Source organism: Oreochromis niloticus, linkage group LG4, assembly GCF_001858045.2.
Source record: "Oreochromis niloticus isolate F11D_XX linkage group LG4, O_niloticus_UMD_NMBU, whole genome shotgun sequence".
In the NCBI taxonomy this organism is placed as follows: domain Eukaryota; kingdom Metazoa; phylum Chordata; class Actinopteri; order Cichliformes; family Cichlidae; genus Oreochromis; species Oreochromis niloticus.
Window position 1 is genome coordinate 31,214,770 of NC_031969.2, and position 113,601 is coordinate 31,328,370.

Sequence of the window (113,601 nt, forward strand, 5' to 3'; positions counted from 1 at the left end):
AAGAATCACTGCGTCAAACATACATGCGGTTGTGTCCACCTCCATTGCCACTCCTGCGTTGTCAACTGTTAAGAAAGTGTGCTACCCACAAAAACTGTCACATCAGCTCTCCGACCATGAACCGCAACAATTCAAGTGGGGAAGAGACAATGAAAACACAGCACGAGTGGTACACCTCACAGGGAAAGGTGCGGCATAGAGAACTTAAAGTGGATAAGTGTGGTTTCATAATCAACCCCTCATTCCCAGAATTAGGTGCCACCCCTGATGCGCTCGTAAAATGTGAATGTTGTGGTGAAGGATGTGTGGAAATCAAGTGCCCGTATAAACACCGCAACAACAACCTGCAGGCCTGTGAAGATGACAGGTTTTGTCTGAGGTTAACAGATGGAAGGGTGGAGTTGAAACAGACACATTTACTACAGGCAGGTCCAAACCCAGATCTTTGTTACAAAGTCACACTTTTGTGACTTTGTTGTGTGGACAACAAAAGCTTGTGTTGTTACACGTGTGATGCCAGATGTAGACTTGTGGACTAAAATGTTGCCTGTCGCTCAGGATTTCTTCTACAAAGTTGTGATGCCTGAGCTCTTGGCCAATCACTACACTGATCCAGAAACCAGTGTTTCACAAGGGCCACATTCCATGGATGAGTTGTTATCGTTCAAGAATTCCGTGTCTAATTTCTTTTTGGACAGTTCTTTTTTTAATATTAGGTTTTCTTCCTGCAGGTGTGCTATTTCTTGTAACCTTAGAGAACACATTTTACACTCCTGCAGATCTTCATCCTCGTGCTGTGGAGTTATCTGCTGTGGTTGGATCTCAGCTGTAGTTTCCGTAGTGACTGGTGCTGAAAGAGACACATGCACACAGACAAAGACAAGATCATTTTATGTGCAAAAACAAGACAGTACTTAATGTGGAAAAAGTGGAATTTATTTATGTACATTGACAATTTTACCTGCATGGATTTCGCCTGGATGAGCCGTCTCTGCCCCAGAGGAACGCGGGCCTTTTCGTGGCTGTTTTGATTTCGATCTCTGTCTTAACCGATCAAATCTCGCTGTGGTAGAAGCTTTAAACTCTGTGTGGCCCAGTTTGAGAGAGGGTGCCCAGTCTGGATCGCATTCCAGCATTTCGTAGGCTGGTTTGCCTACAAAACACAGCAAACATTACACACAGCCACAATAAACAAAGGAGCATAGCGCGATGATTTCTGTTCAGCGCCATATAAGACGTATTAACTACTACAAAACATTTACCTTTGTGGAAATGCTTGGAGCAGACTAACATGTGAGGTGGAGTGTTTTTGAACGTTATATTAGGTCTTCGGATAGCGGCAATCCAGGCCATCCGTCGCCACTTCTTGACTTCGGAGACATGGCTTGGACAATTTCTCTTCCACGCCGGAATCCGATAAAAACCAATCGCATTTCCTGTCGGCTTCACGCGGCTGTCGCTTGCCCGGCTTGTGCAGTTAATAATACAACAGCTTTTTGCCATTTTTTGTTTCTTTTTATCGCTGTGTAACTGATTTCAATTGAAAGCCTGTGTGCGCTAGTACCTCTTGCCACGAGTTCCCAGAATCCTTTGTGGTTTTACCCCTGAATGACGTCACATTTTCAATCTCTATTAAGGTTGCTGTGTTTTTAACATGTTTTCATGCTTTGTATCTTGTTCTATTCTACAGTGATCACTGTTGGCCTCTCTCTGGTTTTATTACCACTATTCATCGGCAGCATGTTTTAAAGCTCAGTTTTTAAAACCTTCCGATGTAACTACAGCCCAGCCCATGCTGCAGTATATTAATGACTAACCTCATATTGTGGATGGATTATCTCAGTTGTTCTCCTGACTGAAGTTTGGTCCGTTTACAGCATCCTGCCATGCGATTGCATTTGTCCCTAACCATCGGGAACCCTCACGTTAACTTTTATCGAGTGGAAAAAAGTTAGCGTTCATCCTCCAGCTTCACTGTGTTTATGTTATGCTAACATAGCTGTGTAGCTAGCGATCACATAGCACATCATTATATAGCAGCTAGCCCAACTTCAGTAACCCTACAAACGTCACTGCTGTTTAGTTTTCTGTCTTCATTTATGTTGGAAGTGATAGCAGAGCTGTAGGTTTGACTTTTTCAGAAATCCCTCAGTCAGAACATGCTATATCATGTTTAGGTGGAAACTAGGGAGCTTCCTGCTAACTTCTAACTCTGTTAAACTTCAGACTTAAAGACCAGATTATTTACTCATTATGATGTAGTTGAATGGACCAGCCTTGTACTGTATCTTGTAAAATTTCTTGACTATGTTCGTGCTTTGTCACCACACTGGTTGTGTGCCATTACATTATGCCACGTAGCTGTGACTAATGAGACTTAACCCTTACCGTTTCATATGTAACAGCATAAAATGTCAATAAAAAGAGAAGACGACGTGAAATATGTTCACAACAATATCGCATAGTGTTGAAAGTTGAAAATAAAAAAAGTGGATGTATTTTTTTATGTTTAACATCTTATTATTAAAAGAGATAATATAATAAGATTTTACCAACATTTTCTGTAAGTAAAGAGTTAAACTGATTCTGAGTCAGTGTTGCCTGTGATTGTGATCATGTGCACGACTCAAAGTGACTCATTTCCTTCTCACTATAAATTTATTTTTCTTTAGTCCGAACGTTATCCCGCATAACAAGAAATGCAAAAATAATCATACTCTCCTCAAACTGACACCATAATGGACCGAGGAGAACGAGTGGTCTGACTTCATCTAACCCCGTGCCATCTCCACTGAGGGACAAATTAATGAAATCACCTCATACAGACGCAAAAAGCCGGAGCAGGCCGTCATGCTGATTGTTTGTGAGAGATTGCCCCAGTGGATGCAGTTCATGGTCACACCAACAAACAATGATTTTATATCACAGAAGATAACTTAAAGTGCATTATGTGAGGTGAACCTTTGCCTTGAGAAAACCTTTTTAATAGCCAGAAAAGTGTCTCTGAATCTTTGTGGAATTTTTTTCCAAGCTCAGTCCAGCTCTGACTCATCCTCACTCTTATTTCGTGGTTTCAAACGACCAGTGTCTGCTATGTTCAGGCCAGGCAAGCCAGTTATCACCTGCACTTCCCATCTCATGCTTTCCTACCAGCAGGCACCATTGTGAGTCACTGTTGTGAATCACTGCTGCGAGACTCTCAAACCCACAGATGGACACACTAACTCAGCAGCCTTGGATTGAAGCTGGCGAGGGAAATCCCGGTCCTGGATTAAGATCTGAGACGCCAGACTGAGATGGTCTCCAAGCTTGTTACAGTTCCCAGGATGTAATTGTGATATACGATGTCTCTTACTGACTGTCTTTGATGGTGCAAGAAGGAAAGATCATTCAGGTCATTGAAATGTTTTGTTGGTAAACACACAGTAGTGGATGTTTATTTAACTACTTACCAATCTGTGCCAAATGTAAAAAATAGACTAATATGCACGGATGAAAAATATGAAGCACGGCTTGTATTTCAAGTAAAATTCACATTTTTGTAAAAGGCATTCAAGCCTGTAGGTACACGTTGCACATTTTTAAGTTTATATTGGAGTATACTGTGTTGAATCATTTTCTAATTACTGAGCTACAGTAAATGTCTCTTGAAGCTGAAATAGCAGAATCCAAGCAGTGAGGAGGGAAACTTGCTAATTGCTGCTTATTTTCAGAGTCTTGCACTGTTTCCACCGACTAATCTAAAGTCTGAGAGGCCTTAGAGCTCCACGGGGAGTTTCTCCAGGTAACTCAACGGGATGGCCATATCGACTTCTCAGCACACAACAGAATGCTCCCATTTATCTTGATTAAGCTCGAACATCTGTACGGCCTCGGCCATCAAAGTATCATTGAACATTAGCCTCGGTTAGCCTGCTCAGCATCCACACAAAATCTTGGGGTTCTAAAAAGGGGAAAAGGGGACATAAAATACTAATCTATACGACTGCAGGATTGTGTCCATGCTCCTGATGGGCATGTGGATCAATATCATTGATTGGTCCCACTGCTCAGAGGGGAATTAGCATTTAAAAGGAACTCCAGCTGCACCTACCGGAGGGTTTCTCCATCAAAGGTGGGACATGACTAAGCTGTGACCTGTGATCTCTGTGCTTCGGGAGAAACTGTACCAAACACTGTGCAGCTTTACAGCTCGGTTGCCGTGGAAACCTCTGCATTATGGATTACTGATTGTGAAATCTCAGCCATAAATACAGGCAGGCGTAGTGGCCTAGCTGCACTGCCTTTATCCCTTTGACCCCGGATAGATTGCTCTTATTTCCCGCGGTTCACGAAGCCAAGCCCTCTTGATATCTGAAAATTAGATGTCAGGCTCTCTCCTGTGAAGCAAGAGTCATAACTTTCTGTATATTGGTTTACTTGGTTTGAAACCTTTGCTGAATGCTTTCAACTCAGTTTCAGGGCTGACATCATTAGGGTTTTATTGCTTCCAAAGTGAGGATGACTTCCTGTAATAGACAGTGGTCGCTGACTTCAGAGTCTTTTCTTATAAGCAGGAGTTTCCCTCTTTTCCTCCCACTTTACTTGCGTTAGAGTGTTCAATTTCCACATTTTGTGTAAAATACTAAGAATAATATTTTTCATCCTGCCTGCATTTCTCTCGAGACAGGCTTATGAGTTCAGGGACAGCCTTGGTATTCACAAAAAGGGCATTCACACTCAAAAACCTGATGTGATTTTATTTGACATCTTGAACATTTGATATTCACAGCACAGGTTCAACTGCTGGCTGCAATGCCCTTTAATTACAGAAACACAAACAGCCAGGTAGCATCGCTGGTCCTCCTTTTCACATTTATTTTTTTATATAATCAAGAATTTCCTTGGCTTTAAAATCTCCTTAACAGTGGAGGTCTGGCCACCCGATACAGGGTTATTGAACATCTTTTCAAGCTTATATAAAATGGCAGAGAAAACCCACAAAACTCTACAGGGTCCTTAAAAGAAAAACAACCATAAACCTTCATGTTTATGCTTTCAGACACTGCTGACACCTATTAACAGCTTACTGTCCGGATCCATCCTCACCGTCCTCAGTTTCTGTCTTCATGGCACTGGACATGGATGGTGCTTGTTCTTTGTCTGCTCCGTCTGCTATTGTCTTCATCAGTTATTATGCTATAAATATTCCCAGTTTTAACTACCTCCTGTCTCATGCTAATTCTTCCATTCATCTTCTTCCACATATCCAATTCGGGGTTGCAGGGGGCTGAAACATATCCCAGCTGTGACAGGGTGACAGGCATGGTCGACCCTGAACAGGTCACCAGGCCGTCACGGGGTTAACACAGAGAAACAGACATCTTTTCACATTCACATGCAAGTTATAAGATAACGTTTGAATTGAACTTTAAAGTACAAAGTGGTTTCAGATCATTTAGTTTTCCTCTGGGCACACAGAGGAAATGAAGCCAGAGTGGGATCAAACCCCTTTCTTGCCCGTGTCTGCTCTCTCTGGCCAACAGTAGCAAGGACAAGGACTAGCATTTGAAATGGGTTTCCAAATGGAAGCTTTATGCAAAAATGCAATTTTCCAATGATACTGTGATAACATTTGGCATGCACATCTTCTCGTACTGGGTGAAAATGCAGGGGAAAAGAATGACATCATTCCCTTGAACATTATCTTGTGTGGTAATAAACTTTTGTGCAGGAAAGTTACAACTGCTGAGGAGCTGGGCTTTTTTCCTTTTATTAAAGTTTCTTAACGACACACTATCACTGAGGACAAAGCCGTGAAACAACCTAATTCAAACAAGACTGTGACCTCCATGAGAGTCTTGAGTGTGGCTGCTTTAAGCCCTTTCAACAGCAGAAATATGATTAATATATACTTGAACCTTCTTAAACACTTTTTAGGCGGTATACGTTAACAGTGGGACCACCATAGAGCCTGTATTCAAGGGTTATTCATCTTAAGTACACTACACAATCTTCTATATAATTGCTGCCCTGGATTTTAAGTGCATACAACACAGCTTTTATGCTTGGCAGTTCAGTGGAGGTGCCGTCTTCCAAACAACACTTGTGATGCTCTTTGATGAAACTTGTATGGATTCTGAATGAAAGTCTCAATTGAAACGTAGACACTGCTATTTTTAGAAGGAGAGTTTTATCATCCAGTGGCCTCCTGGGTACAAACAAACATATGTTGAAATCAATCTGACCAACATCAAACATAGGACTAGAACAAGGATTTTGCTTTATTTTCAGCAATTTTAACAGTTTCTATGATTTGTTTTTATGAGAAACACTGCAAGCCCGCCCTCCGGTGCCTTTTTTCAAAGTCAAAACGAGACGAATACATGACTCACCATGGACTCATTCTGAGATAACGTGTTAGAAAATATCAAATTATTCATGTCAAGTGTGAAAATCGCCCTTTGAGTGTATTCTTCTGGCCAGTGTGCTTCACCCACTGAGGTCCGCAGTAATATGCAAAGAACAGGGTCTGTCAAAGCCACAGTGGCCTGTTAATTTCTCACCTGAAGCATCATATTCATGCAGACTCTCAGTATCAGTGCTGAAAGTGACCCGAGATCTTCAGGTCACATCTTCTCTTTTAAAGAGGCTATTAGGAATGCCTGTTAATTGATAAACTTTGTCTTCTGGTAACTATTTCTCTGCAGGTTTTGTTAATCTATTAACCCGGGTCTGAAAATGAGATACTGTGCAAAATGTAAATTAAAAGAGAATACAATGATTTGCAAATCCTATAAAGCCACATTTTCCCAACAACAGAACTCGTAAGTTTATGAAACTTCTGTGCCATTTAATGAAAATATTACCTTTTCAATTTGATGCCAGAAACACACAGAAGTTTGAATGCGGCAAGAAAAAGTCGTATTATGAAAAAGGAACAGCTGGAGGAAAATTTTGCAACTAATTATGTAACTGGCAACAGGTCAGTAACATGATTGGGTACAAAAAGAGCACCTTAGAGAGGCGGAGTTTATCAGAAGATAGCGGTTCACTAAACTGAAAAAACGGGATCTACAAACAATTTCAGAATCATGTTCGCCAATGACAAATGGTCAGGACTTTGAGTATCTCATCATCTACAGTACAAAATATCATCAATGATTCTGAAAATATGACATAACTTTTCACCTTATCACATTAGTTTGAAAGCACATTTTCACCAAATCCACAAATATGCATCAGCAGCTAAACAGTCGTCACCTTGTTGTTTACTGCATAAGAATCTTTGCTGGGACAAAGCATCAGCTAGCCAAACAACTTGTTTGTATGCCCAGACAGCTCTATATGTGACTGTAAATACTAAAGTAGAAAATTACACTGATTCCTTTGTTGTGCAGACATTGTTACATTAATGACATCGTGGTTTTTATGGAGAGTCCAGAAAATGGCTGGTTTATCCAGTGTTATGATAATGATTGTGAATCCCTTTTGCCTTTGATGTACAACGATGCCCATTTAAACCAGAGTACACAGAGCTGTATGGAATGGAAAAGGAAATAAAGTTATGTAATAGCAGCAGAGTTTTCGTCTGCGCGAGTATAAGAGTCTGTATTATGGTCGTGGCGATTGCTTTGCCTTGCGACTGAAATCCAGCAACATTGAGGAGAGATCAGGTGAGAATGCAGCCTGTTCTTATTCCTGAGATGTCATTCAAAGATGTTTTAGATAAGATAACCTTTATTAGTCCAACACGTGGGAAATTTGCTTTGTTATAGCAGAAAGTGGACAGTGCAAAGTTACATAGCAAAAATTAGAAAAACACTGGAATAGGATAAGATGATAAGAATAAGATCGTGTACACAATAGAATAAAATATGAAAAGCAAATATGAAAGCAACCGTCTTCATACACACACACACACACACACACACAACGTGCCCCTGAGTGTCTCTGGCCTGGTGCACTGGGTTGTGGAATTAGTGAGTCTAAATCTCCTAACTCGTCTTTTGTCAACAAGCAGGGCTGCTGCTGTGAGGAGGCGTGTTTTAACCCAAACTATCCTGACTAAGTGGCTAAACCAAGCCAGGGGGTGAAAGTGAGTGAACAATGAAATTCAGTTTAATTCAATTCAACTGTATGTATGTATGTATGTATGTATGTAATCAATTGTATGTAGCACGAATTCACAACAGTTGCCTCAAGGTGCTTTATATTGCAAGGTGAAGACCCTGAAATATAAGAGAGAAAATTGCAGCAGTCAGACGATCCCCTATGAGAAAACACTTTGCGAAATCAGCAAGTGTAGAAAATGCCAATTTATGCGCATGATATTCTATATTGAAGTGGGAACATGTAAAGTTGAATCCATCTTGCTTTGCTTTCCTGCTTTGTGCTTGTAGCTAAAACCGTCATCTAGTTTGGAGGAAGTGGCGTTCAGGTTGTCAATAGATTCAGTAGACAGAGGGTTCTGTCATGTCCTGGGTTTCTGATCCAGGGTTTGGATTTTTTGACTTTCAAGATCTAATTATGACCTCTGCAAAGACTGTTATGTTTTTGGTAACGTCTCATTTTGTCTGTAAACACAATTGCATTAGTAACATTTAGGAAATTTCACTGGTATATGGGGAAAGTCGGACTTGAACCCAGTGGGTGTTGAACTCACGGCTGACTTTGTCATCAATTCTGTTCATAATTTATGGACCAAATTTCTAGGCGTAGCCAGGCTTCCACTCTGGTGGCTTCAATATCTCATCTCTGCTTTTTGCAGATGATGTGGTTCTGTTGGCTTCATCGGGTGGTGGCTTCCAGCTCCCACTGAAACAGGTCTCAGTGAGGGAGTTACAGATGGATTGGGGCAGCATCTGCCGTGACGCTGATGCTGTATTAGTCCGAGAGAGCTGAGCACGTAGATTCGGTGAATATACGTCCCTACCATACATATGGTAACGAGCTCTGAGCAGTGACTAAAGGTGAGATTTGCTGATACAAGCGGCAGAAATGGGCTTTCTTTGAAGGTTGGCTGGGTATGGGGCCTAAGTATGGGGGAAAAAATTAATATATACAAAACACATTCCATTTTCCTGCAAATACTCCCAAGCAGCTTAGATGCCTTGGTGGAGTTTGTTTTCTCTGATTAGTTCTTGTTATTTAAATTTTTATTTGATTCTTAGTTTGCTAGTTCTTTACTTTCTCATCTGTGTGTATCTCCTTATTTATTCCTGTGTTTTTCTTTCATCGCCTATGTTAAGTTCATTCATGTGGCTGAGTTTCCCTGTTTTTGTATTACTTCTCACTTCCTGCTTCCTTTTGGTCATCACTTATCTTTTGTGCTTCACATTTACTTTTACTTCCCCCTCCTGGCTCATTGTCTTTGATTACTATCACCTGCGACTCGTTACCCAGCTGTGTTCACTTCCCTTTTAATTGCCCTCTAGTGTATAAATGGTGATGTCTTCCCTTTAGTCTTTGTCTCAGCATCTGCTAATCTCCAATTGTGTGTTCACTATAATCGCTGGCTTTTGTTTTGCCTGTTGCATTGTGAATTTTGTATTTTGGACTGTTTCAACAGCCCTGTTAAAAGGTGTTTTGAGTTAACGATGCCCTGTTCCTGAGTCTGCCTTTGGGTCCTAATTACTTGGTTCATGACAGGTTAATTCAGTCACTTACATTTTAAATATGTCTATTTAGCCTTGCAGCTTGCTCACCTTTAAATCCCCTCAGACTGTGCCTTTGTTCCTGTTTTGTGCTTTCTCCATGATTTCTTAGTCTGACTGAATTTTGATCAGATTTAAGATTCGACTGAAGTTACAAGCTGAAGCTAGAAGATGATAGTCAATAACCTCTAGCTGAAAGGGTTTTTTTTCTTCCAACAGTTTCCAAGGATGAAATGGTCTAGACTATGTCTAATGACTGCCCACTTTACCCCATGATTGGACAGGTTATTCACTTATTGCAAATATCGATTTTTGATTTACAACAGTTCATGCAGATCTGCTCTATTCTGGCATGAATAGCTTTAATTATGAGTTTGAGACTGAAAGAGAAATTGAAGAAATTGCACTTTTTCTTTCTCTCTTTTTTTCTCAAAAATGTGTCCACCTGCTCACTGAACGTGCCATTGAAGGAATGACAGTATTTTCTTTCTAATATAGAACGTACCAAAAATAATGAAAACCACTAAATAACAATCAATAGCCTCTCTGGAACAACAGTTAACCTAAATTTATCCTCTCCAATGACGAAAGGTCTTTCAAAAATCTTACAGGTATAATTACTGGCCACTTTTAGGACCTTCTGGCATCTCCACCTTGAACTGAAACAGCTGTGAACCCAGAGACCACACGCCGTCAGATCAGCAGGCGCATGGCATGCTTTGTTCTTTCTCCAATTATCAGACTGAGAAAACAAATCTGTCAGAAATGATATGTGGCTGAGCTATTGATCTGTTTATACAGTCCACATCTTTTTCCCTTTCCCACAGAATCTATTAGCACTGCTTGCCTTTCTCTGTCTCATGCCACAGCAGGGGAGAAACAGTGCAAGCCATTTACGTCATGAAGGCCCAAGGACCACTGGAGGCCAGATACCTATTCTCTAGCATGCTGGAATCAAATGTGTTATGGGCTCTATTTTCATTTGAGCTGTATGAATAAACTAGATGGCCATGACCATTAGGCTGCTCATAAAGAAATGACAGAGTGAAGGTAGCGTCACACCCTGAAAAGAATAGTGAACTCTAGTACATACAATTTTCCCCTATTTAATAGATGTTGACATTTTCAAGGTGTATAGCAAACCTGTTAGATTATGTTCCCTTTATTCTCTAGAATTTCTTAGTTGTTAAAGGTAACCTATTATGCTTATTTCCAGCTCCAAATTTGTACTGTTAGGCTTTGCTTGATTCACAGCTGAAAACACTGAGCTTCAGTGCATTCCTACTGCTTCCTCTGTCTGAGACGAGCTGTTTTAGCTCCCTTCACTTTAAGCCAACTTTCGTCTGACTGACTGCCCCTCATGAACAAAGGATGTGAACAGCAGGTGGGTGGTTGCATCTGTGCTTACAGCCAAAGCTGCACACTTCCCTGAAGCATGAATCATGCTTTTTTTTTTTTTTTTAATAAATTCCATCAAAGTGACTCAAATGAAAAAGTAGGGGTGTGTTTGAAATATCTCTGATTGTCCATCATGCATTCTGGGCATTCTTGTGCAAGATAATGAACCCCAAGTTACACCCAAAGTATGTATCTGTGTGTATGTGTATTCATATCTTTGTGGGGACCAAAAGTTTGATGTTTACTATACTTACGGGGACCAAAATCCTGGTCCCCACAAGTTTGAAGGCATTTTTGAGACTTCAAATGTGGTTTTAGTTTCAGGGTTACAATTGGGTTATGGTTAGGTATAGGGATGATGTGAGTTAGTTCTCTTTCATTAAAGCTTTAGTGCACGGTCCTAGGGGCCAACTGGATCATCCGAACTCTCCCTTAAGTCTCCTGTTTAGCTGTTCTGCTCCTCTCCTCTTTCCCTCGTAGGTCATCTTTGGCGTTCCACTGTAGTCACTCCCATCTGACTAATTGGTCCGTATGCTAAGTTATTGTGAAGCTCTTAAAGTTTTGGGCTATCAGAAAGAGTGGTCTATGGGGGGAAAAAAAAAAAAAAAAAAAATTCAAAATATATTATATTTGTCACAGTCTGGCAGAAGCAGACTGTAGGAATGTGTAAAGAGGACCCAAAATGCAGACAAACGGAACGTGGAACCAAAACTTGGGTATTAACAAAAAGCGAGCCCTTTAATGAGGCTGGTAAAAAAGGTACAAACAAAGGGCAAAGCAAACTGAAGCAAAACTAACATTAACCTAAACTGGGTGAACTAAACAAACAACAAGAAAAACCTGGACATGAAACTTGGAAACATAGCGTGGAGCACATGACGTGAACAACAGACGACCTGACAAAGAACGAACAGAAACACACAGACTAAATACACACAAGGGTGATTAGGGGAAGTGGAAACACACGGGGAAACAGCTGACGCTAACGAAACAAAGGAAGCAAAGCTGACTACACTGATGTAGGACATGGACCTTCAAAATAAAAGAGGAAACATGAGATGCAGACATGACAATACAAACTTGACAACATAAGACATGCAGCATGAAACACATAAGGGGCAAAGGGAGACTAAAACACAGAGGTAGAAGACACAAGGGGAATCTAATAAACAAATGAACTTAGATAACCTAATGAACTTAAACATAAACAATAAAGATAGAAAATAAACGAAAACTCAAAACGCTGGGTCAAAAAACCCAGGATCGTAACAATGTTATAACCCAAAAGGTAGACAGATCCCCCTACACCTCTGTGGAGGGCATTTAGCCTCCACAGAACAGTGATTTTTTTTTTTTAATGTTTTTTTACTTTATTTTTGCTCCTGAATCAATTGTGAGATCATCCACTTGTTAGTATTTACAACAATCCACACAATTTCATGTTAGTTGTGATTCACACTTTGTTTTCACACTTCTGTAATACACATGCATCATGAGTGCAGGGTGATCTGTCTTACCTGTTTGGTACAATTATTTATAATATTATTCTAATATTCTTACTACAAAATTAATTATAAAAAATAATACAACAATAATAGCGCCTTGTTTAACTTTTGGGGGGTGCAATTTAAGTGCAGTTTGTTGGCTTAGCAATACATCCCTGTTCTTCCTCAACTCTCTGCTGCCACTTCCTCTCATCCTAACACCGCCGATCCTCCATAGGTTGACATACGGTGTGAAAAACTCCTCCAAGGTCTCTATTCTGTCTTTCCCTCCTCTTTCCTATCCACACCTGTTCTTAAAAAAGGAAAAAACAGGGTTTCTTGCAAAAGTGTTGTGTGAATGTGGTTTGTACTGTAAAGTGCTCTGAGAGCTAATTAAGAGTAGAAAAGATAAGTAAAATACTTCATGGGTTCATGGGGTTCGGTCTATAAGTTAGCGTTTTATTAATGCCTGGCTGTATGTTTTGTCTCCCTGAGAGCTACTGCGACAGTCAAACCACAAAGGCAGACCTCATGAATGAAAAAATTTGAGTAACAAGTCTTTAACTTCTTCAACAATCAAATTAAACCCAAAACAATCTGAGAAACAATTATGCACTTCTGAATTAATCAAAATGGATAATAAAGTTTTCATTTCTCATTTAACTCACTTCAATCAAATGTGAACAGTCTTGTTTGTTCCTGCCATCTGAACCTCAGATGATGTGTTCGTGTGAAGAGGAAGGTGGACTGGTGCAGGCACAAACCAACCTGACATTTTATTCTAATATGTTTCAAGCAGCAAACTCCGAGGCTGAAAAATGAAGCCAACGCCGAAGTATTAAACATTGCAGTTCTTCTAATGGCCACTTGGGGCTTGCTACAAAAGCGAGTAAATCCCCTACACTCCCATGTTAAAATACCCAAATTTAGAACAGACATAATCTTGTTTACAGACAGGTATAATAGATTGTTTGGTCTTGACGTATGAACAGTTTTTTGGTGGGTGAATTTTCTACCAAAGCATTTTACAAAGGCTTGAAGTTAACACCGATAATTGGTGGAGGTGAGCCTAACTAATTTGAGTCACTGACCTAGATCCCTTGACTGTGTTTGTGCTGTTGGTATCTTTTGAAACCTTTTTCACTGAATGTCTGACAAAGAAATACGGCTTACTATTCAAATAATCCCAGTTTTGCTGCACAAAATAGGCTCATATTTGTATCTTACTTACACAAAGCTACTAAGAAGTGTTATCTGTGCATTGCATCCATACACGTTAATGGATGCAGCATGCTAATGAAGCTACTTAGTATTAGCACTCCAAGTACAGCAGCAGTCAATACTATAATGTTTAGACTGCTGCAAATGGATAACGTCATGGCAGCAACATGCAGCTGTTTTAAGTCTGTGGCTGATGCTCGGTAACAGATGCTGAAGCAGTAATTTTGTTTTCCTTAATTACCTGCAAATAAGTAATATATGCATATGTAAAAATTATTAAAGCTGAATAGGAAAAGTATGATTAGGACAATTTGCCCTCACTTATTCTTAATAATACACTATTCCATGTTTGGGTTGACTTTAGGCAACTTTAAGTTATTGCTTTTGCACTGAGAGCTTATTAACCTATACTCAATATAAAATCTACCCCACTTCAGATATTGTTAGGACTCTGTATAGATATGTATGAAATTTGCAGGAGATTGCAGTGCATAGTGGGGCTGAAATGGATGACTTTGCAGGTAGAGGGGGATTAAATGAGTTTATTTTCCCTAGATCTCATTGAAAACAATGCAGTGGGATCACTGAAATGAGATGTGGACATCTGGACGGACACGTCACAGAAAAGTAGCAGTGGATACCAGCATGTACAGAGAGTCTGTTGGTTTGGGAAAGAGTGGAATCCTTTACAAAGTAAATGCTTAGATTTCCTCTTAATTCATTTATCATTACAGAGCACTGATATGTAGCATAGTGTTAGTGGCTGCTGTTTACCTTTGAGAAAAACAATGAATATCACATTTCCTCATGCATTTGCAAAGGTGAAAGAGCCTTTATGCTACAGTTGCTTGTATGCCTCAACCTCTGGGATTACTCTACAAAAAGCTGTAAATATGCAAAGCAGATTAATTAGTTTTCCAAGGTGACCTGTGCAAAGAAAGGGCTCCATGTGTCAATAAATCAGTGATGTACTACCTGAAATGTAATTTGTCTGCAGAGGAATGAATATCTGCACAAGTTTTATTGATATTTGCTCTGGAGTTAACGAGGCTCTGTGCGTGGCTTCATTGGCCAAAAAGTATTTCTGTTTAATCCACAGCCTTAAAAAACCGCAAGGGTTGGAGTTGTTAGAGCATCTTAGTTCTGGTGGCTTTAACCGGAGGGCGTGCGCACTGCACCTCAAAGTCCACAGTTCATTTGAATCCCATCCTAAAGCTCCTGCCAAACCAACAAACTCAGCGTGCTGACTCAAGACGAAGCTTATTAGCTCTAATCCCTGGCAATGCTCTCTGTTTGTATTATCAAACAGGATTAGACTGATACCTGTATGCTGGTTTACCAATATACTGGCTCAACTTTTAACTTTTCAACACTACTAAGTCACATAATCTGCCTGTGATATGAGAAGTCTCTCTTTGACCACACGTCTCGGAAACCTGGAATTGTATTTTGAAATTGCACATAATTTAATTTTACATTTCAGTTGTAAAAAAACAACAACAGTGGATCTAAAGAAAAGCTGACATAAAGAGTCTCCACACCTCCAAGCAGGGAGACCAGGCATCACACTTTATGTGGGACTGCACAGCGTTTGCATCCCTTGTTACTTGGACCTCATACTGAGACAACGTTCCACGATTTAATTGGCTCTACTTTTGAAATTCAACACTGCAAATCTAAGTCTGGCTTTTATCCAATGGCTAAGAAGAAAGCAGAGAAGGCTCTCGTCACGGGTCAAGTGTAGGTTAACCCATCTCGTCTTTTACTGCCTACACTGTACCCAATGGAAATCTTTACAAGGTCACAAGCTATGCAGACCACAGCGAAATATGATGAAAACTATCTCAAAGAAAACAAAATCCTGCTCCTACAAGAACTGGGAAACTGTCCCGAACTGAGTGAAGCAGTAATTTTTCACACAGTGAGGGAATATGAAGTGATGTGACACAGGACACGTGGGTCCCACAAAATACGTGTGGCTGGAGAACAGATGCTCCAGTCTTGGGACGCGTCTTTGCTGAGCCCCACAGATTAGTGACAGTTGAAACATAACAGTTCAGTTCAGGTTTAACTTGTTGTGGTTTGTTTTCCAGAAGGGTTTTTCATGCATTCATTAGAAAATGCTGCCAAAAGCCTGAAAAAAAGCGTTTGATCATATTTGAAAGATAAAACTGTTGTTAAATAAGCTTCTGATTACAAGAAAAAAGCCCAAATTCAAACTTTAAGTTCACTGGGTGTACATATTAATTACAGAATTGGGGAATTACCCCCTTTAGGGGATTCATACACTTCAGCTGGGATACGACTTGTGATTTTAACTACAGGTTTGGCATTGTCCCATTCTTACCTCAGATTGTGTTTTATCGTTCACCTGAAACTCCATCATCGCTCAAGGTTCTGCTCGGTCTTTTGGTGGCTGTTTCTCTTCATCTTATGTGTTCTTGCCGTATCCTCGACCTGCATCAGCGCCTCAGCACAGTTTTACTACTGCAGCTCATTTCACCATCGTAAGACCGGGCCACAGATTCTGAGCCAGAAACTTGTCTGGCTCAGAATCAGATCTGACTGAAAGTTGTCTTCAGACTGTTGCTACACCTTAGTAACGTTAGACCAGTTAAGAGGATCATGAAGATTTGTGGTCTTAACATCAACTTCAGTGGGACTGCCATATGTCCTTCTGGTCCTCATATCATTAGTAGTAGGATTATTGTGAGTGCTACATTTGCAAAAATCAGTTAAATTATGTGCAATAATACGATGAAATTCAAGCCCAGCAAGTAATCAACTGTTAGAGATTAATCCTGATGTATCGAAGGAAACATTTTTACTTTATCCAGCTGTAGCGTTTTAACATAAAGTACATTTAAAACCACTCATGTGCAGTGTTGTTTGGCTTCTTACAGGACTTGAGGTTTGGTTGCCTTGCCGGCCACCAGTGTTGGTCAAGTTACTTGAAAAAAGTAGTTACTAATTACTGATTACTTCTCCAAGAAAGCAATCCTGTTGCTTTACTGATTATTTATTTTCAAAAGTAATTAGTTACTTTATTACTTAGTTGCTTTTCAAAAACATGATACACAACCTGAATACATAATAAAACAATATTTTTTCTGCATAATCCATCATATAAAACTGAATCAAATGAAAAAGACTTTTTAAAACTTGTTTTATTAGTTTTAATCTTTTAACTTTATGCACATTGCATCAAGCAAAAATTAAATTAAATGCAGCAGTTTCTTACTGGAAGAAATGTGTTTAACATTTAAACCTATGTTCTGCATATTCCAGCAGATAAAATAAAATAATGTTTTGTGTTTACACTCTTTCAAATAGATGCAAGTAAAACACAGCAGAAAATGAATAAAATCAAAGATTCAGTAGCACCGAGTCAGATTTGAAGTTTAATTTTTCTCTGTAGAAAGAAGTTTCCTTCCCACACAGAATGTACAGCTGACACTGTTTTTGTTACTTTTTACAGAATCCAACTTAAATTACTTTAAGTACGTCCAAGCTTTAAACGCTGCATGGTCGTACTCTCTCCTGCACTCCATATTATTCATTGTTGATCTGCAAACGTCTGTCGCTGCCACGGATGTCGCGTGCTTGTACATCATCGTCATGAGACACTCTCACAAACAAAGTCACGGTTTAATAACGCAGTAATGCAGCGTGCTTACAGGAAAGTAACAGTAATCTAAATACTTTTTTTTGCAATAGTAATCCCTTACTTGTTACTAGAAAAAAGTAACAATTCCAGTAACACATTACTTTTAATGCGTTACTGCCCATCTCTGGCGGCCACAAGACCTTTATTGTGCATTAAGATTTTTGATTCTGTGGAACTTTATGGGATGGGAATATCTTTTGGGATATTCCCTAATTTGGAGTTTTGATGAAGTCGGTGACGAGTGTCGCCTACTATATTTGTCCACTCTGAGTATGAAGGCCATATCATAAAACCAGTGAAATCCCGAAAGAATCCACTCCCATCAGGACAGAAATATTTCACCAACAGATAAAGGTCATCTTTGTACTGATTTCCAATTACCCTTCCTTTAACTGACCCAAACCAAGCATGTCTTTAAATTTATCTGCCAATTGTATATTCCTAAAGGTCTAATGTGTATTAGAATTTGTCCAGATCACTTAATGAATCATAATAAATGATTTCAAAGATGGTATAAATGCGGTGAGTCACCCTGTCTTACACAATCTTGCACAGCTACTCTTATTTAAATCGATTCCTTCACTCCATCAAACAACAGCCATTGCTTTTCTGTCAGATAATATCATTTCAGCATGAAATATCAACAATGGGGGAAAAACAGATGCACAAAACCAGGATTTAGAAAGTTTATTTCTATAGTGTTTCTCACAGGGTTGAAATCGATTCGCAGTAAAACGCAGTGAAAACGTGTTAAAATAGAATAAAATCATAATAGAAACAGTGATATATATATACAATAATCTCTGCAGAAGTCCTGCTTAAACAGGAAAGTTTTCAACTACTTTTAGAAGGACTCCACAGAGTCAGCTAAACGTAGATGAAGTGGCGTATGTTCCAGAGTTTTGGTGCCGCAGACTGAACGGCTCTGTCGCTCCTGGTCTTTAATCTTGTACGAGGAAGAGCTAATAAATTCAGAACCTGCGAACGAAGACTGCAAGCAGCAGAGAGTTTATAAAGCAGCTGAGATAAATAATCTGTCTGTGAAGGGCTCTGTAGGTAATGTTAATTATTTAATCTAGTATTATTATTTTTTTTTTTACTTTAATTTAAAGTGAACTGGGAGCAGATGTAAAGAGTATAAACCAGGAGTAATGTGGGCTCACTTACTGGAACATGGTGGAGGAACCCTAGGATCCACTGTGGAGGCCCAGCGGAGAAAGAATTTCAGTTTTTATTGTGAGCACCGGCGTTTCTTCGTACAATGAGCTGACCCGTGCTGCTTTGCTTCTAAAGTTCACGGCTCAGCACGCCAACATACGATTCCTGGCTTTGGATTGAAGGAGAAGGGAAAAAAACCTTAACAAGAATCATTTTTGTAGCGTTCATAAATATTAAAGCTTGATTAAAATTTAGGACCTCTGACTCCTGCTGCTGTCTAACAAATGATTAACCCTAAAACACTGACTCAGTTGAGATGACTCAGTTGCAAAAAGCAGATTTTATTATCAGCTTCTTATTCCTCTCTTTCTGTCAGCAAAAACTCATAGCTCTGAATGAGTAATGAGGATACAGTTGCTGTGTGTAACTGTGCGCCACCTCCTTTCTTTGGGCACGAACATGTGGCTCCTATGAAGCTGCAGGGAACAGAACCTCAGCTCCTCTTAATGTTTGGTCCACCCAGGAATGACCAACATTAACCTGAGTGTCACACAGACAGGTGAGAAAAGCTTCCTCGTGCCTCTGGCAGATTCAAGCACATGAAATCACAGAAAACAACCAATGATCAAGAACAATTCACTTGATTAACATTATTATGTATGAAACTACCAATCAGATTTATTTATCTGTAAACTGAAGGTGCCAGGAATGCTACTCGGGATCGTTACAGTTAGCCTGTAGCAACGTGATGCTAGAAAAGCAAGCAAAACGTATGGTGTCCAGATCAGCTATTTAGCTCAGACATTTCTCAAACATAGGGATCAGACGTCCACACTAAAACTTTATTCTGCAGTGCTTAGTATCAAACACATTACAAGGCCAGCTCTCCATCATTTGTATGTTTCTGTGTATAAAACCCAATGCTAGCTCAATACAGCAAGAAGGAAAAGAGCCACACGCCGTGGCTATGATCAGGTTACAGGTTAATTAATGTTAGCATGTTGAATTCTCAGGGTGGCAGACCACTAAGTTAGGAACTGTGAAACAGACAACAATATTATACTGTAGCATATTAGTGCAGTCATCCAAACACATCAGGGCTGCACATCCTTGTAGCTTTATCAGCTAATCTTTTGATCCTTTTACATCCTCCAACCTTTTGGCTTGTGCACAAATCTTTATGTTCAAAAACACGTTCAAATGAGACACAGTTCTTTAACTTTTGTCTAAAATGATATATTAACTCAATCTCATATCACATCTAGCCTGCAGGTGGAAAATGACTTCAGATGACTGATCAAATGAATGAGATAAAGCCCATCTAACTGGGCCGCTTAAGAGAATTAGGCACGTCATGATCACAAGCACTACATGGAACAGGCAATTAATTCCTCATATGTCAGTGCAAAGTAAAAGAACAAACTAAGTTAATTAGTAAAACATTGAATTAGCTGATCAATTAACAGCTCATACTGTTTAAAATTTCACTAAAAGTTAATGACACAGCAAGCCCAAAGTCCACTTCTAAGCCACATGGCAGCGCTGCCCTCTGCTGGATCATGCTGCTCATTGCAAGTATAGACGAGCTTCATGTATCAGCGCCACATGATGGTGCATTTTAAAGAGAGGACAGCAGTAATCTAATGAAACCAGGGAGGAGGTGCAGCCTTTGCTAAGTAGAAGCAGCAGCCCTGAAGAGCAGTCTTCGTAGCTGAGGAGCTCTCCGTCGAGCGTGATTGTGTTAATGTGTGAGCTCGTGTTCAGATCGATGGCCACATAGTAGCACTTGTCTTTCCAAAAGAGTGCACGAAGCGAAGCAGACACAAATGTAATATCAGGCCGGTTTAATGGAAGCAGCAGCATCAGATTGCAGCGACACCCCTCTGACGCTGTGATCCCCTACACACCCGAGGTGCGAAATCTTAGAGGCTCAATAAGAAGATGACAAAGGAAAATCCCAAAATTGACCAAATTTCTAAACGATTTCCTTTATTTTCACGGGGTTAATTTTACTACACAGATCTCATGACCAGTGAACAACTTGCAGATAATTGCTCCAGGGTACTTTGAGATCAATACTGTACCAACATAACCGTCAGTATTGGAAAGCTTGCTGCATCAATCTGCCTATAACAGAGAGCCATTTCCTGCCCCTGCTCTTCTTTGTGTGGAAAGAGTTCAGGCTAGTAAGGCAGATATTTTCCTCTCATTGTCCTGTCCTGGAAAATTTGAGGCTTTTTTTTCTGCAAAAAAAAAGGCTTTACTGGAGCTGTTTATTGAAGTTTTTGTGAAATCATTTTAGAGCCCAATGGAGCCGTGAGTCTGAGTGGTTTGGGGAGAGTCTATGGATATCCTCTGGGGAAAGAAAGCCAAGCACCTCGCCCTGCATGTAATATCAGGACAAACCGCCTGCGATGGTAGAAGATGGTAAGGGGATGGTGGTCACAGGGTTCTCTTGAGTAGGTGGAGATAACGTAGGAGGGTGGGTAGATGTTTCCTAAATCTGTATGGCTGTATTTTACTGGGTTCTCTGGTCAGACGGTGGGCAGAGATTTTGTCGGCTTCTTCTTCAGGTTTTCTAAGGATTTGTGATTTTTCACTGTAACTTATTGTCAGTTCTTCAAAAATACAGACTAAGAGACTTGATCCAGAATTTGAAGGTAGGTGTTTGTTGACTTGTTTACTCCTTTCCTGGGTGTGGACTCATTTCCAGTGGGCAAAGAAGCTGTTTGTATTTTCTTTAAAATTTCTGATTGCAACATAAACTTCCTCGTTGTACTTTTGTGGATTTGTTGTGACACACAAAGTGTTTTGCTTATTGCAGTATCTTGTAAATGTTCTACAATATCGTTAGTAACTTTCGTGTATAGGAAAAAGACACATCCTCCCTTCCAGATTGATTTTTATTCCACATTGCTTCCATACAGTCAGCCAGGAAGTCATGCCAGGGAGCCCAGAGAACATCCCCCTGGGGGAGTGCACGCTGTCCCAGTCCAGGGACCAGCTCACGCCCCCGAGCCGCACGGAGAGCACCGTGTTCAGCCTGTCCCGCACTGAGTCTGTTTGGACTACGGAGAATTCCCCAAAGAAGTCTGAAGTCTTTTGGTTCCCCATCCACCTCATGTCTACCGGGGGCAGCTTCCTGGCATGTGGCATCATCATCAGCGGCCTTTACTTCGCTGGCCACTGCCGGAAAGTCACCAACATCCTGGGACCAGCCCTGCTGTCCATTGGATTGATGGTTTTTGTGGTGGGCGTGGTCCTGATTCCTGTTACCAAAGAGAACAGGAAGCGGTCGAAAATGAAGAAGCCCCTGAGTTATTACAGGCCTCCAGTGTTTAACCTGTGATGGCTCGGGCGGTGATGTTTTTCAGCACAACTTTATGTTTGGACATAATTTCAGGAGAAACTTGAAGAGCACTCTGAACTGAGGTTCATATTTTCAGCTCTGTGGAAAATGATTATTAGAAGACTGTTTGACAACAATTATGTTTATCTCTCTGTGGATTGACGACACTATCGCAGTCTCAAGTGTGCATGATGTCATTTCATTAATAACCGCGGCTGTCGAAAACAGGATGAGCGCGCATGGACAGGAATGTGCTGCAGAAAATGCAATTATTTACACCTGCACAAACAATTTAGCAAGAAGATACACGGCAGTAAAGTGTCCTTATGAATATTTGCAAAGAATAAAATAAAAAATTATGCAAAGACTGACCGTGTCAGTCAAAGTCACGACATCTTCTAATTGTCACTTTGTGTTTTACTGTGTCCAGCTGCATGTGGCTGCGAGTGTTTGTTCAAAGGCACCACAAGGACGGATGCTTTGAATCTAAATGTATTCATCCTTGAATTATGTAAAGAGTGACGATTTGACTGGTGTGACCTGAAAGCACATTTACATAAGATTTCAATATTAGGTAGCAGCCAATTTAAAGTAACCCCTTCACAGCCAGATTCCACTGTAATGTGCATTAAATATTAATTCCTTCTATCCACTGAAAATGCACTCTTTGGGCTAGCAGTGCAGATCATATTTAAAGTAATAGTAATCAATATTTGTATATTTGAAAAGAATCGTATGACTGCTACAGAAAGGAATCACTCTTTGTAATGAATGAACAACGATTATCACCAAACTCCACGGTTCCCCTCAGCTCCGAGAAGCATTTTAGCCTCTTTAACTCCTTTGTTTGGTTTACTGTGTTGGTTCACCGACTAAGCTCTCATTTGTGATGACGGCAGGCAGCTTCCGAGGAAAAAGCTCCAAAGACCTATGTGAACCCTTCCAGCACAGCATTATTCACCACAAAGAGTCAGACACAAGCTGAGCGAACACAATAAATTGTTTTGCAGCCATGAGGCAAGTTTCTAATGAGAGCAAAGCCAGAGGTAATGGAAGAGGAAATACTAGATAGAGACACGTCTACAAATATCTGGTAACTCACTCAAATTTGTTCAGAATTAAAGTATTTAATTTATATGTATCATTATATTAAATTCTAATGCCTTTTCAGCTTAAATATTTTTATTTAATATAACAACCACAGCAGATCTCAGACAATCAAAAGGTGAAAATGTTAGAGAAACTCTGAATGTTTAGTAAGCAAAGACATTTAATTTAGCACTCTTTGCTTTATTTAATCGGGAATATTTCTATTTATGATACTGATACTCTGTCTGTTGGATTTGTGACAATGCAATATCTGTAATCATTGATCCAATGTTTTCATGTGTCAATCTGCCGCCCCCAGGTGGCTAATAAATAAGTGAATGAATCTTTAAGCAATTATTTATACATTTTGTCATACAGGTTGCTAGGTAACACACAAAACCCATAAATAACATATAAGAATAAGTGTTAAACTAAAGTTCGTGGTCTTCACATTTGTTTACCTTGGATATAACAATACATACCTTTTGGTTTTAGACAACAAAATAGCTTTTTGAATATTTCAATCTTTTATAGAAACAAACGGATTATTCACAGGCCAGTAGGATGCACTCATAATATCAGAAGCACCGTATATGCAAACAGCAGTCTTTTAAATTAGTGCTGTTATAACTTGAACTTTAGTATGTTTAATATTTTTAAGTTATCACTACTTTTGACCTTTGTGTTGAGGAGTTGTTGATCCTGTATTTTTTAAATATAATGCAGAAGACTCCTGCAAGTTAAGTGCAAAGACTCAAATCAAATGTAATAGTTTAACTGAAAATCAAAGGTCATAGTGTTTTAATCATTATTTCAGTTGTCTGTGAAGGTTCTCAGTCATCCAGGTCATCGTAGTCTAAAGAGCTTGGAAAGAAAAGCGTCTGGACTTCTTTAAGTTGCTTGAAGACGTTTCACCTCTCGTCCGAGAAGCTTCTTCAGTTCTAGGGTCAAATGGTGGAGAGTCCCAGCCCTGTAGGAGTAACCCACAATTATTTCAGTTATGGTGATTTTACATTTTGATTTTTGTGAATATACGGTTTCAGATTTTTTTATGTGGCCGAGCACAATTTGAAGGTTTAGCCATCATTACTCAGTTACGACCACAACTGAGATTCCAGTCGTGATAAATTGCTCTGTCAGTGTTCATGTAACTGTGCAGTGTTTGGGGCGCAGCAAGTTCTACTACTCAAGTTCTGATCACAACACTGCTTAACTTTAACTTTCCCTGTTTGGAGGTTTAGAAGTGTTAGTCTAGTAAAAATGATTACATCGAACAAGTATGTGCACATACACCTCACCTATCGCAATGTGAGGGAAAAGTACAAATAACTTAATAAAATAACTTTAATAAAATAAAAGTCAACTTGAAATCCCTTTAAAATTTGAAATTAAAGAAGGACGCGGTAAACCTTTCGCACTCTAAAATCAAACTAACTGAAAATTAAAATGTTTGGGGAGTTAACAAAACCATGAATGGAAAAACACCTGAAGAAGTTCTAACCCAACATCAGCACAACAAATAAATACACCTGCTTCTTCCTGATATTCACAACATACACGATGCATACATCTGTATAATTTGACAGCCAAATATTATGCTAAGGAGTCTTGTGAGTCCTGCATTATTTGCATTGCACAAACCAGCCTGCGAGATCCTGGACACTAACTACAATTTTGTATCCTTTATTGACATTAAATATCAAAAACGAAACCTGCCTACTGTATCTGTTCTCCTCTTCTCTGCTTCCTCTATCCCCTCACCACCCCTCACCACGTGGCAGATGTCTGCTCCACCTGGCTGAGCGCTTCCTCATAAGGGGAACTCCTGGTCTTTCTAATATTTCACAGTGCGCCTACAGTGAAATGACTGTTGTTGTGAACCGGAGAATTCAGGATATTTAAATTTTCAATGTGAAAAACGAGCAAAAAGGAAGTGCGCATATGTGTGTGTTTGTTTTGTGTGTACACTGAATGCACCTGCGTGAACACCTTGTTTATTTCTACTTTAAGGCGGGGCGTCTCTCTCCACAGGTGCGCAGCCTCAGCTCAGGTATAAAGGATGAAGCAGCTTGCCGTTATACAAGCTTGAAGCGGCTGTGATCTGTCTAGAATGGATGCGATCAAGTGCATCGGAAACTGCTTTTTTATGTTTCTCGTCGCCGTCGCGTTTGACGTGATCGGCATGATTCTGATTTTCATCGGGATCTTCGCCAACTTGCGCATCAACGGACTCTTTTATGGCGACTTCTTGATCTACACCGGCTCCCTGATTATTTTCATCAGCCTGGCCTGCTGGCTCATGTGGTACGTGGGCAACGTCCAGGTGTCAGTGGATGACGGTTATAAGAAGAGGAACAGCATCGTGCAGCTGGCCAGGAAACTATCCGAGAGGTTAACCATGAAGCTGAAAGGAGGGGAGGAAAGCATGAAGTGCGTGGAGGATGAGGAGAGCAGCCATGGGGGATCCTCTCCACACAAAGCCAGCAGGGTGACGTGGGGCAGATCCACCGCCTACTGCAATGAAGGCTATGATACCTCATCGGACATCCCTGACGTGGAGAGCAAAATGGCCAACAATGACACGACCTGATGTCATGATGAGTACCTGCGCATCTGGCCGCTTTATTGTGCCTCTTTCTGGAGCCTTCTGTACAGTATGTAGAGAAAGAGGGACGATGCTACTGCAAGTTATGTTTTCCAGGCTTCTCAGTCAAACCTAGATGGGCATTATGTCTGGACCTGCTCTGTCAAACATGTTTAAATAGGCTGTAAATCAAAATGTTAGAAATACTGAGGCGCAAGGCCCAGCACGCACCCCGCCCTTTATACTCTGTTCTTTCTCAGTGAGCGTATGCTTTACTTTCTGGTCTGTAATTTCATATTAATGACTTTGTACATTTCCTAGAAAGAATTCACCACCATTTGCAGGGAAATAAGAAAGAGAGTTCACTCGAGGCATTCTCAGCAAATCAATTCAAAATGAATTGTGAGTCCTTTTCAGTCGGAGCACAGCGGGGCACTTTAACTTGAAAATGTGTTAAAGCAGAACTTTCTTTGTTCTTTCCAGAAAACTTTTAAAAGGAATGATTAGAAACTGTGGATCTATATAAGATAAAACACGACCTGTTGTGCTGTAGCTGCTTCAGGCCCCAGAATCTCACTGGTCCCGGACTCTTTAGATTCTGCCAGCTAATAGTTTGCACTAACTTTTTGTATGAATCACCTACATTATAGTCTAATATTGTGGCCCCCTCTCCCATTTTGTTGAGGCTTTTATCTATTAGAGCTTATTTTCTGCTTGTGTTGCAAATTTAATATATAAAATGTGCAATAAAAAGGAAAGAATTTGGGAAAACAGTGAGGACATCAGGGGCCCTGAGCAGACTGACAGCCTTGCAGCTAGAAATACAATTCTGGATACTCGATGTTTATTTATTTATTTTTGCTTGTATAAAAAATGAACATATATTAACATTCATTTTAACAATTGTTACAGATTTAGAGTCTACGAAAATCACACTTTATTTTATTTGTATTTTTTCTGTACCTGATTGTAGATTTAAAATAAGCTGGATAAGCAGAGAATGCACAGATATACCTCTGAGTCACAGCTACAATTACAAGGTGAAACGACTGATTATTGATAGCCCTCCATTACTTCATTTCTTCCCCTTTTAGCTGCTAAGTAGACACAGTAAAGATAGGTCGTGTTTGCTGTTTGCTTTGCTGTCAGTGCAAAACAAACACTGGTCAGACTGGTTTGACTCAGCAGAGTGGTGATGGCAAAACAAAGCTAGACAAGGCTTAACTTTACTTTATAGCATTCTCCATACGCAGATATGATATAATTTGTTTGGGACAGTACATTTCTGATAGTACATTTATATTTATAGATATGTTTGGGAGCAGCAGCCTCTGTTTGATCCGGAGGTTCAAGTTCCACTGACGGCACACCTTATGCAAACGCGGCCTCTGCAGGGTTCAGTTGATCAAGCACTGAAATGGCTTCTGACAAACAGAGTCAGTGTGACTGACAGCTCTGCTCGCTTTAATCAAAGCCACGGCGTTACAGTAAATAAAGCTGAATCCGTCTCCGCTGTGCACGCTTCCTCTAACAGTAGGCAGGACAGCGAGTCAAAGCCGGAGACAAGAAGACAAATAGTGGCAGCATGACTGGTCAAACAAGGTACTCACAGAGAAGTTTCCATTACGTGCATTTCCTCTTTGTGGCTGCACTTTATAATACGTGTCACTACTGTCGAGCTGCATGAACCGTGAAATATCAAATAGTTGGAAATGCTTTAATGCAGTGTATCCACCCTGCAGAGCTGCTCCCAAGGCAAATACAAAAGGTAACTAGAGTATATCTCCAGGGATAAATCTCCAGTCAGTGAGACTGAAGCGACGAGGAGGCTCTGAGCGATCTGATAAAAGATGCGACGCCTCGAATCGCTTTGGTTTCATTAGCTGAACAGAAAGATCCGGGGTCCCTGAATAATTACGGCAAGCTTATCACCGTGTAAACACAAGCTCGGTGGCAGCTGATTATGAAATATATGTGCATAAATCTGTCACACTGGTTTGAGACAATGGGTAGAGGTGTCTCAGTAATGACACGTGGAAGGTGCAAAACAAGTCAGCCCTTCAGAGGAATGAAGGCGTGCTGTGGGGTTTTAAAGATCTGTTAATGAGCAAAACCTGTTGTTTTGGTTTTTAGACCAGTTTTGCCACAAAGCTCTGCTATGAAAGAAATGTAGAGGTGTGCTGGATAAAAAAAAAAAAGAATGTTCCCCAGGACAGGAAGCACAGACGTTTTAGTCTCGTCAGGCCTTCAGACGACATCCATCTGCCCGTCTCATCCGGCCCGGCTATGGAGCAGAATAAGTGCAGCAGCACATTCCTGGCGCTGGCTTTGATTTTAGACATCGTCGGCCTGATCCTCTTCTTCATCGGGATCTTCGCTCCGTTGAGCTTCTGGGACTTTTTTGTGATATCTGGACCTTTGCTGATCTTCCTGAGTCTGATCTTCTGGATATTCTGGTACATGGGGGACCTGACTGTGTCTGAGGAGGAGCTCAACTTACCCAAACATGACATCCTGTAACTACAGTATGAGTGAAACTGGACTGAGTCATGTCTGGGCGAGCTTCTGATCACTTTCCAACTGATTGCACGAGCAGGTCAAACTGAGCTGACTCTGTGGTTCTCTGGAACTCACTGAGGTTTTGTGCTTTACATCCAAATCCGGCAAAGACCAGGAGCACATCTGACTACTCCCAGGAGAGAAAGAAAACTCCACCATTTGTCTTCAGGCTAAAAACACATTTTCAGCACACTGGACAGCAGCGATCCCCACACTTTGATGGAAATATATTTGACAGCACTTTCATGCGTTTGAAAACTTGTGCCAAGTTGATGCATTGTGCCTTATTTATGTCACTGTTATATCTGTCTATATATTGTGAGTTTATATTTATATTTCAACATGACTTTGCACATCCATGTAAGCCTTTGAAACTAGTAACTAAATATGCTCTGAGACGACTGACGTGTGATCTTTGTGAGGCAGCTCCTCAAACTGGCCAAACTGGCACTGTGGGTTTTGGGTTGGGGTTATTTTTAGTTAGATCCACCCAGTGTAAACGCTCTCGCACAAAGAAATGTAAGTAGAGAGGTCAGAAATGTGTTCCCTCGTGAAACAACGGCACACCAGTAACTCATTTAAAGTACTTTACCTTAAAAAGAAGAAAAAAAAGCAGAACCTGAACGCTGGATTCAGTTTACGCACCGCAACAGTCACTAAAGGGAGTGAAACTAATACTCTTTCTCCACACCCAATTCTTCCCAGCCTTAATCAGCACTCAAGGCACCATTAGCTCCCTCAGACATGCGAAGTGTTATTAATGTGTCCATTTGGTTCCTGCCCCTGAGAGAGGAAATGGAGAAGAGGCGTAATGGGTCTCTCTCTCTTTGGAAAGAGATGGAAACCCCTCCTGCTCAGCTGCTCCTCTCCCCCGGGGACACCACCTTCTCTATTATGCTAAAATCCCAAAGTTGCCTACATGGTATATGTTGTTGCAATCTTAAACACAGCCACACGTAACACAATCAATACTAGCACTTCCCATGTGACACGCTGTTTATGAGGGGGTAGAACGAGGCCATGAGACTCAAATTTCAATCCTGGGTGGTTAGCACAATATGGTAAGATAAGATAAGATAAGATAAGATAAGATAAGATAAGATAAGATAAGATAAGATGACCTTTATTAGTCCCACAGGTGGGAAATTTGTTTTGTTACAGCAAAAGTGCAAAGTTATGTAGCAGAAATTAGAAAACACTGGAATGCAATAAAATACAATAAAATAAAATAAAATGCTATATACAATAGAATAAAATAGAATAGAATAATATATACCATAGAATAAAATAGAAATACAAATACTATATACAACTGATGGTGAAGCATACACTGCGTCAGAGAAGCGCCTGTGGTTTTAAAGAGCTTTGTCCAATATTTTCTAGCCATTAGTGGATGCTACTCTTCCTGGATTGTAGCGAAAACTGGGCTGACTGTCACTACGGAAAGTATGACAAGCATAAAGATCAGGAAGGAATAAATTTGTCTTCCGTATTTTTACCGTGGTTTCTGCTAGGCGTCAATAAATCATTTTGAGTCCATAAATCATGAATCGTAACCTAATGTTTGAGAACTATCAATTACTGAAAATCTCTATTGTGTATTAATGTATTATCAGATAAACATCAGCCCATTAGGAATCTTATTTTGATAAGCTGCACTCTTTGAATGTTGTTATTAAAAAGCAGATGAATGTCTGTGTTGGCAGTAGGCAGATAAATCTTTCTTTTGGCAGGTGATGAAGTGATCATAATGTGTTTATTATTTCTACTTCTCCAGCCTAAAAGCTTAAAATGGCTGTTGGCTTCATGATGTCATCGTTTCAGCACCAGGAAAGGTGTATGTCTCCCCCCAGTGGTCAGTAAGGTTTATGTTCCTGGCTGCTGTGAGAATATTGTTGACAAAACAGGAAAAAGAAGAAGAAGAAATGAAACCACCTGACCTCATTTCTGGAGAGAAAGTGACCCTGTATTTATTTTGATTCCAATTACATCTGAGTGCAGTGGATTGGAGGAATTGGCCAAACTATTCTCTTTATTAAATCTGTCGAGTAATATTTGTGTTTATGAGGTGAAATACAGCCTATAAATAAAACTTTTTGAGTTATTACACTTAAACAGTGGAAATTTAAGTTAACTATACTGTTAAATTACAGCTGATTATGTTTTTAATCAACATATAGTAAAATAAAAAATAATTGTTTCTTGTGACAGCGTCATTACATTTTTACAAAATCATGTCAGCAAAAACATTTTATAAAATTAATTTTACATCTGATTTTACTGTTAGGTAGCTAGCTCTGGGTTGAACCCCATTTTTACTTTACTTGCTGGATTGCTTTGATTCTTCGTGGCATAGATTCAACCACCATCACACTGTTGCTGCAGATTTCTCAGCTGCACATGTCTGATGTGAATCTCCTGTTCCATCACATCCCTACGCTGCTCTGTTTCATCGAGATCTCGTGAACATGGAGGCTGTTTGAGTACAGTGAACTCATCGTCATGTTCAAGAAACCAGTTTGACTTAAGCTTTGTGATCTGGTGTGTTATCCTGCTGGAAGGAGCCATCAGGGTGCAGCATGGTTATGAAGTAAATAAAGGGGCCCGAGATGTACCATGAAAATATCCCCCACACATCACAACAACAACCACCTGAACAAATGACACAAGGCAGAATGGATCCATGCTGTCATGCTGTTTACACCAAATTATGAACTTACTATTTAAGTGTCACAGCTGAAATTGGGATTCACATTTTCCAGTATGCTTTTCTGTAAACTTTGGTGGTAACTAGTGGTTATTTCAGTTACTGTTGAGCTTCATATCAGCTCAAAGCAGACATTTTCCTCAGACCTCTGGCATCAGCAAGGCATTTTTTCTCAAAGAGCTGCCACTCATGGGATATTTCCACAAACCATTAAATGCTCAACAGTTTCTAAAATACTCAGACCAGTCTGTCTGACACCAAAAACCATGCCACGCCCTAACAAAGTGGCAGGTGCGCTTGTATGACGTGTACACTGGAATAAACCAACAGGTGAGCCTTTATTTATTTTTGAGGTTTATTCAAAAAGGTTGCTTTTCTTTGTTTTGGACATTTAAAATCAAAAAGGAATTGACCCTGAGTAACTTTCAGTCAAGGCAAATGCATTACCCTTCCAAGTGTACAAAAGCATAGTATTTTATGTGGATATCAATCTCCAACCTGTTGGAAATAACCAGTGAGAACCTCTAAAGTATATGTTTTCAACAAACCTCCTGTTCCTGTTTAAATATATTTATATCTATCCTGTACATTTTAGAATTTCATCAAAGCTGTTTAGATGTTTCCAGAAGTATCAGTGTTTAAAACCAAGTTAAAGCCATCCTTGTTTACTCTTTCAACTGTCTAGTTCCTGCATGGTCTAAATGGCCCTTTTTATTTATTTTTTTATCTTTTTTATGTTCACTTAATCTTTACTATTGCTTCATTTTATTTCTACTCCTTTTACCTGTTTTAACCAAGCAGCAACAAAAAAACTGCAGTTCCTCTTTTGGCCACGTGAGGCTGCTATAGCAGAGAGTCAGACCCCTCAGACTTCCATGTTAAAATGCCCAACTTTACAGCACAAGCAAATATGTTTACAGAATGATACAAAATACCTGTCCTTTATGGATAGGTTGCTCTTGATAAACACTTGTAAGGAAGATTATTTGTTATAACTCAAATGTGGATGATGAAGCTAAGCCTTGATGGTATTTTCCATAAATCTGTTACAGGTCACAATGACTACATCCCTGTCAGTTTTTACTTGGCCATTGTATCTCCATGTCCAAACCAGAGAATAATCAAAGTTTTATATTTCTTTAAAATCTTCATGAAGTTAGCCACCTGGGCACATGTAGCTGGTGCATCGTAATGTAAGGATGTTTGCACAACTGCGGAGTTCGGATGTACGTATGTGTCAGTTTGGGATAAAAACACATCTTGTAGCCATGTGCACTTTGTAATGTTGGATACGGTAAGGTACTATAGATGTGTAAAGATCTGTACAGTGTAGCTGTGAAATTAACAGAAATTCTCAGTTTTCTCCAATAGTCCAGAAGACAACACCTTCTTCCTGTTTTTACTTTTGTTGCTTCTGTCCCAGACACATCTGGCCAATCAGCAGACTGAATACTCAAATGTGGTCTGTGGTGATGCATGTCGGTTCACTTGGAGTTCAATTTGATTTTTCTCTGTGTGAAAACAAACCACACCACAGGGAAAAGCTACAAGTTTTAAAACAATCATCAACTGATGTGGACCAGAGTAAACAAACTATAGGTGTGAAAACACCCAAAGACTCAGTCACAAAAAACAGGAAGGCATGTAAACATCTACACGGGCCCTCTCACTCACAGTCCAGTGATCAAAATTATGTTAAACAGACCCTTGCGTACTCACAGACGTGGAAAGTATAAGCGGTGTGACAGGTGTCCCCATGCTTGGCCCACTGACAGTCTGAAAGATGGATGTAGCCACTTGGATGTCACCCACTGGTTTGTGAAGGAACCCTGTTGCTGAGCACTTTTGCTGTTGCTGTGTTTGTGTTTTTGAAACTGGAAGTGAGGCGTGGCGGCTGGATCTGATTCTGACTGTCTCACGGCAGTCCCAGACTGCTGTGAGACTGTTTAACATAACACTGCTACTGACTTTCTTCTACAGTTTTCTTTGTGAAAGACAGCGGGCCAGGTTGACATTGTCTGGGGGCCGCTGCAGGACTTATTTTACGTAGCACTGGTGGCTGCAACTTTAGTGCTGCGACTCATACTGGTTTCAGTGTTGCTTTAGTGTTTTTTTCATTGATATATAACAAATCTATCAAACCTCATAAAGGGGTTAGAAGAGGGATTGTGGATGTATTGGGAAAATTATGATGAGCATCCAGGCAGGACGAAAAGATCACAGAGGAGATTCGTGGAGTGAAGGAGAGGGCTGATGTGACGGAGGAGGATGGTGTGAATAGGGTGAGATGGAGGCAGATGATTTTGTCTCAAGGAACCCCCAAAGTGAACAACCCAAAGTTTACTTTAGGGTCTTGATGTTCTGTGATATGCCATCCGGGACTAAAGGCTATATTATCAACTCCACAAAATAAAACTGAATCTTTATTACTGCATAAACGTGGAATTCCAAGCTTTTTCTCCTTTGTTCTTGATCATCTGTTTGCTTAAACTGCTGAAGATTCCAGCATTTTCCTTTTGTTAAGCTTTCCAAACACTCTGACCAACTGTGTATTCAAACCATTGATATGTTAACTAACCTTGGCTTTACCTCGTGGATGCACCCACAGGCTGTTAACACCTGATTATCACTTCGCACCTGATCAGATGTCATATTGTCTGACAGAGGCATTTACTAGTCTCGTGCGCGCCTGTGCCCGCCACTGTTTACAAACAAGTGGCATGCAGATGGAGGGGTCATTCACCTGCAGACTGGGGCCTGCAGGCCGTTACAGCGCGGGGCTACAAAGCTGCAGCAAACCAAATGAGGTCTGCCCGTGTGTGATGGCCGCCAGATGTTTGTACTGATTACAGAGCGTAACGATAATCATTTAAAAATATATCTAACCTCATATTACAAAGTAACAAGATGCTGCAAAGGAAGCGTTGCGCAAAACCAGGCGTGGATTCTGTAGTGGAGGAGGAAGAGAAACGGCGCATGGTGGCTTTGCGCTGATAGCTCTCGCAGACCGTGCCGAGCTAAATCCTGCACACTCCCTCAATATAAGCGTTAGATTCTCGCCCTGGATCCTCGATTAATCGATTACATCGACGCACACTCGCAGATTATAGATCATCCGTAGAGGGGGTGATTGCTGCGACTGATTGCACGTGTAGACCCATCGATCCGCTCCTTTGCTCGTTTTTCGTCCCCCCGCAGCTTGCAGCTCTCCACCCAGCCATATGGGCCCCTCAACCGACCTTGAATCTGTCCTCGGATTAAATCTCGCGTGTGATTGGTCGGAGACGCGGAACCGCACCAGCTTCCCTGCTCGTGATTGGCTGTTAGCGCTGTCAGTAAAGCCATATCCTCCCCTTGCTCGGTTTGGTAGCTAGCCTTTCTCTCGGCGGTGGGTCGGAGCCGCTGTCCCTGGCCTCGCATGTTCCCCTTTAGATTCCTGTTTTGAATTTGATGCCCCTCTTGTAGTTTTGCTTTATTTACACGCGCCTCTGAAGGACCACAGTCGGGCGTCCGTACTCCGGTGCTTTAGTTGTCCCCCGGTATTTTTGGCGTTTAGAGACTTTAACCCGAACATGGCTGTGGTGAGCGGATCGTCTGGGCCGGTTGCCCGGCTCGAGGGCCGTGAATTCGAATACATGATGAAAAAGCGCTCTGTGACCATCGGCCGGAACTCGTCGCAGGGCTCCGTGGACGTGAGCATGGGCCACTCCAGCTTCATCTCGCGGAGGCATCTGGAGATATTCACCGACGACGGCACCGGAGATTTTTACCTGAAATGTCTGGGTAAAAACGGGGTGTTTGTAGACGGAGTGTTCCTCAGACGGGGCGCCCCTCCTCTGCAGCTACCACGAATGTAAGTTACCCCTCTCGGTGAACATGTGGGCTCCCATCTCCAGCAGCCAGGCGGCTAAAGTTAACAACATTGGGTTTATGTAGGCTAGCAGTGGAGTCGACAGCACCACGTGTTTTAGCATGTTAGCAAGAACCCCGCATCCTGTTCCCAATGCGATTTTTCTTTGTTGACATTCTTGTTAGCAGCAGTGTTATTTAGCCGCCTGCCTAACTGCCACATTTCAGCCACAGTTAGCTAGTTAACCTAGTTAGCTAAAAATAATCAACTTAACTCGTAGCTACGGGGACGCTGTTGTTGACATTGAATGGCAGTGTGTTTTTTTTTCTCTCTTTCTGTCACGTGGACACCCTTAAGCGAGAAATGCATTCTCGTGATACTGTAAACATCCGTCATTTCGGCCATGTCAACATGTTAGTTAGCGGTTAGCTGTAGCCTCCCTCCCTGTACTTTTGAATGGAGCTTCTGTTCGACCCCTAAACGTAAACAAACCTGGCGTCCCCGCCCTGTCTGCTCACAGCAGCTCAACCTGCAGGACCTTTGACCTCTATCCGCACGTATCGAGGTCATGACAGCTGTGGGTGCCATCCAACTGTTAAACACGAAATTCACGTCTTTTCTGACATACGTTGATGTCCTGAGAGGCTGGTTTCCGAGTTGCAGGTTGTAGCCTGCTCTTCTCGCCATTGTTTAACTGTTAGGCTTGATGACGTTGTTTTCTTGTGAAATGCTCTATCTGCCAGACCGAGGACAGGTCTGATTGGTACTTCAGTTCGGTTTCTTTATTCGAGTAAATCCCTGTATGAATGTAGCCCATGTTGTTTATACAGACACAGTTACAGGTAATATTTTTTTAAGGCATGAATATTTTGGGTACTGATTTGGCATTTTCAGAACTAGTACGAATTATTAGTAATTATGGAAACTGATAACTGGTATAAAGAACCAATACACATTTCCAGTTTAACCACCATAAAAAAAAAACTTGATATAAAAATAATATAGCAAGCTTAAAAATAATATTGCCTACAGTCTACTAATATAGAAATGGTAGGATAGGCTAGCCTCTTAATCATAGGTGTAGCTTAGCCTTCACCAAATGTTACTGCAGGAAAGTTCATTATTCTGGATTTTAGTGTAATGGGGAAGCTGTTCACCAATAAAAGGGGCATGGTTGTGGAGCTGCATGGTCACATTGTGATGTTTATTGCAACTTCATTGATAACCGCTACCTTACCTTTGAGCACAGCTCTGCGGAATGTGCTACACTGGGCTCCGGGCTTTTTACCCGTGACATGTACTCATTCTGGCAGATTTGTAGGAGCTACACTGCTGACCAGCCCAGAGCGGGGACAACGGTGTTTTGTTTTTTTTTTTCCCCTTTCTTTTTTTTTTTTAAATGCCAAATATTGAAATATATATGCCAAAAACCAGCCCTGGCCAGGAAATAGCCAGACCAGTAAATCAACGTTTTAAGTGCTCAGTTATGGTTTAAAAAAAAAAAAAAAAAGTCATTTATTGTTTCATTTAATTGGCCAGTTCCCAAAATGTGGTAGTTTTAACGATTATTCCTTCATTTGTACCAAATCGGTTTTCATAATGGTGTCAATCTCTATTTTGTCATGTGATTATTTACTTTATTTACATTTTTTTTCTCCTTATGAATGAAATCTAAAATATATATGGATTTTAGAAATGAAGTATTTGAAGACATCGCCACGAAACGTTTCTGATCTGTGAAGAGACCCAACAATTAAAATAAGCAACACTGAATTACTATCAGAAACTCACCTTCAACATAAATATTTGTTGCTGGACTCCCTTTTTAAAATTTCTATACAAATAATATATGTAAATCTCTGAAACTATTTGGTAAACTTTGAAAACTATATGTAGAGTATTAATTTTAAAATTTGCAAGTTTGTGAAATGTCTTAAAAATTTGTTGTTTTTACTGTATTGTATTCAACTCAGATTTTTCCAAACCTTATCTGTGCTGAATACCATCCATATTTAAAAAAAACAAACAATAAAATTACAACCAAAACTAAAACAGTTTTAAACAATAAAAACTAGACTGAATTGAGTAAACCCAGTCTGGAAAGTAACTGAAACTAAAGTGAATTTAAAACAAATTGTCAAAATGAAATGATCAGAAAATACAAGACTAAAGAACTTTTAGTGTGATTTTATTTTGGGTGTAATTTCAGCCTTGTAAGCAGAAGAGGGGGAAAAAACGATACACATTTTTCCTTGAACAGAAAGTAAACAGTCAGCCATTTGCGTGTGATTCAGTTTAAAAAAACAAACAAAAAAAACCTCTGGTTTCCATTTTGCCAAAGCGGTTATCTGGGATTTAAGCGTGCCAGAAAGTGTTTACAGTTTGTTCACTGCAGTGCCCGGCAATGTCGACAAACCTGCGAACTTCTGCCAGCTCTGGTCAGACTTTGCACACTGCTCTCAGCTATTGTGCAATATCTCAATATGAAACCACTTTTTACACAACACACAGACTTGTTTTGACTTGAAGCAATTTCCAAATTGTCCTTTTGCAGAAAAATCTTTTCTGCAGGCATGTGTTTGAAAACTGAATACATTTCTGCACTGTTCTTTTTCCACATCATACAAGGATCGGTGCATTCCCATATGTAAAAAGACTACAAGGAACAAGGAAGGAACAGCAGGGGTGGCAAATTCTCATATTGATCAGGCCAACTGTGAGCTTATAATCGCGGTTAATACGACTTCCATGAATGGAACACCACCCAGCTGGTGCTCACATGTTTTAAAAGTAACCTTCATGTCACAGAAGACCCTTAAAAGAGCCTCGCTGCCCATGATAAGACGGGTGTAGCTGAGGAAGCAGATTGACAGCATGAGAGAACTCGTAGAGCCGCGGCTCAGGGGACAGGTCGGTTGTATTCCAGGGATTCCTTTTTGGTGATGTAAATGGAGCGAACAAAAAGCAACAGCCTTCCCTTTCCCATCCTCCCTCCCCCTTCTCTGTCCTCTCCCACACCCCAAAATTCACTCCAAGTTGGTGCTCTTCCTGTCTTCTTTTGTTTACATTCTCTTGTGCAGGCTGGGTGGGGGTGAACATCAAGCGAAAGTTTTCAGCGAAACCAGCTTTGTTTGTTGCCGTCCTCACAGCTTAGCAGCGTAGCAACTGTGCATTTGGAGTTGAAGCCTCATTATTCACACAGGGGAAAATGAGAAATAAAAAGGCTTCTGTGATTGCATGTTAGGAGGGGGATGTTGGGGATGTTGGATACTGTAAACAGTTTTCCCCTCTCTGAGCCTCATTCAGACTGTGAAAATGGAAATTGGAGTAGCCGAGGTGATTAGCACTTGTTACTTTATGTATCTTGCAAACAATGTCATTTTGTTACCTCTGAAATTAGACCACCTCTGATCATTTCAAACAAGACAGAAATGTTTGATATTTTTTCTAATCTGTTAATTTAGTCATGAGCAGAAATGGCAGAATGATTCTGCTTGGATGTTAACATTTTCGTTCATTACCTAAAATTCTTAAAAACATATTTAAAACTTACCTGCGTGGTCTTTAAAGTTATGTCACTTTTGTGTCTGTGACTGGCAGCAGTTTGTCTGGTAAATGATGTGACGATGTGTTAAATCCCCTCAGCATAGTGTTTGTGGTCTGCATTCATCCTTTTTTGAAACTGTAATTTTACTTGTGGATCAAGAGTGACGTAGCCCCTGTCATACAATCCTTACATACCTTGTACAGGGTCTGGGTTCATTCAGCCGCCATACAAGCGTTCCTGCACAGCACTTCAGAATCTTCACTGCACGTCGCTGAAAGCTGATGATAAATGCATCTGCCGAATGCTAATTGGTTGACATGTGGGCAGAAAGGGGAAGGGAATGGGAGAACTGCAGGGGGGGAAGTTTCCGAGATCAAAAAATACAGAATGAAAAGCACAGACGGTGGCTGCAGTCAACATTTGAAAATCAGCTCTTTTTTCATACAGTAACTTCGCTCTTCTCCACGGCTGGCTGATGGACCAACAACAGCACAAGTACGAGAGGCCCACCGACTGGTTGTTCCACATACTTTGCTCACTGCCTCCATCTCTGCAGGTAGACGGCCCATCCCCCGATTGCTAACGGAAAGTGAGCGCGGTAACCCTGCTGAACTTAAATTCCTTGTAAGCCAACTTTCATCAGATTGGTTACCCTTAGCAAGCAAAAATTTGAACAGCAGGTGGGTGGGGGTTCGAGTCTGGCAGCTAGAGCTGTCATCATATTAGCGATGGCCCTCTCACTAACATCATACAGAGCTAAAAGTAGGACAAAAATTAATCTTTGGCTCCCACGAATTACTTGTAAACACATTGACATTGGTGGCAATTTCTGTCAGTAGCCACAATTGGGCAGTGTCTATGTATGACAGGAAAAAAACCCCATTAATGGTTCCATTAATGTATTAAGGCATTATATCGCCATGGAGACCTGTTATTATGTGGTCAATGTAAGTGCTGTGGAACTAGAGCTGGGCGATAAAACGATAACGATATGTATTGCGAAATAACTTTTTCTCGATAGAAAAATTAAACTATTGCGATAGGCCTCATCTCTCTTGTCCTCTTTAAAAAAAAAAAAAGAACAGCCAATCCAAATTAAGTAGCGCAGAGCCGAACCAATCACAGCCGCAGCGTCACGTCACATGACTTGTTACGTACAGCACAAGCGCCAAGGCGCACATGTGTATTTGTTTTTGCAGCCGGGCCGCCCAGGTAATGAAGGAAATGAGTTTGCCGACTAGAGAGAAATCAACCGAGAGTGTGAGCGAAGGTTACCGAAGAAAAAAACAGATGATGGTTCCAATGCTGGAGAGATTGTCAAACGGAAGGGCCACAGAAGTTCCGTAGTGTGAAGGTATTTCGGCTATTTCAAGTCTGACAAAAAACAGAGTAGCGCGCACTGTAAATTGTGCCGAAAGCAAGTCTGGATATACAATAAAGCGGTGCATGCTCAGTCTCTGACTGAAAGCGCTGATTCGTCATTCGGCTTTTGTCAGACTAAAGTAACTGTTAAAACTGTTTGAAAAGCTAAGCTATACAACAAGGAGAGATTGATGCTACGTCCACACGTACCCGGGTATTTTTGAAAACGCAGATTTTTCTATGCGTTTGCACCTTTCGTCCACACGTAAACGGCGTTTTCAGTCACTGAAAACGGAGATTTCTAAAAACGCCTGCCAGGGTGGATATTTTCGAAAACTCCGTTTTTGCATTTACGTGTGGACAAGAAAAACGGAGAAAACGCAGCGTCAAAGGTGTGCGCCTTTTTTGACGTCACACTGTGCGCCACGTTATTGTTTCGGTGAAATGAATTTCTACAATACTGTTACTGTTAATTGTCCTCTCTGCAGTGTTTAAATGCTTACATATACACACATAGTTACTGTCCCTCCACACATACGACTCGGTTCTGTTTCTATGCCCCATCTTTGTTTACTATTTCCTACCGAGGCTTCTAGACTTCTGATTGGCCAACATTTCTACACGGTTAGGAATATATCGCCACCTGTTGCTTTGGCATGTTCCTAGCAGCGTTTTCCTTCATTTCTGCGTTTACGTGTGGACGGGATTATTTTTTAAAACGAAAACGGAAAATCTCCGTTTTCAAAAATACCCGTGTACGTGTGGACGTAGCCTGAGAATTTCCTTTTAGTTCTCAGTTTATTTGATATTGACAAAAGTTAGTAAATTTTGTCTGTTCTTCTGTAAAACGACCTAAGATTTATTTTTAGAATTAAAATTTTGTTTCTAAGTGGAATTGACAATTTAGTCTGTTTTGTTTGTTCTGTTTTGAAACTTAAACGCTTTAGCGGCTGCCTTTTGTGTAGTTTACAATATTTGCCTTTATCTGAAACTGAAGTCTCATGTTCCTTAAGTACATCTACCCTGTTGAACTTATTATGGGAAATAAATATTTTAATTAAAACAAGCTGCTAATTATTTCACATTTTACTTGTGAGCAACGGCACATTTAAATCTTACAAATATAGTTATTTGGCTTATATCGTGATATATATCGTTATCGCCTGAAATGAAAAAAACATATCGTGATATGAAAAAATCTTATATCGCCCAGCTCTATGTGGAACTATGTCAAATTTCAGAGTCCGGCTGGATTTAGACTTCTGCGGGGAAATCTGTCCCAACTTGCGTCGTTAACAAGTCCTCGTAACCTTACGTCACAACTATCGGGTTAAGTTTAGGATTACAGTGTAGGGTTCAAAGGAGTTTCTGGTTCCGACTTAAGATTCCCGCTGAAGCATGTTTTATGCGATTGACAAACTGTCCCGACACCGATGCTAGGTACACTAGCTGCATGTTGCTAGTTTTTCACCGCTACACTTTGGAAGTTGTGTACCGCGATTATTAACAACAAACGATTGGTTGCTTGGTTAGAGGCTTCAAGACGTCCTTAACATGTTTGCTTAACTTACCTCACCCCCAACTGGTCGCGGGAGGTGACTACCCCTCCCTGAGTCTCGCCGTGCCAGATGATTCTCCTGTTAAAAGGGAGTTTTTTCCTTCCCACTGTCGCTTGCTCATAGGGAGTCATTTGATTGTTGGGGCTTTCTGTGTTATTGTAGGGTCTTTAACTTACAATATAACCCACTGAGGTGATGTTGTTGGAATTTTGTGCTATAAATATCATCAAATTGAACTGAACTTGAATTATTCAAACAGTACCTTAAAAATACTCCCACTGTAAAGTAAGAAAGTATACATCTGTTAAATTATCGAAATGGTTTCCTTCTATACTACTGCTACTTTCTGACTGTTGATTAACCAGCTGATTAATGGCCTACCTGTGCAGTATAGAAAGCAGAATAAGTATCATATATATTTCAAAATGCAGCAGTGTTCATTGACAGCAGGATGGTGTGCAGCGAAGACAAAGGAACCAAATTATTTTTAAGATTTTATGATTTACTGATATATTTAGATTTCATTGTTCCTACCCTGTCAGTTGCTACTCGCTGAAAGTGTCTGATGTTTATTTAAGGATCTTCTATATCTTTAACAGATCTGCAGGGAAGGCACAACCCTTCCTGGAAAGGGTACATGAATAATCAAAGCGTCCCCCCTCACCTCACCAGCCAGGCTCCAAAAAGTGTTTCAGCCTCCTCCTGTTAGCAACAAAGCTAATTTGAGATGTAGGTGTCGAGGATAGAGTTCTCTCAGCAGATGCCAGCTCAGTGAGGGCCTGGCAGAAAAAAACCTGCTGTGCCTGGCAGTCCTCAGCTAAGTGAAAACCAATGTGTGCCTGCACAGTCTCCAGGGTGTCAGGCAGCCATTTAGAAGAGTTCTTTCTAATCAGACTGTGACTGTTGCAGACCTCCCTCGACTCTTTCCCTTCATCTCCTCTCGTGTACGGCAGCCGTGAAGCTGCTGTCAAATCCAGAATCGTTTCATTAAAAACATCCACTTGAAATCTTGCTTAGTTTCTGTTGGCGTATCCCTCAGATACTCAAGTCTTTTTTTTCCTTTTTTTTTTGTTGGTGGATGAATTATTTTTTTGCTCTTTTTGTTGCACGAACTTGAGCGTCAGTCATAACTTCACTTTCATAGATTGGATTAATAGTAACTGCGAGGTTTTATATTTGTCTTTCTTTGCCTTGCTTAGGTGGTCTCGCCTCTTTTTTGCTGCATTGTTTTCAGTCAGAACGCAGCTTAATGGTGTATTTATTTCCTGACCGAGTGTTGGACTGCTTCCCATCCAGTGTGTTCTTAGTCTTACTTCCCTTATTTTCCAATTTCTGTGTCAGTGAAATTGTCTTTTCTTCTTCTTGATCCTCCATAGTTGCTACAAATCACAAATGAAAAATTTGCACTGCAGGTGCTAGGCAACAGCCAGCCGGCTGGTGAAACTGAAGTAATCCTGGGCCTCGGTGAGGCCTGGCAGTTCATCCACCGACTGAAACGGCTTGTTTTAGCTCCTCTCTTTTTAATCACTCGCTTGTGATTAGCTGCCCCTCGAAAACAAAAGATTTGAACCGTGGGTGAGTGGGGCTTCTGTGCTCACAAACAGAGCTGTCTGACAGGGAGCCATTTTTGTCTCATTGGGATTTCTTGTACATATGTTGAGACTTGACCAGTTGGTGCATCTGGTCGCCTGAGTTCAGAACCAACTTTTAAGCATCAGCGACAGAATTGAGCCACACACTGGTTTTCCATGGCTGGGACCTTACCTATAGAGATTTCACTCATGTATCAATGACGTGCCTATTAGGTGACTGGTGAGGCTGTTGGCCATGGATGTAAGTTAATGTATGGTTTAAATGTGACTTGTAATCTTAAGCACTGAATATATGTGAATATAATACAGTTTTTGCATTAATCAGGCGGGTGTGTATTAAAAGTCTGAACATCGGTTGTTTGGGATGGGCTGAAATGAATTGGACAAAATTTAATGCGTTATTATAAAAAATGGGATCTACTGCAGGTGCCAATCCTGAACTGGATAAAGACTGAATGAACCAACAGCAAGAGAGCCTAACTCTGATACCACAGTTTTTATATTAAATCTTTTGTTAGACACTAAACAGTTTCCCAAAACGCCTGATTACTCCTCAGATGGTGTTCAGCAGGATAGGGATGGATGAAAAGATTGTATTGATGCCATGTCTTTATCAGTTCTGGATAACTGGTGTAATTGTTTGTATTTTCATTTTGCCTCTTAGTTTTTTATGAGTAGATTTAAAAAAACAAACAAAACTGTAACTGAGGTGTGTAAAAGCCCCGCTGCCACACTCAAAGGAATTGGCAGCATTTGATTCCCATGGATTGGACCATCAGTGAATGCAACATTGTTATTATATACATATTTGTGTAATAATGAAAAGAGCAGCGATAACCTAGTATACTAAGAGAAAAACGGAACATGTAGTAGATCTAACCTAGAATCGAAGAGACCACAGTCTATTGAACACTTCCTCATTTGACGATGCACCAACAACAATTTTTGCATTTCCTGCAGCGGGTTGGAAGGCAATCTGGGAAAATAAATGAAGGCTGCAAGGAAGCTGGATAAAACAGACGAGTGAATTAAGTCCCACACTGTTTGCATATTACATGTGGTTGGTGTGGCGGTCTTAAATAACTTCCTGAGCTATAACTGCTGGGGATTTTAATTAATAATTACCCGTCCAATATTTAGTTTTATTTTATGAAGCAGGCTTTCGTGTGTGCTGTGCAAACTGTATTTTTCATGATAGTCACTGTATGACTGTATAAGGCGTGTCCTCAGATTTCTCGGAGGATCTCAGCCCCTTACACCCAGAACTGTTTTTTCCCCCAGACAGTTTGAGGGTCAATGACATGCTCATTCCTTTCCTGTTCCAGCAGCACTCTATAATATTTCAGTGTCTCTTGTTCTTCATATGCAGTTTTGTATAAGTTGTGTAACTGTTTATGTAAACCAACACTCGGTATTTCTGTTTATCCTGTAGTTTAAAATAAAAAATCTGAAAATGAGCAAACAACTGTGAGATCCACAGCTGTTGGCATTTATTTAGATCTCATATATCAGCCAGTCTAAAATTCACAACCTCTGGACCACATCTGTCTGAATCTTTGAACTCGGATGTTCAGTCCTGCTGCTGCAGGTATACAATCACACACTCAGCTGTGCAGTCTGCCTGTACAAACCTTTGTGAAAGATGGGGTCACGCTAAAGAGTTCGCTGAATTTGAGTGTGCTACTGCAATAGGATGCTGCTGTTGTAACAAGTCTGTTAAATTTCCTCACTCTTTAAATTTTTTCACTTTGCAACAATAAAACTCAGAGCTGATCGTGGAATGTCTGAGGACCAACGCAACTCAAGCAGCACTCTGACTCAATAACTGTGGAGCTCCAATCCTCCGCCGGCATCGGCACAAAAACTGTGTGCTGGGAGCTTCATGGCGTGGGTTTCCATGGCCGAGCACGTGTAGTTTTGTCCATATAATTAAATTCTAGTGACAAATTCTCTGGAAAAGGATTCCTTTCTCTCTGGATTTAACTCACCGAGTTTCAATGATCAGGGCTTGAAATGTGGAAACATTTGCATGTTCTTACCTCAGCTTCTGTTTAGTAATTATCCTCCAGCCAAAGCATTGCTTTAATATCTCTTACCTCCGTGGCATTATTAGATTGCTATAACTGTGTGTGGCGAATTTGCAAGAATGAATTCAATTTTGCATTTTACCTCCAGACCCACATTTAAAAAAATAAAAAGTCGATGTGGGGGTTGTTAAAGTATCCAATAAGTTTACCGCCTTTTCTGTTGACTTATATGGTCAGATGCTACTTTTAATACTTGTAAATACGGAGAAGATATTTTGTGTGATTGTATTGTGTCGACACTTAAAGCATGTTATATATTTAGTTCCAGTGAGGCCACCACTCCCTTCCTCACCTCACCACATCAGTGTTGTCAAGCCACCACGTTCTCCTTTAAAGCGAGGCAGAGAAGCCGTTCCACTGTCTAGAGCAGGGGTTTCAAACGTAAGGCCTGGGGGCCAAAATCGGCCCACTGGACAGCTTTGGAAGATTTGAAGGAGAGCACAAATGTTGGGCCTTTTAACTGTACAGCAGCCCCTGTGGCTGTTCCTGCTACATCAAAGTCATTGAGCAACAGATGAATGATTAAATGACAGAAAATTTCTTCCTTTTTCCCCACTTAGTACGATTCCTTAAATTGTAAGAAATGCCAGATTGCTTTCATTTGCTACAGCAACATTTCTCAATCATGTTTAAAAAAAAAAGTTGAGTATATTGAAGACTTACAGTTTTAATTGTGCTGCTTCTGTTGTGATCTCTCTGCGATTAAATGTGCAGTTAAAACTTCTGTTCATTGACAGACAGACGCTCGCGTGCTTTATGTGGCCTACAGTGTAAAATGGGTTTGAGCGCTGGATAATACCTCATAAACCTCTAAACCAAGAATGTCAGAGGTTCAGTTCACCTTTGAATTACAGTTTTCATTGACAGCTGCTGAGTTTTTAAAATTCTGTGGGTTCCCTGTTTTGCAGGTGCACGTTCAGGTTCCCCAGCACAAACATCAAGATCGCATTTACGGCCCTGTCCAGCGGGAAGAAAGTGAAGCGAGAGGCGCCCGAGTCCCCCGTGAAGCCAGTGCAGCCCCAGATCTCCCCGCTGACCATCAACATTCCAGAAAACATTGCTCACCTAATGAGCCCTCTGCCATCGCCTACTGGCACCATTAGGTATTCATTACTGGAAATGATGTATTCAGCAGTAGATGTGGGATTGAAGACTGAAAGCTTTTTTTTTTTAATGGCTTAAATATGCAAATTCTAATCTGCCTCACAGGTGAAGGCTGGGTATTTAACCAGAGTGCATATTGCATAGAGATTTATGCATAAGAGAGGCGTGTTAATAAGAGAACCCTGAATTTAAATGTGGGAGAATTCAGAAAAAAATGTGTTTTTAAAATATGCCATTACAAAGTGCTTCACAGCTTTAAAGATGTCTACACATCCCAACACACAAACACACACATCCAGCCATGTTGGCTGCTGGTATCCAGTCTCCTCCTGTCAGAGCTCATTGCTGGAGATGAGGTTGGGAGCAGAAAACTTTTTATTCTTAATGTTTGTTGGAAAAAAATGGATGTTTTTTAAGAGTGAAATTTAGTTCACTATTCTGATAAATGCCAGTGGACTGTGAAAAGCCAAAAAACAGATGACTGAAGTTCTGGGCTAAATGGCGATGTTAAAAACAGCACTTTGGCCTGCAGACGCCACAGAAACAAAGAGCGTCTTCATTATCACTGAACTTTCAGCTTTCTCGTCACACTGTCTTTGAACGCCTCAATAAGTGACCTCTTTCTTGCTGAAACGACACTATGAGTGGACCTAACACAGGCAACGATGGAAAAGAGTTCAAACTGGGACAAACTCTCTTGTGCGTAAACAAACTTGTATATATGTTTGTATGTACTAGAATTCCTTTAATAAGCAAAAATCAATATTCAATCAGTTTAACTTAAGATTACATTAGTGCCTGATCCTGGATCAGTGCACAGGGATATAGAACGCTCTCCCACGCTGCCTTAGTTTACCTTAAGGTGTCAGCTGACCTCGACATGTTCACTGTATATTGATCAGCTTAGGCTTAGTCCTCCAGCCACAGGGCTCAGAGAGGAAAGCGGATCCATCTCTCACACTCCTCTCAGCCAGATGGCTGCTTTCTTCTGACATTTACGCCTTGTGTAAAATGTAAATATTAGAGTGTTCTGCTGTTAAGAAACAAACATTTAGACCAACGCTCGAGGCAGCAGCTGCTGTATATGCAGAGGTAGTGCATTTTTGTTTGGTGCACCCGCATCTCCAGAACCAGACATGAAATATGCAAATCATCCTTTACGTTACGCCTGTTCGTCCCCTGGTTTTTCGCACTGTTCACCAGATAATTTTACTTGATTAAGGTTTTAAAGCTGCGCTGCTTTAGGCCTGATTGTGGTGATTGCAGTGTTCCCATACGATCTGGGTGGTAGGGCGATTTGCATAGATGTCGTCGGAAAGCGTGTCACTGCAGCAAAGACTGCGGATGAGCCGAGCCACCAAATGTAGTGACACCATTTCTGAAAAATACCAGGCACTTGTGTTGAGGTTTAATCCAAACATAATGTTGGCTGTTTATGCTTCAGCATAAAATCTCCTGGCAGCTGACTGTCCTCGTTTGTTTTGTTCCTGCAGTGCTGCTAATTCCTGCCCCTCCAGCCCTCGGGGTGCGGGCTCCTCAGGCTACAGGATGGGTGGTCGCATGGTCAGCTCTGCAGAGCTGCAGCTCATAAACGACAACTCCCAGCCTGAGAACGACAAAGAAGCCTCCGGAGGGGACAGTCCCAAGGTGAGAATTCCCACCTTATTCCCACCTCACTTATTTCACTTTCCTGCATCACATTTCACTTTGGACTATGTAACTCATTCCTTGCTGCCTTGCTTAGATATCTTTTATGGATAACATCCAATAAGTCATGATTATGGTTCTTGAAATGTAAAATCATAATCCTTTAACTGAAAATGCAAATTATTATTGATTTTCACCGACTCGTGTTTGTGTAATTGTGGTGATTTATAGTGAAACGGCTTAAAACAACCTTTTTATTAACCTGATGTCATCTGAATGCCTCCTGGTTCGGCCCTGAATTAGTATGCGCGTCTGAGTGTATAACCTGCGATGCACAGTTCGTGCCGGCCTGCAGGCTCTCTGTGGATGCTCCCACGGGATGAGCCGTTAGACTTGAAGCCAACAACCAACTGTTGCATGCCTCTGAAAGCAGATGGTGAGAGTGATAAAGGCAGCTGCTGTAAGCCATTAACAGTCCTTCCACAGGTTCACCTATTAACACCTTAAGAGTTTAACTTCTGACCAAAGATTCTCTTTTAGTCATCTCAGCTGCGCTAAGTGGTGACGAACTGTGAGCTTTTAATTTACAGCTTTTAAAGCCGCTGCTGTAAGAGAAGGGACTTCATAGCAAACATGAATGTAAAGGTGGAAATTAAGATGAAGACCCTGTGACCGTCAGATTAATCAGATTTAAGCATTCGTCTCCTCCTCCTTTTCTTCTCCTTGTCCTCCTCCTTCTCCCTCTCCTCGTCCTCCTTGTCCATCTCAGGTTTTTGTCAAACATTACCAGCAGCTGAGGTTAGTTTGCAGCCTGCAGCTGTTTCGAGTCTAGTTTCTTGCATACTTTCAGCATCAGGAGCTGAAATCTATCACGACGCTCGTTCTGTCTGGCGCTGTGGGAAAAGTGACCCGTGTCTGAATGACAGTCACTTCAGGAGAGGCCAGGAGTGTTATGTATTCATGTCTGTTGAAAGCTTGCTTCATGTGCACTGCGCAGGTAATTTGCTCTGGTGTCTAAATCGGCGTTCCTTGTCTCTGCCCCCCAGGACGACTCCAAACCTCCGTACTCCTATGCACAGCTGATAGTCCAGGCCATAACGCTGGCTCCGGACAAGCAGCTCACACTAAATGGAATTTACAATCACATCACAAAGAACTATCCCTACTACAGGACAGCAGATAAGGGCTGGCAGGTGCGTTTCTTTGCCTCAGTGTAGATAACTCAGAGACGGTCACACACGTGACCTCAGTCATCAATAAGTAACTCGAGACTGTTCTCTGTTGCAGAACTCGATCCGTCACAATCTGTCTCTGAACCGTTATTTTATCAAAGTGGCACGGTCGCAGGAGGAGCCCGGCAAAGGTTCATTCTGGAGGATAGACCCGTCCTCAGAGGCCAAGCTCATCGAGCAGGCCTTCAGGAAACGAAGGCCCCGGGGCGTCCCCTGCTTCAGGACCCCACATGGACCCCTCTCTTCCAGGTTTGGCTGCGTCCTCCCGTGACAAATTTAATGGTACGTTTTAGCGGACACGGTGTGATTTTTCTCATCCCAGCAACTCCTTCTGACTCTCAGGAGTGCCCCAGCATCTCCCAATCACTCAGGGGTGCTCTCTGCGCACTCCAGCGGTGTCCAGACCCCTGACAGCCTTTCCCGAGAGGGCTCCCCAGTTCCCCTGGAGCTGGAGACTTCCTCTGCTCCCACACCAGTGTCCACCACAGCAGTCCAGCCCAAACTGGCAGTGATCAAGGAAGCACGCTTTGCACAAAACACACCAGGTGCGAGACGACACTTTGCGCCACACATACTGACTGCGCGACTCTTTTCTGTTTCTTGTTCAATGTGTTAAAACTTCTGTGCACCTCAATTTTTGCTGTGCCAGGCTCGCCTGTTAACAACCAGCCGGTACTCATAGCAGTCCAGCGTCAGTTACCTCAAACCATCAAGCCAGTGACTTACACCATGGCCTCCCCAGTGAGCACCAGCACCTCCCAGCCCGCTGTCCAGACTGTCCACGTCCTGCAGCAGATCCCCGCAGGGTCGCTCAGCCCTGCCGCTGTCATCGCCCAGCCAGCCACCATCATCAAGAGCGAGACGCAGGAGAATGGAGAGCACATGGAGGTCAAAGGTGAGCCAGCAGCTAGGGCATCAAATGCTTTCATTCACTGGTCTTATTTACTCTGGTACTAATACAAGGAGTGTTTTGGCTTTGAGTAAAATGTTTGGCTTCTAACCATATTACACAGTATTACCTTAATCCAAGAATTGGGGATGGTTTCTGAAGAGATATTTTCCTCCTAACCATGTAAAATAAAGATTTCCTTCATCAGTATTGATAACTGTTGTTCATTTATTATTAATTTAAAGAAGATTTTGGCAAAATATTGACCTATAATGAAAAGATGAGCAGCAAAGGAGGTGCCAGACTTCAAGCAAGACAGGGGTGGCATTTTCAAAATGTGTGCTATTTCTACTAGCATGTGCTTGTAGCTTGTAGCATTCATACATCAGGGACACCCCACTGTCATGTGCTCTGTGGAAGAGCTACGATGCCGAGGGTCATCGTGATTAGCCACATTGAATCTTTTTAACTAATTAATAGGCTGGATCATTTAGTGGCTTTGCTCTTAAACTTTGTTTCTGAGTTGTGGAAGAATAAAACTTGGTTCTGGCTCTGGGAAAAAAACATGATTAAAAATATGATGGACTAATATAAGCGACCAATATTTAGACGGCGCATAAAGTTGTGTTTAATTTGAGACCCTTTAATCTGCAGGGTTATCTCATTATCAACAGCTAAAGGGGGGCGGCTCTGATTTCATGTTGATCCAGTTCCAGGAGTTTCTAACACTTTCATTTTTAGCTCATCCAGTCAAAGGATTGATGAGCTCATGTCATGGCAAGATGTCCATCTGTCCATCCATTCATCCACGGGAATCACTGCTCCTCTTACAGTATTGGTCAGATTTTTATTAAAACTTGCACACAGTTATAATCTAACCTGGGACTTCATCTAATGGGCCATGTTTGTTCATCTTGGCTAGTTGTGCAATACAGTCAGTCAATGAAAGAGAACCTAAAGTAAAGGAAGCGTTACAATAACCTGCGATGGAAGGAGGTAAAGTTGTGTCTACACAGACTTGTACTGTACAACAAAATGAGTAATCATAATAAAATGACAGGAAATTAAAGGGGTTTGTAGCAGAACCAAGTTAAAAAGACTAACTCGTTACCCCAGGAAGACATTTGACGACCCCTGCTGTACCCTTAATAACAAGTTTTGATACCTCAGTAGTTTCCGGGTTTTTCCATGAGTAGCTGCAGAGGCAGAGACCATCATCACTGACCTCTGATGCAAACACACGCGTGTTGTTCTGTAAGCATGTCTGATATGTGACAGAAACTCAACTTCAAGGGTTACTCTAGTCTCAGCATCTCAACCGGAAGCTTGGAAATTCTACAAACTTGTATTTATTTTCTGTGACAATATTTCTTGAACCAGACTTTAGGTCTTCCAAAGTTTCTTGGTTAAAAGCAGCAGCTTTTTAACCAGTCATTCAGCTGCTGCTGCCATTCGTGGTTGCAGCATATTTGAATGCATCAACTTTCTAATCGGATCAAGTGATCCGATTAGAAAGTTTCTCAAAAATTTGACAGTCTAATCTGAAATACTGCCTTTTTTTAAGCTTTGACATGTGTTTGAACTCACATGATCAAACGTGTCGTGTTGATAAAGGTTAAAGAAGCGTTACAGGTTGAGGGGAAGCCCCGGGATTTGGCACAGCTTCATGAAAGTCACCTCGGTGTTGTACTGAAAACATTTCGCTGTTTGCTGTACCCCAAACACGGGGCGCCTCAGCAGATCTGATCACTTACACTCGGTGTTTGTTTGGTGTCACTACACTGACTGAGCCCTGCTGATACCTCATTCTAACACTTGTGAGGAGTTTCCACCACTAAAGCCGGTGTTTGTGTTTGTGTTCCTCGTCCTCAGTCAAAGTAGAGACGGTTCCTACCATCACCTCTATAGGTCCCTCCAGTCGGATCATCCAGAGCTCCCAAGCAGCCACCCCCCTGCAGACTGTTACCATAGTGCAGCAGGCCCCCATGGGTCAACACCAGCTGCCTGTTAAGGCCATCACACAGAATGGCACCCACAGCATCACCACTGCCATCCAGGGACCCTCCAGCTCAGGTGAGACACATCAAGGCTTATTTAGGGCACAAGTCGAGATGTTTTAGATGCTTAGATGGAACTGAGACATTATTGCTTTTACTTCTGGTGGTGTATGGGGTATGAAGCTTGGAAACAAGCATGCTCTCTTATTGCCAAAATAGTCACTGGACATTTAAGCAACTATTCTTTTACTTTTGGATTTTGACATCTGGATGTTAGAGGACATTAAAAAACAAACTTGCCCTTCATTTTAGTGAAGCTAAACCTGAAACCTGTTAAATCATCTTTATAAACATGGCCACAGCATCAAGAGGGAGAGATCCCTAGTGAGGCCTCCAATCAGAATAAGGCTCGCTTTAGGGGAGTGGGAAGTGGGCTGGGTTTCACAAAGGCTAATAAATGAGAACTATTTTGAACAAACCACACAAATTGAAGTTAAACACGAGATCCAGCAGCAGTGTCGCCACAGAGAATTTTTCTGCCTCCTCTGGATCTGAAAAAGTTTTTGGTGTGCTCACTTGTGGCAGCTGATCCAAACCACACTCCCCACAGGCCTTCTGCTTCTAGATGTTATTAAACCGCAGCTAAACAGCTCCAACAGTGAAGTGTTTCCTCTTTTAACCCTCGTCTTCCTGCTTGTTTCCCCCACACAGCTTCAGCTGTGGCGAGCCCCCTCCACTTGCTGGCGGCCCACGCCTCGGCCTCGGCCTCCCTCCCCACCAAGCGGCTGAACGGGGACCAGCCGGCCGAGCAGCCGGAAGCCAAGCGCAGCAAGTCGGAAGAAGAGCCTGCCCCGGCCTCGGCCGGCGCACCAGATTCAGACTCGTCGGCAGCTAACGACCAAGGCAGCCAACCCAACTAGTTCGTTTCCACACGCAGCGCGCCACCCCCACCACCACTCGCTCCCCCTCCTAATCCACAGTTTCTCTCTCTCTCTCGTCCTCGTTGTTAGTTTTGTTTCTCCTCCTCCTACCACAGCCGCCCGAGGTGCCAAACGGAGAAGATTCTGTTCCTTTTCATTTTGGGTAATCTTGTTTTACACCATCAAAGATTAACTAAAAAAAAGTGTCCGCCCCTTTAAAGACTGGAATGTGGGTTGAGAAGAAAATATAGGAACGGGACAAAGGTGAACTTGTAGGTGTCCCACCCCCCCTGAGCCCCTGAAACTGGAGAGTGACTGAAGCGAGACCACAGGAAGCCTTAACAACAATTAACACTTAAGAGCTGACCTTTGACCTCAAGTGATCCCACTAGGAGAGGCCCTGACTCTGCTCAGGCTGGATGCTGCCTTTCTGCCGCATCTACCTCAGAGCGGATCGGAGACTCCGGCAGCCGACAGAGAACATCTCTCCCCACTGACCCGTCGGGAAGCGTGACGTGACCAACCAAGCGGCGAGCGCGATGAGCATTCAGTGGTTAGATTTAAAAAAAAAAAATAATAATAATTTAAATTAGACTTTCAGAAAGGGATCAACTCGGAGCCAATATTCCTGAAACTCTGGCAGCTAGCCTCTCACGATACTGACCTTCCTTAATCGCAGCTGTACGTAGATATGCAGTATTTTGTTGTTCAAAATGTGGAGCGTAGGGTCTTTTTTTTTTTTTTTTTTTTTTTTTTTAAACTGTGTTTTCACTTACCTAGAAGAGAAATAATTTAATTAAAGGAAGCGTACAAAACGGTGAGGTCGGTGACATTTCGGTAACCAAGATAGAAATCTCACTTTTGGTTTTGTTCTTTTTTTCTGTTCAGTGAAACAGTGTAACTTTTTTTTTCATAAACTTTATTTCCCTCGTTCTGACATATCCGTATGAAATTGCTTCGTTACGCCTACATATTTTAATACGTGCACAGATAACCGATATAAGCATATGAAATCTCCTTGTGTAGTTCCAGATGTTGACCTTGCATGTGTCCAACAACAGATGTTGTTAAATGTAAATTGAAGAGGAAAAAAAAAAGACTGCTTTGTCCTAACCTGACCTGCACTTAATTGAATGTTCGTGTTTTATTTTCCCTTTTGTTTCTTTTTGTTTTTTGTTTTCTTTGTTTCCCCTCACACCTTCTGCCTCCTCTTCCTCCTCCTGGTCCCTCCCGGCTGTGTTGACGTTGTGGTGCTGGCAAACCCCGCCCAACCGCCCCTTTTGCTTGATTAACTTTTGCTCTGTTCTGGCGACCCAGCGATTCTCTTTCTATTTTTTATTTTATTTTTTTTTTTTGTTTTCTGATTGTACACGTTCCAACCAACAGTAAAAGGAAACAAAAATGTTTGTTCTGCTTCAGTGGAGAAATGCTTTGTTTTTTTGTTTTGTTTTTTTGTTTTTTTTTGTTTTTTTTAATAAATTAATTTAAAGTCCTTTTTTCCCCTTATCTTTTGCTTCCGTGGTGCATCCATATGGTGTGTGTGTTTTCCCCTTTCGGTAAATGGCGTGGTTGTAGTTCCACTCTTCCACCAGGGGGCAGCATTGGAACATCTTTAAATATGTCAGCTGGTGAGAAAAGCATGTTTATCATGTTCTCTAACATATTAGTGCTCAGTTGTTGACCTCATAAGTCTTGAGCCACCCCTCCTTTTTTGTTGTTTTTTGTTAAGGAAATGAGGAAATGGGTTCCAACATGCATTGAAAAACAATATAAGACAAAAACCAAGTTGTACATTTGACCAAATTAGTTCTTCACAGCCTGAACTCTTTCAGACAGCTTTCTTGTAATTTAAGTACTCATAAGGAATAGCTCTCCAGGCTTCCCTGACATTCAGGCTCTTTGGATGTCGGCTGCCTCTTGTTCCGTTCTAAGGATGATCCCACACTGCTTCAGCAATGGAGGTCCAGGCTCTGGAAGCCAATCAATGACTGATGGTGTTCTACTATGCTTTCTTTTTTTTTCTTTTATCTTTTGTCTATCCAAGTATACTTTCACTGCATTTTCAGTGGGTTTGGGGTCATTGCTAGGCTCGATTTTTAAGCCTAAAAATGTTGATGAAAGTCTGACAGATCTTCTGGGTTCATAATTCCATCAGTTTTGACAAATCTCCAACACCACCGACTGAAATATAGTCCCAAACCATGACAGAGTCTCCAACGTGTTTTACACACAGCTGTCAGGAGAGGTACAACAAACACTGACTTTTGCACTTCTCCTGACTTCATAATCTCTCTAGAGTCTAGACCTATCATTTCTTCTTCAGTCCTCCACTTGTCCCATTTCCTCAGTTTTCTTTTCTATCTTTAAGGACGTGCTACACACAGATGTCAGAGTATGCTGGTTTTCTGCGGACTTTAGAAATCACCTTGTTGGTGAAAATACTAGTTTTACGCCTATCAAACCCAAAAAGTTTGGTAGGGTTATGTTGACTTTTGATACAATCCCTTAGTCACTGAATGATTCGTAAATTACTGTTAAGTGGCTTAACAGGAGAAGAACTGAAAATGATCAGGTACAAGGACTGGACTGAAAATGAGTGAAAAGTAGCCAAAGAAAGTCTTTGAAAGACCTTCAGAAAGCCTGAAGAACTATTACTGAGGACCACTGAAAACTAAAAATTAGACGTTAGATTTCATTAGAAAACTGTTCCTTGGAAGCAGAATCTACAGAAATGAAAAAAATCCATCAGGAAACGTTGGTTCAGGTTACTTTATTTGTATTTGGGGGTATTTGGTTTACAGTATGTGTCTGAGCCATCCTCACATGCATATTTTCCAAAGGAACAAACAGATAAGGTTAGTATAACAGTGGAAAACCAAATTATGCACACAACATGGTGTTAGAAAAGCTTTTACGTCACCAGAGCTCTCTTAGAAAGTGGTCTTCTGCACTCTAGGACTGAAATCCTCTGGAAGGAAACTGACACTTGTGCCAAAAAGAAAGTGTTCAGGTAACCGCGACCCTGCTAACTGCTGTTTTTGCCTCGTGTACAGAGATGCTGGGTCAGGCTGTGGCACACCACTCAAACCCTGATAAGAAACAAACCCCAAAAAGCTGAAAGCACCGTGACACTGACATTCTGAAATGCGCTGTATTACAGAGAGCTAATAATATGAAGTCAGTCAGAAATTCATATGCTTCACATGTTTTGGCATGCAAGGAAACTTTAAAAAGTATTTGATAAGGTTAAAGTTATCTGGACAGCGGTATCCTTAAAGTGCTTCAGTCATTAAAGACCAAGATGGTTCTTTCAGCAAACACATGACAACAGTGGAGAAGAAGAACGTCCTTTTAACAACAGGAAGAAATCCCTGAACAGAACTGTTCTCAGGGAAAGACTGAAGGGACAACTCCAACCAGGATTTAAAATCTGGGACTCTTCATTGTTTGGTCTTAGAACTGAGGGAAGCTTCTCGGTTGAAACGTCTTCAAGAAACTTAAAGAAGTCCAGTTGCTTTTCTTTCCAAGCTCCTTAAAATACTAAAAACAAGATAAAAGTTACTGGCATGCACTTGGGACAAGGAGAATAACTAAAGAATGGTTTGGTGTAACCTGAACTCTAAGCTTTAATCATGAAGGAAAGTTGGAGATGAACCAGGAAGTCCAAAGAAAAGTATTTTTGTTATAGGATGGTGGATGGTGTAGCCTTTTCCAAGATATAGGAGCCCAGATGGTAAAAAGATCAACAAAATGACAGGGGGGGGGGATTAAATCATGTTGCACAACCAAACCAAAATCTTGTGACAATATTTTGTCCAAGTTTCTGTTGCCAAGGATGAAATTTTATAACATAATTTAGTGCAGCTGAGTCAACCTTTGGGTTAGTTTGCTTCCAAACGATATTAAAAACTAGGCACTCATTACACCTGAAGTACAATACGTGACGTTTCCAAGAACAAAGACCACATTTGATCCGTCGCAGACATACTGTACGTGTTTTAGGTGAAACCAAATCACCGACCGAGGAATAAAAATTTCTGATTCATTAGACTAAGATACAGCAGAGCTTATAAAACATCTGCTTGCTGATGGTTTGTTTCTGTGTCGATGTTGTTCTGACGCCCAGGCAGCGGTGAAACAATTATCCTGTCTGCACCCTGCAGAGTTCCCACATTCCTCCTTTGTGATGAGGAGCTAAATAAAGCCGCTTTGTCGAAGGTGTTTCCTCACTTGGGCTGCCTTGTACTGTCTAGTGTAGACAATGCTGTGCAAAAACACGTTATATCCTCCTCCACGGTGCCCTTAACTAAACCTTTCTTTATTAGAGAGAAATTGGTTTTCTAGCAAGACACTGATGCAAATATTTGACCACCGTCACTCTGGGATTACATCAAAATAAAGATGGGCTTCTGAACAGGATCTATGCACTTTTAAAGACACAAAAACACTGAACAAAGTTGAAGGCTTGAGGCTGGTTCCTAAAGCAAATCAATCCCCACAATGTGGTTTTGCTGTCATGTGACTGATAACAATGTAAGATTGAACAAATAATCAATTTTAGAGGTTTGACAATCAAAGTGACGATGTAGGGTCTGGTGAATGAAACCCTACAGACAGACGTAGAGACCAGTCGGTGACAGCACTATCAGCCCTACTGGCTGGCATTTGGTTCCTCGAGGTTCCTGCCTGTCATTCGCAAACAGAGTCAAACACCAAAAGCATCCATACGATTGCTTTGGTAGCAGATTGCCAGATTCAGCAGATTCAGCATCCACTTGGCAACTAGTTGGAGAAAACAGTTGGTGGTTGTATCATGTCAGATATGGCAGACAGCTCTCGAGCAATAGGTGCATAACATCATATGAGAAGTTTTCAGCACATTATCCGCTCATGTTATGAATTTTCAATAGCAGATTTGTTCAGGTGAGGTTAATTCCAGCTAGATGGCTGAATTCATTGCTTTTAAAGTTATTGGTAGAAAAATCCCGTCTGAATGGAAATGCTAGTTGGGTGTTTCATCAGCTAATATAAGCATACTAGCTTATGGGTAAAACTACTAATTTTAGCCAATAAAACATTCATAGCCAACCCACACAGTCAAATCTGCTGCTCAATCCACAAATGCATTTTCCTCACAGTTACAGCTACAGTTGCCTGAATCATCACAGCTGTCACTCGAAGCAGCGCTCCCCCTAACTTTACACCTTACCAGCATTCAAAAGGATAAATTCACACACTCTGCAATTCATAGAGGCCAAAACGGTTTTTATACAAGACTGCAAACATGCGTTGGACCCTCAACAACAGTTTAGGTCTCTTTGCTTTGGTTTTAGCTCAGGATATTGCTGTTTAGCATAAGCGCTTCTCTCTTGGGATGTATGACATAGTGTACATGCAACAGTGCAACATGAGAGTGCAGGACAGACTGACTGCAGGTCACTGTGTGTGTCATCAGTTATGTTAGCAGTTATGTGGAGGTTGTATTTTTTACATTTTTAATGTCCTTTTTTATGACTCGCTGGCTCTCTTTCATAAGGATGGAAATTTATAAGAATTTAGAGATTCCGATTCCAGGAAGCGGTTCTCTATTCCCACCCCTGCTCTTTCACAGTGTGTCTTTTGTCTTGTCTCCCTCCCCTCAACCCCAACCGGTTGCAGATGGCCGGCCCTCCTTGAGCCTGGCTCTGCCGGAGGTTTCTTCCTGTTAAAAGGGAGTTTTTTGTTCCCACTGTCGACCGTGCTTGCTCATGAGTGGGTATTGTTGGGGTTTTCTTTACATTATTGAAGGGTCTTTATTTTACAATATAAAGCGCCTTGAGGTGACTGTTATTGTGATTTGGCGCTGTATAAATAAAACTGGATTAATAAAAGCATCTCTGAGCAGTTTGACCTGTAAACAAACACATAAAGAAACAAAAACTCAGAACTCCAGAAGGTTTCAACTCCAGAAGAAGGTACACATTACTTCTCAGACTCTTCAGAATAACAGAGTTATGTAACGACTGCAGCAGCTAACGAGTCTGCTGAGCTGATGATGAGGCTCTGACCTGTGGCTTCAGACAGGAAAAACTGTACAGCAGAGTCTCTGCGGAGCCCAAAGAGCCTGCTGGCAGACATCATGTGGAGAGTAAGAAACAGCAGCATTTAATACACTGGAAGGAGATGGCGGGTGGGGGAAGATTGGCATCATGAACACATTTGTGTTGCCTCCACTGCTGGCTGTGTAGGTGGCGTCTCCATAGAAACCAGAGCTTGTTACGGCTGCATGTATCGAGTGTTGATACTCTGGAAGCTGGAGGAGCTTAGAGAGATGATGAAGAGGGAACCATCTGCCCAAAAACAACCCAAACCACCAACACTCTGGATGGTTTGTCTCAATGAAAGTTGTTTTCCGAAGCATCACATGTAACATGCCACTTCTTAAAGACATAACTGTTAACAGGCACTCAAACCTAAGGAGGTAAGGAGGACACTTCGTATTCTGAGAGAAAAAAAACGTTTTCCTGGTCTCTAATCCTCTGATTATATCTGGTTTCTAGCTTTTTAAAGCTACTGTTTCCATAAGGATGTGTCCAGACAACAGTGGAGGATGTGAGGGCCAGCAGAAAGTGGATATGGCTCTTTCTAGCATGTCAACATAGGAAAAAGTATACGAAATCAGAAACAGACACGTCAAGAACTGACGCTCAGTCCTGGTTACACAAAAATCCCTTTTCACGTGGATTTCCTCTTGTGATCCTTCTATTTTAAGAAGCCAAATCCAATTATTTGGTAATTATTTCAATCCCTGTTTTGACATCACAGAAAAAAACAAGCCTCTCAGTCAGCTGAGCAGAATCAGTTTTTATCCACTGGGAGCTGTGGCTACTGAAACCAGAGCTTGTTCTGATTTACTCGTGCTGTTTCAGTTGTTACTTATCTCTGTGGTGTGTTGTTCTAAATTGAAGATAATGATAATTAACAACGAGGCACATGTTCAATTTTATTACTAATTTTTGTAAAATTTACACTCTTAATGTTCCAAATCATAGTTTATGTCCTCTTATCGGCCTCTTAAAATAAGTTCTTTGTGGACAATGCGGTTATTGTGGTATCATTTAAGCTTATGAAGCTTGAACTTCACAGCAGAAATACTCAGCAAGAGTCACTTTTTCTATCATGTCATATTATTGCTGCTTACACAGCATTATTTTGTTATCAATGCTAATTTCAGAGTTGTTTGATATGCTATCTGTCATATCCAGCAACAACATAATGACAAAGCAGAAGAAAAATGCAGTGTCTTTTGCAGCCACTTAACCTTGGCTCCCAACGTGAGTTTGGGGAAGACTCTGATGTTAAACTTACATGGCGGTACCGCAGAAATAAACATATTTACAAGCTGGTGCAAAAAATGGTTTAGAGTTGCCCAAATATACATAAATACCTGAGTATAATGACAGAGGTTGGCTGTGGATCTAATGAAACACCTGGCTGACCAGCTCTGCTCTAACCTATCACTATAGAAAGCTAGCAGCACTCATTTTCTTTGTGCTAATAATTGATTAATTATGTAAAATAAATATTGTTTTACACCGTAAATAAGTTAGTTCTCCGATCACACAAGCTATTGAAAATAGCTTATCAAGCTAGCCTACAAGCATTACCATTTAGAATGATTTTGCTAGCAGTAACATTAAGGGGAACAAAGCTACAGTTAGCAAGCTAGCTATAGCTTACATAGCGAATGTACCATTGTAGCATTAGCTACATGTTGATGATCCTGATATCCTGAGCAGTTTTTACAGTAAGTTCCTCCGTGACTGATTTAGTAAGACGAGTTACTGAACAGATATACATGCACACGTTACGATCATTATAGTAAGATGAGGTCTACTGTTTTGAAAGTGAGCTACCATTTTTGTAAAATAAATGCCACGAAGACTGCATTAGATGAAAACTGTGCTCAGTGCATCAACCATTTAATCATTAGATATTTTTCCTCCTCACACCCAAAGTGGTTGCAGTCCTCCCTGAGCCTGGTTCTGCTAGAGGGGAGTTTTTCCTCCCCGCTGTCGCCAACTATTTGCTCATAAGGGGTTCTCTGATTGTTGGGGTTTTCTCTGCATTACTGTAGGGTCTTTACCCTACAATATAAAACACCCTGGAGTGACTTGTTTGTTGTTATTTGGCTCTGTGTGTGTTTTTATTAATTGAATTGAGTTGAACTGAACGATTTCCGGGACCAAATTTTCAGCTGTCAGAAAAAGATGTGGATAAACTGGCTATTAAGGAATAAACACATTTAATTCAGTTAAGACAATTTGTCCCTCACATCTTAATCAGAAAAAATGACACCAACTAACTGCATGTGAACAAACAGCCAAGATTTAAGTGAGAAACTGAGCTCTTATTTATGCTCTTACCGACCACATGATGGCAGTGCAGAGCAAAGCATGCCAACTAGCATTGCTACACTCTTGGTCCACACACACACACACACACACACACACAAACACACACACACTACAACAAGTGCTGAACCAAACAGCAGTGTGGTCACAACACCGCACAGCAGAAGTGCCTCCTTTGGTGAATGTAATTTTTTTTTTCACTCTCTCAGCCTCTCAACTGCCGTGACATCTGATGGCTGATGCTGAGCAGCAGCCATTTCCGTAAGCAGTGAGTGAGGAGAATGGGAATAGAGGGATGAGAGCTTGATGGAGACAGAGTGGGAGAGTTGAAAAAAAAAACAGTGAAAGGGAGCGAAAGAGAGAGAGATGTGGGTGGTTTTGAGCAGAGAGGAAAGATGCTCTGCTCTGGAAGGCTGTGTGGGCGTTCGTTGCCGGCGAGGAGCTCAGGGATGAGCCGAGCCGCCTGTGACCCTCTGTGGAGACTTTAACCCCTGGATAACAGCTGCGCCGCACCTGGCCTGGACCAGATCCCAGAGCCCCAAACATGCAGGACTCCCACAAACCTCTTTCACAGCAACAGCAGGAACAAATAGATGCTAAGAGCACTCAGAGGTATTTCACTGAGAGGCCTGAAAACACACACACATTGCGCTGATGATGTTTACATGCAAATGAAATGCTAAATGATATCGCCATAATACATATGAGGTGCTTTGCTTTGTGTCAGCTTCACGAAGACCATCCTTTTCCTTTTCTTTGACCTCATCTCTCTCTGTGCCGTGTTTTATCTCTCCATCTCTGGTGGATTGTGTACTGCGTGACCGTTGGCTCTGGTGTCAGAGGCCCCGGATGAAGAGATGCCTACAGATCATCGAGTGGTCTTGAAAGCATCACATGAGATCCTCTTGGATGCACATCAGAGGCAGCTCTTGTGGTGAATTTTATTCCACGGCTACCAGAACATTGCTTCGAAAACAGATTGTTCCAGTTGTAAAGCAAGAACATAGAGACAATGAGCAAACTGTTTTTTATCATCAGTGCATGTTACAAGGTGCATGTGTGCAAAATGTGTAAATGCACAAGTGTTCATGGCTTGTATCCTGTCATATAAATGTTTATATTAGATAGTTGACAGAAAAAATGTGGTGATTGAAGCAACTCTTAAATCACCCAGTCTGAGAAATCTGAAAATCTTTGTGGAGACTTTTTTTAAAGATTGTATGCAAGTATTTTTAACTCATATTTTTGTCACTGAAATTGTTTTAAGGGAAGAAGCAAATGAATTTGTTTAATTACTTTTGCGTTACTTTGTAACACAGGTCTGAGGTCATGGTTCTCAGCCCCGAATCGGGGAAGTGAGCTCTCATTTTTGTATCTCCTGCACAAACTAAAGTCAGCATTAAATAAATAAATGAATCAAATAAAAATCAGAATGTGCTACAATTGTCATGATCCGAGGTTCATATGAGAGCTGGACCCAAAAGCAGACTCAATGAGAACTATGTACAAAATTTTATTTATGAAGATAAGAAGAGTGAAGCAGGAGCAGGAAGGAACGGGGACAGCTTATAAGGAGGGCTGTCCTGAGAGGTAACCACGGGAGTTCTGCACCACAGGGAGAAGCAGTTACTGGCAGGTAGGGAGCAGGTGAGTAAGGAGAATCTGACAAAGGTGCTGTTGGCTCACATGGAGGGCCAGGCTGAAGAGCTGTGGGGAGGGCTTCCGTTGGAGCATCCAGAGAGGGGCAGTACAGGGGGAGGAATGGTTCCCTGAGTGGCCAAGAGCACCAGGGCTGGCAGGAGGACAGGCAGGTGAAGTGACTGGATGATGATTTCCTTAATGAGAGCTGACAACAGAGGTGGAACGAGGAAGCCAGCGCTGGAGGAAGTGAACAACAGCCGGTGAGTCCAGGGTGGGATGGTACGGAGACCTGTGCACGAGGGAGCAGAGTTAAACACGAAGACAGGACGAGGGAAGAGCAGAGCGTAGACGAGGCCAAGTTACCACAGTAGGTGACTGAACGAACTCCTGTAACTGACCACAGAAACATCCACAAAAACCCCTCAGCTGCTCCCACGGACCATGACACCTCTATGAGAAAGCAATTGGCGAAGGTGGGAATGACGAAACACTTCCAGGCTCAGTAAGGAGCAGTTATCTGCTTTGACTGAACGGCAGAAGAAGAGAAAGAGAAGCTACAAAAGAGAACTGATGACTTATACAACGAAAATAACGATTTGTAGTGAAACAGTGACGTCACTCATCTGCAAGCTAACATTTTAAACCCTGAGGTTTTTCATCCTGGTCAGGACCATCTGATTATTTTGGAGCCAGAAGTGACCATATTTGGATAAGCCAATGAATTTTTCTGAAAATATTTCTTTTCTTTCATTCATGCAGTAAATTAGTCTTGTCACGAGCTGAGCAGGTGTACTGTGGGTTGTTGTGTGGATGGATTTCTCTCTCTTTCTCTGTCCATCCTGTTTCAGGTACTCCTGGAGAGCAAAGCAAAGCAGTCTCAACTCAATAATCACCACCAGCAGTACATCACATGAGGAGTGGAGATGGCCAGTGTGCTTTTGCCATACTGCCATTTAGGCTGCGTGTGTGGGGGGTGTATTTAATCTTTGACAAGCACACAAGCAGCAGTTTGGGGTCTTTGTCTACAACACATGTTCAGCAAATCAAGATATCTTTTCCTTGTCTGGGTTCAGTTACCCTACAATCAGCAGCCAGGCTATTGGCAGTCACATGATGATGGTCATTAACTTGATAAGAGTGGAATATTTTATGTTACAAAAACACAGAGGCTGAAATGAACGTGGCCAGTGCAGCATCAATGATAGCTGAAGGTAGTTTGCAGGTATTAGTATGGTGTTAAACAGCATTATATCATTGTGTGCTTTGTTTATAATAACTACAAAAGTCAAATCAGCTCTGTTTTGAGCCAGGAGGGAAAGCCGGTAAAAACTGCAGAGTGTAAATTCATATATCAGTGTCACAGCTCTACGGTTAAAAGACGGGAAGACCTGAGTCTAATTACAACTGCATAATTCATTAAGTTAATACGCCAGGTTGTTTAAATATGTGTTTAATGTTTAATGGCGTCATAAGTTATCGATCATTAAATAGCATACGTCAAACATAACCACAGATTAGGTGTGCAGCATAAGTTGCCATAGTTGCTCCATAACAGCTCCTTATAAAGTATGAATGAATGGATATAGGTACTGGGTCTAATACGTGAGGTCAGTGCAGTGAGGAGGCGACGCTTGTGGTTAATGAAAGACTTTCACTTCTGTAGAGGTCTGTGGGAAAGTACCTTGTACTTCAATCAGAGATGTCATCAGATGATGGTGACAAAATGGTGATAACAATCTATAAAGAACATCAAAAAGTAGTAAAATGTAACAATGTTGCAAGTAAGAGATTAATGCTGGAGAAAGATGTTCATCTTGGGATTTAGTGGTGAAAGTTATTTTTGCTTAAGTTTATTGTAACATCAAGTTTCTTCTTAGTGCTTAAGCTGATGGCTGCACAGTAGAGCTTTTAAACTTTAAACTGGATCCATTTACAGATGAAAGGTTAAAGATGGCAGGTCCTCTGCGCTTGATCCGTCTTCTAGTAGTCGCAGTTCCAGCAGTGTTAGAGACGTAGCTGCAGATTTGAATACTTTGCACATATAAAACATATTCCTAACTAACCCACCGCTCATCTGAACTCAGTAAACACTTCAATTGTGAGTTTATAGGCTCGGTCACATGTTTCAGGTCACGCCGAATAAAACATTTTTAGGTATTTTGGCTAGCCAATAAGCATGTGGCTTCACAGTCGGATCCCTCCCTCCTTCGTTACGTCCAGTTTTAAACAGGATAGCGACGCTCAGCTCGAGGCCTCTGAACACAAGCCAGTATGTGGTGTCAGCGTGGCTACATCCATCTTTTATACCGTTTGTGGTTAAACCTAGAATTACCTCGCTAAGCTCCTAATCCTGTCTGACCCACTTGAGTTCAACTTGGGCTCTGTGTGGCCCTGAAACTAGAACACCTTTGAAAGCCCCTGTGTTAGGGGGAAGGTGTGTTTTCTGCATGTCTCACCATCTACAGTACAATCCCCGAAAGCACATTAAAATATTTTCACAGGAGCTGTAAAGGATCACGCTGCTGCTGCGTTCAAAGGTCTCAATAGAGTTTATTTACTCAGACTTCAAGGAAGAATCTGCATCATAATAGCCGCTGCTGTGACCCGTGAACTGCTTGGTTTTATGATTATATTGGCCTGCCTAGTACACTGATCTCACGGTGGATTTGCTCTACATCTGCTGCCTCTTGATTTTCACTGATTGCAGAAATTTAGAAAGCCCAATGACCCCTCGTGTTCAGGAGACATTTTTATTGATTCACTGTTTGTATTTAGAGGCCTGTGTGTGCTTCTTTAATTACCAAAGTGTGCAGAAAACATGATAACAGCAGCTTTGAATTACGCTGAATGTGTGAATGTCAGAGCATTTGGCTTTTGAAATCATCATGTTAATTGCCATCAGCAGTTAAATGTGTTGACAAGGAGCAACTGCTGGTGGAGACTGATTAAGGGAGGCAGACGTTTATTTCGTAACATTGAACAGACGACAACACGAGATCTCATGTCTGCTTGGCCTGGTAACAAGATCCCCATGCACCAGAACACACTGAGGACTGTGTGACATCGGATATTAACCTCAGGGAGAGATGGTTTGCCGCCAAAACCCCCCAAAACCCCAAATTTGCCTCCTCTGCCCCCTGGAAATGTTGTAGACATCCACTCAGACCTGTGTGGAGTTTATTTAACAGTCAAGTCATTAATTCAAGCTGCTGTGCAAGAAATAGAGCAGTGATTATTTTCATCTGCAGAGAGGTTTTTATTTTGTCTTTGGTTAGATGCAATGCTCCTGATATTTTATTTATGATCACAAAGGATATTCACAGTATGTCATTTGAAATAGTCAAGAAATCAAGTACAACTAGTCGAGGCTCTATAATCTTTCCTTTCTTGCCAAAAGTAGTTTCACAAAAACAGATAATGGCCTACTTTTTACATACACAAATATATAATCAGCCAATCACATGGCAGTGATCCAGTGTATTCACATTAACCTGCTGAAGTCCAAAGGAGAAAGGAGATTTAAGTGACTCTAAATGGGCTAAAAATTAAATTAAGATATCCAGTGAATAGAAGTTCTCTGTTAGGAAAAGCCTTGCAGATGTCAGAGGTGAACAGTGGGCAGACAGGAGGGCAACAGTAACTCAAATAACCACTCGTCAGAATAAGCAGAAGATCATCTCTGAATGTATAATGTGTTGAACTCGGCTAAGAAAGGAAAACGTCGTCTAGCCTGATGAATCTCAATTTCGGCTCTGATATTTGAACTGCAGGGTCAGAGTTTGATGTTCACAACATGAGAGCAGGGCTGGTAATCGGACAACACTCCCCTGTGCACACAGTGATTTACCTTCAGATTTGAGTGTTTAAATGATCTTAAAGCGACTCAAATCATATTAGTATGCACCAAAATCTATTTGTGTGCCTCTTTTAACTAAATACAAGCTAAAAGGTCCACTTAGAGTAATAGATTTTGAGTGCCGCATCAAACAAAATATTCCTACGCCACTAGTGCCAATTAAGAAGGAGGAACTGAAGCAGATGGAAAAAGTTTAATGCAGTTCGCATAAAGTCCAGAGCTTTAATAATTTTCCGAGCTGTTTTCTTCCTGCTTTTTAATTACAATCTTCACTAGTGCGACTCTGAAGGCTCTTGAAGATAATTTACCAAGGCCATGTGAGAGGCACTGCGCCGCCGGCTCTCTAACCTCCTAATTGGTCGGTGTCACTCTCTCACAGCACTCAACTCAAAGATGGAAAGCCTCCTTTTAGTTCCCAAGGAAACAACGAGGCCGCTTTTCACACTGCAGCAGGCTCTTTTTCAGCTCCCGCCAGCATAGAGTTGTGGGCTTCCACACGGGCAACACAGACAGACAGAATGTTTTTCAATCAGAGATTTTTCTTTGAGTCATTTAGCCTTTTTTCACTGAGCCGAATAAACTCCAAGTTCTTAGTAAACATCATCATCCCGTACGTAAGACTTCCTGTTGCTGAACGATCACATCTCCCTCCACGTTTCCATTTTGTAACACTTACTTCATGCTTGCTCGTTGCATCATGTCTCCAGGACAACCAAGTCTCTGATGGTCGCAGCTTTTATAGCCTGTTATGAATGTTATGAATAACGTGTTGTCATGAGGAAAACGCACCTGCACACCTGTGGCTGGCTGTGAACTCTGCAGATGTGCAGTCAAGTCACTGCAGCTGGAGTTAAGTAACTGTGAGACAAAATCAAATCTTAGCCTTGGTTATGAAGAGTTTTCCTATTTACCCTGGGTGTGAGGCAGAATGAAGCCATGTTTGGTTTAAGATAGGGTACCTAAGGTATTCTAATACAAAAACAAAAGTCCAATTTCAATCTAAATATACGCAGATATATCAGAAAATTCAACATCATGTGCATTTTCATCCAAAACGTACACAGAGATATTATGATTAGGTTTAATGGAGGTATTAATTCTCCATTAAAGTAACCATTAACCAGCAGCAGGATTCATATGAGCATCCCCAAAGCAAAAGAGTCTAGCAAATTGTGATGGTTTTTCATTCAGTTATCTTCAAGAACTCAAAACACTTACAGTTTAACACAACACATGATTTTGTCTGCTTTCTTTAAATGAATGTGAGGAAGGTTACAGTCTCCTCATCATCTAAAAATTTAATCTCTTCACAGGGAACTTGAGAAGCAGCTGAATCCACCAGGTGCTCTGTGATTTATTTGCCAAACATGTTTTGTTTCAGTTTTTTCAAAACGTGTTTTTCCACCTTCAGTTAGCTCTTTTAAACACAACCATTAAATAAAGAGGTTTCACAGATTTTGTTGGTGCAAAAAAAAGTATCTAAGATTACTTCAATTATTTAATTAATTAATTATCTAATTAATTCAGAGCCAAAGCTGATAAAATGACTAATGATTAAATGTAGGGTGGTGCATGAACACAGAATGAAAAGAGATGAGTGAAGGTCACATGATCTCGTTCTGTCAGTCACTACTCACAGCCGCTGTAGGTCAGGGTCAAACGTAGATCAACACTTTCACATTTAGCTCTCTCCACCACAGCAGACCGGTGCTGCATCTGCATCACTGCTGACACCACATCAGCCCATCTGTCAGTCTCCTCTGAGTCATCAACGAAACCCAGAGATACGTAAACTCGTCCACCTCAGGGCAGCAACTGGGCATCCTTTTTAACCGAGAACCATGGCCTCAGACACGGACATGCTAATTCTGAACAGCCCCAGTGTACCTGCTGAAGCCAAAAGAACCCCATCGCCTGAAAAATGTACATTTTGCTGTTTCTTTAATTTCATGTTCTTTTTAACATTTTCTTTTTCTTTTGTATTCACTTGCTGGGCTCACATCCTCATTTTAGGTTTGACAGTGTTTTAGTAGATAAAGGCTTGGACATGAATTGAGCTGCGGTTTGGTGAAGGCCTTGAAGGGGACTGGCGGCAGCTCCCGGGCCTGGCAGATCCCCATGTACTAAATAAAAGCAAAGAGGTTAAAGAATTGAAAAGGGGAGGGAGGGTGGGGCACATAAACGAGAACGAACAGCTTGTAGAACTGGGGGAACATATATAGATGAGAACCTATATAGAAGGAGAGTGTTTGGAGGTGTGGTCCCACTCTTAAAATTCAGATACTTTATCTCCAATAGTTTTAATTTATCTTCTTTGGGATGCGTCACCAATAATGATGAGTCTGTCTACAGGCAGGAGGTAAAAAGTGTGGAGAGCTGGTGCAGTGGTAACAATGTCTGCATCAGTCTCAGGAGATGTTGATCGTGGATTTCAGGAAATTTCCTCCACCTCTACACACTGACGGAGCTGCTGTTGAAGTGATCTCAGTGAACATTTCTCTGGGGACCTTACCTGGAGCTCCAACACTTCCTAACTGGTTAAGAGGCGATCGTGGCTCAAGAGTTGGGCGTTCGCCTTGTAATTGGAAAGTTGCCGGTTCGAGCCCCGGCTTGGACAGTCTCGGTTATTGTGTCCTTGGGCAAGACACTTCACCCGTTGCCTACTGGTGGTGGTCAGAGGGCCCCAGGGTGGCTGTGGCTACAATGTAGCTTGCCATCACCACTGTGTGAATGGGTGGATGACTGGTTGTGTAAAGCGTTATACAAATACAGGCCATTTACCATTTTAAGAAGGCAAACCAGTGTCTCTTGTGAATGACTCAGACCACACACAGTGTTTGGGTGACTGTTTACTTTCGCTTTATTGAATGCGCCCAACCTTTTCTGTTAGTTCGGCACCAACGTCTTCTGGGGCCAGTGAGCTTTCCAGCTGACTCCACACTCCACCAGTTGTCTCAGGTCCCCGGTGTCACTAAAAAAGGGAAGAGACCTCATTAGAGAAATTATCTCCACCTGCACCATCAGCCTCCCTGCCGCTTGAGCACCACCCCTCCCCTGCAGCAGAGCCAGGGGAGGGGTGCCACATCTCTGCTTTCTGAGGAGGGTGAACTTATTCTACAGATGTTTGGTTTAGAGCATCCTGCATCACTGTGAGGGACGGCCGTTGCTCTGGGGTAGAGAAGAAAACGCTGTAGGTGGTGAAAGCTGCTCAGAGGATTGTAGATAGCAGCCTCTGCACCCCAGACAGCTACACCCGCAGATGCAGGAATAGAGTCTCCTATATTGTGAAAGACCCTGCACACCCAATACACACCATTTGCCCCCCTCCCCTCATGCAGGAGGGTGCAGAATCTGCAAACTGAGGAACACTTTCTTCCTGGATGCTGTAAGACTGTTAAACTTTGGTGGCGCTGTGCATCTGCACACACAGTTCAAAGTTTGCATGATCCGCTGCACGCAAATCTGTACGCTCGGAAACTAACTGTTCATTTCTTATATTTCCAATTTTCTTATTTATGCTGCATTTTAAATATGTTTCATGTAAATGCATGCACTGGAATGACAACAAAAAGTATTTGTAACTCCTTTCTGCAAAATAAACAACACTATATATCTCTTGCTTTGGATACTTAAGCATCTGTGCAACCAAAATCCAGATAGACAGAAACAATTGTACTGAAATGTGTAATTCAATTTTTTGAGTTTCATGTTCTGCCTACGACAGAACAGGTATTGTGACAGCAAAGCAACATTTATGATTCTGAGATAATTCGATATTTTTATTCTATTTTCAGGACTTACATGGCTGACCTGCTTATGTTCACATGCAGAGTAGTTGAAGGTGACTTACATAACCACCTACAAGCCGTCATTTAACAGCAATAAACCCGTGAGGTCACAGCGACTGCTCGTAATGATTAGTGGACTCTCCGGAGAGGCTCTGATCAATACACTTCACTCCAGGTTGTAATGATTGAATAAGACTGATTAAAAAGCACTGAATGTTTCTTTCAGAGTCTCAGGCCGGCTTTGTTGAGACCTGAACTAACTGGAGGTTTTCATCATGGTCTTTGTCACTTGATTGAAGCCAACATTTATTTTCAGCTCTCAGTCTCGATTCAGTCTTCGTCTTACCATTATTAATCTGGAAGAAAGGCTCTATCAAATTAGTATCTGTTTAATTGTGAAAAGGGTGAGTTTCTTTGCTTTATCCTACAGGCTAAATAATAATTAGAATAATTCTTTTCAAATGATGTTACCGGAGGTGCAACCTCTTGATTAAAGAAGCAATCAATTTGTCTAGCAGAGAGCTTCTGTGACTTAAAATTTGTTTTTTAAAATGGCCAGAAAAGAAAACAGTTCCTGTAAAACCTGTAAAGCTAACCAGTACATCTGTGAAGGTTCTCAGTCATCCAGGTCATTGTAGTCTAAGGAGCTTGGAAGGAAAAGCGTCTGGACTTCTTTTAGTTTCCTTTAAGACGTTTCACCTCTCATCCGAGAAGCTTCTTCAGTTCTACAAGCGACTGGTGGAGAGTCCAGATTTCAGCCCTATGGGAGTGTCCCCAGGAGGGTCATGGACCCCCTATTGATCCTCTACCTAATCACCAGAGCTAAGTTGTGAAAAAGGGTGTGGGTCACGTGAGTGGGCATTAAGGCATCTGTGAAGAGATCTCAAAACTGGATTATAGATGGCAGACAGTTGGTGTCCAGTTGGTAACCAGTGCAACCAGTGCTCCAAACACAATTGAATGAGACGTGAAAGATACAGCCCACAACTAAGCAAAATGATAAGTGCTTCAGTCTCTAGTCTGTATTTTGCAAGTATTACTACATGATGGGTGGACACCAGCTCTCATGTTTGCTGGAGGAATGTGAAGGTTTTCGGTGTGCTAGTGGTGATAATGATTCGTGTCTAATTCCTTGTTTGTTATTATTCTGATTCTGATGTCGGCTTCATGTTTTCACTGGTCTTTTTTTAGAATTAATATTTTTTGAAAAACCCAACAGATTCAGTGTGTATATATGTTACAAGTTTGGATTTGGAAAATTTGGAATTTTGTGTCATTTTTTTTAACAGCGCACTCGGGCTGTGATGGACTTTGGAGTGAAAAAGTGATGGAAAAGGAAGATATGTTTTAGGGTGCACCCTGCTGATGTATGAGCAATGAGCATGTGAAGTGTCCATAGCTTTTCAGTGAATATTTGTATTCTTCCAGATGTTTTTACTTTACAGAAATGATTATTTCCACCAGATTGTAAATGATTCAGTTAAATTGTGTCATTGTTTTCGTTGTGTTTCCCCACGGTTCACTGGTATGGTCTCCGACCAAATTGGTTATACAATTTCTGGTCAGATCTTGAATGCATTCTGGCCTCATCTGGGCTCGCCACACCTCTGGCGCTGGCAAACGTTGTGTGGGCCCAAATACCAGAACACACTTGACACTGGGCCAATATAAGATGGATCTCGGCCTGAGCCGAGGCAGTCACAGTCACCCAGTCAATGGTGTCGGTCAGGGTCAAACGCGGATCAAAGAGAACTGCAAAGAGTTGGTCACATTTAGGCTGAAACATGGATACTATATATGTGTAGAGTTACTCTGAATGGAGACTAAGCCTCTGGAGACTAATTCATTCATTTTTGGCATCAGAGACTTACTGACATCAACTCAATGACATCATGCTGAAGAAATCAGAAAGTGTTTAGGCTTTTGATGCGGCTTCATATTTGTTTGGTCTAATGTTTGAGCTTTTGTCCATAGCAGCAGCTACACAGAATAAGCTACCTCTCTCATGGACACGGAAAGGGGATTCTTGCCTTTGTGCTTAGTTCCTTGATGTGAATCACCTGTTAATAAGTTCTGTTTTCAGGAAGCATATAAATACAGGCAGGTGTTTGCTGGTCTGTTGTTTTTATTTCATTAAAAATAATGAGGTTAAAAGGATTTAATATGTTGGAAACACTAAGCAGGTACATAGCTCTCCACTCTCTGGCAGATGTATAGGCCTAGTAGCCCTAATCTGTAGTATGTAGTCTTACATGCAACACCCAAAGGCAAATGCCATTTTTTTGATAAAAAAAAGTCAGTACTTAACATCATGGACTCATACTTTCACAGTCACTGTGCTTAATCCATTAGTCATCATGACATCTACCTTAGTTTGAAAGCAAAAAACAAGTTGAAGGTCAAGCCAACCCATGCTATTGACAGCAGGCGGTGACAAGCTGGTAACCCTGGGACGCTGGTCACACGGAACCTCAGCCAACTGTTTGCTGATCTATTTTTAACCAGCCTTGCGTACGCTCACATGCATATATACCGCTGTTAGATGCAAATTGCTGATGAAGTGTCCTACATTTCCCTCTCAGATGTACATATTACCCTCTGCTTCCTGCAGCGTCTCTGAGCTGTGTTACGTGACTGATTCTGTGTCACTGCAAGAGGAGCAGCAGAGGAAACACCGACTGTCACATAAAAGATTTGTGCTACACCCTTGTCTGAAACATTTCACATGCTGTATATGGGTTAATGTGTGACCTATTTTGAGCCAAAGGGACGCAGTACAACACTTGGCCACTAGAGGATCATTTGAGAACAGCTCCTGCAGCACTCCACACTGTCAAGACATAATTGGCATATTTTCATGAGGGCATTATAATAATATAATAGTGCCATTTACACTAATCCACACATATCTGTGCACGTTGTTTTATCAACAAGGGCAAAGTTACAGTATTTGCAGCACTAGCTTAACTCAGTTACTAAGAATATAGCAAGTTCACAAAGTCTAAGCTCCTGTGTTGTGCCAGTCTGTAAATCTTTAGTTTCTTTAGCTGTTTATACTCCAGCAGAGGAGGTCAAATCAAAGCTAATGGTACAACACAGCTAAGTGACCATGACAGGACCCCATATTTTGGACTCGGCTCTTAAGCATCGCTGAAAAAGTTCATCACCAGTAGTTTGCATGCTAGATGCCAACTCTCAAAGTATTCTCCAACAGTTACTTCAAGGGCACTTTTTATTGTAATACAGAGAAAACCCCAGCATTCAGACGACCCCCTCTGAGCAACCACTTGGCTGACAGCGGGAAGGACAAACTTCCTTTTATAACAGGAAGAAACCTCAGGCAGAACCAGGCTGTTGATGGCCTTTTTAATTCTGTTGGCTGCAGGGGTAAGGTACAACTTAGGGAGTAAATAGTGAGTTTTTGCAGAGAAATTGGCATCTTTCATGCAAACCATGGGCGATCACAAGGTTTTTGATATCTTCGTTGCAACCAATTATTCAGAGTGGAAGACAGGAACCTCCAACACTCACCACCCAGACAGGGAATACACATTTTCCCCTAGCAACAGGAGGCTGCTGGGGATCTCCAACCAGTCTGTAGGTCAGTGTGGCTGAGGGCTAAGTTACCAGCCTTCCTAACTGTAATCTGTTTAGGAACCTAGCTTGATAGCCATCTCAAAGCTAGTTGATTTGTTACAACAGAGGTGACTTGTTTTGTAGAAAATACTTATAATTAAAGGAAAATTTGGTCAGTTTATTTTACAAATTTAAAGATTGTCCAACCAAAGATTCTAGTAAGAATTTGGGGTCCGAAATGTACAAATGAAGAAACTGTTTATTTTAAAATAATGTTAGAAAATGCTCAGTAATTCTTAGAATCTATGAAACGTGGCAGGGGTCACTTGGGGTGGTGAACCTAGAAAATTATCTCCGGTGCCACATCTGTGTTTGTCTGGTGTCCACGTTGGGCAACTTGTTGCACGTTTTGGCTCTATGTGCCAGGGGAAAGGTAAAGGTCTGACAAACCCGAACTCCAATGCTTTCTTTATCAGCCTTACACTGCAGAAATGGTCAAAGCTGGTTGGTGTACGGCAGCAGAAAGGGGAAGAAAACTATTTTAATGTTTATGACACAATGCAACTTTATTTGTCACCTCGTGCACACGGAGCAGCCAGACATCAAAATGCCACACAGTGATATTCCTGTTTCTACCTCATTTACTAATGTATACTGTGGGCAGCTCTTTGCAGAATAAAGCACAGAAACATCTTTCAGTCAGTGATGAACTTTTTCTCATTCAAACTCAGCATTTATGTCTTTGGGGAACAAACTGATTAAAAGTGCGTATTTATTGGAAATCGCATTAATTATCTTTAATAAAAAACATAATTTATGGCTCTAGTTAACCACTTAATTAATATGTGAGGCATGTTTAATGTCACTGTACTAATAAATGATGCCAATACAATACTTATGAGTTTTCCTTTTTGGGGGAAAAACTTTTGGGGGACATTTGTCTTAATTTGCAGTACGGTTGCTGTTTGTTTTCCCCGTCCTGCGTGTAGTTTTCTGTCTTGATGACAATGAAGGAGAAGAAGAAAACGCCCTTAGCAACAAGTGCAACATTACAGCGTACCTGCAATAAACACAACATAAACAAAAGGTAGAAAAATAGCTGGAATGCAGAAGGGCGGGTACTCGGTCAAAGAGTGTACTCTGCCCAGATTGATGGTGTGACACATGTGTGAGGCCCTGTTTCTGTGAACTGCATTCCTTGTGCAGGGAGGCCTCCAGGATAGGGGCTTGCTGCAGTATTCTTGTGCCTGCCTGTTTAATCACATTTACAGGGGGATACAAGCAGCGGATTGGGATCGGCAGGCCTCCTGGACCGAACTTGGAGCTCACATGGCAGGCCATGCTTGCTGCTCGCATCTTAACCACAAAGGCACGCCTCTTTTCTCCTAAATGGTGACTCAAACCAATGCTTAAACATGTCCATCACTGCTCCACCCACCTCCCGATCTCACTCCACCCCTCCCACAGTCCACTTCCTTGCAGGATTCCACTCCAAGTCTTTCCTCTAGCTTGTTCCCTACATTGAAAGTAGGTCACTGTTTGCTTTGTATTATTCAGCAACTGGAATGATTGTGCGGTGAGGGCTCTTGACTGTGATCTGGGTGACATGCAGCCAGCCAGTGGTGTGCAGGGCAAGCGAGAGAGACAGAAGGACCCAGCAAGCAATAACAACATACCCCAACCGATGAATATGTTTTGCAGTGGGAAGCAAAGTGAAACTTTCCCATCAGGTTTATTTTCTCATGCTAAAACTGCAAGCTCAGTACGAGACCTCTCCGCCCACATTAGGTTGTAAATTTCATGCAACTGAGGAAACAGATGGATCCTTAATGAGCAGTCGTGAGGAGGCCGATGAATAAATAGTAGCTGAAGCTTCAAGCTGCAGAGCGGGGAGGTCACAGCGGCGGGGGTCACGAAATGTTTTAACGTTAAAGAGCATGTGAAACGAAGTGAGACCTCTGCAGAAATGCACACTCATGTGGACAGGATGAACTCGCGTCGAGTTCATTGCCTCCTTGCAACACGCCCGGCGCAGCTTGCAGTACATTCATAAAACCTGGCAGGAGTTTGGTCTGAGCGTGTGCAGGTACATGAGGCATATCTGTGCCCACTCGGTATGAAATATTGTCCGTTTTCTGGCGCAAAATAAACCCCGTCCGCAGAGGCTTTAGTCTCGGCTGGGATCCTACCTGGAATGCAGGACTGTTACATAACCAGGAGGACTTTGGATGCTCTGTGACTGATGCACTTTTGTGGCATGTTATTTATGACTGGCTCCAGCAGTGACACAGAGAAAGCGAAAGCACACAATAAAAAAATGACGAGCGGCACTGTAAAGCTCTGTGGCAATATTAAGAAATCGTGTTATCGTGTGCTGAATCACTGCTGTTCTCAGGCTTGGGGGTATGCAAAAGTGATCCAGGTACAAAAGGGCAAAAGAGGAAAAGGTTTATGTGATTTCTTATCTGCTTGTTATGCGAAACATTTTTATTTGATGTCAGTCTTCCCTTGGAGCGGCACAGAGCTACCGCCTGCTGGTTCATTAAGCCCCTGACTGTAGTAATAACCATTCAGTTAGTAGCTCTTGGCTCAGGACAAGAATGGCTGGTGGATTTGGGAAACATGTTTGGTTTTCCATCTTTTCTAACAAGATTAAAATAGTATCGGCATTTAAATACAGTGTGGGCCATTTAAATGGATTCATAAAGGACCCAACTCATTAAAAAGGACATTCACATCACTCAAAACTAAAGAATTTAGCATCATATTTTAGGATTTATAAAGCATTACTGGGTAAAAGTATGAACCTTACATCATATCCACAGTTTTGGCCAGGATCCTAAAAATTCTCTCTTGGACCGGCCCCTTCTTCTTCGTCGTCTTTTTCAATGGTAGCCACAGATTATCTGTCTCTACCTCACCCTACCTCCAGCATCTTCCTCTGTCACACCCACCCTCTGCATGTCCTCCTTCACAACATCCATGAATTTTCTCTGTGGTCTTCACCTTCTGCCTGTCGTCTCTTTATTCAACATCCGCTGCACTATCTGCCCTCTGCACAGGTCTAAACCATTGCAGCAGTTAAAAAGCAACTTTAACTCTAGACTAAACTCTCCCTCTGATGTACTCATTTTAATTCTGTCCATCCTGGTCACTCCCAACTTCTTCTTAACACCTCCAGCCCTGTGTCCTGCCTTTTTATTAGTGCCATGCATCATAGCAGGTCTCACTTCCATCTTGGAATACCACAATAGTACTTACAGTTTCTCTTCCTGTTTAAGCCATGGTGTAACAGTTTGAGCCCACCTTCAGTGCTCTGGCCTTGCTTCCCTTCTATACTCATCTCCTACCTTCCTCCTATAAGTTATCACTCTCCTTTAACTGATCATCCCTACATTTAAACTCCCGACTGTCACCTCCTGACTTACGTTTCCTTCTCTCTCACTGCCTCCTAACACACCTTCCCCCTCTCCCCTTTAGCCAACAGCAGCACTGTGTTGACCATCAGCACCGGAGGCGTTTGTTGTTAAAACCTGAGCTCCGATCGATCCGATATGGAAGTCGCACTCTTGATTATCATGTGTGATTTGGTAAAGAATTTACACTGGATGTCCTTCCTAATGTAACCCTTCCCATTTAGATGGCTTTGAGACGGGCACTAGGAGTGCAGGGGTCTTTCCCCCTCTACCCCCTTCTTATGCATTGCTCAGTGTTTTCTTCACAGTTTTTTTCTGCACTGCATAGACCCTATTTATTTCTGATTAATTATTCTGATATTCCCCCTGACAGCTGGGAAAGGCTCCAGCACCACTATTTCTGTGAAACATATAGGAGGAAGTGAATGGATTTATATAGTTTTAACATCTGCTCATTAAAAAAAATCAGTTAGTAAATAATTAATAATAATATGTTTTATATATTTATTCATATTAAAATGATATTGGAGTAGAAGTATAAGTACTTTATTGTTCTACTTTCAGTCTATGGTCCTGATTATGATCTCATCCAGTGGTGTTGGCCATTGTAAGAATAACAATGCTCCAGAGCGCTATAATTAAAAGAAGTTATTTTCATCTGCGTGATGTGCAGCTACTGAGGGAAGGCCTAAACCAGCCTCACAGTATACAGGGATACAGGATATACCAGGATATACCGACTCCATGAAGGGTATCAGCAGAGCCATCAGCTGAACTGGACTGGCACTGATAGGAGCTTCTCTGGGATGTAAAGCCATGATTTTATGTCTTTGAGTTTGTTTCCTTCAGTCAAAGCATAAATAAAGCCAGCTGTCCGCATAATTCTAATAAATTCTCTTACTTTCTTTATTTCTTGATGCTGCTTGTTCCCATTTTCCTCAGGCTGAATAAATAACTGCCACTCATGCTGGCGCTTCATGCATTCATGATGCACGCTGCCACAGCGTTGATGCCATTGATGAAAAGCCCAAATACGTCCCAGCACCGAGCCGTAGGTGTCAAATTGAAACGCTGACCAGAATGAAGACAGCGTATGAGCAGGAATAAATGATCTGTTATATTCTTGCTGCGTTTCTTTTCCTCATTAACAGCTGGAGATTACTGATGTTCCCCCTTTTTGGAAATCTGTCACACCTCCTTCTGAGCCCAATAGAAACGCTTCGAGTTTGTGGCTGCTGCATTCATCTTTGTAATTAATCTCAATCCATTAAACCTAAAAGTATGAGAGCGTGACTTCCTGGGAGGAAATTTATCTGGTACTTTCCTTAAGTGGTTTCTTAAATACGGGAATTCTTTTGTTTGTGTTTCGTGAATGATTATGAGGAAAAATGTCTAACCAAACTGGTCCGCATGTGTGGGTGAGAATGACAGGTGTGTTATGTAAGAAAACCAGACAATGCCGTGATTTGTTAGATTTGTTAGACTCCGTCATCCCACTTCGCATCCTGTTATTTAAACGCTATCAAAGTTGTAAATGAGGAGAATTTAAGTGTAAATTGTGGCTTTCAGCTTTGATCCCATACTTCAGGTTTCAGATTCTCATTGATGTCAGTACATGAGACTGCTGGTCATTTTCTCACTCACAAAAATTAGATGAAATATTTTCAAATGAGCTGCCTCTGTGGCCGAAGTAACAAGTCTGAAAAAGTGGACAATAGTAAAACAAGGAAGAGGAACAAATAACTATGACCTTTGTTTATCGTAAGTTATACCATAGTTAATCCTACTCACATTCCAGAACTGTCTGAATGCCTCTGTCACCTATTCAAACTCTGACTGCACGCAAGCAAAACACTAAAGAATGGATTTACACTCAGTCCTTCAGAACTGCCTCAATTTTTCTTGCCATAGCTTCACCAACAAGCCTCAAACCTTCTTCAAAGATTTTATCTATGTTGACATGAAAACGTCACACAGTTGCTGCACATCAATAACGCAATCCTTCTCTTCCATCACGGTCCAAAGTTGCTATACTGGTTTGAAATCCGGTGACTGTTGAAGCCATTTGAGGATGGTGAACTCTTTGTCATGTTGAGGAAAACAGTTTGAGATGATTTTAACTTTGCGGCATGGCGTGGTTAGTTACACAGTGGATGCAGTTAGCAACAATCCTGAGGGAGGCTTAGACATTTAAACGATGGTCAGTTGGTCCTAAGGGGCCGAAAAGTGTGCCAAGAAAATATTGCCACACCATTACACCACCAACAGCCACCTGAACCAATACAAGCTAGGTTGAACCCATGATTTCATGTTGTGTGTGAAAAATTCGGACCCTACCATCCAAAGAAGAAACCGAGAGTTATCAGGACAGGCAATGTTTCAATCTGATGTTGTCTAGTTTTGGTGAGGCCATGCAAACTGTTGCCTCAGTCTCCTGTGCTTAGTTGAAGTGGTACCTGGTGTGGTCTTCTGCAGCTGTAGCTAATCCTCTTCACGATTCACAGATGCTCTTCTGCATATCTTGGGTGAAATAACTGATCATTTGATACACTGTTTCCTTGGCTTGGCCATTGTCTTCTGACCACTGGCATCAACGAGTCATGTCCTGCCAAGAACAGCCGCTCACTGGATATTTTCTCTTCTTCTCTGTAAACCCTGAAGACGGTCGCCTGGGAAAATCCCAGTAGATCAGCAGTTTCTGAAATACTCTGAGCACATCACGTTCAATCACTTCATCACTTCATCACTTTAAGCTAATTTTTAGCGCCATAGCTGCTGATGGAAGCTATTTTAATTGTACTCTAAGGAGTCACCTGTTTAGTTTTCAAGTTAAATACATTTGTTTCAAATCTGTATAATTTTATATTGCAAATTATCACAGACGTACCAAACGAGCTAGCTAACTAGGGGACTAGCTAGCCAACCAGAGCTAGCTAGTTTGGTACAGCTAGTGTTAGCTTCACAGCTCCACCCTAATATCCAAACTGAAATGCATGTATCTAAAAACATTGTTTAGTAATTAAGGTTGATTTGTAGGATGTGTAGACTGAAAAGGCTTTGTGCACTTTTTAGGTCCAAACGAGTTTAGTAGGAACATGAGCATTTTTTGTTTTGTTTTTGGTTGAACTGACTCATTGTCCATGAATAGAAACTGAATCAAGAGGAAAATGTTTAATTTTTAAAACTCATCAACCGATTTGGACCAGAGGAGAGGAGGAGCTTTAGGTATGGAAGTGTCGTCTCCTCTTGAACACCAAACACTTGATTTTCTGAGCGTTAAAGGGCTTTGCTGTCAGCTAAAAATAGAAATTTTGCATCATTTCTTTAAATGTTACAGCTTTGTTGCCATTTGAAAAACATTTGTCACTGAGAACAGAAAAAATTGGTGATATTCATTATACTTACGATAATGTTGGTATGATAATGTTAGAGCTTAAAACCTTTCCATTCAGCAGCAAAGGAGAGCGCACCAAGCTAACATGGTTTCAGTGGGAAGATGCAGCCCACACAGCTGCCTGGTTGCTTCATTGGGTCTCTGTTGTCTGGCTCAGTGGTGGGTTTGTAAATGGTATTGTTATCTGCCTCATCCTCCACAGAGAACAACAGAAAATCAGCCAAGATGTCTTGCAGAGCTGGAGATTGAAGACATTGTCTATTTAAAATAAGCTCTGTGCGGAGGTGATAAATATTCTCCTTTAGCGTAAAGACTGCTCCTTTGAAACGCTTTCTTTTGTGAGGACGCTTTGTTTTTGTTTCCTTTCACACATAAGCAAGGTCTGTGGCAGTTCTGGATGATGTTTACACTTTCCTCCTTCCACAAAGTGATGAAAATTACCACGTTTGAACCCCCTTGTCTCAGATGAAAATTGACCGCGGTAGCTGGTGAAATGTTATTCTTTAGCCCTGATGAGCCCAAACATGGGTGGAGAAAAACAACGGCATCCACACACTTTTTTACTGACCAACTGTACAATGTTGGTAGCAGAAAGCTTCATAATTCAAACTATGTCAGCTCCTTTTAAGATACTAGTATCATAACAAAATAACAGTTCCTTACTTTGTCATAAGTGTGCCCACACACCATAAGACAAGTGGGGGCTCCGTCCCTTTTCTGTCATGTACAGGAGCACTTGCATGCCAGCACAGGGATGCACAGGAGCCCAATGTGTCCTACAGCAAGATTCGATTCATCTTATAGAAGAAAACGAGATTTTTTTTAAAAATCCACTGCATGTTTAAAAAAATGCAATCTTCCTGTATTTCTCCAAAGAACTGGAAATGTGAGGAAACAGGAGGTTTTGAAGAGAAACATTTTCTGCGTTACTCAAAAACATTTTATCAGTTTGCTGCTGATGGCATCAGAATGAATGAGCAGATAAAGTTCCCATCTCACTGTTTAGTGTCTCTTATTTAAATCAGTTATCATATATGCAGTAAAGACTTGTTAAGCAGTGTATAAGCCTGTGAGTGAGTCAGTAATGTTCAGCGTCTACCTGTTCTGTTGTTCCAGATCCACCTTGTCATTTATTCATAGATGGAGACTGCTGAGACAAAGGCATCAGAGGGTCAAAGTAAGACTGGTGCGTAACCTGCACAAGCCATCTGCTGTGTGGCCTGAGCCTGGCCATTAAATAGATGCAAATCAGGGCAGCATTACCCCGTACAACCCCAGAGCGCCGCTTTTATGCATGCTCACAAACTTACTAACCCCCTCTCTGCTTTGAGAGTCGAGGAGATAAAAGATCAGTTTGTACAGGCTGCAATGAATCATCACTTATTCACAAAGCTACAGCAGATTTCCTATTCATTTTTATTTAGAGAGCCTCCTTTTTTAAAAATATAAAGACTGAAGATTCATTACAAATTGCATAAAATATTGCAGTTTGTTAATTTAGTGCACACTGGCTACAGTTTAACCCGTTTGGGGAATCCTCAGTTGACTTGTCTCTGGGGGAAACAGCTAATTTGTAACCAGCGAGTGTCTGGCCAAGCTTTTGGTTTAGGTCCAGCAGTTATTGTGCCATGGTCCTGAGTCTGGTCACTCAGTGTTGTTGTTTTCATTAATATTATCTTATGTTTTAGTTTAATTGTTGAATATGTTTCTGGAGAATTTCTAGTTCTTAGGTTTTGGTTCCTGTGCTTCGTCTGTGTCTCTGTGCCTGTCGTGTGCTCCTTGTTTTATTTTGAAATTCCCTTTTCTGCGTTCAGTCTCTGTCCTCATGTTTTCTCAGTGCCTGTCCAGGTCCCACATCTCCCGTGTTTCCTGCTTTACTTTGAAGGTCTGTGTCTTATGTCAGTGTATTCAGTTTCGCTTCCCTTGTCTCGTCCTGCCCAATTAGGCTCAGCTGTGTTTCCCTTCTGTCTCCCGTTTCCTGATTACACCACCGTGTATTTTAGTCCCCTGCCATCTCCTGCTTGTTGTCGTGTTGTGTTTTCTCCCATCATGTTCTGAGCCCGTGTTTCCTAGTGTCAATTTATTTTAGGTTTCACGCTTGAGGTTTTGGTTTGTTTTGCGAGTTGTTTTTCCCAGTGGATAAAGTTGCCCCTTAAGTTAACCTTCAGCCTGTGAGTCCTGCACTTGGGTACTCCTGCACTGCTGCACAGCACTCGTCATGACATATTGTTAATGAATACAGATGCATTTCCCAAAAAATCTAATAAAAGATAAATTGTTGTCTGATAAAGATTGTACAAGGGTTTGCAGCACAGTTTGCCTGCAACCAAAGCCTGCTTGTTTGTCAGCAGAACACGGACTACAATCAAATGACAAATCGAAGTACCAAAAAAATAAATAAATTTCTACTGCCTTCAAATCTTTAGTTTTCATACAAAGGTATCTTTTTACAGAGGTTAGATTGTGAATAGTTTTTCAATGATCAAATTAAGAAGGACATTAAGTTTTCGTGAGAAACTGTTCCTCGTTATCCAAACAGAGCCCGCTGCCTTGGGGTCACAGATCCCGTGAAGGTTGGTGGTTATAATATTTTTCAAACTGCAAACCAACGCAAATTTAATTTCATTGAAGCACATTAGTTCTAGTATCTCTCGACCTCACGGGAACTTGGAAGTGGCAGCAGACTGCAGCAAGACTTAACTATACAAGACCATAGGAAAATCAACCTGGAGGGCAAAACAAAGCTCACCTCCTTATCTGTTGATTAATTCTTTTATCAGGTTTGGAATACTGTTCACTCACACGTAACGACCAACTCCTCGGTTTGTTCACAACTGTGAGCCAGAGAGTCCTCCAGACCCTGACATATCAACTCAGACTGTCAACTGAGGATCATGAAACTCATACTGGAAATATGTTATGATTAGATTCATGTCATAAGATGTTAATCTAACCATGAGCGAAATATTACAGTAATGCTGCCTTCAATGACCCGGACTTTTGCCCTCAAAATCTCTGCACCAGTCACATGATTTAAAAACTATGAATAATTACCTAATTTAATGTTTTGTTTGCTGATTTATAATATGCACAATATGTACTTTATCCTAGTTTTGTGTGTGAGTATTTTTCTTTTCTTGCATCTTTAGCAAATTCTGTTTTTTAAAGAGGAAATGGAAGTGCTTGATCATATTTAGAAATGTTCAGTGAACTAAACTTCATCTAAAAATACAATCACACTGAAGCAGAAAAACAAAATGTTTCAACGGGATTCGAAATGCTGCACAGCTTTTTGCTTTTTGCATCATCGGAAACCATAAAAGCTCTGTTGAAAGAGAATGATAAAATACATTAGCAGCTTGTGGTGAGACATGTTTTATTTCAGACTTACACTCCTCCATTTGCTATTGAGGATCATCCTCCCACACTGTGCTCTGAATATTGTATTGGTCAGACATCTGAAAATGACCAAAATAGCAGTGTTATTAAAGTACAGGTGGAGGTGGAGGAGCACTGAGAGGTTAAAGCGAGTGTTCGCAGCTGCAGGCTGAAACTGCTGCTGTTGCTAATTCATCCCAGCAAGCAGAAAATGCAAGTAAAAACAAATAGCCAAAGTAAGCCATCATCTAATTAGAAGGTCACTGGTTCAAGTATAGCGTGCAAGTATATATGTGAAACTAGGTCGCGTTAACCAGCAGATGTAAGAGCGACAGCGTAAACTCTCCTCCGATCCTTTGAACTCGCCACAGTCGATAGAGATGATGTTGCCTGGAAACAGAAACTGCTTATTCCTCACTTCTCCAAGATTTCACATGGTTATTGTAGCGACACCTCATCACAGACTCAGTCTGGAGGCTGATTCTGATGTTTGGAGGATACAGGCTGGGAAAGAAAAATGGTGCTGCTTGAACTTCCTTCTAAACATTTACATTAGGTCATTGAAGGAGCTGCTTTTTCTGTCTGAGTCACATGTTTCTGCTGTGGTTTTCTTCTTAATGAGGTGACATAAGTACGGGTTACAGGAACAAGAACTAAGCCTTTATCATTTGCTGCCTATTTGTAGCTTTGGATCTAAACATAAAGACCCGCAGTAACTCTGTAGAGAAACTAAACATAACTAAATTATATCTGACAACATATTTGAGTTTCTATTTGCTTCTATTTCTGTGGAACCGCAATGATCCAAAGTGCCCTCTGACACATTCAGGTGGCTCGTTAAGATTTCCAGGACACCGGGGGATTTACTTAGTAATCCCCCCATCAGCTGGTCAAAGCTAGCGGTCAACTATTTTGCTCTGCTGATACCACACAGCAGGCTCCTGCTCCAAAGCACCTCAGCAGGAATACAAACAGAGTGGATTACGAGTTACTGTAGTCAACTCCTTTAAACTCTGAACATCGTCCATTTCACCGGTGATCTGTGTAGTGTTACAGACAGGATCGTGCACACATCCACCTCTGTGCATGGACCTTTCACCTACATGGCATACCATATGGAAATCCTATAACACATGTACTGTAACGTTGTCACAGTAAGACCTACACTGCTGTGCTGTGCAGAGAATAAGCCTCACAGCCGAATACTGTGAGCTCTCTTGTTGCCACTATGCTGTTTTTACAGAGTTCCTTCTGTAATCTCCATAAACAGCTTTTTACTGTTAAAGTGTATTAAAGTATTGGAGATCTGTATTTCTAAAAATACCATTCGTCATCTAAGCCCGAGTCTCAGTCTGGATGTCCTCGTCTCACTACCTTGAATTCAGTTTAGCTTTGCTGGACTATGATATGACGTCAGCGTTTGCTGCTATTCACCTGTTACAGGGATGCTTCTGAGGCTGAACGCTGGCCTGAAGTGAAGTGAAAAAACTCAAAGAAACACAAATATTTTGTGATGACATTAAGCAAACATGCTGTAAATTCGTGCTTCTAAATTCAGTTCAATTCAATTTATACAGCGCCAAATCACAACAATAGTCACCTCAAGGTGGTTTATATTTTAAGGTAAATCCTACAATAATACATACAGAGAAAAACCCAACAGTCATATGACCCCCTATTAGCAAGCACTTTGGCGACAGTGGGAAGGAAAAACTCCCTTTTAACAGGAAGAAACCTCCAGCAGAACCAGGCTCAGGGAGGGGCGGGGCCATCTGCTGCGACTGGTTGGGGTGAGAGAAGGAAAACAGGATAAAGACAAAAGAAATGCTGTGGAAGTTTCTATAATGGGAAGCTTTGCTTTTTAAATAAACTGACCTCTTGATTTATCTGTTACCTTCAGCTGGTACGCTGCACCATTCGTCTGTTCACAAGTCAGAGTCATCAGAAACGCTTTTTTGTCCTCACAAAGGTCACGAGAAATGAATAGTGACAGCACTGGCCTTCACATCCTGTAATCTTTGCAGTGCTATGGCCCGTTCACACTACAGTATAAACAGGATCGCACCCTCCTTGCAACTAGGAAAAAAGATTGGTGATAGCCCAGTGACTGCATTGAATTTTTCACCTCCTGACTAGCTGGTCACCGAGAGGATGAGTGTGCAACACACTGCGTCTCTGGGTGCCCGCTTTCTATCACAAGGTGATTGCTCAGGTGGTCTGGTGGGAGTCAACCTCTCTGTATATGTAGACAGCAAAAGACTTGCAAGAGATGGCATCAGAATTTAGATTTTTGTCTATTTATCAGGTTGTATGTAATTGCCAACTTGACCGCACTCAGTTGACTTCATGTTTTAGACCATCTCAGCGCACCAAAGTCAGTTTGAGTACAGCAGCTGGCTGCAGGTAGTCACAGACCTGGTCCGTGTTTTTGAAGCAACCATTTAGAGGCAACATGACTGCAGGGCCACTGCACACAGTCACAGTTGTGCTGTGATCTCATCCAATATGAATGTAGTGTTACAGAAGAGATATAAGAAACGGCACAAAATAAAAGTACACGGAGTACTGATAATTTTATATTTTATGCATTTTTTTTTTTAATAAACTTTTATACACATTTTCCCAAATTTATCCTGACAAACACTCAAAAGATTGGAACAACCCACTTCCTCTTATGTCCTCTACTTAGAATAAAACAGAACTTTATTAATCCCTCAGGGAGGTTATGACTCCAGCACCACAACACCAGTTCACGTTAAATACAAATAAGAAACTAATACCAAGCAGGTACAAATAATACTGGTTGTCGACTTTCCTCACTTCCTTTAAGTACACGCTGCACACCATGCCACGATATGCCAAGTTTCTTGCTAGCAGCTCCTTGGGAATCACTTTGTTGGTGCAAAAATCTTATTTTATGGCTGTTAAACTGTCTTATTGGTGGTATTTTTCATAAATTCAGCAAAACAAATCGGAACAAATTATGTGTTTTATGGTAACAAAGTGCCAAAAGATGCCATTTAAAACTGGTTCTCTGCGCACACAACGCTGGTTCATGCCTTGAGCTGCTTTTTTATGTTTCCATGATTCATAAGTCAGTATTAAGTCATTTACCAAACATTCATCTGAAAATGGTAAAAGGGCTGGAAAACGAGTAGAAAGCAACCGATGTCTGGTAAGACTGGCACGTTACTGGTGCAGACGTGCTGTAAATGGTTTTGTATATTAAAGCTTAAATTACGAACGGTGTAAATTCAAAGACTTCAACACAAAAGATTTGCTTTTTGATGCTCAGTGTTTCTGTTCTTCGTGACTTTCTATCGCACTCTTCCTCCAACTTACTGCGTGTTAGTTGTTTGCGCTGTAACTTTAGCGACTGGATGAATCATCTAGCCCGGAGGCAGGCTGGAAAGTGTCCAAAGGGCTTCCGTGACAATACCAGACAGCCAGAGGACAAACACACATGCTCGTACACTCACACAGCTCCTTCCCTCCCTCCTCTGCTCCAAAGCCAATGCTCTGCAGATGCTGGCCTGGCACCGCTCTGATCTCCAGAAGGCAGGAAGAGGGTACAGCCGGGGCAGCAGCTGCTGTGCCATACCGACACTGCTACACCAGAAACAACAGACCTAAAAGATGCAAAGCATGTTCATCCAGTCAGCTAAATGAGAGGGCGCATCGTTCACCACACTTCCTCTGATAAAATTCTCTTCTTAACCCGTTCACCCCAGACGAACTCGGATCCTCGTAGACACGAGTAAACATATCCAATTATGAGAAGCCACAGTTAAAACACTTGGCTCGTTTCCATATTAAAGCAGGATGGAAACTTCTTTCACCGTCCAGCCTAAGGAGGCCTTAAACTGAAGTTCTGCCAGTGGAAGAATATCTGACTGCAAGCAATCCATTCACTGTTTATTTCCAACATTTAGGTTAACATTTAATAAGCCTCCTCTAAATAAGAGCAGCTAAGAGTTGTAGCTACGGTGTAAACGTTAGCTCGGATCATGATTACGTAACCCGAGTTAATCAGTCCAATCAGAACCATAAAAGGCAAATGAAGCCACACACACGTTCTGATGGATTATCGCCCTATGTAAGAAAAAAAATCAATATTTGCAGCTTTCACTGCCAACGCAGGAAGTAGTGTGCAGACGAAACAGAGCGCGTGACAGTTAAAGGTGTGACCAACACTGGCACGAGTCCCAGGTGATATGAATTATTTCCTCAACTGCACGATGGCAATTTAGTCGTTTACTGTGAAATGTGAACTGCTAACTTTAGATGAGAACTGAATACATTTTAATATGCAGAAGACATAAAAAACTGGGAGTGTACCTTTAACCGCACAATACTTGTGGTTTAAGATCACATCAAATTACTGCTTGAACCTGGAACTATTCTTTCCTGAAAAATGGTGCATTCCCTAGTGGGTATAATTGAGGTCAGAGTATCAGGAAGCTGCAGAGTGAAATGCACTGGTTGAAGCTGCCACATCGCATTCATTTTACCGTTCGACACAGAAGTGCAAATCCCTGGTGAGTGGCACAATGAGAGAGACACGGGGAGGCAGTGTAGAGGGTACAGTTGATGTAAATGAACTTTGGCTTGTATGGAAATGGAAGACGCACAAAAATTAACGGTAGATCATGCACTGATTTGTATGGGTCTCAGACTGAAACCAGCAGTCATAATTTGGAATGAAAACACGATTATGTTGTCTGCCACCAACTCTGAAGCGTTAGCCGAGCCACATTTGTTCCTCCTGAAAAGTCAAACCAGTTACATATCCACATTTCTGCACAGGCCTCTTTCAGTTAAACAACCAAAACTGATTAAATTGGCTTTTCTGTTCCTTCTGCAGTTATTTGTTCACCGCCGGGCCTCAGAATTAATACAAGTATAAATAGATACCTGAATATAACCAGACATAACACTGCATTAAAAATAAATTTGCTGGATTTACTCCCGTTCGGCCACAAGAACATTTGTGACGTCGGTTGCTGATAAGTCCTGAGGTGTTTGGCCTGGACTGTATTGCAGTTCATGCTAAAATTGTTGGATAGGGTTGAATTCAAGGCTCTGTGTCGGCAAACACACAACCGGATCTATTGTTTCTTCATTCCTCAGCGACTGCCTAAAGCGGTCTTAAAGTGTAAAAGGAAATTAGGATTAAACGGTGAGTTTAGGCTGTGTTGGTGCACCGATAGCAAGAAGTGGAAAAAAAACGCTTGTTGTTTAGAAAGCCACAAGTAATTCTTTGAAATCTAGTTGCACAACAGACTGGTTGTGAATCTAAATTGAAGTTCTAAGTTAAGACCAAAAATTGAGACCCACAAGGCCAAAGGAAGTCAAATGATTTGATCAAAAATAGATACATGTGTAAGCCTCATACGGATGTATTACATGGAAAATGGCACTCCGCACAGGCCTAAAAATAACAATGAATAACTGTTTTGCTGAGTGACGAAACAAGAATTCCTCTTTTACATAAGTAAAAGTCATGATCCTGTGCATAAGAGGCTAAACGGTACAAAAGTTTAAGCTTCAAAATATCCTTAAAGCACCTAAAGTCAGAGTAGCTATTATGGACAATCATATGTGCTATACAATTAAATCATAATTAGCAGTTTATAAATGTGTTAATTTATTGCGACAGCTGGAGATGATTGTAATTATGTATATACTGCTGGGTTTACCTATACTAATGCAGCAATATATTCTAATAGGTTTCTATTTTAAAAATACAGAATAATCAGTAATTATAGATTTTAAACACTTCTCATGGAATCCAAATTGCAGTACATCCAAAGTTTGTGCCCGTGCCGTCCTTCTGTATCGGGCTTCGGTTTCCGTCCCTGCGTTTGCCTCGCTGCCTGTGTGCAACCTCTGCTTTACAGATTAAACTTTGCATTCTGGATGTTTATTCTGTGTTTTTCCAACATTTACAGGATTATTCTCACTGTTTCAGATTGTTTAAGCAAATGTGGACACGGTACTTGTACGTAGGTGCAGACAGAAAACAATGAAGTTCTCTCGGTCAAGCTCCAAAGAAACTCCAGAGCTGTTCTCTTATAGCGTGAATGTAATCTGACTTCACTGCTAGTGTACTGTAGGTGTATGCTGAACAGCTGACACATGCAGAGTATGGTAGTTACGGTCTATGAGGGTCTGCAATAAGACCCATGTAAGGGCACATGTCTTATGAAGCACTCTGAGTATCAAACTAAAAAAAATAATTCCCCCCAAAACCAGATTTTGGTACAATATTTATATATATATATGTGTGTATTGGCCCTTCACATCAACAAAAATATTAAGGTGGTAAGGTAAAGATCCTACAGTATTAGAGAGAAACTCAGGGATTGCGCAAGCACGTGGTGATGGTGTGAAGACAGACGTCCCTTAGCTGGAAGAAACCCAGAACCAGACTCATGGAAGCATCAGGAGTGAAAACAGGAGAGTGGATGTTGCGACGCCTTCTGCTAGGGGACAGGAGGGGAGTAACAAACACGAGCTCTCACAGGAGAAACTTAATAAAGGTTTTATTTCAAACAAAAAAAAAAAGACCGACAGGGCTGTTCAACAGGCCCCTGGGCAACCAATTAACACATGTAATGCATTAACACAGACGAAAGTAAAAGCTAAGGGTTAACTAAGGCTCACAAAACTCTAAGCAGTACTGTTGCAAGAAGACTTGCAGGGACTGGACCACCCCATATAAATGCAGCATTATGAGCCTATAGGGTTCCCTAAACCAGACTTAATTATTAGCTTTATCAGGAATTATATAGTTTGAAGCCAGTAGAGACAATGTCTGTCTCCTGAATCCAAACTGGGAGTTGGTTCCTCAGGAGAGGAGCCTGATAGCTGAAGGATCTGCCTCCCATCTATTTTAGGAAGCTGTACGAAAGAACACCGAACGCTGCAGTCTGACATCAGGTCTTATGAAGACGCCTGATTGTTCACACTAAGAAATGGGGACCACCACGTCACGTGTTAAGTTGATTCCTAAACTTTAATCGAGCAATCTGGTGCTCTTCCTCATCTAAACTCAAGAGGCCAAAGTGTCATATACTGTAAATCTGCAGCTCAGATAATACTGCTGCTATCATCCATGTCACACTGGTATTTTCTTGTTGCCATTACATGGCCATTAATGTAACTGCAGATCTGGAGAAGCCCATAACAGTCAAATGAAGTTAATTGTATGGGATAATCACTTATTCTCTGATTGGGGTCCTTCTCTTTATGAGGGATGCCTCGCTTCAACGGCGATAACTTCACTCAGCTGATTATTGGAATAGGAGCAGACAGCAGCCACTTAATGAGGTGCTCCGCTGGGTCCAGATTGTTTACGCTCTGTGTCATGGAAAAATGAGAGGGCTAGATTAAAATGGTCTGTTGTGCCGTGCGGATGCTCGTTACCCATTTTCTGCTTTCTGACTCACTCTCCAGCAAGAGGCATGAACGTGGAAATACACTGGCACACAGGCCCACAATATCAACACAAGAGGTTTTCTGTTTAGAAGACGAGACCGCAGCAGCCTGAGAGTAATGTAGAAAGAATGAAAAGGAAAAGATGGAGATGACGGAGACGCTAAAAAGCAGAAAAGAATAAAGACAGGAGACAGAAACAAGAGGGCATGCGGTTGGAAACGTGTCTGTCCACGCTGACAGCGTGTGACTCCATACGAGTGGACAGCTCAGCAGGGGAGTGTGTGTGTGTGTGTGTGTGTGTGTGTGTGTGTGTGTGTGTGTGTGTTTCTTTATGTCTTTAATGTCTTTCTCCCTCTGCATGTGTGAGCAGGCTGCAAACATTGATTTTTTTTTAACCTGCTGCTACCTTCAGTCTGAGTCTGTCTCCCGTGTCACGTTAAACTCCAAACAGCATGAAATCAAACCAGCTGCCTCATGTCCGTCATACTGAACAGAGAGGGATCAATGCGATCCTTCTGTTTAATCCTTGTAGGCACTGTTGTTTTGGCAAAATGTATCCCACGGGGAGGATTGGGTTGTCAGCGTGCTGTCACCTACCGAGTAACGCTTCCCCATCCAGGCTTCCACACGGGAGGAAGTACAGTGTGCCACGTGAAAGGCACAAGGTGGTGAGGACAGGATGCATCAACAGAATAAGATCATGTTTATTAAATGATGAGTCAAAAAGGAGGGGAGGAGAAAACAGACACAGGTGTGTTACAACTATCGTTTATTGCTCTTACTCACGGAGATTCAGACAGTAAATGAGGATTACAAAACGAGCCACGAGATTCAAATTTAAAAGATTTATTTTCTGCATCACTTTCTGTGGGCCTACAGATACTTCTCATCTTATATATTTATATTTATATTAAGCCACACATGTTCACCCCCAGAGGTTTCTTCCTGTTAAAAGGGAGTTTTTCCTTCCCACTGTTGCCAAATGATTCCTCAGACAGGTGTCGTCTCATTGTCTGATTGATTGTTGGGGTTTTATTTGTATTATTTTAGGGTCTTTCCTAACAATATAAAGCACCTTGAGGCGACTGCTGTTCTGGTGCTACATAAATAAACTTAAATTCAAACGTCTGCAGGTTTGCTAGCCTAACCTTATATTTTAGAGAAAATTAAAATGATTGGTATATAAAGATTATTTTCAGCAACTCTTTAAAGAACAATTTTCAAGTGCTAGAAATTACATGTGGATATTTATTAGGAAATTTGACCATCCCTCCATCCAATTTTTTGCATTTTATCTGGGTCGGGGTTCCAGTGGAAGTAGGCTAAGCAGAGATGCCCTCTCTCCAGCCACCTCTTCCATTGGTATCTGGTGGCACATTGAGGCATATTATCTCTCCAGAGTGTCCTGGGTCTACCCTGGAGCCTCGTCCCAATCGGGCATACCAGGAACGCCTCACCAAGGAGGTGCCCAGGATCAGATACCCTAACCACCTCAACTGGCTCCGTTCAGCACGGAGGAGTAGCAGCTCTACGCTGAGCCCCTCCTGAATGACGAAGCTGTTCGCCCTATTTCTAAGGCTGAGCCCAGACACCCTTACCGGGGAACCTAATTTATGCAGCTAGTATCTGCAATCTCTGCTGATAGCCATAGGTTAGGGTAGGAAAATAGATCGACCCGTAAATCGAAAGCTTTGCTTTCATGTTCAGCTCCTTGTTCACCACAACAGATCGGTACAGGTCCACTGCACCTCTCTCTGTTAATCTCACGCACCCTGAGAATTAACATCTCAAAGTCTGAGGCTCTTAGTCTGCTGCAACAACCAGGGAGTTACTTTGACGTCACACCATTTTTATTTATTTATTTATTTTCTTCTTTTTTGGGGGGGGGGTCCCCTTACTTTAGTGCAATGGCTCTCAAACTGTGGAGTATACCCAAACATGAATATATATATTTTTTCTCATCTTGGACTCCCTCTAACAGTGAACATTGTCCACCTGTGTCTTACGTCTATTCAGCAGCTCAACAGAAAACATAACTTTTGGATTTACATTTTTAAATATTAATTAAATTATTATAATATGTATTAATTTAATTGGAGTACAAAAATTTTGTCTTATAGTTCTGCCAATAGTCTTATAGTTTCCTTGTAAACCTAATCTGTCTGCAAAATAAAGACACAAAAGCGAATCATTGCACCAAAGGACGCCTTCTGTGTGTCTCTGCTGGATGCCAGCGACTTTTGCCAAACAGCAGAATTTGACACCATGGGAATAAAAATGTGTTTCATATTCTTGGTTCAACGTAATTTCTTTTTCCATTGACCCTCAGTTTTTCCCACGGGTTCTAGGTCATTCACTACACCTTCCTTATCACTTCCCTGAGTGTTTATAAGCTTTTGTCAGGTTGTGAGTCTTTCAGACTGTGGAGTCCCAATTCTTGCCTATTTCCTGTATCTCTACACTTGAATTCTTTTATAAACGTCAGTTATCGGCATCTTTTTATTTTTCCCACAGACCAAAATTCGTGACCTCGTTTTGAGACTCCCAACATTTACTTTGGGATTAATGAAGAGGCAAACAGAGAGCCAAGCAAGTGAAGCGTAACAGCTGAAATGAAGTTTCAGCTCTTAGCATTCATTATCAAAATTGCCAAATTAGCCAAAGCTCCATTTCCACAGCAGGGAAATTGAATTTCACTCACTGTTTGAGACTTGCTCTCACCAAAGCTGCCAAATTCTATGTCACTCTGCCGTCTCACAATAAAAAAAATCACTTAATTGGTTATTTCTGCACCAAATGACAAAATATTTCTTCAACAACGTGTGTTTTTCAGTCTAATGACTTATTTATCTCCCCACATGTTAAACAGCTACACCTAAAAAAACCAAGGATCCCAGCAGGGCATCTATCCATGCATCGCTTTTCCCTCCTACCTCTATAAATGGACTCCCTGCACATTACGGGCTCCAGAAATACACTGTAACTGTCAGCCACTTGTTTCACCTGCGGCCCTCTCGATGTGTGTGGGCAGCCGAGTATATGGCAGCGAGCGGCGGGGGGGAGATGTGAGCGTTTAATGCAGTGTGTGGGATGTGGAGATGAACAACCCTGCACCTCGGCATCTCTCACCTGCCGGCAAGAGGAGATGATGAGCAGGTGGAGGAAATGCAGAGATATGGCTCTTGACTTTGTTGCAGCAGAAGCAGAGAACAAAACAACCCTCCAGAATGTGTCTGGCATAATTAACTTGATGTGTGCTGGACATGCATTAGTTTGTGGTCCCTGAAACGAGCTAAATTAAGCTAAGCTGTTGTCTTAATTAATTATCTTCCATACAATTAATTATTAAAGCCATGGAGGAGATCATGAGTCATAAAGATTTTTTCCCCTCTTTGGATTTAGGTTGCCAGGAAAAACACGACACTTAGCTCTCGTCACATGATTCAGCCATTTTCTGAATTGGAGTTTTGTTGAGCGCTTTCCACTGAAATTAGATCTTGTTAAAGTTTTCCTCGTTATTCCGTCCCCGATTCAAAGGAAGAGCTGTTCCTGCTCAAATGCAACTAAACAGACGCATTTTGTTGGGGGGGGTTTTCCAGAACAAGGAAGCTCGCATCGGGTGTCTTCAATATGGGAATGTGGTTAATGTTAATACTTGGTGTGAGTTTGGGGGCCAAAATAACAGACGCATGTCAAAACAGAACATGGCTGAAGTGAGTTTGGTGCTTTAAAGGAGACGGATTCATGTTTTATGAATGACGTATTGCAAATCACTCAGCAAATACTTGAATGCCCTGGCTTGCTGTGGGGAATGGTTTTTAATCATTGTGGGCAAGCTGCTAAAGAGTAGCTTTGTAAAAAGTTAGTCAGACTTTCCTTAAGCAAAAACATTTCTCAGTGCTCCAGTTGGTGAAGCATCTACGGATCATTATGTTTCCATGTTCGAGGACATTCGTTGCCCCAAGGAAGAACCTAAGGAATAATAACAACTAGGCCAAGAGTGTCACATTCACTTCAGGTTATGTGCAACACAGATTGATTCTAAACCATTACAGACAAAATGTTCCAGTTAGTGTACAAGTTCTCACCTGAGCCATAGCTAAGATTTTGAACGCCAAAGATAAAGAGTCTTACTGCACTCCCCATAAAAATTATGGTTGTATTATTTCTTGTTAGGTTATGATTCTCATTTAAGGATAAGTCTACTGTGCAAAAGTCTTGAGATACCCCTCGTTTATTTTTATTTTGTTAGAAAATGGCATACAGGTGCAGGGATTAATTGCTACATGCAAACAAAAGGACATGTAGTATACAATTCTGTTTGTCATAGTTTCCTGACGCCGTGTGCTTTTACTCCTGTTCTTTCATACCTTACAGGTGTGGTCATGGACTCCAACACCTGTTCTTCATCATCTCATCCATCTTTAGTATTTAAGGACCGGTCTGCCTTTCATTCATCGCCAGATTTTGTTTTAGTGGCCCTAATCACCTTACAGAGTTTCTTGATTACCGCTCTTACACTGAGACCATTTCTGATGAGGGTTCAGTGACGAGTAGATGAATCAACTGAAGGGCCAAATGCATCTTTGAGGTCCTGTGTCAGTAATTGTTGGACTTACATATTTTGTCAGGATATAACTTCCTGCAAATACCTTTTTAGGCTTGATGCTTTCTTTTATCCTCCATTTTTCCAGATGTTTTGAGGCTACAGCACACACTGTACTGATATCTCAAGTTTTTAGTCAATAGCTCTTTGAGAATCATTAGCTTTGGCTTTTCTGGTAGATTCAGCTAAAGAAAAGGCAACAAATTATGTGTTTTTGTGACAGGCTGGTGGTAACAGTGCAATTTAAAATGGGTTCTTTGCTAAACTTGATTGTTATGTGTAGACACAACACTGGTTCATCCCTTGAGATGTTTTTTTTATGCCTGGAAAACTGTTGCTTAAGAATATTTTAAAAATGAAAACAAAGTCTGGCTCCTTGGAAACAAAAAATAAAGAAACAAGAAGCAGTCTGACGGTGCAAACCTCCGCCAAGAGAGCTCACGCTCTGCGCAGTGATACTTTTGAGGAAACAGTTTTGTCTTTTCTGTATATTCATTTTGTTTTCTTTGTTGCATTTACACATGCACATAAGACAAGGTTAGAATTACAGATTAGACAAATATTATGTAGTAGTAGGTAATAGATGGATGAGTATATACTGCATTATATTTCTAACTTACTACACAGCTCATTCTCTACAGCCCTACAGAGTTTAATCGGAATTTATTTAAAACTTTTAAACTGTTGTGTTTACAGGCATAAAGAATGACACGTGAACGCTACAAAAACATAAGCAGGAGGTAAAGAAGAGTCAAGACTTTTGCACAGCGCTGTATAAAAGTAGCCTGAGGACTGACCCCACATGTGCTGAGTCTAATGTCACTGGATTAGTGAATGTAGTTTTTGTGAGGTCTAAACACATTTCTTGGCATTTTTACTCCCGTGTACTAATGCCAGCCTCAGCACATTTTTAGTAAGGAATAAAAATATGTGTGATTTATAACTTTTCTAAAATGATAACACTCTGCAGAGCCGTCCGTGCACTGAATCCTCTGATTCAATTCTGACCCCTTAACAGCATATCCAACACCTCAGGCTAAGGTGAAAATGTAGCTGGCTATTTTGTAACCTTATCGCTCTTATGAACTTAATATAACACCACGGTGGGTAAAACGAACCACTGCAAAGAGCAAACAGCTTCTCCGCTGCCTTGTTGATGACAGATTATGTGCAGGAAAGATTACACTTAGAGGGCTGTAAGAGGTGCTTTACTGTCCCTGCATGAATGCTACATGTGAGAGATTTATTGGTCACAATTAGCCAAATTACAGTGAGAGTGGACAACGAGTCCACCTTCACAAAAAATCCCACATCTTATATCCAGTTTTGTTATATGCACCTTAACAAGGTAGGCGCACAGGTGGAAATTAATCATTTGTTTCAGCAGAAGAATGAAAATGTATATGAAAATAACATTCATTGGTTTAGTTTCCTACTCTGTGCAAATACATATAGTTGTGCTGGATGAATGACTGTCCTCCAGACCCTACTGCTGGATGAGTGGTGGAGGGGTTGAAACATGCCAGAAGGAAAGATGGGAAATTTTATCCTAAATAGATAACCAGTTTGGGAGGGTGTGTTTGGTGTATGATGTGAGGAGGGTGAGTTTTTTATGTGCACATGACACTTTTCATTTCAGGTTGCCTGCCTGAACTAGCTCGCGGGCTTCGCTCCATTTGTGTATCCACCAGCAGTAATTGACTTTCCACTGGCATTGTTTCAGTGAGCCTGGCATGTCATTTTAATACAGCACCAAGCTGTAAGAGCTCTTTGTACACTGCTCTGTGATATCTGGTTGGGGGCAGGTTGGTAGTTTTAGGGGTTTTCTTATATTTTATAGTTTGTTTGGCTGCAGAATACTTTTAATACAAGTAGACATTAAACAGAACAAAATGAACTCACCTACAGTCATGTTATAAATCACCACATGGAGCAAGATTTTATTTTTTAAAAGAGGTGTTCATAAAATTCATTTGATTTAATCACATCAGCTGCTACATACTGCTGGAATCGCCTGCTCTTCATGGATGAGCTTCAACCTCAGAGGAGGTTTGGAGCTCTGCAGTCACTGAGTCAGCAGACCATCCGTGACTTATATTCACTGTATGTCTCAGCACTCGGCCATCCCGCTCGGGCGCTTACGCGTCTGTCACTTAGCTGAGGTGCTATGATTCCTAAATGCATCCACTTTGCAATATTAATGCTTGCATTTTATGCATTTTTTGGAATATCTGTTAAGAAACTCGTTCTCTCACAGATGTTTGCAGAGGCAGACTGCATGGCTATAAATTGATTTTCTCCATATACTGAGCAAAGTTTTTGATAATAAGAAATGAAAAATATATTTTTTTAACTGCTTATGTGCGAAATTAAGAATTCCTTCATGCAACAGGAGTATCTCATTAGTAAATCTGCTCTTTATTGTAAACTCTATTTAGCTCTGAGAGAACACATTAGCTTTGTCCTTTAGCAACTAATGATGAGTTAAGTTGTGAATGCTGCTGTTGTGTTTTTAAAGCTGTTCATATTGAGCATGTCATTTTAAAAGCACTCAAATCTGCTCCAGTTGTTGTTTTTGGCTTTCGATCGGAGTTTTGAACCAGATTTGATCCCATTCATGCATAAGAGCATTAGAGAGGTCTGAAAACACTGCTGGGTGATTGGGCTTGCAAGATGTCTGACGTTATAATTTTTTTTAGAAACAAAAGCAAATTTATAGGTGAACAGCGCCGTTATCAGAATTCAAGTCCAGTATATATTTTTTATCATTTCTGCAACACTTGTGGATGTAATGCAGGTGGGCTGCAATACTCCCTCTTTGGATTCACTTCCAAATTAGGACTGAAACTTGCACAATATACAACTTGTAAGGTTTTATCAGCATTCCAAACACATCAGGTGATTATATGGAATTGCCAGAAGTATTTTCAAGGCAGATTTTCTGCAAACTCGTAGAAGCTTTCTCCTGTCCTGGCTGAACAGCATGTGCAGGGCGAGCCGTGTAGATTTGAACTCGGCACACTGCTGCCATGAGCGAGGGATAACCGCCTGAGTCCGTGTAATTGCTTTGCTGAGCGTTATGTAACAGGAGCAGTTTTGTTGCAGATTCGGGATAATTTCAGCAGCAGCAGCAACAGCAGGCTTAAAGCCTCCTCGCTGCTGGATTATTCAGTATATTTCATCCAGCGTATTCGCTTACGCTTCTCCTCGAGTTGTTCTATTTCTCAGAAAGAGAAAGGCGTGCCCAGTACCAGTTTAATATTACATTTCTTACACTCACTTGTTACTTTTTCCAGTTCATATTGTCAGGATGGACTAAAGTGAGTCTCATGGAATAATGAACTTACTCCATATCAAAAACAAAGGCCCTTCAGTTTCATTTTCTGTGATATACCTGGCCACATATTTTTATGTGGAAGGAAACATGATGCTCAGGCATACAAAGGTTATGTAGATAGTTTTCAGCTTTGTTCCATAGAACAGTATGGGGAAGACCCATTCCTGTTTCAACATGATAATACCCCTGGCTATGTGCACGTAGCCACGGGTGAAATACCAACCAGTAATTTGCCATGTATGTAATGACTCTTCTTATGATAACAGATTTCATTAATAGTGAAATGAACTGTGTAATGTGCTATTATGTTTTATTACACATAAACACATTACATGGTGGTTAGTAAAGAATAACAGGAAATGCATTTTTGTATCATTTATACTGGACAAAAATAACAGGATAGAGTCCAGTTTGATCCCATATCTGATCCTAAGGAGTTCCAGAATATTGGAACGATGTGGGTTTTGCTTTGGGGTGCAATGGTGATGGACAGGCTGACAGATAAGGTCAGGCAGGAGTCTCTATGAATTATGATGTTTGCAGACAACATTGCGATCTGTAACGAGAGGAGCCGGCAGGTGGACGACAGCCTGGAGAAGCCAAAGTATGCACTGCAGAGAAGAGCAACACAAGTCTGTAGAAGCAAGAAAGAATATGTGCGTGGATGAGACGGAGGCAGGTGGAAAGGTGAAAGTGCAAGGTGTAGCGGTCAAGAGCTTAAATACTTGGGCTCATTCAACACAACTGACGGTCCACAGGGGAGGTGAAGGAGAGAGTGCAGGCAGGGTGGAGTGGGTGGAGACGAGTGTCAGGGGTGATTTGTGACAAAAGGATAGCAATTAGAGTGAAAGGGAAGATTTACAGAAGAGTGAGACCTGCTATGATGTATGGCTCGGAGATGGCAGCACTGACAAAAAGGCAGGAGGTGGAGGCATAGGTGGAGTTGAAGAGGCTCAGATTTTCATTGGGAGTGACCAGGATGGACAGGATTAGAAAGCGTATATGAGAGGGACAGCTCAGGTCGAGCTGTCTGGTGTCACAGCTCCCCAACCCTGGTTTCTGTTTGTCTCTGCTCATTGTGTGGATGCTTACCTTTTTTTGAGAGTGGTCCTCCTTGGTGCCCGTTCTCCACCCATGTTACAGGCACACCTAAGTGTATACACTAGACAAAGAAGGTTAAAAATAGGACAAGAGGAAGATCACAGAGAAGATGAGACGAAGGCAGGTGTAAGACCCCCTAATGGGAACAGTTAAAAAGGTGAAGACTTTTGGGGTTCATTGCAACACAAATTGTCACAAATAAGGAGGACCCAAAGAAGGACACCAGAGGTAGAGATGGTAAATCCACAGATGCTTCGTGGGTAGGCATCATAGACTGTTTAAGGTGAGCAGTAGTCTTGGACTTCAAATTTTGAAGCCTCAACCAGCAGTGGCCATATTTGGATGAGCAAGTGGAACGCCAAGTCCTGGGGTAATGCTAGCATGCTTGGTTGTCTGTATATCTGTAGTTTCACGTGTCATACTTGTCAGATTATTTTATTAAAACGCTCCAAAGGGCTCCAATAGCTGGAGAAGCTGAATTCAGTGTCTCAATAGCAGACAACGACCCGCTGCAGCTGCCTGTGCCGCTACACGGAGGTGCCTTCAAGCTGCATTTAGTAAATTAATGTAACTATTAGAGTCAGACAGGAGGATATCCGGGGTATGCCTATAAGCTAACAATCACAAGTCATTAGCCAATCAGCTTGCAGTGTGCTGTCTGTCACAGCAGTCATAACATCATAATGTGGATCCAGGCAGATATGCTGTGTTTTACAATATTAACCCCCCCTCTGTAGCAGATAGGCACCATTAAAAGTAAGCTGAATCATTTATTAGCAGTTCCTGTTTGCAAAACAGCCACACATGAATGGCCAGCTGTCATTGGATGACTTTCACGCTGAATATAACTAAAAATTAAAATGAGATCATTTGCAGGCAAGTTTTCAGCTGACAGGGACAAACTTTTATCCCTTTGTTTGTACGGAGGTGTTGCTCCAAGACGTACCTGTTCACCTGCAGTGGCAGTGTTTCAACATGTCTCTAAGGGTCCTCGGAAACTTGTGTCCTTGACCTTTGTGCATATTTTCTCATTATCTCATTGTTCTGTCTTGGACTTACTGATTTAAGCTGTTTTCTACCTTTCTCATATCAGAATCAATATCATTTCAGCTGACAAGCAATACAGTTTTTTGTACTTCGGAGAAAAGTTACCAAACATTTCAAGTTTTTGGGAGATGGTGAGCATATTTACTCGTGGTATGCTGATCACGTTAAGCAGGATTTACATTTTGCCCATTTCTCTTGAGACAAAATTGATTTTTTTACACTTCAACAGGAGAAAATGACCTGATTCTTTTATGGCCAAAGGAGGAAGTTCCGGTTCCACGTATCACTGGGTCACGCAGGCCTTATCAGTCACAGGAAAATATATGCATTTTAGAGCATTTCTGTCTTTGTCTGTGGAGTACGTGCAAAAATGAGTCCTCTTAAACTGTGAGAAAACTCTGTGGAGGGAAATTTGTGACGTATGAGCAGAACAAAACGTGTGTTGTATGAAAGCGGTCAGCTGAAGGGAGCATCATGCCCCCGAATCACTGCGGCAGAGTTAGTCAAGGACGCATAAAAAAACAAATTCTAAGAACTCCGGCCCTTTGAAAATGTGATTTCAAACTGTGACTCTGGACTACAAAGACTTGTGTGTACAGGCAGAGAGATTTACACAGTCTAACGAAGGATAACGTCGACATAGGACATTCAGATTTCAAGATATTTATCATGATTTTTGCTGTCTAGAAAAAAAATCTGTGTACATGACTTAAGGATATTCAGGTGACATAAGATAAAAGTTACCAAAGAAAAGTGGTCTGTGTTTACTTTCAGCTCTTCGGTCAGACTCTGCTCTCCTTCTGAGGAAAAACTTCCTCAGAGTGTTGTCCTGGGGAATATTATGGGATGTCATGGGGACATTCACCGTGATGAATTGGTGCCAGGTCTTAAGTGTGCTCGGTGAAAAAAAGTAGGCACATTTCCACGACTACACTGTAAAAAAAAAAACTGTCAAATGTACGGTAAAATACCGGCAGCTGTGGTAGCCAGGAATATACCGTCAAAAAAATGTGGGATCTGTAAAAGACAATACGGTATACTGGTTTTGTAACCCTAAATTTTAAGGTAGACAACGTATTATTTTACCAAAATCATGATAGAAAAAAACAAATATATTTGTCAATTATACAGCAATTTAATGTAAAAAATGCAACTTTCCATAGCTTTTTACGGATATTTGCAGTAAAAAAAAGTTATAATATAATAATATTTACAGTAATTTCTTGTTAATTTAACAGTAATAGGATAGACCCTATTATTGTAAATAACTGTAAAAATAACAGAAATATGTTAAACCTTATTAAAACCTTTGACAGTAAAAAACACAGTGAAATTGTATAACAAATTACAGCATTTTATTTTGACCAGATACATTTTACAGTAAATTCCTGGCAACCACAGCTGCCGGTATTTTACCGCTAAAAATACAGTACAATATGAGGAACATAAATGGTTTACCGTACATTTTACATTTGCAACCGCTAAATATAGAAAAATCTAAAGATGCTCATATATAACCAAGGTAGTGAATATTACTGATAAACAATGAGAAAATTTGACATACCATTTGAAAACAGACTAAACATATCATTTTCTCTATTCCTACAAAACAGCATAGATCTTGAGAATACAGCATGTGTCCATATATATGGCTGGTAATCCATGGAGGAATGAATAAACATAAAACAAAATATTACCTGCCCCTGACCTATCAACAGTAATGAGTCACTGGGTCCTGCCTTGGTGAAGGAAAGGACTCAGTGGAGTTTCTAATGCGCATGGTGTCGAAGATACAAGCTCTGCAGGAGTACTTCAATGTCCATCAGGAGTTCACTTTGGACTGGCAGGATCCCCTCTGCAGCAAAAAATGGACAAAGTTTGATCAGTGCTTGAGCAAAATGCACAGAAATGAACAAAACGTGCTGCCAAAAACAGATCTAATGATAAATGATTTCTTAAGTGTAAAATATACAGTTCTTAAAGGATAGCTATTGTCAAAATGCAACCTGGGCTGTTTTTTTTTTTTTTTTTAACTGTAAACGAGACAAACATATATCTAAAAGCATAATTACGACAAACGAGCCGTTTTTGAGATTGACCGTGATTTTGTTTTGTGGTCAATAGCCAGTGAATGGGAATACTAGGGGGGCGGGGCATAAATTTGAGCGCATCAAAATCGATACAGTAAAAAAAAACAAAAAAAAAACAAAAAAAAACAGCCCAGGTTGTGTTTGGCAATAGTTATCCCTTAAATTGACTAAGGTCAATTATGGAGTTCCACAGGGTTCAGTGCTAGGACCAATTCTATTTACATTATACATGCTTCCCTTAGGCAGCATCATTAGAAGACATAGCATAAATTTTCACTGCTATGCAGATGACACGCAGCTCTATCTATCCATGAAGCCAGGTATCACAGACCAATTAGTTAAACTGCAGGAATGTCTTAAAGACATAAAGACCTGGATGGCCGCTAACTTTCTGCTTCTTAATTCAGATAAAACTGAGGTTATTGTACTCGGCCCTGAAAATCTTAGAAATATGGTATCTAACCAGATTCTTACTCCGGATGGCATTACCTTGGCCTCCAGTAATGCTGTGAGGAACCTTGGAGTCATTTTTGACCAGGACATGTCCTTCAACGCACATATTAAACAAATATGTAAGACTGCTTTCTTCCATTTGCGCAACATCTCTAAAATTAGAAATATCCTGTCTCAGAGTGATGCTGAAAAACTAGTTCATGCATTTATTACTTCCAGGCTGGACTACTGTAATTCTTTATTATCAGGATGTCCTAAAAACTCGCTGAAAAGCCTTCAGCTAATCCAAAATGCTGCAGCAAGGGTACTGACAGGGACTAGAAAGAGAGAGCATATTTCTCCTGTTTTGGCTTCCCTTCATTGGCTTCCTGTTAAATCCAGAATTGAATTCAAAATCCTGCTCCTCACATACAAGGTCTTAAATAATCAGGCCCCATCTTATCTTAATGACCTTGTAGTACCATATCACCCTATTAGAGCACTTCGCTCTTGCACTGCAGGCCTACTTGTTGTTCCTAGACTATTTAAAAGTAGAATGGGAGGCAGAGCCTTCAGTTTTCAGGCCCCTCTTCTGTGGAACCAACTTCCAGTTTGGATTCGGGAGACAGACACTATCTCTACTTTCAAGATTAGGCTTAAAACTTTCCTTTTTGCTAAAGCATATAGTTAGGGCTGGACCAGGTGACCCTGAATCCTCCCTTAGTTATGCTGCAATAGACGTAGGCTGCCGGGGATTCCCATGATGCATTGAGTTTTTCCCTTCCAGTCACCTTTCTCACTCACTATGTGCTAATAGACCTCTCTGCATCGAATCATATCTGTTATTAATCTCTGTCTCTCTTCCACAGCATGTCTTTCATCCTGTTTTCCTTCTTTCACCCCAACCGGTCGCAGCAGATGGCTGCCCCTCCCTGAGCCTGGTTCTGCTGGAGGTTTCTTCCTGTTAAAAGGGAGTTTTTCCTTCCCACTGTCGCCAAAGTGCTTGCTCATAGGGGGTCATATGATTGTTGGGTTTTTCTCTGTATTTATTGTTGTGCTATCTACTGTACAATATAAAGCGCCTTGAGGCGACTTTTGTTGTGATTTGGCGCTATATAAATAAAATTGAATTGAATTGAATTGAATTGAATTAAATCTACTTATGTAAAAGTGATACATACAGGGAGTGCAGAATTATTAGGCAAATGAGTATTTTGTCCACATCATCCTCTTCATGCATGTTGTCTTACTCCAAGCTGTATAGGCTCGAAAGCCTACTACCAATTAAGCATATTAGGTGATGTGCATCTCTGTAATGAGAAGGGGTGTGGTCTAATGACATCAACACCCTATATCAGGTGTGCATAATTATTAGGCAACTTCCTTTCCTTTGGCAAAATGGGTCAAAAGAAGGACTTGACAGGCTCAGAAAAGTCAAAAATAGTGAGATATCTTGCAGAGGGATGCAGCAGTCTTAAAATTGCAAAGCTTCTGAAGCGTGATCATCGAACAATCAAGCGTTTCATTCAAAATAGTCAACAGGGTCGCAAGAAGCGTGTGGAAAAACCAAGGCGCAAAATAACTGCCCATGAACTGAGAAAAGTCAAGCGTGCAGCTGCCAAGATGCCACTTGCCACCAGTCTGGCCATATTTCAGAGCTGCAACATCACTGGAGTGCCCAAAAGCACAAGGTGTGCAATACTCAGAGACATGGCCAAGGTAAGAAAGGCTGAAAGACGACCACCACTGAACAAGACACACAAGCTGAAACGTCAAGACTGGGCCAAGAAATATCTCAAAACTGATTTTTCTAAGGTTTTATGGACTGATGAAATGAGAGTGAGTCTTGATGGGCCAGATGGATGGGCCCGTGGCTGGATTGGTAAAGGGCAGAGAGCTCCAGTCCGACTCAGACGCCAGCAAGGTGGAGGTGGAGTACTGGTTTGGGCTGGTATCATCAAAGATGAGCTTGTGGGGCCTTTTCGGGTTGAGGATGGAGTCAAGCTCAACTCCCAGTCCTACTGCCAGTTTCTGGAAGACACCTTCTTCAAGCAGTGGTACAGGAAGAAGTCTGCATCCTTCAAGAAAAACATGATTTTCATGCAGGACAATGCTCCATCACACGCGTCCAAGTACTCCACAGCGTGGCTGGCAAGAAAGGGTATAAAAGAAGAAAAACTAATGACATGGCCTCCTTGTTCACCTGATCTGAACCCCATTGAGAACCTGTGGTCCATCATCAAATGTGAGATTTACAAGGAGGGAAAACAGTACACCTCTCTGAACAGTGTCTGGGAGGCTGTGGTTGCTGCTGCACGCAATGTTGATGGTGAACAGATCAAAACACTGACAGAATCCATGGATGGCAGGCTTTTGAGTGTCCTTGCAAAGAAAGGTGGCTATATTGGTCGCTGATTTGTTTTTGTTTTGTTTTTGAATGTCAGAAATGTATATTTGTGAATGTGGAGATGTTATATTGGTTTCACTGGTAAAAATAAATAATTGAAATGGGTATATATTTGGTTTTTGTTAAGTTGCCTAATAATTATGCACAGTAATAATCACGTGGACACACAGATATCCCCCTAAAATAGCTAAAACTAAAAACTACTTCCAAAAACATTCAGCTTTGATATTAATGAGTTTTTTGGGTTCATTGAGAACATGGTTGTTGTTCAATAATAAAATTATTCCTCAAAAATACAACTTGCCTAATAATTCTGCACTCCCTGTAGACAACACAGCCCTAATCACAATCATAATTTGTTGGAAAACGTATTTAAGTTTCCTATTGATTTATCATAGAACTTGAAGTTAATGGCTGAATGCATGGTGATGAGACCTATCATTCAATCTACATTTTATAGCGTATGAAACTGCTCACCTGGACATGAACCTGAGCTCGGCTGATTAAGATTAGTGTCTCCTGTCCATCTTTCTTTAGCAAAACTTGAATAATACCACTGCTTACCTCTTATTGAATCTTTGGGTGCAGACTTAATTGAAGAGCCTCGTATAAACAGGCAGGGTGTGATGTTTAGGGAAACCAAAGAATACAGGCGCCATCATTTCTGCCAGAAGACTCATGGGGTGCAACGAAGCTTTCATTGTGGACTGGCTAGATACTTTCTGCATTCAGAAAGAAAACAAGAAGGGCATACACCATAAACAATAATAACTGACAAAAATAATGAGACAAGAAATTAAAGTAACAAAATAAGTGCAAATCAAGTTTCCCTGTGTTGCAGTGTAGCTGAATGTTTTTCAACAATTTGATTTACGGTAAAACACATACCAAATATTTCCAGCCAAGGTTTGTTTCAATCTTCAGCATGTTTTTCCTGCCATTGTCTTGAAACTGTTTCATCTGTCCCTCTCATTTGATGCTGTTTACAAAAACAAAACAGCAATATTGTAAAGGGAAAAAGGAAAATGAATTTAATGGAAAAAAAAGAAAAAAAGATTATGACCTGAAATCTCACCATTTCCTGAGAGTCACAGGTCCTTTGAGTATCCTTATGGTTTCTGCTCAAATTCAGTGTCTGAAAAGGGCAGGAACAAAACAAACCTTTTTAATCATAAAGAGAGAGTTCTGACACTGACGTTCACACATCGCCATTGCACATGTAAACGAAGAAACCACCGCCACACCAGTGACATGGGTGGGGGCAGAGTGTCTTCGGTAAAAATGAGCCTTAAACGCGCCATACCTGGTGTATGTCTGCTTGCAGCCTGCTTCAATACACCGAAAGAAACAACGTGGCTCATTCCGATGCAGTTTACAATGAAGCACGTAGCCCCTTGATGACTGAACTACCTTACCACAGAAATTACAGGTTAACATAACTCCATGTACTTTGGTAATTCCTCCCTAGCGAATTAAGCACGCCAAACACAGAAACTAATCCAGAGCAATGCTTCCCTCGCGACAGTAATGCTAACTCAACTCACAAATGCTAACTAAATTCACAACCTCACTCATAAAAAACGAACTGCTAAAATTATCTATAAACGCTGGGCTGGTGGATTTTTATAACAGAGATAACTTGAAGTTGCATGTACTCACCTCACCTCGAACTAATTGTAAGCTGCCAGGATGTCTACAAATTCCAAAGATGCTGTGGTCCAAGCAGCAATAAATGGCGCTAATATACGAGTTCAAAACTGTGTCCGTTAGCGAAGCCAACTTGAGTCTCCTGCATGAAAAAAAGAGCGGTTGGCACACAGCTCAGCAGCGCGCCGCGCTATTGGTCATTTTCAGGTGACGTCATCCCGCAATATAATGTCGCTCTTTGTTTCTTTAGGAGGTTCGAATTTGATCAGAAGTCACGTCTGCAGACCGCTGCAGCCACGTCTTGCCTTGCTTCCCCTTTTTTTGGTGAAATGGTTCGCTCATACTGCACAATGTTGCAACCAGAATTTTTTTTCTCTGCAATTCGAACGTAAAACGTCTGTACACAGTTTACCAGCAGTTTAGCTACCAATCAACAGCGATCACACAAACTCAAAATTTAAGGCGGACCCACTTAAGGTGGTCTGATAATATGGCGTGAAACACAACAATATAAAGTTGTTTTAAAAATAATAATTAAAAAAGATTATTGAAATCAATTTTATTCACAACCATGAACTTTATTTTTAACATCTTCTTTTGCTTTTGATTTTTTTTTATCAGAAGGTTAACAATGATATACTGCAGGCCTAACTTTTAATCTGTATATCAGTATCTGAATTTTAAAATAATAAAAAAAATACTATCAATTTTATTGTCTTTCACTGCTGATATTTGCTTTTTTTTTTTTTTAAATGGTATTTACTGGTTGTATTATTACAGTGGACCCTATTGTTTAACATCTTGCTTCTGTAAAAATGAATGTTTTTGTTTGCTTAAAAATCTACAGCTTTATACTGTGAATTCCAATGTGCACAACCCGAAAAGATGTAGTTTTACTCAAATAATACCGTAAAATCTAAGTTTTTCAGACATTTTCAACATTACAATATTTAATTGTAAAATGTATGCATATTTATTTGTTTTCACAGACAATATTTATAATTTCAACATTTTATCACAGTAAAAAACAAAGTTTTATCCAGTCTCACAATTAACGGTTATTCAATCTATTTAATACAGTAAAAGGAAGTTTTTGGTTTTACGCGCCATTACCGTTGGAATTTGACGGTGTTTTGCTGTATATTTTACTGACTTTTTTTACAGTGTATCTATATTCTAAATGCATACAAATCCCACAGGAAATACCATTTATAATGCTTTCTAGTACTGAAAAGTGTGTCACACAGAGGGGGCGGTCACACAGACGCAGCCCTGCACTGCAACACATCTTTAAACACGTCTAAAACCCAACCTGACAATACACCACACACCACATTCCACATAGAAACCAATGACAGTGAAGAATATTGTTTTAAAGGTATGTTCATACTCTCCTCATATCCACCGTATGTCTACATACAAAGTAATACTGCTTTGTTACTTTGTGTATTTAGATGTAAAGTAACAAACTCCTACTCATCGGACTTCCACCTTGATGAGGGCTGTTTGGGAGGAAGTCCAGAAGCAGTTTACTTCTACAAAACTTTAGCCCAGCTCGCTCCCTCATTGTGTTCAATACATCAGTTTTTCTTTTGCCTAAAAAATTAATTCATGTTTTATACCCAAATTTGAGCTGTTTGATGTCAGAAATTAACCAAACATAACATTCAACCACTAAAAAATGTTTTTTCTATTCTGGAATAAAAGTAAAGTTTTATTCTATGAATAAAAGATAACAGTTGTAAATAAATAAAGATAAATAAATACAGTATACATGTATAGATATGACGTATACTGTACTTATGCCCGTGTCCTTGGCATAAATGGCATTGTTTATTTCGCAGGTTGGAGATGTAACCTGTGAGAGACCATCAACAGGTGTGACAGAGGTGCTTACACTTTAATCAATTAATTATAAACTAATTAATCTACTTATCCTTTTAACTTCCATGGATGCTGCATGGGTGTGTTTGGTGTTTCACACACAGTTTCTGCATTTTGACTTAAGTTTTTGTTAAATAAATACTGACATGATATAATATGTCATGTGTTGTTGTTCATCTGAGGTCATATTTACTGAATTACAAGACCTGTGTTCTGTTTGCACTAACATGTCTCCATCTATTCATACAGCCAACATTACGCGACATTTCAAACGGTGTCTGATAAAATGATCACATCTTCTCTTCATCTGTTCATTTTCCTCGTGGCTCAAGGCTGCAGTCGGCTGAAGTCGTAGGGTAAATTAAACGCACTGAGTCATCGTTGCAGCGAGCTGTTCTGTTGTATTTTACATGGAGAGAATGATTAAATGTTTGGCATGAAAAACAAATAAAGAGAGATGAGATGATAAATGGCAAATGTCCTTGGCCAACAAGACAGTTTCTGAATGATCCAACAGTTTAACACTTCCTCACACACACCCCTGGAGAGCATCACACAATTTGAAAGGCAAATTCAAAATACTGTAACAGCTTGAATTTCAGGGACAAGAGGACATTTCCAATCAGCGGGGCTTTGAATCTGAGCTAAATAAGACTTTAAAGGCATGGTGTGATGCTCTGTGACATTTTATAGGCATGTGGACTGTTTCAGATAACAGGATTTACCCTCTTCTGGTCTCAATCTCTGTCTGCATTTCAGTTCCTTGCTTTAACCTTTTATTATCTGCTAATAAAATGAGTTTTCCTCAGCTTGTCATTCTTGTTATGTCTGTTTTTCTAGAGCATTTTTGTGCCGACGACAGGTTCCAATCATTAAAAACAAACAGATAGGCAGAGCCAGCAGTTGATACTGTGACTCAGCCACTACAAAACTAGAAAGCATGAGCTTCCATGTGCCACGACCTGCACAGACAGAGTTTCAGCCGGGCAACACCCATTGGATAAAAGTAGGTCAAGTTTAGATTCACGTCATTCTCCGCTGTGGAATTACAGTGGACCGTTTCCCTGTTGCTCAGATTTACAGTTAAACACAGCTGCTCTAAGAAGCTCGTTTTGTCGCGCCTGAGAGAAAAACTGTGTAAAGTACAGAAAAGCAGGAGCTTATGCTTGAATATGAGCATGCGCTAACACTGAGGAGCAACTGTAGCAATCAGGAATCTGTGCCATTATCACAGAAGTAAGCTGGTTCATTTACTGGTCCGAGTTGGGAACATATTCACATCCATGTGAGTTTAAATAACTCTGACATAAAATATTCTTAAATAAAAGTTTTTGCTCATATGTTGCTTAGGAAGTTTAAACCTCAGTGAAATAAAAAACCCAACGAACAAAACAAAACCCCCAAAAATGCTGTTCGTGTACATTTTTATGTGTAATGTAGTAAAAATGATTTAAATGTGTTTTTAAGAGGAAAGTGCCCACACTCGTAATGTTTTAAATGCTTCTGGTTGGCCTGAAAAAAAACAATTGTTGTTTTTTTTGTATAGCTGAGGTACAAATCCAGCGTAACTGATGGGCTGCAATCTGTAACAGATTTTACATTTTGGCATAAATCCACCAATTTCCTTGCGGTTGTAGCAAATATTGGAAAATTACATGGTTTCATCTGAACCGTGAAAGCATTTGGCTAATAGGCTACAGCTTATAACTGACATACGTTTGAAGTTTCGTGGTGGGCATGTGTGGGCGAGCATTACACAACCTGTTGTACAACCCATTTTTTAGCAAAACCGCGTGACATTCATTTAAAAATAGTTCAAAGACAAGAAATGAAAATTGACCCTTGTTGTTCATAGCGTGCTAACTGTGCACATCCTGGATGTTGCTTCGAAACCAATCGTTTAGCATTGATGGGGCCCTCACTTATATCTAGAATAGTCATTCTATCTGCCTCAGCTTAAACCTCATTGAACGTTTTTGAACTGCGTGCTGATAACAAGCCAGACGATTCTCCTCCTTTGTAGCTCAGAGGACTCCAGAGAGCTCTGCAGTCTTTCTGAATCTGTCTGATATTTCTATTTTTCTCTGCATGGTACAGTTTTAACTTTCAAGTGTTCCTAAGCTTGTGTTTCCATGCAGTGACCTACAGCCTGGTATTTACAGCCTAGTTCATTCCTTGAAGAGGTCTCTCCATATTCTCTGAATCTTTTAATGATTGTATGCACCGTGCATAAAAGAAAGTCCCAAATTCTTTGCATTTTTTGTGGGAGAAGCTTGAAATTGTTGAAGTATTTACTTACAAAGTTACCAACTTGTTGTTAGATGTTTTACAAGGAGCTTTTTTTTTTATTTTGATTTAGGATTTGAGAGATTTCCCAGTTGTTTCCTCTCCCAACTGTTTTTCAGATGTATCAATTAATCAGTTAATTAACATCAATTAAAACAATAAACCAAATAAAACCCAAATAATTTCTAAAATGTAATCATTAATAATTGACTAGATTTCTCGATCTGACTTTAAAACTGGCTCTGAACACCCCTCGAGGTTAGATAATACTGGGAGATGTCACATTTTCTCAATTTTTAAGGCATTCTTCATTTTATTTTGTTTGTTCTTTGGTGATGCACATTCCAAAAATGGCATTTATTAAAACCAGCAGCTGAAATTGTGACTTCTGGTACCCCCGAGAATCTGGAGTCCTGGGGCAGTTGTTTGCTTTGCAAATAGTCTGATCTAGTTCTTGTGGAACAATTCATGGAAAATGCCCTTGTTGTGCTGAAATAACTTTTCTTTTTTTAAGGGGGGGCAGGGAGGGGGGTCCAAAAGAGACAGAGAAACACTTTATGAACTGAGCAGATTTATTTTTGATACTTAATGACCTCTACATAGGGTTATGGATAGTGCTTTGGGTATCTGGGGGTTTTGTGGTGTAGTATGTATATTTCTTTGCAACTACGGTGAGAGGACAGGGTGAAATAAGATAATAAAAAGTTTTTATTCATCCCCATAAAGTCTTTTATGACAAAGATGCTTGGCCTAGTAAAATAAATATGTACGTAATAAACGTCTGCTGGCTTTGAGAGTTCAAACTGACTCCAACCTAAGAAAACACCAGCAAATAAAGAAACGCTGCAAAAGCACACAAAACACAATGATTTAGGTAAGACAATAAAGTGACAAACCAGCTGTGCAAGTGACAGAAACCAAAAGATCCAATGGACAGAACTGAGATGCGCTGAAAAGATCGTGAGGAAGAAAAAGATGCAATGCAGGCTAATGTGTTGTTGGAGCTTTTGGTGCATTTTTCTAATACAGCTTTTATTTTTTGTTCTGTTTTTGGTTTTTACTTCTGCTGTATTTTGTGAGTCTTGATAGCATTTTTATTTATTTTTTAATAATATTTTCTTACTTCGCAGTGCATTTGATCTCTCAGGGCCAGACTTCTTCTGTTATACGTTATACATGGATTTCATCATATTTTGAAAGGCAATGTTAAATAACACTTTTACTTGCCAGTTTAAACTATAATAA

At 41.1% G+C, this 113,601-nt stretch overlaps 2 protein-coding genes and 3 long non-coding RNA genes across 15 annotated transcripts; 4 read left to right on the plus strand and 1 right to left on the minus strand.

Moving 5' to 3' along the window:
* Positions 1-8,000: 8,000 nt before the first annotated feature.
* Positions 8,001-12,276, plus strand: LOC109201803 (uncharacterized). Of its 2 annotated transcripts, XR_002061732.2 has the most exons (3): positions 8,001-8,077; positions 8,750-9,630; positions 9,855-12,276. It is a non-coding gene; the product is annotated as an uncharacterized LOC109201803 (long non-coding RNA). The 2 variants fall into 2 exon arrangements; XR_003219780.1 differs by having other exon boundaries at positions 8,750-12,276.
* Positions 12,277-18,298: 6,022 nt separating this feature from the next.
* pirt (phosphoinositide interacting regulator of transient receptor potential channels) lies at positions 18,299-22,370 on the plus strand. Of its 6 annotated transcripts, none has more exons than XM_025906454.1 (3): positions 18,299-19,122; positions 20,866-20,990; positions 21,491-22,370. In XM_025906454.1, exons 2-3 carry the CDS (start codon positions 20,978-20,980, stop codon positions 21,910-21,912), a joined length of 435 nt encoding a protein of 144 aa, XP_025762239.1. In that variant the 5' UTR covers positions 18,299-19,122; positions 20,866-20,977; the 3' UTR covers positions 21,913-22,370. The 6 variants fall into 6 exon arrangements, with proteins under 6 accessions (XP_025762239.1, XP_019213162.1, XP_019213163.1 ...); XM_013269907.3 differs by lacking the exon at positions 18,299-19,122 and adding an exon at positions 20,482-20,749; XM_019357617.2 differs by lacking the exon at positions 20,866-20,990.
* Positions 22,371-33,997: 11,627 nt separating this feature from the next.
* Positions 33,998-54,130, plus strand: foxk2b (forkhead box K2b). The gene is made up of 9 exons (XM_005469061.4): positions 33,998-34,704; positions 45,757-45,951; positions 47,446-47,599; positions 48,646-48,792; positions 48,887-49,080; positions 49,174-49,376; positions 49,481-49,726; positions 51,593-51,793; positions 52,429-54,130. Exons 1-9 carry the CDS (start codon positions 34,424-34,426, stop codon positions 52,635-52,637), a joined length of 1,830 nt encoding a protein of 609 aa, XP_005469118.1. The 5' UTR covers positions 33,998-34,423; the 3' UTR covers positions 52,638-54,130.
* Positions 54,131-60,332: 6,202 nt separating this feature from the next.
* On the plus strand, positions 60,333-62,457 carry LOC102080109 (uncharacterized). 2 transcript variants are annotated; one of them, XR_269180.3, is made up of 3 exons: positions 60,333-60,423; positions 61,240-61,642; positions 61,871-62,457. It is a non-coding gene; the product is annotated as an uncharacterized LOC102080109 (long non-coding RNA). The 2 variants fall into 2 exon arrangements; XR_003219852.1 differs by lacking the exon at positions 60,333-60,423 and having other exon boundaries at positions 61,117-61,642.
* Positions 62,458-103,314: 40,857 nt separating this feature from the next.
* On the minus strand, positions 103,315-108,701 carry LOC109201880 (uncharacterized). Of its 4 annotated transcripts, none has more exons than XR_002061805.2 (5): positions 108,199-108,701; positions 107,615-107,674; positions 107,428-107,518; positions 107,104-107,261; positions 103,315-103,465 (listed from the first exon to the last, which is right to left on the minus strand). It is a non-coding gene; the product is annotated as an uncharacterized LOC109201880 (long non-coding RNA). The 4 variants fall into 4 exon arrangements; XR_002061804.2 differs by having other exon boundaries at positions 107,843-108,701; XR_003219697.1 differs by having other exon boundaries at positions 107,603-108,700.
* Between the last annotated feature and the right edge of the window lie 4,900 nt (positions 108,702-113,601).

Coding starts and splice junctions, on each gene's coding strand:
- pirt (XM_019357617.2), top strand. CDS start 19,089: ATGACCAACATTAACCTGAGTGTCACACAGACAG. Junction 19,123..21,490: donor CCTGAGTGTCACACAGACAG/GTGAGAAAAGCT, acceptor GCTTCCATACAG/TCAGCCAGGAAGTCATGCCA.
- foxk2b (XM_005469061.4), top strand. CDS start 34,424: ATGGCTGTGGTGAGCGGATCGTCTGGGCCGGTTGCCCGGCTCGAGGGC. Junction 45,952..47,445: donor TCGCCTACTGGCACCATTAG/GTATTCATTACT, acceptor TTGTTCCTGCAG/TGCTGCTAATTCCTGCCCCT. Junction 48,793..48,886: donor CAGCAGATAAGGGCTGGCAG/GTGCGTTTCTTT, acceptor TCTCTGTTGCAG/AACTCGATCCGTCACAATCT.